Below are 144179 nucleotides of genomic sequence, written 5' to 3'. Positions count from 1 at the left end.
GGTGGCTTCCTAGCCTTGATCTTCACCACTATGCTCCTCTGCGCTTGTTATCCCTAGAGTAGCTCAGGTGGTTGTGGGCGGGATTAGGGAAAGCACAGGTCACCGGAGAGAGGGGAGTAACTATAGAAGAGTCCAAGTGACTTTTTGATTAGCACATACTAACTGTATTAAATAATGGATTCATTGTGACAAGTGACTTTTAAGGACAAGGGCAATTCATTTCTAATTTTTAACTTTGGGACATTGCCCTCTCAAGCATTTAGCCAACTGCCGTACAAAGGCCTTGGGTATGTAAGATTGTTACTGCCTTTTTTGGCAGAAGGCAGTTGAGAGGCTGATAAAAGAAGGTAAGTTTTCTATCTGGAGTCATGCTGGCAGGAATGAAAGCACAGAGATCAGATTTAGAGAGGGGACTTCCTAACAGAAGTCAGCTCTAAAAGTGACATTGAGGTTGAAAATCCTCTTGGGGGGCCGAGGAGATGACAGCTCAGTTAAAAAAAATGTTTACTGTGCAAACACAGGGACCTGTTTGGACCTGAGTACAGACCCCAGCACCCATGTAAAAAGCCACCTGTGGTGGCCTGCACCTGTCACCCCAGAGCTAGGAAGGTGAGCACAAAAGCATGGGGCTCAATGGCCAGCAAGTCTTCTCAAATCAGTAAGCTCCAGGCTCAGTGAAAGACCCTGTCTTAAGACGGCCAGCCAAACTAGTGGAAACGCAAAGAACTGTGGACCAATAGCTGTGGAGACCCCATCGTACTGGACTAGGCCTTCTGGATAGGCAAAAGAGTTGTTTAGCTTGAACTGTTTAGGGGTCCCCCAGGCAGTGGCATCAGGATCCGTCCCTGGTGCATGAACAGGCTTTTTGGAGCCCAGTGCCTATGGTGGGACACCCTGCACAGCCTTGGTGCAGGGAGGAGGGGCTCCGTCCTGCCTCAACTGAATGTACCAGGGAGACCTTGCCTTGGAGGAGGTGGGAATGGGGGTAGTTTGGGGGGAAGGCTGGGGGGTGGGATGAGGGAGGAGAGGGGGTTCTGTGGTTGGTATGTAAAATGAATAGAAAATTTCTTAACTAAGAAAAAAGAAAGACCCTGTCTTGAAAATTAAAGTGGACAGAGGCATACTCAGTGTCTTCCTCTGGACACCACACATGTGCACACACAAACACCCACACACCCACACTCACACAGATGGATGGATAGATAGATAGATAGATAGATAGATAGATAGATAGATAGATAGATAGAAATATGGCTGGGGAAGGGGTGGGGCAAGTGCTGGCTTAGCAGGTAAATGCATGTGTCCACAAGCTTCACGGCCCACATTTGATCCCTGGAACCTACTCCGTGGAAGGAGACAACCAACTCCCACAAGTTATCCTCTTACTTCCAGACATGTAACTCTAGCTCCAGGGTGATCCGATGCCCCTGGCCTCCTTGGATACCATCCATTCTCACTCGTACGTACCCACACACAGACACACACACAAATGCACATAATTTTAAAAGTAAATAATTCTTTTTTTAAAAGTGACTTTTAAGTTGTGTGTAATGATGCACACCTGAGATCAGGAAGCTGAGACAGGGGGATCACTTTTAGTTTAAAACCGGACTGAGCTACATAATAAGACCCCATCTCAAAGAATACCTCCATGGTAGGGTATTGTGATTTTGAAGATTTATTTTATTATGTACACAATGTTCTACCTGCATGTCTGCCTGCACACCAGAAGAGGGCACCAGATCTCATTACGGATGGCTGTAAGCCACCATATGGTTGCTGGGAATTGAACTCAAGACCTCTGGAAGAACAACCAGTGTTCTTAACCGCTGAGCCGTCTCTCCAGCCCCCATATTGTGATTTTGAATGTGAAATACACACACACACACACACACACACACACACACACACACACACACACACACACTCAGAGTCCTGGGTTTGTACATTTGCTCCCCAGTAGGGGGAGCTGTTTCAGGAAGTTATAGAACATTTAGTAGATGGGGCTTAGCTGGAGGAAGTAGAGCACTGGTGGGGGTGGATCTTATGAATTCTATCACAGTCTCACTTCTATCCTGATCTGTTTACTGATCCAACAAGATGTAAGCAAGCAGCCATAATGCTCCCACCATCACACCCATGAGCAGCTATGAACTCTGCCATGAGGGACCATATCTTCTCAACCTATGAGCCAAATAAATCCTTCCATGGCTTCTTTTTGGCATCTTATTACATCAGTGAAAAAAAAAAAAAAAGAAACAAATACAACAGGGGCATAAAAATGAAGAAGCTGACTTGGACGGTAAAACAAGACTTCAGTGGACTCAATACCAATTCCAGAGGGCAGAGTTGGCCCAATTCCACATCTCTGTTTCTCCAATGCTGTGTTTGGAGCTGTCATACAAAGGCCACAGGTTGAAGGACTGTGGTACAATCAGAAGGTCCTGGGAGTTTTAGGAAGTGGGTCCTAATGGGGGGAAGTTAGATCATTGGGGTGTGTCTTTGAGGGGAATATTTAACTTTCTCTGTCCTTTCCATTTTCCCTCTCGCTTCCCACCCCTGCCCTGATCACCATGAAGTGAGCATCTTTGCTTCCCACATGCCCTCCACCATGATTTTCTGCCCCACCACAAGTCAAAAACAAGGACTGAAAACCATCAAAACCATGAGTTAAATAAGACCTTTCTCCTTACAAGCTGATTTTCTTGGTTATTTTGTCACACAACAATGGAAAGCTGACAGATATTGAGGCAGGCCATGATGTTCTAGGGGACCAGGAAGGGGTCATGGAGGCAACCTGAGCAGCCCTTCCCTGTTTGTTCTTAGGGTGTCTAGTTTCTTCCCTAGAGAGCAGAGTATGTTCTTCCTCGGGGACCAAGAAAAGCCTGGCTGGTGACTGACTGTGGTAGCAAGGGCTTGCATCAAGTAACTAAAAGCCTTTGCTCAGAAGTTCCACTTCTGTCTTGCAGTCAGGGATGGGGGTGAGGCTGGCCAAGCTGGGGTTGTACTCTGAATGTTGCAGGAGTGGCCTGAGGCAGTCAGCACTTACAGGGACTCACACTTCCTTCTCATTCTCCTCAAACCCTCACCGGAGCTGCTGAGGTCACAGCCAGACCCCTTTGCCAGCCTCCCCCAGCTGCAGCATTGTGCTATCAGAAACCGGGAGGTGCACAGCAGAATGGAGGGAAGTGACTCACGACAAAGGACTCAGAATCAGTGGATGAGAGGGACACAGGGGGACAGCAAGAACCCCTCAGAGCAACCGTGCAGTCCCAGAAGGTGATACCACAACCTCGAGCCTTCATTCATAGATAAGCAACCCTCACTTTCATGCAGTGAGCTAAAATTTTATTTCACCCTTCATCTTTCCATTCCTCCCTCCCTCCATCCCTCTCTTTCTCCCTCGCTGGGGGTAAGGCTAAGCTTGTTGAGGACAGGGACTAGGTTCTCAGAAGGAACTGGTGGCTGGAGCCAAGAGACCTGGTTAGTCAGGGAGAATGGGTAAATGGGGTAGGGTAGGACTGGTGGGCAGGAGCAGGGGCACTCAGGATTGTTGTCTTTGCCAGCAAGAGCAGCTCCACCTTTATCCTGAGATCAAAGAGAAAGCACAGAGGTGCATTAAGCAAGAACTGGCAGGCCTACATTCCCATGCATGCCACAGGCTGCAGGTGGAATGCCTGTACTGGGGTTCCTGGGTTCAGGTTAGCGAAGACAATCAGGAAGTCTGAGAGGGAGGTCAGGAATGGGGATCTTGGTGTTAGTGGTTAAGAAAGATGGCCCCACACCCAGGATAAAGCGACTTGTCTGGCATCACACAGCAGTGAGTTCAATCTCAGTTCAGTTGTCTCAGTCTGTGTGCTGACGTTCCACAGCTCTAGCTGCAGGTCTGCATTCATGCAACCGGGGGTGGGAGGTGGGGGTGGGGCGAGGAGTTTGCAGATTCTAGAAATTTTCAAGGAAGGGAGAGAGAATGGGAAGAAAGAAGGGGAGGAGGAGAAAAAGTTTGAAGGAGAAAGGGAGAGATGGAGGGAGGAGAGGAAAGAAGAAGGAAGAGGGAGAGAAGAAAAGCAAGAAGGAAGGAGGAAAAGAACGAGGAAGGAAGAGGAGGAAGGGGAAGAAGGGAGAGAGGAAGAGAGGGAGGAGCCTGAAGCAGGATACTGTGCATAAGGCCCTCAGCACTCATCTGACATGAATGGTCACTGGTGGCCTTAGGGACCATCTGTGTTCCCATGTGCAGATATCTTGACTGGGCCACCTGGTCAGAGTTGAGTTCCAGTAGCAGAATCAGTTTGCTAGTTCTTCTCCCCCTCCTCTGCCTTCAAAAGTCTTCCCCTCTATCGGACATTCCAACAATGATTTTACTTCGTTTCATGGTTCAATTTTCTCCCTAGACCTTTGACTCCAAGTTAGTATCTCCAATCCTGGTCTTTGCCCTAATTCTAGAATTGTCCACTCACCTGCCTGCTCCCTGGACCCCTTTGGCTATCTAGGGGGCATTTTAAAGTGAACATAACCACCCCAACACCATCCCAGACACTCACCACAAGCCTACATTCCTCATCTCAATGAGGGCCCCCTCTAGATTCAAGGTTCTTCCCCTGAACCCACTGCCTCCTCCATCAGCAAGGCCCCATTGCCCAACACAGCAGAACCTCCCACCAGCTGCATCTTCTATAGTCAGAGGAATAGAGTATTCAATGGCCACCAGTCACCAGCTGTTGAAACGGTCTGTGGCTCCCAGGATTGTGCACTCATAAAGCAAAGGGGCACTACAGATGTAATGAAGATGAGGAACCTGGGTCAGGGGATCATCCTAGTCATCTAGGTGATATCATGGGACCAGGAGGAGTGTTGCTGGGTGGGGGGACTGTTGTCAAGATGAGCAGGAGACCATAAGCCAACAGATGCAAATGACCCCAGAACCTGAAAAGGTAAGGGAATGAACATCCCCCAACCCAGCCTCCTGAAGGGACACTACCATACTTCGATTTCTCCCTGCCTCCCCAAGGTCTTCATTAGACTTCTACCCTACAAAGTCATAGGCTAAACTGTATGTGTGTTTTTAAGCCACAGAACGTGTAAGATAAGCTTGTGACTGTAGTGACAGAAACTCTGTAGCTCTCTCACGTCTTTGCCTCTCATACAGGCCGTGGTCTCCCCAGGTTACCTCTTAGTCCCAGGGTCCTTTCTCGGTTCAGCAGACAGCATGACCCTTATAAAGTGTCATATCACATCACATGGCTTTGGCGTGTAAAACCTCCCAGCCACACCCACTGTCCTGGGAATAACAACGTGATCTGAAAAGACCTTCAGTTCTAGGCTGCTGGTCCCTCTGCACATGTCCCCTCTGGGCCCTTCTCCTAGGGCTGTGGCCACCATGGGTGTCTTTGTGTTCTGGAGGAACATGCTGATACCTCTAGGCATCCTTCCTGTTGTTTGTTTCTCTGGAACTCTGCTGTCATTGGCCACTGAGGACTTGGCCTGAGCTCCCATCCCTGCCCCCACCTCAAGTTAAAGAAGTTTCCCTCTCCAAGGCAGATCTTGCCCAGTCTCCTGTTTGATTCCTATCCATTATCAGTAACTGAGTTGATCTTCATAGTTTTGTTTTCCTTCAAGTGTGTGGATGGTGGTTGATGGGGAGGGTGTTTGTGGGCTCCCCTCCGTGGGGCTCCACGGCACCTGCTGACTGTTGGTCTGTGCCAGATTCTAGTGGTGGCTGGGCTAAAATAGCCCTTGGTATTTAAATGTTCTTTACTTGGATGGATGGATGGATGGATGGACGGACAGACGGACAGACAGATGGACAATGTGATGCCTAACCCACTCAGTGGCCAATAATGGCTATTTATTTAATATTACCTTTATCCGGCCCATCGTATCATTCTGTATGAGAAAACATACAGTCCTCAAGCAAAGTTCTGCACATGTGTACAGCATCCTCATTAATTTCATTAGCTCCCCTCTAGGGGTAATGGAGTCAGCTCATATTCCTTTGGGACTCAGCACCCCCCAGATGTCACACTGGAAGCCACTGGGATGCATACAGGAAGTCTGAGTTGCCCGAGCCATGTCTCATGGCCAGACACCAGGACCGAAATATCTCTTCATCTGTGTGGATTATTCCAAGCACAAACCAGACAGGCAACAAGTGCCTACTTCCCTTGCAGAGGCCCCCACACACACACACACACAAATCTCCCCCCACACATACCCAAGAGCCCTGCCAGGCAGCTAAGCTCATGAGGGAGCTCTAAGGGGTGGCTTTACAGGCAACTCCCAGGATGCCGTCTGGAGCAACCCTACCTTCATTAATTCGCCACTCAGCTGAGCACATGCTTTGTATTGGGATGAATATAAATAAACAGGAACAGGAACCTTGAACAAAATGACCCCTAGAGGAAACCCGATCCTCGGGCAATTATAGCACGTCTGTTCAGATAATTGCCAGCTGAAGCTGTGGAGAGCTGGGTGCCAATCTGCATAGGGAGCCAGCCACCCTGTCAGTCAGCAGCCCTACCTACCCTGAAGGCCTCTCAGGCTTTGCTGCTTGGAGAAGGAGCAGAGATGGCAAATGGCCTGTGCACCATTTTTGGTGCATCTAAGAGTGAATTTTTGACTAGGGCAACTCAACCCATCCTGTGGCAGCAGCAGGGACAGGGGGTGGGGTGTTTGGCAATTCTATAGATATTTTTGCCTGTTCTAGCTGGTACTTAGTGGGAAGGAGCCAAGGATGCTGGTAACCCCTGCAACACCCAGAACAGAGAACCTGCCCAGCACAAAGCATGGACAGAGCTATGGTTCCAAGAGCCCAGAGCCCTCTGAGGATCAACCCGGAAGGACAAATCCTAGCTCCTACTGACCCTCCGTGGACCTGATGCTTTGACAAACATGAGCCCTATCTGTGAGTCCTTGGAACCTTCTCACTGTGAGTCTAATTGCCGTCCGCAAATCAGTTTTTGAACAGTTTTAAGAAACTTGCCCAAGATCCCACTGCTGCTGTGTGACTGAGAGCCACTTTCAAATCTGAACTGATGACAATGTCATCACCCAGAGCTGGGCTGTTTACCTACCATAGTAAAGCCACATAGAACATCTCTAGACCCAATAGGAATGTGGAAAGGTGGGAAAAACATAGGCTTTGACTTCCTGTAGACCTGAATTCAATATCCTGCTCTGCCATTTTTACCTGCCACAAAACCTGGGGCATGTTAGTGAAGGCTCCTTGATCTTTTTCATCTGGGCTCCCAGTGTAGCCCACCAGAGGATAGATGTGAAACTGTACACGAACTCCTTTAAATGGGGACTAGCATATCCAGGGCCTCAAGGAACCATGGCTGTATGACTGTGATCTCTACTTCTGAGTCCAAAACTCAGGAGCTGATTTCAACAAAGAAGCAGGATGGTATAGAAGCAGAGGAGAGGAACCAGGAACCCAGGGTGGAGGGAGAGAAAGGGAAGTAGATGGAGCAGGCAGGGGCGCTTATTCCTGTGACTGCCAGACCTTTGCATTCAGCCCTACTTAACCCTCTCTCTTGTTTAGGGAAAGCTTTGCGTGCTTTGTTTACTGGGAAAAACCCATGACTCTGTCTGACTCAAACAACCAAATCTACAAACAGCTCAAGCTGATGCTAGGTCAGATCACTCTCCACTAACTGACCGTGGGGCCCTATTGCCAAACACGAAATCCTCACTGCTCACTGAATGTGGAAAGGTCTAGCTGGTGCCTGCAGGGAGCCTTCACCCCTAGATTTTTGTCTCTTTGGTGTGGGAAGGTACTCTGCAGGCTATGAAAGAGAAACCTGGACACTAACCCAGCCACAAAACCCTCGGCCTACAATCTGCCCTGCCTGGAAGATGTGCTGGGGCATTGATGGTGCAGTACTTGAAGGAGTGGCCAACCAATGTCTGGTTTAACATGAGGCCCAGGTCAGGAGAGGTAGCCTATGCCTGGATGGCCAGGAACCAGAGACTGGATAGCCCAGTGACCTAGGGTAGAACCAAATACTACTGGCAAAAAAAAATCAATGAAATGATTCCTAATGATATTCTTCTATACTCATAAATCAGTGCCTTGTCAAGTCATCATCAGAAAGGCTCCCTTCCGCAGCAGATGGGAATGGGTGCAGAGACCCACAGCCAGACGTTATGCAGAGAGAGAGTCTAAAGTGGATGCCTCCACAGGGTCCCTCCCATTGGAAATCAGAGAACCCCAATGAAGAGAGAGAGAGGAAAGATTGTAGGAGTCAGAGGTGATGGAGGATACTAAGCAAACATGGCCCACCAAATCGACTAAGCACGGCTTATATGGGCTCACAGAGACTGACGTGGTAAACACAGGGCCTGCAGGGGTCTGCACTAGGTCCTCAGCATATATGTTACAGCTGTTAGCTTGGTATTTTTGTGGGACTCCTAAAAATGGGAGCAAATAGGTCTTGGACTCTTTTGCCTGCTCTTGAGACTCTTTTCCTCCTGTTGGGTTGCCTTGTCCAGCCTCAATATGAGAGCTTTTGCTTTGTCTTATTGTGTCTTGTTCTGTTGTGTTTGGTTGTTGTTTCTCGTAGGCCTGCTCTTTTCTGAAGGGAAATGGAGAGGGAGTGGATCTGGGGGAGAAGAGAAGTGGAAGGAGGGGAAACTGTGGTCAGGGTGTATTGTGTGAGAGAAGAATCTGTTTTCAATTTAAAAAAGAAATTAATTTTCAAACAGGTTTGAGCTGTGTCTGCAGCTATAGGCTGAGGAAGGGTGAAGAGCTCATGGTTTCTTTGGTCCTGAGCCTATTAGAGGTGTGAGTAAAAGCTGGGGTCACCCTTCCCACAACATATACATGTACCACTGTGGGGGAAGAGAATTCAAGTGTCTTCACCACCTGCTCTGCAGGGGTGTGTGTGTGTGTGTGTGTGTGTGTGTGTGTGTGTGTGTATTTGCAAATGTGTGTGTTTGCATGTGAGTATGGGTGTGTGTGTGGGTGCATTTGTGAATGTGTGCATGTGCATGTGTGTATCTGTGTGTTTGCAAACGTGTACACAGTGTGTAGGGGCACATGAGCATGCATATGTGTATACCAGAGAAAAACCTGCATTATCATTCCTTGGGAGCCTATCCACCTTATTTTCTGAGATATGGTCTCTCACTGGCCTGGATCTTTCTAAGTATTCTACACTGGCTGGCCAGTGAGCCCCAGGAATCTATCTTTCTCTGCCCCCTCAATACTTTTTCTTTTTAAAGTGACTCACACCCAGCATTTTTTTTCTTTATTGTAGGTCCTGATAAAGGTCACATTCAGGTCCTTCTGTGTGTAGGGCAAGCACTTCACTGCCTGAGTCACCTTCCTTGTCCACATTCGGGCACTTCTGATGCAGTTTGTCTAATTTTCCCTGAAGTCATAGGGCATCCATCTCATATTTGGAGAACTGAGACCTGGGGATGTTTTATTATGTTTGCCCAGTTTGCCCACAGATATGCATCTGAGAAATGGCAATGCTGAGCCTGGACTCTACTACAGAAGTCTTTAACCACCACACCACTACCCAACAGGCCGCTAGAAGAAAGTGGTGTACAGCTGGGAATGTCTCTCTGTCCCTTTCCATTACTCCAGGTTTTTGTCGTTGTTGTTTGGTTTGGTGTGGTTTTTTGTTTGTTTGTTTTGGCCACCATGATCGTATGTCCCAAGCCCAGACTAACCTCCTATCCTAATGTATATATAGAATATACTCAGTTGTGTAGGCAGAGTTTTTCATCAGGACCACCAGCCTCCCAAATAACCACACAGAGACTTATTAATTATAAATGCTTAGCCTTGTTGTTAACTAGCTTTTACATCTTAGATTAACCTGTATTTCTTAACTATGCTCTACCATGCGGTGGTAACTTTTTTCAGCTCAGTATGTTCATGTTGCTTCTGTGTCTCCTGGCAACTCCACCGTTCTTCATCCCCATGCTCTTTTGTTGTCCGCAAGTCCTGCCTCACCTTTTCCTGCCCAGTTATTGGCCAGCCAGTTCTTTATTAACCAATGAAAGTAAGACACACTGACAGTGTACCAGAAGACTATTCCACAGCACAGTTGTGCACAAAGAAACTGACAATTAGAACATTCTAGAACAGCCCCGAACAACAGAACTCCCGATGATATAAATGTTCTGTGTCTATGCTTTCCAATATGGCAGCCACTAGCCACAGGTGACATTGTATTGGAAATGGAGCTGATAGGACTTCAGAACTGACTTCTTATTTCATTTTTCTGTCTTGGGCTGTATTATGTGTGCATGTTCACATGTTCCATTTGCGCATGGAGGCCAAAAAGTGATGTCTGGTAGCTTCCTCAGTCACCTTACATTTTGAGACAGGGTCTCTCACAGAACCCTGAACCTGGAGTTTACTGACTAGCTAAACTGGCTGGCCTGTCTCTGCCACCTCCTCCCCAGTGCCTTAGTTACAGAGTCATGCCATCATGTCAGGCTTTTTTATGTGGATGCTAAGGATCTGAACTCTGGTAAACCTTTTTTTATTAAGAATTTTTTTTATTCATTCCACATACCAACCACAGATCCCCTCCTCATCGCTCCTCCCCCTCCCTCCCAGCAGCCTTCCCCTCCAGCCCACCCCCCAACCCCTCCTCCAAAAAGGTATGGCCTCCCATGGGGAGTCAGCAAAGCCTGGCACATTCAGCTGAGGCAGGTCCAAGCCCCTCCCCCTGCATTAAGGCTGTGTGAGGTGTTCCACCAGAGGCACTGGGCTCCAAAAAGCCAGTGCATGCACCAGAGATAGATCCTATTCCCCCTGTTAGAGGTCTGTCAAACAGACCAAGCTACACAACTGTCTGGCCCATGCAGAGGGCCCAGTCCAGTCCCATGCAGGCTCTACAGCTATCGGCCTAAACTTCATGTGAACTCGGGTAAACTTAAATAATATGTGTGGTGGTCATGACAATGGTGATATGATAGTGATTATAGTTGTGATGGCAGTGGTGGTGGTGATGTTAATGATAGTGATGATGGTATATGATAGTTATGGTGATGGTGGTGGTGGTGGTGATATACGTGGTGGTGATAGAGATGGTGGTAATAGTGATGATGGTGATAGCAATGGTGATGGTGGTGATTGTGACTGTAGTGATAATTCTAATAATGGGATCAGAATAATGGTAATGGTAATGATGGTGATGATGGGTTGACAAAGGCAGTATACATGACATAATACTCTTGAACTCTGTTAGACCCATATCCCACCCCATAGTAAATGAGACCATGGGCATGTCACTTAGCCTTTTGACCATCAGACTTCTCTTTCAAAATTAAGTAACAGAAGCATGTCTCTTAAGGCAGCTGGGAGTGTTTAATAAAATATGCAATGTGCATAACACAAGCTGGCATGCAGAAAGGATTATATAAATGCTTTTCTAACTTTCATTCTTATTCTTTCTACTATTTAATTAGGCACACCTTCCAAGTTCATGTCTCACACCCAATCTAGATTTTTCTGCATACTGACACAATTCTCATCCCTATTTGATAGACCAGAAGCCTGAGGTTTGGCCTTGAGAAGGTGACTCAAAGCAAGTGGCAGTTCTGCTGTGACTTGAACCCTGTCGTCAAAGCTTCACATCTCTTCCCTTTCTTCCCTTACCTCATCAGCCACAAGTCGGAGGCAAGTGCTCCAACATGGCATTGTGAGAAAAGAACATTTTGGTCTGCCACGCAATTCAGACATGTCATTTCTCTGCTCAGAGCCCGCAGTGCCTCTCCATAATTTAGGAGCACGTCTGTCCTTAGATCATTGTACTACTTACATGAGATATTGTGGATCAGGAAACACACCTCCATGGGAATCCTGACAGGATGCTGTTTCACCGTGAACTCTCACTATTGGCTTACATCACCAGCTGGCGTGCACAGTCATTCAACACAGGCTTAGTAAACCAGTACTCAATAAACACTTTGCATGTGACCTTTTCTCTGTTCTGTCACACCCCCCTCCCCATGACATATAGCTCTAACCTCTAATTTCTCTACCTGAGTAGGACTGAGAAGTACATCATCTCCCTATGTGGCTTTTGACTGCTCAAGAGGGTCCCTATAAGTCAGAGGAAGCTCTGGGAGCTGTGTCTTCAGGGTCATGCCACACTCTGCTGCAGACTCTCCCCAGGTAGAGGGACACACCATCCTTCATTATCACCCAGGTGAGGACAGGGACAGAAGCTCCATGAGAAATCCAGAACTAACTGGTGATCAGCTATTGTGGGAGGTGCCAGGGACAGGATTGGGTATTTATAAACCTGGCGGATGCTGGGGCCCTCAGGAACCCAAGAGGGCAGCAGCTTTCTTACCCTGCAGGGAAGCCAAGAGAAAAACACCAACATGCTTCAGCCTTGGGCTGGAGTCAAAACCCAGGCAGGGTGCGTCCAAGTGCTGTCTAAATTTAGAGCATTCAGCCAAACCAGTTCTCCGGTTCACCCTGCAGGCATCTCTCCTCTTGGCTAGACTTGGGGGCATTTCTTGAGAGCCAGGGACACAATGAAGTCCAGACTCCAGTCTGCTCTGCCTCTGTTTTCATTCCCATCCCATCCTCAGGGGTCCCTCTCCTGTCTGAGACGGTACGCATGCATGTGTGAGCAAGTCTGCTGTGCAAATGCTGACACTGCCCGTGGGCTCTCACCAACGTGAGATCTCACACTACTGTCTTAAGCTTGCCACATCTGGGTCAATTCGTCTGTAGAATATGGAAGAAATTTCATCCCATCATCTCTTAAAAAGACCACAGAAGTTTATGAGCCTCCGTTCCCCTGTGTTTGAAGGGGAAGATTGGAATTCAGAAAAAAAAAAAAAGGCAAGCTATGACTCTGCTATGATCCCCAACTCACGAACAGGGGTAGGAACAAAACCCTGAAAGTGTCAACACTGAGCCTTTACTTTTGTTTTTCTAAGTTTAGCATATTAATTTCAATACTAGCTTTGTGTCCTCAGGTCTTATATTAATCTGTGGTTTACTCCTATATTAACCTATGGATTAAAAAGGGTTCAGGATATCATGAGCAAAAGACATTTCTCTATCTCTGATTCTGCTGCTGTGGTCTAAACATTTCTGTTCCCCTCCAAAGTGTGTGTGAAAACCTAATCAAGTCATTATTAGGAGGTAAGGATTTGGGGGAGGAGATGATGTCATAAAGGCAAATCTCCAAGTCGCCCCTTCTTCTGGAAAGATCCTGAGAGAAGGGACCACCTACCGGAAGGTAGTTGCTCAACAAATACCAAATCTGTCTACCATGACCATGAACTTTCCAGCCTACAGAATTGTGAGAAAAGAGTCTTGGTGACGTGCAGATTACTGAGTTTAGGATATTTGGTCGTGGTAGTAAGGCAGACTAAGACACTCACTACAACCAAGTTTTGAGTAACCCCCTGAACTCCTCCTGCTATTATCACTAAACCATCTTCAAGAGACTCTGCCTCAAAATATAAAGTGGGGAGTGGTCCAGGAAGACATCTGTTATTGATCCCTGGCCTCAGATACACTGGTACATACTATTGGTACATACATGCACTAGAACACACACACATGCACATGTCCACATGAACATGTACATACCCTGCACACATACCCACACATACATAAACACTCATCCCTATAGTCTATCCCCCTGGCAAGAAACTGTAATATTAGCTAAGCTCTGTTGAGCACTTACTAATGTGTAGACATTTGGTTGAAGACTTTATATGAATTACGTAACTTAACCTGATTATTGAGTGATATGATCAGAACTGACCTAAGAAATAATATAAAACAACGAGTATCAATACCAATGCTGCGGTCCTATGACAAGCCACAGAAGGTATTGTGCACACACTCAAGAATGCACACTGTTCTAGCTATCTTTCTGTTGCTGCCGTAAGCTCCAGGATCAAAAACAAACCTGGAGGAGGAAAGGATTCATTTGGGTTACAGGTTACAGTGTAACATTGAAGAAAACCAAGATAATAACTCAAGGCAGGAACCTGGAGGCCAGAACTGAAGCAGAGACTATGGAGGAATGCCACTTATTGACTTGCTTCCCCTGGCTGGCTCAGCTATCTTTCTTAGGTAATTCAGAATTACCTGCCCAGATATGGCCCACCCACAGTGAGCTGGGCCCTCCCACATTGACTGGCAATGAAGAAAACACCCCACAGACACAGGCCAATCTGATGGAGGCAATTCCTCAATGGTGATTCCTTATCCTCAAGAACGTCCAGGTTTCTGTCAAGTTGACAAAAACTAACTATGACACAGCCATCTTAGGTGCTTGATGGAGCCTTCCATCAGGCTGAAAGCCCTGATCCTTTCTCTCCACAGGAGGGTCCGCGCTTGTGCCAAATCCCATCACCTGTATTGAGACCTCAAACTGGTGCCATTCTCTGCTCAAGAGCCATGCCACCTGAGGAAGAACCAGTCCCTACTCACTGCATCCTATTTCCCTGGTTACTGAACATGGGGCTCTTTGCTCAGGTGTGTCTTACTACCTTGCCCTCAAGGAGTCCAGTGGACTCAGTGTCTTCTGTCAATGAAACGACCTTTCTTCTTGAACTAACTTCCTGGCCTGGCCTGCTCGCTCTCTCTCTCTCTCTCTCTCTCTCTCTCTCTCTCTCTCTCTCTCTCTCTCTCTCTCTCTCTCTCCTTTCCCTCTCCTGCCCCCTCCCCTCTATTTCATTGAGGAGGCCTTTAGAAGTAACTTCCACAGGGCTCTTGCTGTCCTCTAGACTTGCCCAGTCATGTCTGACTCTAGATGACTCCACAGTGTGTGGCCACCCCCAGCCACACCTCCACTGCCAGGAAGGAGCTGCTGACTGGCCAGGCAAGACTCCAGTCCCCAGCTGTCATCTTAGGACTGGGGACCTTCTATGGCTCCTGCACAGCTTTTTCTTGCTGTTCTTGTGAGAAGTGCCGCCCACTATGAAACTTAGGAACACCTCTCACCTCGGGATGATTATCTTTTGCTTAAAGGTATAGATGAAATCTCATCCACATAACAATGTGTTTGTCACACATGCGCGTGCGGGGGCGCACACATACACATGCACGTGCACACACACACACACACACACACACACACACACACACTGCTTCTGCTCCATACTCCCTCCAGGATGGCTCTGGTGATGGCTTCTGGAGGTGGGGGTAAGGTAGAGCATTAGGAAGAGCAAGACACAGCCCAGGATAGGTAGACAATGGCTCAGAGATCCATTCATTCAAACAACAGGCAAAAGAATAGACCAAACACGTAGAACTTACATCTGAAGAAGAAATATGGTAAAGGCACATGCCAGTCTAGCATGGGGCTATTGAAAAAGTGTGAGAGGAGGCAATGTTTTAGGAAAGATAAAGCAGATGCCCTCCACTATATATTCTCCATGTGATTTTCTTTTTTTTAATTAAGAAAAATTTTATTCATTTTATATACCAACCACAGATCCCCCTCTCTTCCCTCCTCCCGCCACACCCCCCAGCCTTCTCCCCCAGCCACCCCTCATTTTCTCCTCCAAAAAGGTAAGGCTCCCATGGGGAATCAGCAGAGCCTGGTACATTCAGCTGAGGCAAGTCCAAGCCCCTCCCACTGCATCAAGGCTGTGCAAGGGATCCTACCATAGGTAATGGGCTCCAAAAAGCCATGCTCATGCACCAGGGATGCATCCTGATCCTACTGTCAGGAGGCTCCTTTAAGCAGATCAAGCTACACAACTAGATGAGCAATGAAAGAGACACCTTGATAGAGGGAGACATTATGGAGATAGGGAGAAAACCTGGTACTAGGGAAGTTCCCAGGAACCCATAAGTTTGACCCCAGCTTAGACTACCAGCAACAGTAGAGAGAGAGTACCTGAGCTGGCCTACCCCAGTAATCAGACTGGTGACTACCCTAACTGTCATCATAAAGCCCTCACCTAGTAACTGATGGAAGCAGATGCAGAGATCCACAGCCAAGAACCAGGCCAAGCTCCAGGAGTCCAGTCAGAGAGAGGGAAGAGGGATTCTATGACCAAGGGGTGTCAAGATCATGATGGGGAAACATACAGAGACAATCAAACCAAACTAGTGAGAACTCATGAAATTTAGACCAACAGCTGTGGAGCCTCCATGGGACTGGACTAGGCCCTCTGCACGTGATTTTCATAGTGTCACTTCCTTGGTTTCAGCTAAAGCCTTTTAGTGGAAAGCAGGTCACGATGTCCAGAAGTCCTCCTTCCTGCCACCTCGATGCAGAGGCTTAGCATACCTAGGAATGTTCTCACTCCTGTGTTAACTTTTCATGAAGGCACACCAAGACTTTGAGCTGAGCATGGCCAGGGATATGTCAGCCATTTTTTCCTTCCTTAACTATGACTTTAAACTGGGAGTACTCAGTTACATGCATCTCAGCTGAACGTGATCAGGAATTACTGACCCACAAAGTGCTTTCCTAGATGAGTATGTGGACCATTAATGAAAATCCCTGCTTCCTTTGTTCAACAAGGGCACTGCTCTGGGTAATTCCAGTGCTGTCTTTACCTGCTACAGGTAACACATCTTTCTCTAGTCTTTTGTCTTCTGACCCGGTTTATTGGCTTCACACTTACCAAAAGGAGAACTCAGTGTGTTCTGTTAGAACAGCTGGACAAAGAGAGGAAAGATCAGTCTTGTGTGGAGAAGCAAGATGGTCACAGAGAAGAAGTCCTTGCACCACTGGCACACTTAAAGACAAGGTGTTCTGCTCAGTGTCCTCCAGGCATCCCTGCAGAGGAAATGTGCTGGGTCACACTTCTGAAACCTCTGTCTAAACACTATTATCACTCACTGGTCAACATTCAGTCCATGGGTATTGGCTTCTGCTATCTGCCTTGAAGGCATCCAACAAGCATAGGCAGCTGGTGGACCACAGTGCTTTGGACCTACAGTCAAAAGGAAACTACCAAACAGAAGAAGGCAGACCACACAGTCTCAAGGCAGGGGGAATGCTGTCAGAGTGTGCCTCTCAGCAACTGTGGTTTCCAGCAGCCTCGGGCAGCAACAACCTGGTTAGAAACTAGAGCCATAGCACACGATGTTACTTAGAAATGTCCCGGTCAGAAAGCAAAGCCAGTTCTCAGACCCAGGAACAGGCATGAGTTGGGTCTAGTGCAATGGATATGAAGGGTCAGCCAGGTTCAAATACACATCTTTGAAGACCAGTCCTGCTGCAGAGACAAGAGTGGGTTCAGTGCTTCACAATGCATGGTACATGCACCATGGATATGGTTGAGAGTACTTCATGTCAAATACAGGTGTATTGTAATAGTTATGCTTTTAAAACTATATGTGTATATATTGCATAGATATTTAGAGTGTCTTAGGCCCTGTTCTATTGCTGTGAAGAGACACCATAATCATGGCAACTCATAAAAGAAAGCATTTAATTGAGGGCTGGCTTACAGTTTCAGATGCTTAGCCCATTATCAGCATGGCAGAAAGCAGGGTGGCAGCATTCATGGTGCAGAACAGTAGCTGAGTGCTACATCCTGATCCACAGACGAAGAGAGAGAGAGAATGATTGAGATTTGCCATGGCTTTTGAAATCCCAAAGTCCATCCCCAGTGACACACTTCCTCCAACAGGACCACACCTCCTAATCCTTCCAAACAGTTCCACTCCCTGGTGACTAAGCATTCAAATATATGAACCTATTCTCACCTGAACCACTACACACCATCCCCGGCCCCCATAGGCTTATAGCCATATCACAATGCAAAATATGCATTCAGTCCAGCTTCACTCATCTCTTTATTCTATCTTCAGTCTACTACAGTCTCAACACTGTTTAAAAGTCCAAACTTCAAAGCCTCAGAAGACCCTGAGACTCAAGGCATTCTCTTAACTGTAAGCCCCTATCAAATCAAGATCACACACTTCCAACATACAATGGCACATAATATATATTATCATTCCAAAAGGGAGGAAAGGGGAAATAGTGAGGATATACTGGACTAAAGCAATACCAAAAACCAGTAGGGTAAACTCCAAATTCTGCATCTCCATGTCTGATGTCAAAGCACTCCAGTTCTCCATCTCTTTTGAGCTTTGTTGACTACAACACAGTCTCTTAGTCTGGTTCCACACTTGGTCTGCAGTTTTCCTTGACAGGTATTCCACAATTCTGGCATCTCCAACATCTTGGGGTTTCCAAGGCAATCCAGGCTTCAACTTCACAGCTCCACATAATGGCCTCTCCAGGCCTCCATGCAAGGGTTCCCCTGCCATACACCTGGACTCAGTGGCTCTCCGTAGCTATGGAATACAAGGATACAACTCCTTTCTTGCAGCCTTGACTCTACAGCCAGGACCATGTGACTGAAGCTGCCAAGTTCTACTGCTTTATGGGACTGGAACTTGACCCCTTGTTCAAATACATTTTCATCAACTTTATGTTTTCAATGGTTTCCTTCACTGCTTAAGCTTCTCTTTAATTCCTTTTCACAAGTTGGAAGCTTTAGTCCACTTAGCATCAAGCTTTTCTTTAAACTTTTAAAAAATATCCATGAGCACTGGACTTAGCTCCGTTACACCTCCTGGTGCTCTTTTTCTCCTTAGACTATACCACCCAGAACCACCTGTCCATGAGTGTCACTTCCCACAGTGGGCTGGTCCTGTCCACATCAGTTAATTAAAAAAAAATGTCCAATAGACATGCTTACTGACAAATCTGATGTAGGTAGTTCCTCCGCTGAGGTTCCCACTTCACAGATGACTCTTCTGTCAAGTTGGCAAAAGATAACCAGAACACCTCGAAAGCCTGAGACCTGAGTTTGGTCCCCAGTGACGTAGAACAATTAAAACAACAGAATGGTGTTCGGCTAGGGAGATGGCTCAGTTGATAAAGCCCCTGCCATGCAAGTGCAAGGACCTAACTTTGTATCCTCTGTCAATATTCATGTAAAAGCCCAGTCCGGTGGTGTTCATCTGTAACCCCAGGACTTGGAGAAAGAGACCAGCAAGATCTCCCGACTTGGTTGGACAGCGAGTCTAACTTCTAGCCTGAGGATAAGGTTTTGAGACACCGTACAGGAAATGAAAACCAGAGGTGCTTGAGCTCTGCATACCCTTCAGCAACAGCATATTCTTAGTTGTGGCCAGCATGATGAACTGTGAAGACAGCCTGGCCTTGCACAGGGCCACCCAACAGTGCCAAGATGGCAGTGGGCAGATGAGATGGTCTTGTAAGAAACAACTCAGGCTGCTTGGCTTCCAGCAGGGTGAGTCAGCAGCCCTGGCTAGCACTGTTACTCACCAGGAAATAGCACGTGTCTGGAAATTTGGTGACCTCTGCAGTTTCAGTCTTAATCAGACCAGCTCTAGTATTTTCTTTTCTGGCACAGAGCTGTTTCTTGAATTTTTATTTAAACTGTCTATAGGGAATGCCATTGAAAAGTCCTCACCCTGGATCAGGCTAAAACCACAGCTTAAAAATCTCACAACTTGCACATTTCACTTGTGGTTTGGTGACTATCCACACCAAGAAAGACTAGGTCAAATAAAAACTAAAAGCAAAACTAACAAAAGAAAGACCAGGCCAGGAGCCAGGCAAGCATGGAGGTGAGCTGTAGCCACTAGAAATTTCCCTCTCTTCCATGCCCAGCCCTGCTGTGTGTGTACCAAGGATGGCATGGGCAAATCAGTTCTCCGGGGTTCTCTAGTTCTGTCATAAACCGTAGGAGATACCAATCAGGATGGACTTGGTGACTTCTGCTTGTCTTGGTCATGAGCATCAGTCTGAGACACACATGCTTTGACTCTCATCATAGGCTCTCCTTTCCAGTTCCTACTCCTTATAAATGTATCTCATACCAGGACCAACCAGATCAGTGAACTACTTTCCTTTGAGTTCAAATGTCTGGTCCCAACACCACTCCACCTACCTGCCAACCCAGGATTGAAGTGCTGTCCTAGTTAGCTTTGATTGTCAACTTTGCACAACCTTGAGTCATCTGAGAGAGGAATTACCTAGATCAGACTAGTCTGTAAGGGTGAAAGATTACCTTGATAATTGGTGTAGGAGGGCCCAGCCCACTGTGGGTGCCACCACTCCTTGGGCAGGTGATCCAGGGCTAAGCATGAGCTGGAAGAGTGAGCCAGAAGCAGGGTTCTCCATGGTTTCTGCTTCAAGCTCCTGCTTGAGTTCCTGTCCTTATGTCTCTCAATGACAGATTGTGATCTAGAAATAGACATCAAAAGCCCTTTCCTTCTCTAAGTTTTCATTTGTTCTGAGTGTTTTATCACAGCAAAAGAAAGGACTCCAGAATAGACACTAACCATTGCAATCCCCCAAAGAAGTATGTTCATCCTCGCCCTCCTTCCTTGCGTAGATGTCCTGTGATGTGGAGTAGCAGTTCAAAACTGTGATCCAAGTATCCCCAGGGGTCCCGAGGCCCTCCCAAGGGTCCTGCTACTCAAAACCATTGTCACACCAATAATGTTAAGGCACTATCTTTTGTCACTTTAACATTCCTGTATATCTCATAGAATATTCCAGCAACTACATTGAATATAGAAACAGACAAAAATAGATTAGACATTAGAAAGATTTAAATAAAATAGAAAAGGATGGCACTCTTATTTTTATCTTAGTAAACCAGATTAGTGTTCATAAAACATTATTCACATTAATGCATAATAGGCTTATTGTTATTTTAAATGACTGACTATCATAATATCTCAATCTAATTTCTAATGTGTTAAATGTTAGGGGGCACCATATACATATATACATGATCACTTTGGAACCATTAACCATTCTTTTCATAAATATTTAATTGCATAATTCTAAAACCCTGATAATTTTAAAAGGTATAACCACAATACCATTCTACCTAAGAATTTCCAGTTCATTAATACCAAGCATCAATCAATGGTCCAATATTTTAGACCATCCCAACACACATTATTTGTTTGAAATAGGATTTAAAGTAGACTGCCTATGACAACTAATGACAGATATGTTCCTTAGTTCTCTCATCCCATTGGTTTTTCTCTTTAAAATTCATTTTATAAAGGAATACAGTGTTGAAATGCTTCACATCCTGGACATGATGAATTTCTTCAGGAGAGGTTCTGTGTAGCATATATACTTCTCTATTTCCTAGTACTGGAAGCTCTACTTAGAGGCATGGCCATCTCAGGTTGGTGAAGCCTTTGAGGATATCTTCTAGATGGGGGTGTGTTCTACCAAAACAAAAGCACATTGCCTCCAATTGTGTTTCTTCTTAGTGAAGTTCATGGTGAGCACAACCTAAACATGGGAACTAGAGAATGGGAGTGAGCTTAGGACTCAGAGCAGAGGTCCAAGTAGGAATGCCATCATCATCTGGCTGTGTGACCTCCTGAAGCCAAGAGTCAAGTAGTACTATAAAGTTCTCGGGCCATTGGGCAGATTCATGATGTGCACTGACTGAGGCTCTGACATTTATAGGCAATAATGGTAATAGTTGACATAACGTTAATATAATGCCATGACAAACAACCACTCTTGTGATTGCTCTGAGTGGCATGGCCACTTCTGAGGATTTAGAAAAGCTAACCTCTTTTTAATCCTCAGATGAGAAACACAAAGAATGAAGTAAGATCTGAGATCTAAAGGATTGCAACTCTCCATGCTGAGCTCCCCAGCAGAGCACAGTGAGAAAACACCTCTTTGCTGATGTTTCTAGGGACAAGTCTTCCTTCTCTTGTCTTCCCGCCTTCATTTAGGTAGAGAAACAACAGTGTGGCATCCTTCCCCAAAGTAGCTACTCAACCCACAGGCAGGGTGTTACATGGTTTTCCCCCTATGGGAAATGGTCAAGAACGTCCAAAGCATATTGGATTCTCACAGTCCAGAGGAGCACTATTGTCTCCCAAAAGACACTTGACCAAGGAGTAGATCAAGGAAGCACAGTCTCCTCAGCACCTTTGAGCTATTGATGGGTTTCTCACAGCAGACACCAAGCAGGACTATGGTGGGGAAGACAAGTTACCACCTGCAATAATAAATATTTCTGAGTATCCTCTGCACCTTCCCGCTTCGGCGTATCCTGCATCTTGCTGCTGTGTCAGCAACTCCTGGGGTTTCACTCAAATGAGCTAAGCACTTACAACTACACAAAAAGCTGCACATGACTGTTTTACTAGCACCTTTCAGAACTACCAAAGCCTGGCGATGACAAAAGCAACCAGGATGTTCTTCACTAGGGACCTGGATCTAAAATGAACTATAGTATATCTAGGCAGTGACTATTGTTCAGCAGTAGGAATAAATTAGCTAAAAAAAACCACAGGATTCTCAGAGGAAACTCAGATGCATACTGTTCGATGAAAAAAGCCCAACTGAAACACCTGATACTGTTTCATTCAACGATGTGCCATTCTGGAAACATCAAAACTGGAGGTACAGTAAAAACCATCCATAGATCACACACAAGGAGGAGAGGGAGAATGGAGAAATCACAGGGGGAGTCCGGAAAAACACCTTCTAGGAGAAATGATAAAAGTGGGTACATGACATCACATATTCACCAAAATCCATAGAACATAAAACACACCAAGAGTGAACCCTATAGAAAACTATAGGCATTAGTGAATAATGTTAACCACACTACTGCATGGTGTTATGCGGGGGAGAAGGTGGTGGCAAAGAACCTTGTACTGTCCTCTTACCTTGACCATAACTTTGGATATGTTCTAAGATAACAACAGAGTCTATGGCCTGAAGCTTTCTGGGCCAGAGAGATGAATCCCAGAGTTCAGTCTCAACAACTCTAGCCAGGTTCAGAATCCTGGTCCCTGAAAAGCTGTGGAAGAAGAGTTTTTGTGGTGGCCTAACTAAAAATGATCCCCCCATAGGCTCATAGGGAGTGGCACTATTAGGAGGTGATGTAGTGGGTAGCCGTTCCAGCTTTGATCTGGAAGTTCCAACCCCCATTGAGGCTTCGGCAACTGTCACACCTACAAGGCGGGGTCAAGGGAGGACCCTGAAGACCCAAGATCCAGATGTGCCGGCTCTCTTGGTTCCTGGACCTTGGACGCTGGAGGTAGACCGAGGAGAGTTCTCCAGAGAACACCGCTGCGCTGCGCCACACCTTTCCCAGACCCTGTAAACTATCCATTCACTTGTAAGTTACCCCACAAAATAAACCTCCCTTTTAACTACGTGGAGTGGCCTTAATAATTTCACCAATAAGGTGTGGCCTTGGTGGAGTAGGTGTGGCCTCTTTGGAAGAAGTGTTGCTGGGGTTGAGCTGTGAGGTTTCAGAAGCTCAAGCCCAACGCAGTGGTGCCCTCTCTCTTCCTGCTGCCTGCCAATCTGACTGTGGAACTCTCAGCTACCTCTCCAGCACCATGTCTGCCTGCATGCTGCCATACTTACTGACATGATGACAATGGACTAAACCTCTGAACCTATAAGCCAGCCCAATTAAATGTTTTCCTTTATAAGAGTTGCCATGGTCATGGTGTCTCTTCACAGCAGTAGAAACCCTGACTAAGACAGTTTCCATGAGATGGAACCCCTCATTCCTAAGTTCTTTCAGTGGGCTCTAGTGTGCTGAGGGAGAACAGCCATGCTGAGCACCAGTCCTCTATTGTCTTCACCCTTCTAGCTCTGGTGATGAGGTTTGCTCACTCAGAAGAGAACTCACCACCAGCCCTCAAGGACTTGTGTTTTACCAGGGTCTGCTGAGTCTGTAGGCCAAGGCTCTGCCACTTAATCATCTTTCCTTGTTGTGTTGAATGGGTATCCAAGTGAAACAGCTTGAGCCCCCATACCATGGATCGTGCTTACAAAATTGGTTTGGGTAAAGTGTATGTGGTGGTTTGAATAAAGATGGCCCCCATAGGATCATATATTTGAATGCTAAGGGCTTGGCACTATTTGTTGGATGAGGCGTGAGCTTGTTAGAGGAAGTATGTCACTGGGGGGTGGGCTTTGAGCCAGGGCCCAGTGACTCTCTCCCTTCCTATTGCTCGCAAATGTGGATATAGAACTCTCAGCACCTCTCCAGCACTATGTCTGCCTGTGTGCTGCCATGTTCCCTGCCATGACGATAATGTACTAAACCTCTGAAACTGTAAGCCAGCACCAATTAAATGATTTCTTTTATAAGAGTTGCTGTGGTCATAGTGTCTCTTCACAGCAATAGAACATTAACTAAGACAGTGTATGTAGAATTAGGAGAACGTGGCACTATTTTCCAGTGTGTGTGTGTGTGTGTGTGTGTGTGTGTGTGTGTGTGTGTGTATCTGTGTGTGTGTATTTGAAATTGTTTCCAAATGAAAAGTGTTGGGTTTTTTTTTTTAATATTTTGCTTTTATGTATATGAGTGTTTTGCTTGTATGTATGTCTGTGCATGATGGAAGTCAGAATAAGGCATCAGATTCTGTGGAACTGTGAGCCACTGGGTGTTCTGGGAGCTAGATCTCAGTCTTCTGCAAGAGTAACAAAGTGGTCTTAGTCATTGAACCATCTCTCCAGCCCCTTAGAATGAAAACTTTTGTTTCATTCAAAATCACAGATAAATAAGTACTGGAATTCCTGCTCTGTTGCTTATCTCTGTATATCTTTGGGTAAATCAATTGACTTTTCTCTGCACCCTGCTTTTTTTTCCTATTAAACGAAGTCATTAAGAGAGTCTGGGCAGGGCCTAGAGAGATGGCTCTGTGGTTTAGAGTGTGTTTTTCTATTGCAGAGGATCCAAGTTTGCTTCCCAATACTGACATTAGATGGCTTACAACCACCTATTATTTAGCTCCAGGGGAGTGATGCCCTCTGCTGGTTGCCAAGGTTACCTGCACTTATGTGCAAATAACCAACATGCATTCATTCATAATTAAAAATGAAAGTAGATCTTTTAAAAAGAGAGACTGGGCACAAATTTACCTTCTCACTGAAGAGCTAGCCTGAAATCAATGCATTCCAAAAGAACCATGTCAGCACAATATGCTGACAGTAGTGGAGATGGAATTTGAACCCAAGTCTATTTGATTCTAAATGCCATGCTCTTCCCAGAATATACTAGGATTTTTGCCATGGTGATAACATGATGAAGGATGTGAGGGACCAGGAGTAAAGAAAGAAGTTCAGAAGCCACAATCATGAGAGAGACAGAGAGAGAGACAGAGACAGAGAGATGGAGGAAGAAAGAGGAGGAGGAGGAGGAAGAAAAAGAAGGAAGGAAGGAATTATAAACTAAGCATCCTGTCTGAATTTCACCTCTTTGCAAGCATTGCTTGTTACCACCAAAATGGCTCAGAGAGCAGCCAGCCCTTGTGTCTTTGCAAATGGGAGTGTAAACAAGTGTGTCTGCACAGGTGGCACCTGGGACACCATACATACCATGAAGCTAGAACTCATCAGGTCCCCTGTCACCTTGACACAGTGTACTTGCCATCTGTCCAGGCAAAGCCTGAGGCTCTATGTCCCACAACAGCAGCATAGAAGCAAGCACCAGGCTGTTCTCCTCTCGCCCAGTGGTCAGTGCTCTGTTAGTGGCACATATATGTGTGTTTCTCTGCATATACAGACTCCAGCTATTTATTTTACCACCACAAATCAGCTCTAATGATTTGCTCCTTAATCTGGGAGGCTATTAAGTTACACCCCACACAAGTCACCATCTGTCTGGGGGATTTCCCTGGGGTTTGGGTCTCCTGCCACTCTGAAATTACACAAGCTTGGATGTCAGTCCCTGAAGACACAACTGCAGAAACTCACTGGCTCTCAGCTCTCCCCCAGCTCTCATGTCCCCGTTCCTCAGCCACATTTCCATTGCTTTTAAGAAAAAGAAGTAACGGTGGATGTCAGGGAGTTAAGACATAGGGGACATTTCCTATGAGTCAGACCCTTCTAAGCATGTTCTGCATTGGTTCAAATGAGCTTCGTAATTACCTGTGATAGATGTAGTAGGGGTCTGGTCTTAGCTGTGTTGCCAGGAAGCTTATGCCCATGATGCAGATTACTAAAGTTAAATGATATATTCTAGATGGTGTTGTTTTTTTATTTTTAATTATACACAAGCATGTGTACCTGTGTGTAGGTATGCATACATGAGTGTGGGTGCCCTTGGAGGCCATTGGCTAGAGCTGGAGTTTAAGTGAGCCATGCAATGTCAGTGTTGGGAACTGAACTTAGATCCTCTGCAAGGGCAGTACAGGTTCTTATCCTCTGAGTCATCTCTCCAGCCTCACTAGCAACATTGGACAAAACCAGATTAGAGATCTTAAATGCAAGATTATCTTATACCAAGAGATGCCCTTTGCAGTAGAACCCAAGACTCTAACACTCTGGGCTCTGCTCTCTCTGGCTGCTTGTCTTAGCCACATCTCCTCACAGTTGCTGCAAATCAACAGCTCTGTGGGCTAAAGCATCATTGATTTATGTATACAAAGGTTCTTCTGCAAACCTGGTCCCAAGGGCCTCCCATGCCCACCCTTGGGCACGATGGCAGTGGCGCATTCTAGTGTTTGGACTCAGCCTCCTACTCTCTGGGCTGTTGACCCCAAGGTAGCCTTTGCTCCCTGTCCACTTGGTTCCTGGATTCTGCTTCTTGGATAACTGCTCCAGATCAGACTATCTGATCCTCACTTCTGGACACAGCTCCAGGTCCAGTTCAAGAGCATACCTAGACCATCCCTTGCCCAGTGCTTCTAGGAAGTGTTTTGGACAATGAAGAAAAATCAAATCTGTTTGGAACCTCAGCATCAGAAATATTCTAGCCAGGATACTTTCTGGAAACTCTTAGGAAAGATACACCAGGATATATACACTCATCAATAGGAAGGCATCCTGAGAAAGAGACTGGGAGCCCTGCATACAGATGAGGGAGACCTGGAGACCCAAAAATGAGGCAAGATGGTTCCAGCTGCATAGATAGGGAGCTTGTCTGGGGGGCATGCTCAGTGGATGCAAGCAGAGCCTTCCCTGGGAAGTCAGAAAGACTTTACCAATGTCCAGGCTTGCTCCTGGTCTCTCCAAGCTGTGCCCAAGACCTACCTATGGCCCACCAAAATATTTTTGCAATGTTCCAAACTATGAGCCTGAACCCTGCTCCGGACACTTGCCATCGTTGATAATTAATTGTAAGCACAGTACCAACTGTCCAAATGCATGTATGTGCACGTGTGTGTGTGTGTGTGTGTGTGTGTGTGTGTGTGTGTGTTTAACCCACTGCTATTTTGTTTTAAATAATCTAATATAGGCATATATGTAAAGCTCACTTAATCTCCAAAGAGTGACCATGTGCCAACAAGTGTTTTATATATAGATGAAATCTCATGTTTATATGCACGTAGCTCATTTAAATAGATCTTGCATAAATTTGTATAAATTTCATATACATAAGCCCTCACATATATACATATATAAATAAGTCTCATTAAGTCATTACATAGTGACTATACTAATAACTGCTATAAAACTACATATAATGACATATATAACCAAATTTACATGTGGAACATAGATAAGCTTTCAAATAAACACATATATGTAAAAAACCCCATTAAATCATTAAATAGTAACTAAATGTTAGCAACTGTTCAGAATATATTTATAGTCATTTATATATGGCTCTCCTATTTAAATTGCATTTAATTATTTAAAATGACTATATGCCAACAGCTGTTTCATATATTATAAATAATCCAGTTTCAAATGTTAATGTCACATATATTTAAATACATACATACCACAGACACAGATAGGCATACCTGTGTATGTCTGTGGGTATGTGTCTTTGTGTGTGTGTGTGTGTGTCTGTGTGTCAATCTGTCTGTCTTTCTGTCCCTTAACTTCCTAGCAGCAGCAGCATTGCTACCCTTGGGCTAAGCAGGACCACCTACCTGGTGCCTGTGAAGCCAGGCTTAACGGAGCTCCTGGCAATCCCACTCAGGTCTTCCTGCAGCCCCCCCCACCACCACCACAAGTCCCACTCAGGTCTTCCTGCAGCCCTCCCTGATCACAAGTCCCACTCAGGTCTTCCTGCAGCCCTCCCTGATCACAAGTCCTAGAGCCTTCCCTATGTCATCAGGGCTGCTCTAGCTGGTCACTACTCAAGCTAAAGCCCCTGACACCCCTGACCTTGACCTCTCTCTCTGACTCCACAACCAACCTGCCCATGAATCCCCAAGTCAAAACTCTGTCAGGGGTGCAGGAAGGCTGCCCCAACCCTTCTGATGCTGTCCTTGCTTCTGCCCTTCTGGATTTCTGCTTTTGTAAAGGAGAAAATCTGTGAAACCACAAGCCAGCCCAGGCCAAGCCTTCTTGAGTTCTCCTGGGCTTCTGACTCACTCTTGAAGGGAAAGTTCAAGTCCTCATTAATCTCCAAAGCCCTCCAAGGTGCCTCTCACTGGAGACCTGCCCGCACTTAGAAATCGCTGCTCCAAGAGTCTGATGAATTCTAGCTGTGATCTGTGTAACCAGTATCTGTAGAAGAGGAATTAAGAGGATTTCTCTAACAAGAACTACAGGACACACACACACAGAGTGGGGGGAGGGAGGGAGGGAGGGAGGGAGGAAGGGAAAGAGACTGAGAGACAGAGAATAGAGAATAAATGAAAATCCTTCCCTCTCATCTTGTGAAGAAGATTAAACATCACCTCTAGAACATGACCCAATTTGGAAAATTTGTAGTGGACAGACTCCCAACAAGGGGTGATGAAGAACAGGGGTTGATAAAACAATCCACCTGGCAATTCCAGGGGACTGTCCAGTATAAAAATCCATATAATTCCCTGAGAGAATAAGACATAAACATCTCTAAGGCTCAGAGAATAAAAAACCCTATCCAATCACATTGCCACTTTAGCAATGTACGTACGATCTTTCCTGTTCTTCCCACTCAACTAGACAAATCAGGGACCAGTCAGTCAGTGATGGTGAGAAAAGTCTTAATCTTGAATGAGTTGGGAACAATGCACATGAAATGCATCATGGTTATCTCTGGTGACAACTGAGTTTGTGTTTGTGACTATGAGAACTATTACCCATGAGACACGAAGGTGCTGAAACCCATCAGGATTTCATCAAGGATCAGAGGACTGCCTCCTCATTAAGCAGACCTAAAGGAACCCCAAGAGGTAATAAAAGTTGCTTTATAGGGCTAGAAGATATAGCTCAGTCGGTAGACTGTTTGCTTTGTATGCCGGAAGCCCTGGGTTCTATCCCCAGCACTGCATAATCAGGCGTGGTGGTGCAGACCTATAATGCCAGCACTAGGGAGGTAGGACAAGGTCATCATTGCCTACATAGCAAGTATGAAGTCTGCCTGGAATACATGAGACCTTATCTCAAAAGAAGAAAGGGGCTTTGATAGTTGTGTCTCATTTCTGCTTATTTGTGTGCTGGCCATCTTCTAGCTGCTATTTGTGGCTGTAGAGGGAGGTATAGCTGCATTATTCTTTGTCCTGTTAGGGCAAGCAGCTCTTTCCATAAAATGTCATATCAAAGAGACAGTCTGAGTGGCCAAGGTTTCTTACAAAACTTCCATGAGGTCTCTCCCTGTCTCGCAAAAGAAACAGAAATCTGAAAGCACAGGACTGTCCAGGTTTGGTCTTGACTTCTTCCATATCTTGGATAGTGTCAGGACTTGAGAGAAAAGAGGCACACAAAGCAATAGTGACTGCCAGGAAGAGGTGACACCAAACCAAAGGGGTGGGGAAAGTGGCTTAAGACCCCCAGGCTGGCTGATTTACCCACACTGAGAGGCAACCATGGAGTCTAAGTAATGACACTACATCTACCTCTCAGCTCCGAGTATGTGATGCTGTAAGAATGGGCCTTCTCGCTGGGCGGTGGTGGCACACGCCTTTAATCCCAGCACTCGGGAGGCAGAGCCAGGCGGATCTCTGTGAGTTCGAGGCCAGCCTGGGCTACCAAGTGAGTTCCAGGAGAGGCGCAAAGCTACACAGAGAAACCCTGTCTCAAAAAAACAAAAAAAAAAAAAAAAAGAAAAAAGAAAAAAAGAATGGGCCTTCTCTAACACCGTGCTGACATATTAGGACAGGGGAAGGACTTCTTGCCTTTCTCATATCCCTAGACTCCAAGTTTCTTTAGAACAGAGATGAGTGATCTATGTATCATAATGCCTGTATAGCTCTCCAGACATGCAGGGGGTGAGGGCTCTTTCTAGGGAGCTGAAATGACAGCTAATGAAAGATGAGTGACAGTCAGGTGGACAATAGAATGAACAGGTGGGGAAGTGGAGGGATTGACAGATGGAAGAGTCAGTGAGTGGATAGGTAGACAGATGGAAGGGTGGGTACATGGATGGAAAGACAGATAGGCGGATGGATGGATGGATGGATGGATGGATGGATGGATGGATGGATACATGGATGGATACATGGATGGACAGGTAGATGTACAAATGAATAGTAGGTGGATGGATGAATGGGTGAACAGCTGGAAGAGTGGGTGCATGGATGAATGGACAGGTAGATGGTCTTATATAAATCCCTTTCCTGGAATTCATTATCCCAAAACTTTTGAAGACTTCTGATACTATCTCTTTTCTGCACCCTTCTCCAATGTGTGAGGCCACGTTCTGGAGGATCCTTCTCCATTTGTCTCTTCATGCTGTGATAGACAAAGCAACAATATTATGGGTATGGAAAGACTATCCATAGTGATAGACATCACTGCTGTACAAGATTGATCTCTGTGGAGGTTTGTCTACTAAGGATAGGGGCCATGATATTATAGAGTATGGTGGGAATGTCAAGGAAGCGATAAATGCCACATAAGCTCCTTGAAAAACTGCTCCCTCCATTCTAAAGTCCTCTGGCATACAGCTGTTGCCCCTCTACCCAACTCACTGCCTCTAAACACTAGGAACTTCAGTCCATACCCAGACGGAGGAGCCAGGGCTCACAGGCACTCTGGAACAAACTCCAAGCCTTCAGAAACTTCTCTACTTGGAAACCATATAACCCATTTGTGACTTTTACAGATGGATCACCAAAGGGGTAGGAGTAGGTGGGAGGGACACAAACAAATGGAGACGAAGTTTCAATCTTTTTATTCAAAGCAGCTTCTCACAATGTATAAATACTGCATATTAGCACACATGAAAAATACAACTTCTAAGGCACCCAGAAATATGTTCATATACGTTACAGGACCATTCACAAAGAGTGGACGATTTGCTCCAGACAGTCAGCATTTGATAAATCAGAAGATTATTACCCTCAGTACTGCACCCAGTTTGGGGAAAATATTTACAACATGGAGAATGGGCCAGCTATACCTGCATATAACTCTATGAAGGACTCATACTTACAAGTATCCAGAACTAAAGACTCTCCTGTGAAAATCTGGCAAAAGAATACTAGTAACCTAGCCTGCAAAGGTATCCATGGATTTTGGTGTGTATGCTACATCCATGATCAAACCCAAACACTCCTAGGGTGAGCTGGATACGTTTTTGGTAGCCTGCTTCATTATCATTATCAGAAGTTTGGTAATAAGCCTTACCAATAGAATAGCACTTCTTTAACATCGGTCATCTCTGGATTAGTTAAGAAGTCAATGACATCATCATGAATGAGAATGGGGCATCCCCTGGTGGGGGCACTGAGGAAAATTCCTGCTCTACCAAGCAGGAAGTGGAATGGCTTGATGAGGAACTAAAGAGATGGACATCTGGCAGTCACAGGATATATCCCTGGAGACCTGGCTGCAAAACTTCAGCTGGAGGCCCACAAGCAGATGGAAGAGTCTACAGTGGTCAGACACCTGGTGGGAACCCGGAGCTCCTCTTTGTAATGGGATAAATAAAAACTTGAGACTATACAGCAGAAACACCCACCAGAGATACTAAGTTCCAATCTCAGAAACTCTCCTTCAGAACCTTTTCAACAAGATATTCAACTTCTCTGCATGGCCAGTCAGGGGGAGCACGAGTTTGGGGGAACCAAGGGTTCCTTTGTGCCATGAAGCTCACACATCTGGACCCAGATGTGCCTACAGTATATGAAACCCATGCTTGGTTGGAATAATGGAATTCTTTGGTCCTTGGTTTTATGAAAGGCAATTATTTTTACAATCTTGTTAATATAGACATTAGAAAATAACTTCAAGCTGGAACTAATGGCACAATGGCAAATTAAATACTAGATGGAAAACTCTACACCCTCTGAACTTCCCAGAGTCAACTTAACAAGCTCTAGCATCAGACTAGATGTTGGGACAAAGAGGTGAGGCCAACCCAGAGATACTAGGCTGAATCTTAACCCTAGATGTCAGGTCTTCTGACTGACACATGGGCACATGCCAATCTCAATCCTAATAGCTAAGAAGGTGACTTTGGACACTTCCTAGAGAAGGATCACATGCTTAGCCACACAGCTCTGAACTCAAGATCCTATTTCAAGGGTTGATATGGAGAATCAGCTGGTGATGGCTGGAGTATCACCTACCAAAAAAATGTAATTTAATTTTTGAGAATTAACTCTATTAGATTCCAAGATACACAGGGCCCACTGCTGATAAAAGCTGTGATTTCTGTGCCACTGAATCAGGCCTGGATAGACCAGCTGGCCTGCTGCACATGCTCTGCATCTTCAGTACGTCCCTCCTGCTGAACTCCAGTCTAGTATGGCTTGACACACAATTCCTCACAGAAACACCAAGGACACATGGCAATACCAATGATGGAACAAAAACTGACTCCAGATTGTCTACACAGTAAGACTCTTACGTAAACTTTGTTAACATCTCTCAGAGAGTGCTGACTTCAGCTACCCTGGACATTTTTCAGGTCACCCACAAGGAACCTGGGGTCCCCACCAGGGTCAGAAGCAGGAAAGGTCATTTGTTTAGAACAAATGATGAATCAGCAGCCCTCCTTGTCACTATCTCTGAACCATGTGACTAGAATGAAAGTGGTTCAGAGAACCTGTCCTGGGTCCAGTCTTACCAGCCAAAGACATTCACCAGGGAATCCACCTGGTCCCTGCCGCCATCAGCTCCACCACTCTCTTCAGATCAGCCACGAGCTACTGACAGACTGCACTGAGCCCACCAACATGGCTTACATGGAGGAAACAACCCGTATTATCCTTTTACTTACTTATTTATTTTTTTGCAACAACCTTAAGGCTCTGTTCACAACTCCGTCAACTGCCACACAGTGAGAATTTATGGGGGAGGAAGGGCTTGAACTACTCACATAGTTTTGAAGGTCAGAAGGATTATTGAACCTAATGGTAAGGCTTATTCCACAAATTCAGTAATTTTCAAATTAGATTTCAAATGCGATGACTTCTAGAAAAAAGAAAATTGACTGGATTTCTTAATGATGTAAGACCATTTGATTAAAAAAAATTGGCACCAAACCAGCATGTGATATATTGTTTTGAAGGAAGAAGTGATATTAATGGAAAAGATTGCCTAAAACGCATGTCCTAATTTACCACAGAAATATAAAAGTTTATATTCTGAAAATATATATACTGTATTAAAGTCTAAGCATTTCAACAAAAACCCGCAGAAAGAACTAAGCGGCACTTAGCTACAATAACAACAAAAAACACACATGCAAGACAAGCCCCCAAAGATGTATCTGCAAAGGCAAAAAGTGTAGATTTCCAAGAGTTTACAAAACCATTTACAGAGAATAAAATAATATACTTAAGAAATCTCATTTGGAGTCTTAAATACTGTGTATATTAGTGAGGGCATCTTGACTCATATATACAACAAATCTAAGTATCTTAATACAGAAACACAGGAGAGAAGCAAGCCTTCCTTCTAAATGTTCCATAGGAAGATTTGAGGATGTTTCTATTTAAAAAAAAAAAGACTTCTATAGAAACTAGATTGAAAAAGTGTGTGAATGGGACTAAAATACAAATTTAAAAGAAATTACAAACTTCTAAAGAGATTTTTGAAATCAGCAGTTAGTAGTGGGGGGATATAGTTCAGCATTCAGTGAGGCTATTTGTAAAAGAGGGATTCAGAGATAAAACTGCATTGTTCAAAGTCTACTGTGATTATTTTCCCATCCTCATATCGAACATCACATGGGCAACTCATCTTTTCACGCTTCTGAGAGGACAATTCTGAGTTTGCTCTATGCCCAAGAATAATATTTTAAGTCGTTTCTAAGCTTCCTTCATGTAGTTACTTCATTCTCGGCATATACGTGTTTCCCCTCAGACTTTATTTCTAAGCAGGAAAGGGTCACCTAAATAGAAGAATATCCACATTACAAGGTGGCTTCCACATGCTCTGGTGGTCTGGCCATCTCAACCACAATCTTCAGAAGTCCCTCAGGATCAAAGCATCTAACTCCAGCAGTGTCATATCATCGTGCCAGAAGTTGCCATCACCAACATTATGGCAGACACGGGGAGTCCTGAGTGGCTTGCTAGAAGGGACCTTGACTCAGAAGTGGCACTCTTTACTTCTCACCCACAGCTGTCATTCCAAATTGAAAGGAACTCTGAGTTGGGCCTTCCAAGACCATCTACAATTCCTTAAAGACTTACTTGGGCCCTAGGAAAGGACGCCATGGGAAAATAACAAGGGAGGTAAAGGGACAAGCAGGAGGACCTCACGGGCAGAGAGAGGACACTGGGGTACAAGATAGAAGATGGAAGCCAGCACCCTCCCTCTATAAAGCTTTTAGGATAATCGGAACACAACCACAGGGCTGGTCCCCTCCACCCCAGCTCCATATGCTGGAGGTCAGCTGCATTTCAACTATACACTACCCCAACAGCTACCTTGAAACACAGCCATTCCAGTGGTTCAGCCAGCCCTGCAGCAGACTGACTAAATGATGTGTGCCCAGGTAGCAGAACTATCTTATTGAAAGGACTTTTTGCAAACAGACAAAACACAGTCTTTTAAAACTAGCAGTGTGAATTCCACCTTGGAAATAGTCCCATGTCTACCTCAGTCATCACAGGTTCTTGACACATTCAGAGGTTTGGTGCTCATCAAAGATCTAACACTGAAGCAATTCTGATTGTATCAACAGGGCTCAGAGATGGACACTGATTAACGGGAATTTCTAAACACCCCCTTCCATTTCCAGGAAGAATCCTGACCCGTTGCCTCCCTACGGACAAAGCTGGCTTGATGAGAAAGCACAGGGGGCGGGTCCTATAGGGGAGGCAGCAATAGTGAAGAGTCTTGGAGACATGTACAAGAACAAGGGCTACCTTAGGAGTTTGGAGGAAGTGCACATGGAACTCATCTAATGGGAATGTTTCAACAACAGGCGCCAGGTAGAGTCAGGTGTTCTCCTGTATGAACTCTCTACACCCAAGTCTACGGCTCCTACAGTGCTCTACCAGGACACCAGGGAGCCACAGGCTTCAGTTCCATTTTCCTATGACTGAACATAGCCAAGGCGGCTGTACCTCCAGGCTCCTCATGGCCAAGGTGGCACAGGCTGAGAGAGAATGCAGAAGTGAAGTTTCTTTCTTCCTGAACCCTTCTAACCTCTAACGCTTTCTATAGTGTGAAAGGCCATACTAAGGCTCACAAGGCCAAGTCCATGTGGGAACCACTGTTTAGAGGGCCACTTCACCAGTTCTCATACAAATATTCAGCTACCTGTGTCATTCAAAGCCAAGGCCACACACTCCTTCCACTTGTGACTGGGGTAGCCATTCCCATCAAGTGCAGCCAGAAAACCAGCTTTCCCTCTTTGCAGCCCACCTCCCCTCCACAAGCTGTGCCAACTCAGTGCTGCCTCCCATGTTCCCCAAGGAAGGGCTTTTCAAGAAAGACTGGGAACTCAGAGGGAATGAAGAGAAAGAACAGAGGTCAAGGTTGGAACACATCTAGAACTATCCAGGCACCCTGACGGTCTAATTTTCTCTGGGCACATGATCTCAAATAGGTTTGAGGCGCCAAGCATAATGGGTCCCTTCCATTTCCTGACTTTTCATAAACTCAAACCCAAAGTCCACCCATGCAGACCCAGGGACTTGAGTTGGATCACACAAACACAGCTACTGGAGGCCTCCAATAGCCCAGGGCCATTGAGGCAAGGAGACCTCCATGCTGGATACTGCTCCCTTGTATTCTCCCAGCTAGAAAAAAAAAAAAAAGATTCATTGTTCAGGCTTCTGGAAGTAAAATGGTGTGGACCCTACAGAAACTCCTGAGACTGAGTTTTCTTTCTCAACACTCCCAGAAGGTTAACCAAGACATTAACATCCATATTGAAGAAAGATCTCGGAAATCCAAGCCCATTCCTCTATCTCAGAACGAACGAATACCTCACCCTAGGGAATATTTCATCCTGAAATAGGACTGCACCCTATCCTTTCTTAATATCACACATTTAAGGACGGGGTCCTGCTTTGAGACCCTTTGGGGTGACAAGAGTCCTCAATTCTCCTTAACGACAGTGAGTGACAGAGAAAAACCCACCATGACTTGTCCTAAAAACAAGACTGGAGAACTGGCATCATGTTCTAAGAGTGGTATGGAGAGGATCTGACACAGCGTTGTTCCTTTTAAATCCACAAAACGTCTTCCATTCTCATCTCTGAACTTTCCACATGGCTCATTGTGGGAGTGCACCAAACGGCATGAACCTTGAATAGTATTTGGTCCAGGGTAGTATGAAAATAAGATCTGTGTGAACAATAGACTTCATAATATATAAACAAAAATAAATAAATAAAATAAATCCCAATACAGAAAAAAATTTCCTAGTAATTCATGTTTTTGCAAAACTAGCTTTACATATAATACACATAAATTATCAGAATTTCCACTTACATTGTTTTAAAAATATATATTTAACAAAACATTTCTAAATGTACAATATCTGGGTTTGTAAATCACTCAGCTGGGTTTTAAGACCAAGCCCTAAGAGTCACACCGCATTGCGTTGCATTGGAGAGGAGACTGAAGCCGGGCCTACGGGGCCTACATAGTCACGTGTTAGTCGCGTGCTTGTTGGTCTGTGATTCCCTAAGATGACTGTCCCCTGGTCCCAGATCATTTCATCAGAGAACCGTGATGGCCTCATCTCAAGTTGGAGGCACTGTGTAGACACAGCCTGAGTCAGGAGGATGGGGGAGGTTGGTCTTCCCCTTCTGGACCATGGTGGTGGAGCATTTCAGCTGGTGGGGAAGGTCAGCAGTGCCCGGCAGAGCCCTGGGAAGCTGTAACCCTGGAAAGATCTAGGGCTGGCTGAGATAGGGACATGGGGAGGCCAAGGGTACTGCATTTCCCACCATTACACAAAATCAAACCAATGAGAAACAACCAAAGGACACGAGGAATGGACACAACCCTAGGTGTAAAGACACACCCTGACAAACTCTTGGCTAGGGTAGACCCTGGGCTCCGATGGCAGAAACACAGGGCCCAGCTGGAAGTCGGGTACCCTGGAGCAATGGGGCTCCCAGGCTGGGGCCTTCAGACTTCATAGATTTTGTCCTGCAGGTAGCTGAAGAGGGAGTCCAGGCCTTTGGATGAGCTCCAGAGCTGCTTCAGCATGAGGCATTCCTTCTCATTAACGTCTTCCAGCACTGACTTGAGGAAGCTTCGGACCAGGCATTTGGACTCCTCTAAAACCTGCAAGGAAACACACATGTTGGGTCAGCCAGCCTGGGGCTGAGGTCTGTGTCTATAGCCTTGTGGTGTCAACGGCCAGGGAGGGGATTCGTCTTGAGCATGGGTCATCGGGTCTGTTTACTAACACTGTCCTAAATGGCCTCCAGTGGTTAAGGTGTTGAGCCCTCTACCCACAGGATGACTTGGGGAGAGAGGTATGGTACTCAGGCCACAGGAGCCTTGCCTTTTATCCAAAGGTGACATACAATCAGTACCATTTCCATGTGTGTGGGGGGGGTAATAGTGTGCATATGTGTAGAAGGCTAAGATCAACAACATCTTCTTCAACCGTTCATTTATTTTATGAGACAGGTTCTCTCACTGAATCTAGTACTTACAAACTAGGTAGACTGGATAGCTGGTGAGCTCATGAATCTGCCTGTCTTTGCCTCCTCAGCACTGGTGCATCTGTAGATACTTACACATACTACATATACATACAGTACATATACATATAGTTTCTGGAGTATCAATCACAGATCTCCATGCTTGCACAAGTACTTTACTCATGGAGCTGTGTCCACAATCTCTTCATGCTATTTTTCTATGGGTTTCATGACAAAGTTTGCAAAATATTGTTTTGACCCCACCCCATAACATGAATGGAGTCATTTGTATGACCTGTCAGGAAAAAGAACACCCAACCAAATGGTCACTGTGAACAGGATGCAAGTACAGTCACACCTCTGTGAGGCTTAGCAGTAACAACAGTAGTATTGGGTAACATTGTAGTATTGGGTAACAAGAACTACAGTAGTTATCTCCATAATAATGGTTGTTATCCGTAATAATTATGGCAGTGAATAATAACTGCATAAATTGTAGAAATGATTTTCAGCAAGCACTGTATTAGTTGTGGTAATGAGCAATAATAATCATAGCAACTAACATAATACCTATACTACCAACCAGCAATGATATAGTAAGATGGGAATAAGGAGTAATGCCAACAAGCACACTGATACTAGAGTAATGAGGGGTAGTAATCACAGTACTAAGCAATAATAATCATATTATTAATAACCAAACCATGATTATTAGGCTCTATGAAGTATTGCCCCCCCATCTCTTTCATGTCTCTTAATTGAAGGTAGTTCACATCTTTACCCCCATTGTAGATGAAGGTCCTGGATCGTTCAACAGTGGTACACAAGGAGTCTCAATCATCAGACCATGATATTGTCTTCGCAAGGGTCAAGGTTCAGATTCTCCTTGTTCTAAGTACTTTAAAACAGACAAAGCAAGGGGCACACTCCCAGGTGCCAGCTGTCTGGAAGGACCTTACACTCCAGCATGGAGGTAGGAGTAGAGTGGAGACCCCGAGCACCTCTCCTCCTGGAATCTTTTCCTAAGAGGCTGCAGGTTTCACTTTGCTGCAGAGTCCTTTCTCAGGAAGGCACCTAAAGTTCCTGGGTCTATAGTGCAGCTGCAGGGGTTTCTACTGTGTGGGCCTCTCCTACTGGTCCCCTCAGGTGTCCTTTCAATAGCGGCTTTATCTGGGGGCCTCCCCTTGCCCAGAGTGCAGATCATACCCCACTGCAGCTCAGGCCTGCCTCCTGCATCCCCTGGGCAAACTGGCCGCAGTCATTGCTTAGATGCATACGGACTTCTGGATTTCCTGCCTCCTGCCTCCCATACCCTTGCTGTTTCCTCTGTTGGAGCTCTCCCCCTACCTCTCTGAGAAAATGGCCCTCAGGTGGTTAAGCATGCCTGTTTACTTGGGAGTATATGGTTACCTGGCAAGATTTTCAGAGCTGAAAGTGGGAGAATCTTAGGGAAAGGGATAAGTAAATAACCCCAGTCATTAGTTCAGATCAACAAGGCACATGGTCCATATTCCAATGGAGATCATTGTTACCATCATGAGCTGCACTACTGTTAGGGTGCACACACACACACACACACACACACACACACACACACACACACACACACAGAGTAGGTGTCCAATAAATGGCTGAGGAGAAGAGGCTGAGTAGATGTCCATGTCAACAGAATCTGGACATCTAGGTGGGATGTTTGGGGAGGCAGAAGGCATGTGATGCAGGGATGTGGCCCACAGACCCAGCCCTGCACTCCCATTTCTTAAGGACAGAGTGTAGGACCTCAGCCTTGAGTGTCACGTCTCACTCAGGAACTGGCCCTGAGGCTCGAGTCTCCTCTTATGTTCAGAGTCTCTGTCATGAAATTAACATCCACATTTAATTAAAACCTGGCACCTCCGTGGAGGTGTGGTCCATCCCTTCTTTAGCACATCTCTGGAGTCAACGAGTGACATTTAGATGTGTCAAGCACTCGGCTGGACAGAAGATATAAAACATAGTGGCAGTGTGCTCTGCTCTCTCCATCCCTTGTCCTGTACTGCCCTGGGCTTTCCCTTTCTTCAGAGGCTTTAGCTTGGTGCTTCTGTGAGTGCTCAGGGCTGCTTTCTCTTAACGCAATGCTTGCTTCTCAGTAATAAATCTCCCCCATGAGCCTCTTCCCACTGGTCATGGATAAGAATATACAATATCCTCGGCATCTTCCTCTAATAAGTTGGACTCTTGGTACCAAGAGGCAGTAGATCCCACACTGCAGAAAACCTCTCGATGACTCTGTAGGTCTCCTAGGGGACTACAAGGATGGCTCAAGTTGTCACATAAGCATGAGGACCTGAGTGTGATTTCCCAGAACTCACGGAAAATGCTGGGTCTGGTGGTGCACACTTACAATCCCAGCAGTGGGGGTGTGGAGGCAGGAGGATTCCCTGGGGCTCACTGGCCAGACAGTCTAGCCAAACTGGCAAGCTTTGGGATTTGTGAGAGACCCTGTCTCAAAAAAGGAAGAGATAACTTAGGAAAGGACTCCAAGTTGGCCTCAGGACTCCACCTGAATTCACACACACTCACACACACACACACACACACACACACACACACACACACACACGTCTATTTATAAGGACAGTACACACACAACAGGGACTCACCACAGCACTGCAGGATGCCATCTCCTTCACCCGCAGCATGACCTCCTGACTGAATGTCGTGGGCCAGAAGACCTGGGACACAAGACCCCGGCTGCATGCCTCCTGGGCAGTGAGTTTCCGCCCACAGAACAGCATTTCATTGGCCTGAAAGAACAAAGGCAGGAGAGAGAGCTGGGGGCACCGAGCTCTGCCTATGTCCCTTAGGAAGCCCTGGAACAGCTGAGCAAGAGTGCCTCCGCTCTCTGAGGCAGGATTCACAACCTAGGGTCAGATACACTGTGTGAAATGCATACAAACACCTGTCACAGCTTTCATTAAAGTGTCAAAAGAAGCCAATGGATTTACTGAAGCTCCATGAGTACCCAGCAGTACTTCCCTGCAGTAGCTGACCCTTGGGTGGGTATGCACAGCCTTTGAGGTTCATTTCAATGCTAATAGCCTGGCCCTGCCATGGTCTAGGAGGGAGGGGGTGATCTACCTACATGTTAACACTTTCCAGCTAAGACAGCAAGACAAGTTCTTCTTCTCAGGAGAGAAATTAGTTTATGAGGGAAGAAGGAAGGGATGGAGACAGAGCAGGAGGGGAAAGAGATGGAATGAGGGAGAGTAAGACTCTTAGAAGAATCATTAAGTTCTAAAAATAATAAGTCAATTAAAAGTATCAGCAGCATTAGGAACCCAAAGATGGGAACACCAGGGTGGAGAAACATCATCCAGTGGCTTGGGGCACAGGCACTACGTAGTTATGAGGGGTAGAACACACCCTCCTTGGCTGGGCTACCTCTGTACCCCACTCCTCAAAAGATTTCCCTCTGCTTTGAAATTGGTGGCTACCATACACAGTGCTATAGGGGCTTAAGTGTTCCCCAGAGTGTAAGGATTGGTCTTTGGCTTGACTCTTTGGGGGAAGTGGTGAACCTTTAAGAAATGGGGTGCTTGGCACATGGATTCAGTCACTGGAGGCAAAGTGTACCCTTGAAGGGGTCTACGGGACCCTGGTGCGACTGTCTCACTCTCCTTCTCCAGGAAAGAACAAAAGGAACCACACAGAACTCGGCTGAGAACACGTGGCCTTCAGTCCATGTTTAGAGTCACAGAAAAGACTGGAGGTGGGAAGGAAGAGATGAAGCCAACATGGCTTCATGTTGATGGCCATAAAATCGAGAAGGAACCGACTGGACAGAAACTGACATGAGTGGGAGCATGTGGCTGATGCCAGTAGTAAAGTGACCTCCCAGCTCCATGCCACAGCCAGTGAGGCTGAGAGCCACCTGAGACATCCTACAGTGTTCGAGTCCACACAGCTTCCAGGTCCCACCTGTTGGACTACTCCACACAAAAGTGATGCCTCAATCAGGCCAAGCTGAGAAATAGGAGCTCACTGGGAACAGAATGGACATCTTCCATGTCCTCGAAGGAAGCTGGGAAAAGTGGCATCTAGCTATGAACATGGACGCACACATGCCTGTACCTAACCCACGGTAGATGCAAGGCATGTGGGCTTCTGAATGCATGGGAGTCTCTCAGTCACCTCCAACAGCTTTCTTCCAGTGCTCTTTGAAAAGAAACATGGGTGTTATCCAGAAGCCCAAGGCAGCTGGCGAGGCCAGGGAGCCACTGACAAAGACCAGTGAGGACAGATGACACATGCTAGACCTTTGAAAACATCAACATAATGTTTGGTCCCTACTCAGACTCTGGGCAAGTCACTTAACCTCACAGGCTCTCCTCTATGGCTCTGGGCTCCCAGCTATGGCTGGATTAATGGAGACGGGGCTGCAACGGCACCTGGCATATGGTGCAGAGGTGATGAAGAGACACTATTTTCATTACTGCTGGTGTGATCGGTTTTGAAAGGAGCAAGGAAGAACACAAAGGACGCCAAAGAGACCCTGTTAGTCAGGATCTCACTGTGTTGACCAAGGCAGCCTTTCAAGGACTAAAGCAGGCCGGGACACCTCCACACTGTGGAATTGACAGGAGACGGGGCACAAAAAGAGAAAAATGGAAGAAATTGTGAAACTGTAAAGTTCTTTGCTCTGCCCTCTTCCCAGGGATTCCAGAGCACCTGGATGGTTGGGAGCCATGGGAGTTGTCTAGTGTGCAGGCTGCCTTGGGAAAACCGGGACTTGCTTCAAGGTGACTATTTAATAAATGTATTCAAGAAGTTCCCTGGAATCTGTTTCCAAACTAAAACAGTTAGCAAGAGACCCAAGTGATAGAGCACTGGACAGTGTACTCTCAGCTCTAGAGCTATAGGGCTGTCCTTGTCACTCAGGCCATGGGTTCTCCCATGGCCTACACCACCTGCTAGTGGGGTACCCCCTGTAGTCATTAAGCAGGCCTCTTTGAAACCTACATAACAGCTGAAGTCCCGGCATTGTCCATGATGGGCGCAGCGCATGGTCCTGGTCAGCCTGCCCACCTATGCCACCTTCTTCCCACCACCTTGCATGTGGAGGTCACCTCCATCAACCTGTCTGGGCCAGCTGCACTCTCTGAACCCCCAGCCCTGGTCCTGACTGTGCTCACCTGAGACTCACTCCTTTGTAGTTCTGCTTTATGACATGCTGGGCTGAAAGGACAAGGCGTGCAGTAAATCCTGGGGATCCAAACCCTAGGACCACTATTGTACCACATGGTTTATTTATTTTAGAGTGTGTGTGTGTGTGTGTGTGTGTGTGTGTGTGTGTGTGTGTGTGTCTGCAGGTCAGAGGATAACCTCAGATATCATTCCTCAGGTGTCATCCACCTTGCTTTCTGAGATGGGTGTCTCACACTGGCAGAGAACACACCAGACAGTCTAGGCTAGCTTGACTAGCAAACCACAGGGACCCACCCATGTCTGTCTTCCCTGTGCTGAGATGACAAGCATTGGCCACTGTGCCCAGATTTTTTTATGTGGGTTCTGGGAACTGAACTCAGGTCCTCAGGTTTGTGTGGCAAGCCCTTGACCAACAGAGCAAATCCCACAGCCCACTGCACAGCTTTAGACAGCTCCCATCAGAGCCTTGGTCTGCCACACATGTTCACTGGTAACAACAAACTGTCCTCCTCATGGCCCTGTGTATGGCCCCAACAGGGAAGCCCTTCTATGTCTTGTTGCCACTGCTGTGTGTCCAGTCTAGACTTGTCCTGCTACCACCCATAGTGGACTCCATGGCTTTCCTGGACCAGCGCTGCTAGCTGCCCAACCTAGTCATGTGACCATCCCTTTGCTTCTCTGATCTCACTGCTGCATCTACATTATGGAAATCTCCACATTTTCACAGGGGTGGAGACAGCTTTGCCACTACTCAGTCTTTCAGTCTTCTTGCAGGGATGCATGGCTGAACTGCACTTCCTGCCTCCCTTGCGTGGGGGTGTGGCCACATGATGTGTGAATGAACAGAGGATACTCTAGTGAGCCTGGCCTAGAAGACTCTCTGGGGTGATGACCCTACATCACTGGAAAGGGTGATAGATCTACTGGACAGAAGCTGTCTGGTCAATATGGACAGTTCTTGCACATTTGCTGGAGTCAGAGGGCAGCTGTTGCTTACACTCTGAGAGTTCTGGCTGTTGGCTACAGCACTCAGCTCTCCCAAAGACACAGCATTACCAGAGTGTGGTGAGAAAGGAAGGGGACACTGTGGGCATGGTGCCTGGCACACAGTAGATAAACAATAGACATTATCATTGTCGTCTCAGCTCAGCTACTCCATCAGACACCAATAGCACGAAGACCTATTGGTCTGGTTTGAGAACAGCCTGGCTTCAGTCATAGCAATTCTGGGACAGCAGAGGATGCCAGAGCAGATTCCTCAGGCCTAATGGATACCTGGGTTTCACTCATAGGACATTGCCATATTCTAACGCCAGGAAAAGGGTCCTGCTGAGACCCAGGCACATGCATCCCAGATGGAAGATTTATGTAGGAAATAGGAGGCTTACCAGCGCCACACCCAGGATCTGGGGGAAGGTGTAGGAGGAACAGCCAGCAGGTGTGAGGCGGATAGTAGCATATGGTGTCTGAAACCAGGCCTTCTCACTGGCCCATACGATGTCACAGAGGGGTAGAATGGATGCTCCCAGGCCCAGTGCTGGCCCATTGATGGCTACCACGATGGGCTTCTTAAACTGGATAAAGGCCTTCACGAAGTCTCTGGAGAAAGAGAACAGCCTCTTTAACTAATGGCTTGCATTTGCTGGCCTCTGGATATGCCCAATTCAGGTGCCGTGGCACAAATCCTGGTCATCAGAACCAAGTGAAGCCCAGCCAGAGGCCACACAACATACATGTAGAACCACAGGGCTGCCAGATTCTCAGAACAGATGAATGGTGTGGCTAAGCACACTGGTGGCCTAGTCTATGCCTGGTATGCTCTCATTTCTCTTCACTTCCCATCTACTCTCAAAAACTATGACCTGGGCAGTACATTCTATGGGCACCCTAAATATTGACAAGATTGTATATTTAAAGGAAGATAAGCAGAATGCCACAAAAGAACCAAAAAAGAGGTGTCCTTCAGGAGTATCCCTCAGGGGCAATTCCATCTCAAAGGGAGAGTAAATGTTCTAACATCACTGACCAAGATGTGATGGCTTGTAGGGAATAACTTCACTAGAGGCATTCTCTTTTTAGCTTGATGATCACTTTGAGTGATGCTGAAGATAGAATTTAAGCTTTAAATGGTAGACATGGGCAGGGCCTAGGGACACCAAAGATTTCTTTCAATCCTGGGATGTTCTAGTTATGAATTACCTGCATGGATGCCAGAGTCATCAAGGTTGGTTCTACAGTACTTATGAGAGTCTAGTGTTAGGATGGCTTTAATTGAAACTGGGGTAGGATGCTAGGCTTCCATCAGGAAGCTTCTAGACTCAAAGCTAGAAAATACGGTGATGTTTATGCTGCCTGACATCATTCTGCATTCATCAAGGTTATAGTATGTGTCTTTACCTATCAAACAGGGCCACCAGAATTAGTTCGTGTGTGTGTGTGTGTGTGTGTGTGTGTGTGTGTGTGTGTGTGTGTGTGAGATGTGGGTGCAGGTACCTATGGAGGCCAGAAGAGGGCATCAGATCCCATGGGACTGTAGTTACAATGGTCATGAGTTGCCTCACATGGCAGTTGGGAATGGAACTCAGATCTTCTAGAGGAGCTGAAAGCACTCCTTATTGCTAAATCATCTCTCAGGCCCTAGAAATGACTTATTTTGCCTGGGAATGTTTTTTTGCCTTTCCTCTAGTTGGTGTGAAAGATCTATAAAATGTTAAAGTTCATCTGTGCATGGAGGGAAGTTATGAGATGTCTAGTTAAGCTAGCATTCATCATTCTTAGATGGAAGACTGGGAACTACCAAAAAGTTACAAGAACAGAATCCAAACACCCACGACTTTGGTCTGCCCTGGCTTACCTCGCTGGGCTTCTCTCTTGCCACTCTTGACCCTGTGCATGTCCACAGGCTACATCATAATTTGCAATTACCCTACTGATAGAGTGCAATTGCTTTTTTGAATCCTTCTTCCCCTTTAGCCCCCAAGGACACTCACAGACCTGCCTTGGATAATGTCTGGCTTCCATCAGTGTTGAAATTAGAACCCATGAACAGCCACTGAAGAAATACACTGTCTCCCAAAAGGGGCACAAAGACTGCCTCTGTTCCTTTTTCTTCCTGCTCTACTAATAGACTGCATTTCTCAGTCTTCTTTGTAGCTGGCTGTGGCCATGAGTGTAGACTCCATATACCTCTTCCAAGTGAACAAAGCCTCCCACCATGAATATCTCCAAGCCCAGCCATCTAAGTGGATGTGATAGGCAGGGATAACACCAAATGGAAGGGTCTGGATTCATGCTTGGAGAACAGCCTTTAAATGGATGGCACAGTTACTTACTTTTCTGTGAACAAGAAGTAAATTTCTGCTTCTGCTGAGCCATTATACAATGGGAGTTTGTTATATCAGCTAATGCTGAACTAATACACTCATGGAGCTGAGTCAATATCTTCTGTTGACAATATTTTCCCTTCCTAACACTTATCAAAAGATGCGAGTACAACAGCAATACGTTGGAATTTGATTCTTCTGTAAGAAAGATTGTTTTATATTCTGCTAAGGTGGGGAGACCTTAATGTCTATGTAAATCATTAGGGAGTGATCAGCTTTGACCCAAGATTGCACATCACATTGTCTGACATGACAGACTCACCATGGTCACTATTAGCCCTGCTTCAAAGAGAAAAATCCCAGTACCACCACCCTCTGATGACTGGGTTTGCAGTGGCCATCCTCCTGGGTTCCCATCCTGCCCTCATGGTTGGGTTTTAGGTTACATCACTGGATTATTTCTATTAATGCAATCTGAGTCTATTAAGGATATGAGACTTTGATGGACAGTCTAAGGAAGCCAAGGGTTGGGTAATTTTTTGGATCAAATATCCCATTTCTAAGAACTTTTGTACAATTCCAAAATCTAGTATATGAGACATGGGAAGACTTTCAGACCACTCAAGCCACACCTTCCTCTCAGTATACACTCCCTCTGAGGATACTGAAGACATCAGGACAGCCCTTCTATACACTACCATGCATTTGTTAGATGCTCTCAGCTACAGAGTCCATGACTATTAAATTAGCCTCCATGCTGTGGGCTTTAGGTAGGCCTTGCTGATGCTCTCATACCTCACATGATGACAATTCAGGAACCTACTGAACCCTTCACCTCTTCCAGAGGTTTCCATCTCAGGACCCAGAGACTTTTGCTCTGTACAAGACTAGTAGGAAACCTGGAGAAAGTGATGGGTTTGAAACGCATACAGCCCTGGCCTTTTACCACCAGCTGCTCCCATTTCATTTCTCTGATAGAAATGTGCTTTATGGGACTCTCCTATCCTTCTTTTCTCACCTCTGGCATAAGATCGCTATCGAAGGGGCCCCAAGGACGCAGAAGCTAAACAGCAAACAGGATATTGCATTACAGACCCGATGCTCAGATATCTGATCCCACTTCAGTGGCAGGGCTGGGCTCAGAGGACTGCTCTCTATTTTCTTCAGTGTCCAAGACCCTGAGAGTGACTCTGACCTTTTGCAGATTCCTGTGTTCAGCCCAAGCCCTGTGTCTAGAGCCTGACCAAGGAAATGGGATGTCTGACATTGCATGGAACATCAAAGGAGACAGTTTTGGGGTCAAATCTCAACTCTATCCCTCACTAACGGTCAGACTTGCCCCTCTGTAAGATGGGAAGGCCAATGCCAGACACCCATAGAGCTAAATGAGAATTAACAAGAGTAGAACATCCCCAACACACGAGGAATAATGAATTAGACTGCTGTGATCAGACCTATGTTTCCGTATATAGCTCTCATCTGATTCATGGTGGTTTGTGGTCCATTCTCCTAGCCGTTAGGAGACTCAAGCAAAATGCTGCCCCTGGAGACATCTCTGTTTCACCTGGAGCAACTACCATTTCCCTGAGACCCAGGTGCCCATTCCCTTTAACCAGAATCAGGACAGCCAGAGCCATGTCAGGCATTCCAGGGTCTGTGAGCACCAAGCACACATGGCAACTGTCATCTAAGGCCCCAAAGGAATCCCCAGTAGTCTACCCTACAGTCACACTGGTCTGGAATCAACCAAGTAGGCTAGGCTAGCTGGCCAGCAAGCTCTAGAGACCTATCCGTCTCTGCCCACCCCTACCGCAAGTACACAAACATCATCACACCCTGTTTTTTTTTTTTTTAATATGGGTTCTGAGTGCATGGCAAACACTTTACCAACTGAGCTATATCTCTAGCCCACAAAGGTAGAATTTTTTACATATATTCTAAGCATTTAATGTGTCCCATGAGCAGTCTGCACAGGGTTGTATATGAGCACCTTCCATCCTAGCAACTCATCAGAAAGGCTAGAACTAGAATGCAGATAACTCCCATTTTCTAGGTGCATCTATAGGCTTGGTGAGAGGAACTGTGTGTCTAAGGCTGTACCATTAGCCAAGGCAGAGGTAAGTGTGACTCTTCCTGGATACCATGCTGCACACGACGTTGTGTCACCTGTATACAGCACAGGTGAGGTTGCCTATCTCTCAGGGTGGTCCTAATACAGGCTGATGAGCACCCTGAGTTCTCCCCACATCTGCTATCCCCCTCCCCTAACATCTGCATGAAGGAAATGAGCACCATTCCTATGTGTGTATTCCTATGTGTGTGCTCTTTACAAAAGTAGAGAGGGGTCGGGGAGTACTGCCCAAACTAGGTGGTCACCTAGGAAACCACAGCAAGGGATGTCTGTAGGGGACATGGAGATCAGGGATGGTTCTGGGTCCATAGCTCATCCCTGGTGGATTATGAATAAGGTACTTTCATAAGAGGCTGTTGTGCTCGTGAATTTATTAATGCACCTGAGGAGTCCGCAGGAGTAGAGATGGGGCTCGTGCATGAACCAAACACCCAACAGCGCAGTTTGCTCAGATGCCTCTCTGGAGGACCACAGAAGACTCTCCGAACAATGCATTGCTGCCTGGTCATGCATCTGAACAGTGGGTTCCAAGGAAGCAGTCCAAAGTTGAGGGAGCAGGAGGGTCCTCAAGGTGTGACAATTGAGCCCGGATCTCTCTCTGACCCAAGGGCACTCATATGTGTTTAGCATGCCGTCTGCGTCACTCTCCACCCTCCTTTGAGCTCTCAGCCTTCTGACATCTTGATCCTTTCCCCACTGGCTTCCAACCACCTCTTCCCTCATGGGTAATAATAGAGTTCTCTGGCTTTCTCAGTCTATACCAGGGAGAAACTTCCTGCTTGACCCAAGTTAGGTGTTCTCTGGCTATATGAAGGAACCCTGAGTGACTTCATGCCTAGGGAGATGCTGCCCCACTACAGAGAGTTCTCAGGACTTCCTGGGGCATCTGAGCTTGGGACACGCTCCCTCCCTCCTGACTCTCCATGCTGTCAGATCTGAGAATCAGTGGTGCAAAGGATACCTCTTTCCCCACTCCTAGGTGTGCCTCTCCCAGCCCCCAAACTAGCAAATTCTCTTCCCTCCATGGCATCTTGGGGAAGTCCGTCTGTTCTGCTTGAGCATGCCAGCCCACTGGCATGGCACAGGTCTCATTTTGCATTTCTCCAGAGGTGGCCCTGACTCTTTCATCATCTCTCATCCCCTCAACCCCATTTTGGGTTCTTTAGTTTTACTTAGCCAGGAAAATGAGAAGTGAAAGGCCCCTGATTCCAGCTCCAGCTTCGTTATGGTCAATGTCTTCATCCCCATCTGACCCTAAAATCTCTCTCCTGACTTGGTCTTCAAGACTCTAGAGAGCATGGGTTGTCACTCTTATGACCCCAATAGGCCAGGGGGGATAGGCAGAGGATGAGCAGCTTTAATAGATCTGAGACACAAAGAGAGGGCTGGCCAGAGAGATGCTTCTCTCATTTGGGAAGTCACTTGTGAAAAGCAGAATGTACTGTGAGGCAGGGGTTCCCTGTTCAGGTTCTCCCCTGCCCCATGGTGACTTGGCCACAAGTCCTTTATTCTAGTGACCGGGTACTGACTCCACTCCACTAAGCCTAAGACTGTACTGAACCATGGCTCAATACAACAGAAATTTATTCTGTAGCGTCCTGGAGACAAGGAATCCAAAGTCCAGGTGCTGGTCCCCTATGGGGCACTGAGGCAGGAGCTTCCCAAGGCCTCCTTTCCCCTGATGATTATGTCAGCCTTCTTGGGTGCTCTGCCTCACTCCAGCCTCTGGTCTTTATGTCACATCTCTTTTCTCTGTTGTCATGCCTAAGCCCCATACCATCAACTTTCTCAACCTCAAGGGCAGCTCTTATGACATTTAAAGTCCATTCTAATCTAGGATCTCAGGACTGTGAAGTCCAGTACATTAAAATTCTTTTTACAAACTATTAGAGTGAATAGATTAGGAAGTGCCTGTATTCTTGAGGGGAGACAAGAGATCTAAGTGCTAAGTCGCTATGTCTCCATGAAGGAGAATACTGGGCCATATCTTAGAAGGTTTCCTGGGCTGGAAATCCCAGAAGCACCTCCACTGAGATTAGTAAACCAGGCTTTCTACAGTCACAGACAGGCTCTTTGGTCTCTGGGGTGTGCTCTGGTGGCCCCATTCATGCAGAGGGAATCACTCTAGTGACTTTGCTGATTCCTCAACTCATGCAAAGCCAGCATTGAGAAGATGCAACCAAGGTCAAGTAGAACACAAACTGCCAGGGCTCGGCTGCACCCTGGAAATGGGGAGTGACATCAACACCCCGATTCCTTCTCAGGAACTGGGTCCAGGCTTTCTAGTCCCTTCCTGGGGAGAATTCTGCATGCAGAAGCACACAGGCATTCCTGAGCAACACTTCATTCAAACTTGGACCCGGCATTCACACAAAGGAGTACCTTCATGTTATTCCCTGTATCCTCCCAAGTCCCTGGTGATGACATGAGACTCCTCTAGTGTGATTCAACCACAGGACAGTGAGACTGGAGACCCTGAAGAATCTCCAGTGTGCATCCTGAGGTCTAAGGCCCCACATGAAGTAAATGTCCCTGGTCTTGAGACCAAGTGGCTATGGCTCTTCTCTGATTCCTTGAGCAAGGCACAAGAGCAAGTAAGTCTTTCCTGGAGTGGTTCACTGACTGACAGCTGTCAAGTAATTGAGTGACCTGGCCAGAGAGTTCGTTCATTTGCTTTTGTTATAGATAATTGGGGGGGGGGAGGGGTTGGCAAGCATCTCAGCAGGTAAAGTGCCAGCTTTGCAAGCATGAGGACCTGAGCTTGCGCCTTAGAACCCATGTGTTAAAGTAGAGCTTGATGGCATGCACTTGTAATCCAAGAGCTGGGGTGCTGGTGACATGTAGCCCTGGGCTCACTGGTTAGCCAGCTTAGCCTGCTTGGCAAGTACCAGGCCAGTGAGAGACCCTGTCTTAAACAACAAAGTGGACATGGCCTGAGGAATAACAGTGAAGATTAACCTCCGGCTTCCACATGCACGCCCATGTACCCACACATATACACATACACCTACACACACATTCATATGCACACACACACACATAAAATCAACAACATATAAATAAATGGGGAGATAATTATCCTGTGTCCTGAAAGGGTTACTAATAGTTGTCCCTGTGTGTCATCATGAAGAACGCCCCCCCCCAGACTTTGAGGGGGTTAATACTCCCACCCACAATGTCTACCAATGCACAATAGCCCCAAGTTCTCCACCTTCTTCCTAGTACTTGAGTCACATCAGGTCCAGGACACAGAAATGTCTACACAACCCAAAACCCCCACCATCAGACAGAAGGCAGGAGCAGAACACATTACGGGCATCGCCAATGTAGGCCTTAATGAGAAAAAAATAGGTGTGTCTTTTTTTTTTAATAAAAAAGGGGGTGAGGGTGGGGAGTGCAATGCAGCCCAGAGAGCAAAGCATGCCATTGGGGCCATAGACAAAATGTGGGCTGCCCAGCTCAGCTCCACAGTTCAAAGATAGAAACAGAGCTGGATGATAGAGCATTTGTCTAGCATGTACAAGGCCCTGAGTTTGATCCCTGACATTGAAAAAGAATCAAATTTCAGATAAATCAAAAATAATTTTAAAACATAGGTATGTCCTGGTGTCCTAAATGTTGTCAAGGATGTACTTATCCTAAAAATAAAATCCCACATTGTTTGAAATTTAAGTTTAACTGAGCAGCCTGTCCTTGCCTTTGCTAAATCTGGTCCTCACTGGCAGGCGCCCAAAGCGCTCATTCAAAGAGAAACTGGACTCACCTGATGGCTTCTGCGATCCGTGTGCTTTCCTTTCTCCGGTCACTGGAGAGCCGGCCGATCAGGTAGGAATAGTCCAGGCCACTGCAGAACACGCTGCCCACGGCACTGAGCAGCAGCAGCTTGCTGTCGTCTGTGGCTGCATTGCACAGTGCCCGTCGGACTTCCTTCATGATCTGGAGGCAGAGGGAGGTTTGCAGAGCTCGGACTTTCTGAGAACCTCCACTGAATGAAAGCACAGGCCAGTCCCCGGAAGGAAATGTTACCGAGCCAAAGCCTTCCAGCACCGCCCCCAGTGTAAGCAGAAGAATGAACTTGGAAGTCATAGGTCAGTAGTCCAGACCTGGGAGCCTGGCATGGATTTGGTCAGTCTCTATGAACCTCTGCAGACCTGCTTCTGGTATTTCCTGGTTTGAAGTCCTTACAAAGTGTGGGGAACTTGTCCTGTGTACAGCTTTGGTGAGCTACCCAAGCCTCTAGATGGTTCAGTTAAAATTTTCTCCCTAGACCCTTGCAGGGGTTATAGGTAGCCATGCTTAGCAAGCATTAGTACTGCAACATGACCAAGCTCATGGTCTGCCATGTATTATCCACGAGACTGGGGATTTGCTGGTCTTAACATCTAGAATTCTTTCCAGGTAAGGAATAAATGACAGGTCACCTGGAAGTTCACAGCCTGGGAGGGATAGTAAATTCTGGATTAAAAACACCTGTTATCCCCTTCATACCACCGCAGGGGAATTTTCACTTACTTTCCCCAGCTAGACCATTGTTTGAATAATGATCAGAATGGTGTCTTTCTCAGCCCCTGCTGTATTCTTGAGACTACCACAGTGCCTGGTATAGACATTCAAAAGTAGCCCACTGCAAGTTGGTAACGCTCACAGCTTTCACCTCCAACCTTAAAAGAAAACTACTGTGTTTCCATGCTTAGAAGCCTCACTGAAGGTGAGGCTGCCTCTCGAAGCACGGTGGCTCTGATAGCTGAACCTCCTGTGCAACAGTTGTTTGGCTGAGGGGCGGTGAGGGAGCTGCTCAGTGCACAGGAGAAAACAGCCCCTCTCCTTGCCCAGGCTACTGAGGTCATTAAAGAACCAGGGGCTACAGCTGCTGGCCTGCCACACACTCTGGGCACAGAAGCAGAAGCAGCATACAGGACCTCAAAGGCTGGCACTGTATGAAACCACATGTGTGGACTCCACACTCTGACTCGTTCCAGTCACAGCCCTGTTGTGAGTACTGTCTATGCTGCCTACACAGTTTATCTTGTGAGTCTGGGCATTCAGGATGACCCACAGCAGTGTAGCCAGGATGCAAAATGTAGGCTTCCTGGTCAGGAAACTTGTAATCTAAAACTAACTAGTCTAGCCCTTTCTTCAGCCTCTGTCCTCCACATCACAGTCAGAACAAGCTGCTTGAACTTTTTCTGTAGGTAAAATCTCCCATGAGAACTTAAAACCCCAACACAAAGTTCTGAGGTAGAATACCACATGAAAGAGAAATCTTCAAATTAAAGGGCGGAGTGAGCTGTAGAGATAGCTCAGTGGTTAGGAGCACATACTGTTCTTGCAAAGGACCCAAGTTGGGTTCCTGGAGCCAGGTCAGGAGGCTCGCAACTGCTTAAAATCCAGCTCCAGGAGTACGGCTTCTAAGAATATTGCACTCATGTGCACAAAAGCACACCTAGACGTGTGTGTGTGTGTGTGTGTGTGCGCGCGCGCACGTGTGAAAATAGAAAGCAATATCTTTTAAAAATTAATGAATTGATTGATATGGAAATTGGATACAAGCTAGTGATATCCCTGAGTCATTTCATAAAAATGAACACAGAAGTGCTTTTGAGAGAGACTGAAGCCTAAGCCACATGAGAACTTCACAGGCAATAGTCCCCACTGCAAATGAGCTCACAAGAAAATGACAAAGCATTTGAGAAATATGAACTGACACATAAATGGGAAGGACACAACAACTTTAAGTAATATTGATCTAAGAGACTCTAACCACTTATAATAGCCAAATGGGGGGGGGGAGGTAAACAATAACGACTAACAGAGAATTAAATGAAAGCATTTAAGGGAAGGAAACATATCACATGGACAGCAAAGTCATGGATCACTGCGTAGATTAACATCAGACTAAACAGAGCTGGAGAGAGAATAATCAAACTGGAAGATCTGAAGAAGTCTCCCTGAGCCCAGATCAGAGAAATAAGCAGAAAACACAAATAAGAAGGTAACAAGTATAACTCTTTAGGTGTCAAGGAGAACAGGCAGAGCCATGTCTGAGGCGGAGAATGTATGTAGGTGGACTGCATTCCAACCTGGACACCATAAGGGAGAACACATTTCCAGCATGTTCACTAGCTCCTGGCCTCACTTTCCATCTTCCAAGCCAGCAATGGCCAGCCAACTCTACTTGATGCTCACTCTGTCTCTCTCTGACACTAATTCTTCTGTCTTCCTCTTCTGCACTAAGGACCCTGTGATTGACACTGAGACCACAGAGACCTTCCCTTCCAAAATAATCTCTTCATCTCAAAGTCAGCTGAGGATCAACCTTCATTCCTTCAGAAACATTAATGCCCAGGCATGCAACTTAACATCGTCTTAGGTTCTGAGATGAGGACAGGAGCATCTTGGGGGAAATGGTTTAAGTCTGCTTAATACATGCCTGAATTTTGAACATCACAAAAGCCAATATAGAGCAAAGATAAATCTTGAAGTATCCATAGGTAAAAGAAAGCTTAACTCCAAGGTAAACCTTTGGCCAGAGGATAGTTCTAAAGAAGACTAGCAAACACTGGAGGGAGGTAATGGAATATAGTGTTCAATGCGCCGAGAGAAACATCTATAGGACAAATCCTTCACCAATCTGACTGGCCAATCAAAGGCAATGGTAAAAACTGGGTATTTTCAGCCCAGGAGAGCTTATCACTCAAAGACTCTCAAAGAATATAAATACAAAGGCATGGACTTCAAGCAGAGGAAAAGTTTTATTCAGAAAGAAAAACTTATAGATAAACTAGAAGAAATTCAATGTGAGAGAGACAGATGCCCACCAGAAAGAATGAACGGAGACAGGCTTTGAGGAAAGTCTGAATGGCCAGGTATGACAAACCAGGCATGGTAGACACACCTGCATGGCTAGCCTGTTCCTGTGTGTCCCTGTTAGCTTTAGCTGTCAACCTGACCCAGCACAGAGTCATCTGAGAGGAGAAGGCTCAATTGACGAATTGTCTAAATCAGCTGTGGGCAAGTCTGGTGGGGGAATCTTCATGATGTAGGAGGGCACAACCCACTGTGGGTGGCACCATTCCTAAGGTAAGTGGTTCTGGGTTGTGTAAGAAAGCTAGCCAAAAATGAGCCAGAAAGCAAGTCAGAAAGCAGCATTCTCCCATGGTTTCTGCTTTCAGGCTCCTGCCTTGAGTTCCAGCCCTGATTTTTCTCAATGACAGACCCAGAAGTGTAAGATGAAATAAACCCTTTTCTTCTACTATATTGCTTTGGGTTTAAGTATTTTGTCACAGCAACAGAAAGGGAGCCTCAAACACTGTGGATGTTGGTGGTGGTGCTGGCTGAGACCATGAGCACTGGAAGAATGAGAAGCTGGGGGCAGGCACTGGACCCCTCTCCGAGCAGGAAAGTGGACAAGCTTTGAATTGTGAAGCCTTGTTTGCTGGCTCGTCCAGCGGGCCTGGTTCCCACTCCTGTGCTGACAAGAAAAACATCACAACACACCTTCTGATCTCAGAATTGAGTCAGTGCATCTAGCCATGAATGGACTTTTCACTTGTATTGTCAACCCACCCAATGACACATGGACACATCTTCTTCTACGAGGAGAAATTCAATTGTCACCGTGAAAGGGTCCCTCCCAGTCTGTTCACTAACAAGTAAGGTGGGCCTGCTAGGGACTCTGAGCAGCCTCAGTTTTATCTTAGTAACATCAAGAGCCTGCCTAGGCTAGCCCTGGGCACCAGACTCTCCTGAGCACCTGCATATGCTGTCTCTAATCTCACAAGCAAGACTCAGTGCCTTTTCTGTAAACAGGAGGTGCACAGGCATGGTCATTTCCCCTGGTAACAGAAATGGCAACAGAAGTGGGGGTGGGATTAGAACCCAGGTTGCTAGACTCCCAAATATACATTTGTCCTCCAATCCCTCCTCTTGGATTCAGTGGGATCTTTCTTTAGGGACTACCGTACCCAGGGCGCCAGCTCACCTGACTCGTCAAGCCACTGAAATCAGTGGATAACTCATTCTTATAACTGACTGAGGTAGATCAGGAATGCAGGCCATCATAAACCAGGCCCACAGCTCAGTAGGTAGAGCCCCCGGGTAACTCAAATCGATGGAGCTCAGTGTGGCATCCAGGATGACTGGGCACCCATTACCACACAAAGTTGTTCCTTAGAGGCAGAATGAACTAAAAGGTGTCATTGATTCAATTTATGGAAGGGAAATGATGTGCCTTTTTAAAAGCTTTTAAAAGGTAGTGAAGTAGAAAAAATGTAGGAAGAATCGGTCTCATGTGGATGTGTCATAATGAGCTTAAAATAACATGGGTTCCAGGTGTACGTGCATATGAGGAGCTGCCCATGGAGGAGCCCACACTCTAAATCCTACAGATGCTTGGGTGCTTCTGCTAAAGGTAGGCGAGGACAGTCCCCCAAAACTCCATGATTAGAGGAAGGGCAACAGCAACCACCTGCCTCATGAACCCCAAAGGCACCTGTCAGCTCTACTCTCACAATCTGTCAATCATTCTGGGCTGTCAGACCCACAACCTGATAAAAGAGCCATTATCTACAAGTCCAAGGACATGGCACCCCCACCACCACTTCATGGGCATTCCTGAGGCTGTCAGAGGCACCAGGGAATACCAGGCAATCCCACCAAGGCCAGCCTGGATGAGCAGCTCCTCTAGAGCAGCAGTTCTCGACCCATGGGTTGAGACCCCTTTGGGGACTGAACGACCCTTTCACAGGTGTTGCCTAAGACCACCTGAAAACACATATTTATATTACGATTCATAACAGTAGCAAAATTATGAAATAGCAATGAAAATAATCTTATGGTTGAGGGTCACCACAACATGAGAAACTGTATTAAAGGGTCACGGCATAAGAAGTTTGAGAACCACTGCTCAAGAGAGTGCCCAAACCCAGATGTGTTGTTAACTCCCCATGCTTCCGTAGACATTATGGACAAGAGAGTAGAGGGTGTTCCAAGGCCAGGAGAAGGAGGCCCAGAAGCTCTTTACCTCGGGCGTCAGCGCATTGTTATCTGAAGTCTGGCTGGAGAGAAGAATGTGTGTGAAGCCCTCTTCCTTCCGCACCACGATGTCACGAAACCGACAGTTGCTTTCATTCTGGCGGACGCTGTACCTGAGCCTCTTGTCAAAGACGTAGTCTTTCTCTGTCTCCAGCTTCCTCTTCACGGGACTGTGCAGGTTCAGGCCTCCATTGGTCAGAGCAGGGCCTTCAAAAACCAGAAAAGCTGAGTGAGAAACTGGCTTGCATTGCACTACCACATGATTCAACTACAGAAAGCCTAGATTTGCAGTGGAAAAGCCCAGAGTGCCCAGGGCCCCCTGTGCTCTGCTCTGGGAGAGTAAAGAGTCCGGAACATAAATGACATCTTCAAATTCAGAAAATAATCTGGGGGCTTTTAGCAAAGAACTGATGTGAGGGCCTGATCCCACTGTGGAACACATCTGTCAGTGAGCAGTCTGCTTATATTAGGATCCTTAACAACCAAGAACCCACTGACCCCTGGGGAGGCAGTCTGTCCATTGGTGGACATATGTAACTGACAGAGAATCCTTACTAACAGCACTGCTAGCCACTGGCCTGGATCCAACCAGTACCAACCTGCACCATGTGCTAATAAGCATAATGCTCCAAAACTATAGGTGCATTATCCCACTCAATGTGAAAGCTAGAAGTAGGGCTTTGAGTGCCCAAAGCTTAACTTCTGATGGTGAGTCCCAAACAAGCAGGGACCTCATGTTTCCACCTCCCCTCTCCCAAATGATTCATTTTTGTATCTTAGATATTAGTATTCACAAATGACCATAGAGTACCTTCACTAAAAAGACTTTTTAAAAAAAATTTTCTTTCTATTGCTTTAATAAGGACACCATGACCAAAGCAATTTGTGGAGGAAAGTATTTACTTCAGTTTACAGCTCTGGTCATACTGCACTAATGTGGATACAAAAGTGTTTAACAACAGCCAGGCATGGTGGCACATGCCTTTATTCCCAGCACTTGGGAGGCAGAGCAGTATTCTGTGAGTTCCAGACCAGCCAGGACTTCATAGTGAGACCCTGTCAAAAAATATACAAATGAAGGCTTTGATGAAATACTAGCTAATCACTTCCTACAATACAGAGAGAATTCTATGCTCTGAACAGGTGTGGGGAGCTGGTTCAATATCTGAAAATCAACTGGTGTAGTCAACCACACATGGAGTGTAAAGATGAAAAATCACATCCATCAACACATAAGAACAATCTCACAAAATCTCACAGAGGGCTGCATGTTCCCTTTGAAGGGGAACATCAACAAAACATCTACCACTTACATCATCCCTAATTGGGAAAAACTGGACTTCTCCCTCATAACACCCAAAGTCACTAAAGGGTACTCTTTTTCCTGCTCAACTTGATCTTAGAAGACCTAGCTAGTGTATGAAGACAAGAAAAGGCAATACAAATTATAGACATTGAGAGGGAAGAGAGGAGCTGGAGAGACAGCTCAGCGGTTAAGAGCACTGACTGCTCATCCAGAGGACCCAGGTTCAATTCCCAGCACCCACACAGCAGTTCACAACTGTCTGTATCTCCAGTTCCAAGGGATCTGACACCCTCACACAGACATACAAGCAGGTAAAATGCCAATGCACATAAAATAAAAATAAATAAATCATGAAAAAGAGAGAGGGAAGAGGAAAAAATGGCTATTTACAGACGGCAGAGTTGTTTACATAGAAGTCACCAAAGAACTGAAGGCCAAAAAAAAAAAAAAAATCAACCATTCCTGGAATTAATGAGAAAATTCAGCAAGGTTGCAAGATACAAGATTAATACACCTGTTAGTTACTGTCCAAGGTACCAATAATGAACAAATGGAATTTGACATTTAAAAAACAGTACCCAAAATACGAACTATATATAGTTCTAATAAAATATGTTATGGGATCTATATATAGAAAACTGTGACTCTGATGAAAGATGTGGAAGCATTTCTAACTAAAATGGAGAAGTATTGTGGCTTCAGTGAGACACATCCTCCATAGACTCATGTGTGTGAACACTTGGTCCCCAGTGGGTGGCGCTGTTTGGGCAGGTGGAACTGTTAGGAGACGGGGCCTTACTGGAGGACCACTCAGGGTGGGCTTGGAGGGTGTATCACCTCATACCACTTTGAGTTGACTATCTCAGCCTCTTGTAATGATGACATGTGATCAGGCAACTGCCTGCTCCAGTGCCTGTTGCCACACCTTCCTTACTAACTCCTCTCTCTGGAACCTTAAGCCCAAATAAACTCTTCTCTCTGTAAGCAGGCTTTGGTCATGGAGTGTCATCTCAGGGACAAAAAGTAACTAATACAAGAAGTATGCTGTGTTCATGTATCAGACCACTTACATAAGTAAGATGTCAACTCTTCCCAATTGATCTATGAGTTCAATGTAATCCTAGGCAAAATCCCAGCAAGCATTTTGTGCCTAGTGTCAAACTAATTCTGAACTTGTGTTTAGGAAGGAAAAGATATATAACATAGAAAAACAACACTTCAAGATGAGAAGAGTTGGTTCTCTCCCAGACTCAAACCTTAATAAAAAGCTACAGTGATCCAACGTACATGCATAGACCAATGAGTCACAACAGAGAACACATAAACAGAGGCTCACATACACAGTATCTGGACAATTCAGTCGGGAAAAGCACATCTTTTCCCAAGAAGTGCTACTGAAACAAACAGGAGTCCATTGGCAGAAGGAAAAAAAGTGAGCCTGGACATATCAATCACATCTGTCATGGCTAGCTGTCAACTTGATGTACAGCTATAGTTACCTGGGAAGAGGGAATCTCAACTGAAGAATTGCCCAGGACAGACTGTGGCCAAGTCTGTAAGACATTATTCTGGTTGGTAACTGATGTGGGAGTCCCAGTCCACTGTGGGCAGTACCATCCTTAGGCAGATGGAACTATGGAACTTGGCTGTATAAGAAAGCTAGCTAGGTAAGCCAGTAAGTGGTAGTCCTCAAGAGTTTCTGCTTCATTTTCCTGCCCTGATATCCCTCAACAGCAGGCTGTAACCAGTAAGAAATATAAACCCTGTTTTCTCAGAGTTTCAGTCATGGTGTTTATTACAGCAAGAGACCAAACTAAGACACCTTTCACACACACACACACACACACACACACACACACACACACACACACACACAGAGGCACATGCAATTTCTCTCAGAATTGATCACAGACCTAAATACAAAATGGCAATATGTCTAAAAGGCAACCAGATAAAGCTCTAGGGACCCTGGGCTTGACAATAAATTTCTATATTCAGCATCAAAAAAATCAAGTTCCATGATATTAAAAAAAAATGGGCAAGCTGAACATTATAAAAATTAGAAATTTCTGTTCCCTGGAGGGCATCCCTGAGAGAATTGGGAGACAAGATACACTCTGCATGAAAACAGTTTGCCAACTATTTATCTAAAAGATTCTTTTTGTATTCAAAATACACACAGAGCTGCAGTAAGAAAACAAACAACCCGACTTAAAAGTGGGCAGGAGATCTAAAGAGCCAAAGCGTGCCTTTTCACTGCAGAGGGAAAATCCTGGAGACGTCGGGCACATGGGGGGGATCCATTAAGGCACAAGGCAGCGAAAGGACTGGGGGATAGCTGGTGAAGACCGTGTACACAGCCACGCTCCCTGTTGATGGCCACACACAGCTTTGTAAAACCACTGTAAAAGGTTTGGGCTTGCCCCTTCTTTCTCCTCTAAACAAATCTCTTCATTTTTCTCGAACATCTTTATTCTTGAGAATGCCATACAGAGATGCAATGAAATATAGTCATATCCATCACCCATTACACCCCTCCATCTCCTCCCACGACCCTGCCACACTCCCCCTCCCAACTTTTCTCACGTTTAAGGTTATTTTTGCTTTTTTATTGTTTGAGAGTTTTGTGCCTGCATACAATGTGTTTTGATAGGCTCCCCTCCCCTCCCCTCCCCTCCTCTCTAATTGCTCACTTATATTCCCTACCACTTTCTCCTTCCCTGTGGTTTTTAAATGCCCGCTGAGTCCACTCAGTACTGCCAGAATGTACATCCACCCACTAGAGCACAGGACACCTACCAACAGCCGCACCCCCAAAAGAAAAGGATTCCACGGTGACCTGAAGACACCCTCATCTCTGCTGCCTTTGTGTTCTCACTGGTGAGGCTGAAAAAATGGCAGGCTGCATACACTACACTGAGAATTACCTTAACAGGGAATCTGATGAGGGAAATGTGATTTGAACACTGGTCCCATCTATAGAGGAGCCTGTCACAGGACACCTAACAGATTCAAACATTTCTTCAACAGGATACAATAAATATCCAGTCCTCTTTATGCCAACTGCGAGCTAAGCAACCCTCAAAAACCTAGTCATAAGGGAACAACCCCTCCTCTGCTGGCCAGCCTGCCTCCTATTAATAATGTGTCCTGGAACACTCTGTGGGGATGCTGTGTGGACAACAAGAAAACAGAGGTGTATTTGAGACTCAAGAGACATGTGTGCCCTTGACAAATATGCTATTCATTACACATCACATGAGGTCAAGCCGGGTTCCAGGCAATGCAAGGCAATGAACAAGGGATCAAGGTCTAAAGAGAGCAGCAACAGGTGTATGAGAGAGGAAACTAATATTGAAGTTGTAACTTCAGCTCAAGCATCTTGGGGAAGAATTACTGCAAGAGCCCTTTAGCCTAGGGCTGTGAACTGCTGTCCTCTTCCTATTTCAGGGGAGCCCTTTTTGTTACAGGCCTCTGGTATCAGGTGGTAGCAGACTGACCTCTGCAGACATGACAGGCTTGGTTCGCCTGAAGTTTCACAGGGGCTAACCTGGGTCCTAGACTTTCCCTAGAGGATGATTTCACTCTATCTGTTACCACCCTGTATTTTCCCAGCATGCCTAGGAATAGAAGATAGTATGCTATGTCCTGAGGTGTTCAAAGGAATAGTAAGATCATGAAAGAATTAACTGTCACAGGAGAAACACTACAGAAGTTACCCACCATATGCCCCCTGAGACAAGGTCAAGGTTTTATCCTGATCTGAATTGAGAAGAAGCAAAGAGAAACTTTCTCTATTTCTTTAATGACTTAAAAAAGAAAAACCTAGACACATCAATCTCCAGAAGTCCTTCCTCCTGCCTCTACCAGGACAAACACCGGAGCCTCTACAGACATCTACTAAGAGCATCCTGAATCCTAACTCTCTTTAGTGTCTACTGACATCTTGAGTAGGACTTGTTAAATATTTAGCTATCTAGGGAATGATTTTGCTGTAATGGAATTGTTTTGTTACCATTTGTTTTCATAGATTTGATGAGCAGCTTCAGTGTGGTAATTCAGAAAGAGCTCCCATATATGCTCTCTTCCTCAAGTTTCTATTAAAATCTCATTGTGATACAAAAGACAGAGATGGGGGAGGGAGGAAGAGGAGGGAAAAGAGAAGATGGGAGGGGAAGGGAAGGGAGGGGAAGGGAGGGGAGGGGAAGGGAGAGGAGGGGAGGGGAGAGGAGGGGAGAGGAGGGGAGAGGAGGAGCAAAATTCTCCCTCTCCTGGCAGCTAGCACCTGCCAATAGCTCCTTAGCATCCATCAATAGCTCCTCAATAAGGAGAGGACCCTGGAGAGCATCTCCCTCATCTATCATCTTTTCTTAAAAAGCTAAACATAGCATATAAAGATTCACCACCTCTAGGTATTTATAAGCCAAGTCTATCTGGAAATCTTACAGCTGCAAATAATACGAAAAGAACAAAACACTGTGGCTTTTTTCTCAAACGCCCCCAGAAGCAACCACTATGTCCTTTCATGGGCGAATGGATCAACAAAAGGACACATCCACAGGATGGAATATTACCCAGTGATAAAGATAAATTAGCTGCTGCTCTCATTTTAATTCTGTTGCTACAACAAATAACCCTGACCAAAAGCAACTTAGAGAAGAAAGAGTTTATTTGGCTTACAGTTCCAGGATGTAGTCCATTATTATGGGGAAGTCAAGGCAGGAACTTAAAGCATCATGTCCACAGCCAAGAGCAGTAAGACAATAAATGCAGGGGCCCTTGCTGGCTTGTCTTTCTACTCTTACACACAGTTTGGGGTCCCAAGCCAGGGAATGGTGCTGCCCACAGTGAACTAGGTCTCCCTCCGTCCATTAACAATCAAGAGAACCCCCAACAGACATGGAGCAACCTGAGCTGGACAATACCCTGACTGAAGATTTCTTAATGGGTAATTCTAGGCTGAGTCAAGTTTATAAGTGAAACTAACCAGCTACTGAGCCACACGAGGGGGGTTTAAAGGCATGTCACTTAGTGGAAGAAGCAACTGTGGGAGACTGGTGTATTCTATGATTCCAATTCAGTGACATTCTAGAGAAGAGGAAGTGATAAGAGCGGTAAAAAGATCAGCGGTTGCCAGGGAACCCGAAGAGGGGGAAGGTGGCAAAGGTGAAGCAGCCGAGACAGGCTTTCCAGTGACTCTGTGCGGCACTACAGTGGAGGAGGAGAGAAGACATTAAGCACTTGCGCAAACCAAAAGAACTCCACAGCACAGAGGAGCTTAAATGTGCAAAACTAGGAGCCTCATGAAGAGGTCCTGGGATCGCAGGATGAAATGCAGAATGTCAGAGGGGACCTAAAGGTGTTAAATATGGAAGAAATCACCTCCCAGAAGGTGGAAGAGACCCCAGCAACCTCGGAAATGTGAGGAAGCTGAAAACTGAAGGAAGGAAGAGCACACGGGCTACACGTACCCTCAGAAACAGCTGGTTCCCACCCAGGGAAGTCCCCGAAATTCTGCTGCTGCTGTGCACACACAACCAGAACTGAGTGACTTGACAATGAGGTGGCAGGTGGGAGGGGTAAGAGGGGGAATTTACAGACTAGTACCCCCAAGGGTGACAGCTCAGATTTGAAGACATCACCAGCAAACACTGATACTGCCTACAGAAGAGTCTGTGCCTAGGCTGCACACATAGGTTAGTGTAAATGTGTGTAAGCTGTGTTTCTTTCACTGAAACTGATGAAAGCAGGAATTAATGGCATCCTAACTGCAAGGAGCACCCCTGAAGCCCAAATCTTGATTTCCAAGAACCCTAGGGCTGACTCCAGCACTGCAGCCAGAATCACCCAAGTAAGCTTACAGGGCCAGAATAGGATGAAGTGCTCACATAAAGCAGGACCCCAACCATGACAGGGTTTGTCTACAGGATACATGAACCAAATGGAAATCTCCCATGACCAAAGCTGCAACAAAATGAGCAACAAATAGTTTGGTATTATAACAATAAAAAAATAACTGTCTATGAGTAGATATGGGTGTAGATAAATGACAGAAGGAATAGATAAAAGTAGAACAGACACACCTCCCATGTAGAATTCCAAATATTTAGTGTAAATGCTCCAACCTACCAGGGCTGCAGAGGTGGCTCAGTGGTTAAGAGCAATAGTTGCTCTTGCAGAAGACCAAGTTCCCAGCACCCACAGGGTGGCTCACCACTCCCTATAACTCCTGTTCCATGGGATGTGACACCCCCTTCTGGCCTTCATGAGCATTGCATTCACGTTCACATACCTACACACACATACACACACAATTAAAAAATAAAGCCTATAAAAATAGTCTGCCATGGACCTTCCTTAGAAAAGAGTCTACTACTGTCACTTTGCAAGACCAGCATAATTCCTTACTACATTCTAAATCTCATCCTTTGTCTTAGTTATGGTTTCTATTGCTGTGAAGAGACACCATGACCATGGCAGCTCTTATAAGGAAACATTTCATTTGGGGCTGGCTTACAGTTCAGAGGTTTAGTTCATTATCAGCATGGTGGGAAGTATGGCAGCATGCAGGTAGACATGGTGCTAGAGAGGTACCTAAGAGTTCTGCATCCAGATCATCAGACAGCAGGAAGGGAGAATGACTCTGTGCCTGGCTTGAGCTTCTGAAACCTCACAGCCCACTCCCTGCGTCACAATTCCTCCAACAAGGCCACACCTCCAATAATGCCACTCCCTATGAGTCCATGAGCACCACTTTCATTCAAATCTCCACATCCTTATACCCACAGGTAAGTGAAGCTACCACTCTCATCAAAGACGCCTCTCTTTATAGCAAATTGAGACCATCACAGAAAAACCAAAAGGAGACAAAGGAGACATCAATGGATTATGGGGAACCCTATTCCTATTCCTATACCTACATCATAGCTCTTGTATCTATGGTTCAAGGAACATCTCAGAAGAGGCGGAAGAAAGATTGTAAGAAAGAGCTGGAGTATAAGGAAGCCTCTGTAAAACAGTCTCTCCTAGAAATGGCTGCATAAACAAGACAGGAACAATGGTAATATCAGTGGACATGTTAGCATGAAAGGGAAAATGTTCATGGAGTTTCCATCTCTAGACAAAGAACTACAGGCAGCTATTGACTGCTGGCAGAAAAATTAGCCTTCCCCAGGGATGAGCCCTCTTACTGGCTGTCCAATGCAGAGTGGTCATCTTTGAAACCACATACACACAAACAAAAACAGACTCCACAATTCGTGTGTGTGTGTGTGTGTGTGTGTGTGTGTGTGTGTGTGTGTGTGTAATAAATATAAACAAAGAAAACAGGCTATCAACTTGAGAGTCGGGGGAGCATGGGAGGGGTCTGAGAGAGGGTAGCTGGAAGGGGATGGAGGAGAAAAGGAAGAGGGAAGTGATGTCATTGTATTTCAGAAAACAACATTTAAAAATACTCCAACCTCAAGGACATGGAATATGACTTTATTTCTTAGATGTGAGGTGTGCATAGTGACTTCTTTTGTGAGGCACAGGCAGTGTGGCAAAGAGAAGGGAGTTGTAACCATACAATGGATAATCCCAACAATAAGCCCTGGATAGTCACCATCAGCAGGGTATATCAAACCCACAGTATGGCCCTTTGTTATGATATGATGAGATGGGGACCTGTCCTCTGGGGTCTACCTCCAAAAACTTACAACCCCAGTGTAATGGTTTTCCATGAAAAAACCATTAGACAAATCCAGTGGAGAACATCTTGCCCCCTCTTACCTCAGAAGGTCACTAAAAAGAAAGAAAGTCTGTGAGACTGCCACAGCCAAGAGACACATGATGACTAAACAGTATCTTTGATGAGACTCTGGAATGTCACTTGGTAAAAATGAAGGAAACCTGAGTAAAGTATGGGCTTTAGTTCTACCATACTAAGGTAGCAAGACGTGAATAGGTGAAACTATGTGGGCATGTAAGGACTATCTGTGTTAGTGTTCCAATTTTCTTGTAACTCTAAAACTATTATTAAAAGTGGGGCTTATTTTAAAGAGTCTATGTTAGTCTGGAGAGATGGCCCAACAGTTAAGAATATAAACTGTTCTTGCAGAAGACCCGGAGTCAGGAGTCAGCTGTCACCTCCTGTGTCAGGCCGCCCACAGCTGCCTGTAACTCTAGCTGCAGGGGATCTGGTGCCCTCTTTTGGGCTCCATGAGCACCTGCACTCAAAATGCACATACTCACATACAGACATACACATATACATGCAATTCAAAATAATAAATCATCACAGCCCAGCTCAGCACACTAAAATTTTCTGGCAATATTGGCACTGAATCTTGACTCTCTGAGGACAGCAAGGCAGGCTCAGAATCCTGCCTGATCTAATGTAATACAGGACATGTGCCAAAGCATCCAGGACCTGTTCATGAGCACCCAGAACTCCAAGTCCATGTCTGGATGATATCAGACTTCCACTGGACTCCAGCCAAAAGACTGAGAAGCAACATGGTTCAGACCCTTCATCAAAACTGTAAGTTTAGGAATCTCAAGCTGGAAGCCAAGGTAGGGACCAGGAAGTGCTCTTCTGGGTCCCCAGGAGGTGGGCCGTGGACACACGGGATGCTGTGGGTATTAGCTCTGCCAGGCACAGTGCCCATATCATCCCACAGCTTCTGTAAAGCCACCTCATTTGATAATTATCTATTACTCAAAAGCAACCCAGCTTTGTCTGATATCAAGATGCAGCTTCTGCCACCCAGCAGGATCACTTAATGAACTTCAGAAAGTATACACAAGTATTTAATTAAAAGGCTGGTGCTGACAGAGCTGTGTCTCCAGGGTTAACCCTGAATACTTGACGACTGAGATGGTGACACTTTCTGCAGAATATACCCATTCATCGTGCACCAGGCTAGTAACAAAGGGTTCAGGTACGGGTGCTGCACCCAGTGGGCTCTAGCTCCCACCCGGAGATAAGGTAGACATTGGGAGTGGGAGTGTTTCCACACTTTCAAGACAGCAAGAGTGGTATGGCACACTCCCATTTCTCAGAAACCAGTGGCCCTGTTCTGAGCAGCTCTAACAGTTCTGTGGAATGGGACTGGAGAGTCCATCTTCCGGATAAGGTAAGTGTGTATCTTGTCAGATGTCACGTGTATTTTACATAATAGAAGCAGGACTGGATCCAGCTGTCTCTCATCTTATTTCATCTATTCTATTACCTTCTGAATCTAATGATGGGCAAGCTGTTCAAGAAGGTGACAGGGTTCCAAAATAGAGGAATAGAGTTCCTGCTTTTGTGCTATGATGACGGCAATGAAAAGCTACCATGATAACGAACACCAGAAGTGGCTGTAGATCAGAAGGTAACAGAAAATGTGATAAAGGGCCAAGGTAGACATCTCTGGGCTCCAAGGCCATGCCTCCCTATTGGAGCCCAGAGAGAGTCAGCTCTGACTAGTCTAGCCTGATGCTGGGTGCACGTGGCTGACACTGACTTGGGAAGACACAGCACTGTTGAACCAAGAAATGACAGGAGCCTCTGTGAGACCTGGTATATATCACTGTGCCTGCATCATTCTTTCCAAGTCTCCCCCACCTCAGGAGAATCTGTCAGAAGCTGCTTCCTCACTCCAGCCTTTCACTTTGCATCTCAAGGAACTGTTTTCAGGGCTCTCTTCCTCTGAGCATCTCAACACCCTCCAGAGAGATGGCAACAATCTGGCAGAGAAAGAGCCTTGGGATACAGGAAAAGCACAGGGCTATGATGTTAGATGGCAGGGAACTGTCAACCCTCAGTCTGCTAATTGGGAGGAATCCTACAGGAGCATCTGGCTCCTGCTCCTCAGATGAATGTAACAGGACATATTTTCTAGGGTTGTTCTCAACTATACATTAAGGAGCATACACCAAAGTGCCCAGCTCCATCTAAGCTCTCCCCTCACATGAACCGTAGGACACCATACTCATTATCTTTCTCTTTCCTATGCCCAAAATGCCTGCTTCTCCTATTAGCACAAGAATCTGAGTTCAATCCCAGGAGGGCACATTAGCTTACTCAGTAAGCTCCAGGTCCCCAGTAAGACACCTTGTCTCATGAAACAAGGTAAATAGTTCCTGAAGATGACACCTAAGGGTGCCCTGTGTTCTCCATAGGGACATTAGCAAGTATTCATGTGCACCCCAATCCCTATGTATAAGAGCAACTTAAAGGAAGAAATTTTTATTGTGGTCCATGATACAAAGTATATAGTCCATTATAGTAGGCCAGGTCTCCTACAGTGGAGCCAGCTCTAGTCTGCTCACACCTTGGTAGATCGGGAAATGGGGGAAGGAACATGGCAGTACTCAGCTGGCTTCCTCCTTTACCCCTTTTTATCCATTCTAGGCCACCAGCTCAAGTGATGTTGGCATCCTCCCTAGTGAGACCTCTTTGGACAAATTCTCACAGAGACACCCAAAGGTGAGCCTCAGTGATGATCCAGATGCTTAATCCAACCAAACTGATAATCGAAATTAACCTTCAGATATACCAAGCTGCTCAAAGGAAGGAGAAGCTAAGTCCCCCTCCACCCTCCACTCCACACCCAGGCCAAAGCTGGGGGCATTCCAGGTCCAGAGGGGAGGAACCATCCTGCTGAGCCCAGCAATCAAGGGAAGTCACCACTTGCTTTTAAGCCCCACCCTACATCTCATGGCTCAAAGATGGCTACCACTGGCTTCTAAACCCCACCCTACCTCTCCTGATTGCAAGGCTGGAGAGCTTGCTCACCTGCTTTGTGCCTTCACTGTCACACACAGGAAATGAGTAACACTCTCCCTGCCTCATAGGACGATGAATACGGAAATCATGCCCACTCCATGTATTGAATGGAGGGAACCATCATCACTCTAGCTTCTATCTGGTCCCACCAAACCTTCCTTTGAAGTACAAAGGAATAGTTAAGATGACTAGGTAAAGTGGGACAGTATCTTTGCACCAAACACAGAGACGAGACAGAGAAAACACAAAAGGAGAATTCAGTAAGATGAAGCTGGGCTCACACACATGGTGATCTTCTCTGAGTAAGAGAAGCAAGAGCAGCAAGCAGGTCGAAGAGAAGGGAGCCTCGGGAAGGGGCCTCTTTCAGGCCCCTGGACTCAAAGTCTTCTCTGCAAGATGGGAGAAGAGACCTCAGTGTCAGGGTCACCAGACAGGGATGAAGTGAGGCTCCCTCCCCACTTCATGAGGGCCAAAGGATAGTAACAAAAAGATAGGCTGTGCTTGAGAATGCTGGGCGAGTTGGGGGCAAACACAAAATGATATGGAGAGATGGGTGAATCGGAGAAAAAGTAAAGAAAAAGCAAATACAACCTTCCCTGTCCAAATGAGCCAGCACACCAAAATTCCAAAGAGTGCAGGCTGGAAACATGAGTTACGTCAAACATAAAATCATTATCACGAGACAATCTGACAAGGACTTTAAGAGAGTAATATTTCAAAGGCTCTGAGTGATATATACAAGAAAAATACACATTTGAGATAATTTAGAAAACTTCAGACAAAAGCGGAAGAAACAAGGACGAGTGCAATAAGCAGAATAATGAGCTAATTAAAAAGCAAGTGTCAAATATTTGTGTATCCCAGATAAAGGATTAATACCTCCAAGTTGTAAAGAGCTTTGAAACACCGAGGATAAAGAAAATAAAACAGCCTCTGGAACAAAATGAACAAAACACACACAATCTACAAATATTACACCAGAGCAGCTTTTAAGTAAGAGAAGACTTCAACTTCACCCCAAAGAATAATACAAATTGAAATTCATAAAATGAGATGTGAAAATTAAAACTGCATTCAAATATCATTCACTTTGTCCCCCTTAGCTTGGTGAAAGCTCACCATATGGATGGTATACTCTGCCGCAGAGAATGATGGGAGTTGGGATTTCTCTTCACTGTAGCAGGGAAGTAAAAGAGGACTCATCATCATGAAAGGGAATTTTGTGCTCTCTGACAAAGCTGGTTCTGTACCCACTCTCAGTTCTACTTCTAGAAATTTGACTTGGAACTGTACCTTCAACAGTACAAAATATACACGTGTAAGGGTGTTCTTTAGACAGTATCTATTCTTGGACATTATAAAAACTACCTAAGTGATACATGTGTGAGTGGAATAAAGAGAAGGGCATTCACATGATGGAATATCATAACATCATACAGCTGTAAAAGAGAAGCTCTCTGTCTCTCTCTGTCTCTCTGTCTCTCTCTCTGTCTCTCCCTCCCTCCCTCCCTCCCTCTCCCTCTCTCTGATATCCACAGTGGGAGATGCTAAATAAAGCACAACTACATGGTGAAATACCATACAGCAGCTATAAGAAAGAAGAGTATAGTCTGTATAAACATAGAGAGTGACTAAAAAAATAACATTTCAACTGAACAAAGAAAAGTCTCAAAAGTCACCTTTAGTATGAGAAAGATGAAAAAAACACAGGTAAGTTCATCACACCCCCTGCTGGGGAGCGACCAGCAATTGATGGTGGCTGGGGCGGGAGAGTCGTTCTTTTACGAGGGAGTTCCCACTGGTAGGTTTTTCACGCTCTAATAGATGGCCCCTCACCCATGTACATCTGAGCAGCACTAACTTGACTCGGTGAGTTAGCAAAAGAAAAGAAGAAAACATGAAATTCGGAGAGGCACATGGTGGAGGAGGAATATGAGGGGAGTTAGAAATGGAGGGGTAGATATAATCATATTTCATTATATACCTGTATGAAAATCTCAAAAATAAAGTCATAACTAAAAACAATAAATAAATAAATAATAAATAAATTAACAAACAAATAAATAAATTTGCTCATTTCTGCAAAAGGAAACAAGGGAAGTATAAACCAGAGAACAAAAGTACCGGCGACCCACGTGCAGTTGGCAGCAAAAAGGGATGGTAAGGAGTGGTACTGCTCTGAGTCCTTCTGTTTAACTTTTGGATGCATGCTAAAGCACATTAGGATACAAAATGAAATCTACCGATAATAAGATGAATAAACTAAGTGCAAACAGAAGGAAGTGAGCTGCGTGGTATTTCAAATGAATCACACTCCTTGAAGGAGGAATGAGAGCACAAACAGAAATGGGGTTTGGACCCAACAACGACTCCACCCCCTTCAGTACATCTTTGTGGGTTTCCTTGGCATAGTGATCAAGATGGATCACCGCTTACAGTTACTGAATGAAGAGGGCAGGCTGAGAAAAAGACAACACATGATGTTGTACAGGAACAGAAGTAGGGGCAGGCCCCTATGGAATGGGGGCAGACAAGGAAGAACACGACTAAGTGAGCATGGAACTGGAGGACTCTGCACAAAGCAACTTTTAAAATGATATGCACTCGAGGGCTGGAAAGATAACGCTTAAGAGCACTTGTGTTTGCAGAGGACCCGGGGTTCAGTTGCCAGCATCCACATGACAGTGTACAACTGTCCATAACTTCAGTGTCTGGAAATCTGATGTCCTCTTCTGACCTCTGAGGGTTACCAGGCAGGCGTGTGGTGTACACATACATGCAGTCAAAGCACCCACACACATAAAACAAATAAATACATATTTTTTAAGTTTAAGTTTAAAAAGATTACATGTTCTTCCTAACTCTGGCAGCTGCAAGGGCTTAAAGCAAATGAAATCAAAACACATCAGTGAGCATGCCTAGCTAGGTCTGACATGATGGTTCCTAAGTAATAATTCCCACTAAGATATATCCAGGGTGTCTGGAGAAAGGGCTGTTTCGGAGGGTTGGCCAGATGAGATATATAAATATAAATGGGCTAGAAAAATCTTACCATATCAGCAAGGAAAGAAGTACTAAAAAGTCAAATAATTAAATAACCAGACACGTCAAAAGGTCATAAGAGGATATTTGAAGGAACTTCAAATTTGGCACAATGTGAACATCAAACTAATCCTCAGCACAAAATACTAAGAGTCTGTAAGTGAACATGGGGATGAATGACAGAGGATGGTACACAGAAGATACATATGAATGTACGCATGTGCACAGAAGGAAAGTAACCATGTCAAAATACCAAAAATGGTGAATCTGAAAAGGGACTTAATATTTTCTCAAGTTTGAAATCACCTCAAAATAGAGTTATATGTGTTTTTTAAACATAACTATCCTATATATAAGAACAAATTAAAACTTTATACAAGGAATGACTCTAAGAAAGGAATAGTCCTAAGAGTCCCATTTTCTAGAAAGATATCTTACTTTGACAAAGCACTCTGAATGTCAAGAAAAATAAACAAACAAGAGTGAGAAACTAAAGAATGTAATAGGTAAAGAAACGTTCCTAAAATATAGCTTATTAAAAATAACATTGTCAAAGTGGACTAATAAACTAATAGCAACAATAACAGAGGGTTGAAGGAAATGATCTGCTATTATCAAAATGCTAGGACTAAACACCAATCTGGAATTTTATACCCACCTAAAATAGCACTTAAAGTACCAAGTACATGAGCATTTTCAGATATCCCCCACACTAAGAGACATTGTCTAACATAGACTCTATAAGAAATATTCAGGAAGGCTTCAGAAAGATCAAAAGGTCAGTTGAGAAGAAGACATTGGAATAAAAGAAAACAGGACAAAATGTTTCCATTAAATGTAATTATTGGCTATAAAAGTTGGTGTTTAACAACATTGAGTATACAAAGCAATAACAAAAATATGGGAAGGGTAAGTTCAATGACAACTTAAAGATAAACAGAGGTGCCTTGCTATACTAAGTCATAGTGGAGAAAAGGTTGTAGTGAAGTACGTACACTAAATACAATTCATAGCTACTTTCCAAATCAGCCCCAAAGTAGGAATTACAGTGGAAAATGTATCTGTGCAATAAAAATCATTCATCAGGGGATAAGAGTGGGAGAAAGAGCATATAAAATTATTTCAAAATTAAGTGAAAAATAAAATAAGAAAAACAACTCAATATAGAAATAATTACACAAATCTATGAATAGATTAACTCATATTAAGTCAGAGATCATCAGATGGGACAAAAGAACAACGGAGTTGTCTATTGACCATTATCCAAGGAAAAACTAGGAAAGACACAAAAAGGAACCTCAGCTCAGCTCCTAACAGGGAAGCTGTGATGCTCAATGGATGGAGAATGCTAAAAGAAGCCAGGCCATGCTGTCAGTGTGCAGGTAACACTCACAAAAACACATGGAAACTTGCCATATGACAGACAAGGGGACATCTCCCCTAGGTCTAGGGACAAATTGTCAGGGAGGGTAGAAGATAATGGGTTGAGGGCATTGGCAGGGGAAGAGGACATAACAAGCTAGGAATGAACCACAGAGAGCTTCTTACATGCAACATCAATTCTCAGGAATATGGTAAGGCTCAGGAACTGGGCTCAAGTGTTCGACCAAGAGCCTGCCAAGTTCCAGGTACAGGGGAGTACCAGCATCCCTCTGGACAGGGAGGAAGGACAAGTTTAAACATCACTGAGAGGTTCTACTTCCAAGAAATGGATGAATGGGCAATGCCAGCCCCATTGCCAACACAGACACTCGTAGGTTCTATGACAGTACTTTGATGGTTATGGTAGCTGGACCAGGAGCAATTTATTCTCACTCCAGGATAATCCAAAACAGAGATTCATGTCATTTTGTGTCTTTGCTCAGCTTTTCACTACAATGGAATACTCCTGAGATTATGAGTATTTACCATGTGATCTATATAACTGGCCCCATTCAAGCCTCACTGCAACCCTGGAAGATACTGTTTTCACCTTCAATTTATAAAAGAGAAAGCAACAGCCAAGCATCCCAGTTTCGTTTCTGCTAATGTGATAAAATACTCAGACAAAAAGCAACCATATGGAGAAAGTGTATGTCATATTACAATTCCAGCTTCCAGTCCATCACTGTAAGGAAGTCAAGGCAGGAACTTCAAAGAGCCAGTCACACCACATTCACAATCACAAGCAGAGAGATGTAAATGCATGTGTGCTCACTTGCTTCCTGTGCTGAACTAGATTTCTCTACCCTTATACGGTTCAGAACTGCCTGACTAGGGAATGGTGCTACCCACAGTGGGCTGGGTCTTTCCATATCAGAGTTAATTAAGTTAATTAAGACAATCACCAACAGACACACCAACTGGCCAGTGTAGACAATCCCTCACTGAAGCCCTCTTCACAGGTAATTATAGGTTGTGTCAAGCTGGCAAAACTAGCTATCACACCAAGGCTAGACCACTGCAAGGTGTCAAGCATCAAGATCCAAGCTGAATGGAAGACAGATTCAAGTAGGCTTTGAAACCTGTCCTGAATTTTCCTGCTGGGGTGGGCTCCAAGGGATATACCACTCTTCTGCCCAATTGCTCAGGCTTTGTTCCATATGTTCTATCATGCTGTTACTCCTCTCCACTGTGGGATCTTTGGGGGACAACCAGAGATTTATTCAGCTTTGACTGCAGCGCTGAGTGTAGGGCCCAGAAGACACCACATGTTCAACAGTGTTCACCACATTCACAACTGAGCAAGCCAGCAAGTCCAGAAAACCAACTCAAGCAATTCCCAAAATACCACCACGGGCCAAATTCATAAAGCAACATTATTCCTGATGGCTACATACCGCATCTGCCTCCCTCACTGATCACAAAGCCCAGTCTCATGAAACACGAGGCTCATTTCCAAATGTCGAAATGGAAATGTGTTTTCCACCATCAGGTAGATTTCTCACCCTGATCACTCACTTCTACTTAAGCTACACCTGGCTCTCTGCCTCCCACAAGCCAAGTGAGATCTCACCCCTCCTAGATATCTGAAGAGACAACAAGGTGTGGTATGGATGCTACATCTTCCTTCCCTCATGAAGATGGTAGTAGTACATTGTGGGGCTTCAGTCATTGCCATATAGAATGAAGCCAGAAATCCCCCAGATGTAATGCCTGCCTCCCTCCTGCCCTTGTTAGCGCTCTTGTCTTTATGGGGTCCCCCGTGACATCTTCTTCTCCCAGCAGTTTATCCACCCTGCTCTACAGCTTGTGTTACATTGTCCTCTGTCTATTCAGCGCACACACAGTAAGAACCGACAGTCCGTTCGGCACCCGGGGTGCACTGATAGACAGGGGCAGATGAGAAACTGCCCTCTGGAGACTGCAGCCGGAGTCGGCTCTGTCCAACAGGGCACCCTGCAATGATGGAACCACCCAAGCTGATCAACATAATAGGCAGCTGCTGGCCAGCAGTTCACTGAAGAAAAAAGAAACCCTTAAATTCTCTAATTCTAATTAATTGAAACTAAACTGAAGACACCTGTGTCTGGTAGAGACTCCACTGGACAGAGCAAGAGTAACACCCAGGGATAATGGTCAAACACACCGACCATATCTTGACATAGCTATTTTGAAGGTCTGACTGCCCACTTGTCCCCCAGGTGATGTCCTAAATACAAGAGCTATCATGGTTGACCCATGTTTTCAGAACCAGCAGAGCCAAGAACAGAGAAGGGCACAGATATTTGTCTGGTAAATAAACCAATGCTGGAGTTCAATGGAGGGCCTCGGAAGCGCCTATCTCTTGAGGGAGAGGAGAGAGAGAGAGAGAGAGAGAGAGAGAGAGAGAGAGAGAGAGAGAGAGAGAGAGAGAGAGAGAGAGAGAGAGAGATTTCAAGGAGATGGCTAACTGGTAAAGTGCTTGCCTAGCGCGAGATGGTGGTGGCACACGCCTTTAATCCCAGCACTCGGGAGGCAGAGCCAGGCAGATCTCTGTGAGTTCGAGGCCAGCCTGGGCTACAAAGTGAGTTCTAGGAAAGGTGCAAAGCTACACAGAGAAACTCTGTCTCGAAAAACCAAAAAAAAAAAAAAAAAAAAAGTGCTTGCCTAGCATGCATGAGGACCTGAGTTCAGATCCGCAGCACCCACTTAAAAAGTTGGACATGGTGGTACATGCCTGCTATCCCAGCACTGGGGCTGCAGAGACAGGAGGGTCCCTGGAGCCTGGTGGCCAGCGAGTCTAGCTGAGTTGGTGAGTTCCACGTTCAGTGAGAGGCCTTGTCTAATCCCTGGTGTCAACCTCTGGTCCCTACAGGCATACGCACTCATATCAAGGAAACAGAGACCACAAGAGCATGAGTGAGAGACTGCAACTACTTGTAATATGTCTCCTGTGGTCACATATAAAGATACCAGCACCAGTCTTGTTCCTTCCTATCGCTCCTCCTCCGTCGTCACCTCAGGAAACCGAAGCAGTTCAGAGAGAGGAGACAGCACCACACCAAGGGGAGCTACAACCTGAGCATCTCTGATGATGAACTGGGGCAGTGTGGAATGGAGAGGGGACAGTGGGAAAAGCAAGAGACCCATGTGGGACCACAGCCAACCAAGGCCACCACCTTGGAGATGGAGGTGGCCAGAGATTTTTTCAGCTTCAGTTCTTAGTAAAAATCAAGTGCCAGTTACAGGGGAGAGTACTTCCAGGTCTCTGGCTGACCCTCAGGAGACCTGCTGTGTGCAGTGGGCTGTGCTGAGGTGCTGTGAAAAGAAGGGCAATGGAGTGAAGTCAGAGGGTCCAAATCTTGTTCTGAAAACACATCACGACACAAAGCAGGCTTAGCAGTTTCTTCATTAGGGGCCATCAGGTCATTGCAGAAGGCAGAGGAGAGGAGGGGAAGGGAGTAGAAGGGAGGGGAAGGGAGGAGATGGAGATGGAAAATACCTCTGATGGCTCCACCCACCATACCATGGGAGTTCCGATGTAGAGCTGGAGAGCTCTGCGTGCGCCCACAGCCCTGTACTTGTACCCTGATCTCACTGCTGTTCACCACAGCTCCAGCTTCCCTGCTCCTAACGGTTCCCATGTACAGACTCTCTGATCTCAGGGGCTGAAGAACAACAGACCTCAAATCCACAGGTATATTAAAAACCTCTCCTAGCCCCAGCCATCACCTGACACACTGGAACGAGGCCTGCAGAAATCTGCAGTGGGTTTTGAGGAAGTTGAGGCTCAAGATCATTTAGAGCTGCCAGGAGTGATGATTATACACATTGTGCAATGTTTACTGTCAGATGTCTAAACACCTTAACCAGCCAGCAAAGCATGAATTGAAAATGCAAACAGCCGGATTAAAAAGCCTGATACCATAGTGCGGTGTGGTGGGTGAGGCCACTAGAGGCTTTTTCCAGCTCCAGCTCCTCCCCTCCCCTCTGCGAAGGAGCTGCATCTCCAGGTCAAATCATGTCTCCCGTATCAAACCCCATAAGCATCGCTGTACCCGAAGCTGGGCCCATGGTAAAATGGTCCCTAAAGTGTTCAACGTTTATGACGACCCCTTGAAGCCCACTGGATTCCCCTGCCCTGCTGCTCTATCAAAAACAACCCACAGGCTGCTCTCTAGCTTCGCCTTCCACTCCTGCCCCTTAAGCGGCCTAACTCTCAGGACTATTAGAGGTTCTCAGACCAGATGCATTTCCCTGACCCTCAGACATTGCTTCAGGTATCCTCTTGGCCAGGAAAGCCTTCTGTGTCCATGTGCATTGGCCTCAGTCTCCCTGTGTTGTAAACAGGGAGAACGATGGGTACTGGCTGTACATCTGCTGGGCTCTCAGGCTGGGTTCAGTAGCACTGACTATCTGGACCTGGAGACTGCCCCCCCCCACTTGCTGTTTCTTTATTGTTCACTTTCATCCCTGAACTTGGAAACCCTTGCCTCATCTATCACCATAGTCTCAGCAGGAGTCACACAGCAACCAGCTACACAGTGCTTGGCCCAGAGCAGTCACTTAAAGAATTCCCGAGGAAGAAAGATTAAGTGGAATTTATTGATGATGTTTGAAGTCCATGTTACTCACTTTCTACAAATCTTAGTAAAACATCATTTCCACCATCCAGTGCCATCTTCCCTCTCGTCTTTCCTATCAGAGCTCTGGGAAACCTTCAGAGCTCAGGTGTGCCACCATGTTCACTTAGAAGTCACTCCTACAACCCCCCTACCCAGAGGCTTCCAGCTGCATGGGAGGACTCCAGCTGCACAGGTGGACTCCAGATGCATGGGTACACTCCAGTTGCATAAGTGCACTCTAGCTGCATGGGTGCACTGCAGCTGCATGGGTGCACTCCAGCTGCATGGGGACACTCCAGTTGCATGGGTGAACTCAAGCTGAACGGGTGCACTCTACACATTGCACACCAGTGCTCCATGAACAACAGGACTAGCGGTTTCTCTCCTACCATCTCCAGGGTACACAAGACATCTCTGGTGGAAGCTAGGCCAGCAGCAGGGACATTACTTTAACTCTAAGAGCTCAGCTCAGACCTCTCCCTGTCTGTGCACAGAATAAGAATAAGGAAAGAATAAACAAGGCTCATGGTGAAGCAAACTACCAGTGCTCTATAGGACAGAAGAACAGAGAGCAAACTTGTAGACAGGACCCCAAGCGCAATGACATTGTCACCAAGGTGGCAGGAGGGTGTGTGTGCAAGACTGATTTTCTATAGGGACGTCATAAAAGTGACAGACGCCCACTATACACAAGTAGGGTTTTTGATTCCTCCATGCTCAGTGACATTAACAGAGTGAAGTTAATAGTCTATGTTAACAGGGCATTTAGGGTAGGGCAAGAAGCAGAGCAGGTACTGATGGGATGCCAGGTCCCATCTCTTCATTTTCCTAGACAGGATTTTTAGCTCAGAAGCATTGCCTATAGGCTGGGAATATGGCCCAGTGAGTAGAGTATTCATATAGCATGCTCAAAGCCTTGGGCTTGACTCCCTGGCTCTACATAAAAAAGGTATGATACAGTACATCTATTATTTCACCACTTGGGAAGTGGAGGCAGGAGGATCAGGAATTCAAGGTCATCTTCAAATACATAGTAAGTCCGAGGCCCAACTGGGATACATTAGACTATGTCTCAAAAGAAGAAGAGGAGGGGGAAGGAGGAGGAGCAGGAGGAGGAGGACAATAAGGAGGAAGAATGGTTGACTAAGGGAAACAGCCTATTTCCCATCTTACGGTCCCTGTGTTCCAATCTCTGACTTGACTTTCCCAGCTTCTCGCTCATGCTGTCTCCGAAGTTTCTAGCCATTTTATAGAAGTTGCAGACTCTTCCGCACCTGGGACTTCTGATTTAGGAGTCCACTGATCTCCCATTATACATTACCATCAAGACAAGTCATAAACTATGGTTTAGGCTTTTATTTCTTCTAAAGCAAAGGGCTATAGAACATTGGAGATCGCAACACAAAAGAAATTCACTCTGCTGGGAATTCACACCATCCCCTCTGTGGGGAGGGAGCCTGACGCTTCCTGAAAAGTCAGCTGTGACTGTGTGACTATGGGGGAGGAAGGTGGGTGTGGAAGACGGCATAAACACCTGTAGACAAAGGAAAGGGAACTTTTAGTTGCCATAAGACTCACGACAAAACATCAGCTCTCTGTGACATGATACCATAGACAGGAAGTACCACATGAGCATGCAGGACACTCAAGGATAGAGGAGGATGTGGGGACAAGGGCAGGAAAGTTTTGACAGATGCTAGCATGGCTTACTGTAGAGACAGGACCCCCAGACCCACATGTTGAGCAGGAGGACTTCAGAGTTTCTTTCATCCGCTAGCTCCTTCCCGGTCCCATTCAGTGTCTGTGGTGTTTCTTAAACACCTGCTAAGTGAGGAGCACTGCTAGGTGGTGAAGATCCAACCATAAGCCAAATGGTAGACCACTCTGACCTAATGGAGGTGATTACACAATCCCACAAACAGTTTTGGTTTGACTATGAAATTTCCCCAACAGTCTCCTATGTTGAGCGGTGCCAAGCTGGTGCCACTATGCGGGGAGGTTCCTGAAACTTTAGGAAGTGAAGACTAATTGAAAGAAGTGGGTCACTGAGGGCCTATCTTTCAAGGTTACACCTGGTCCCTCAGTCCCTTCCTTACGTTTGCAGCTTCCAGTCCATCACAAGGTGCAGACTCCCTCTCTGCCCCCATGCTCCTGTGGCAAGGATGATGTTTCTGCCTAAGCATATAGGGCCACTCATCCACAGACTGAACTCTCTGAAATCATGAGCCAAGAATACATCCTTCCTGCATTAATGTGCTGTTCTCATGCATTTGGGCTCACTGGCATAAAAGTAATTAACACACAAGTAATCAAGCTATGGGCATCACAAAATGAGGTACATGTCGTTGATGAAGAAACTGAGGTTTCTGTGCACAGATGAATGAGAACTGAATGGACTGGCAGTCAGGGAAGGTTCCCACGGGAGTCCCTCCCTGAGGGAGACATGCAGGATGAGTGGCAGGTGCTATGTAAAAGAGGACTAGTTCAGAGGAAGCATGGACGGACCACACATGCAGAGCACAAAGACGGGTAGGTCTAAACATACGGTTCTTAAGCCAGTGCTGACTGCAGAGACTCTCTCATTCGACCGCACCCTGTCTCTCAGTCTGAGCCCTCATCACACTGTCAGGATTCCAGCCACCCTGGCCTTCGCCCTTGCTCATTCAAGCATCTCCTATAACCTCCTCCAAGAAGTTTCGTCCGCTAAGCTGGGTTTGATGTTCCTTCTCACAATTCCCATGGTTTCCTCCACATGTTCCCTTTAAGGAGGAAGGTACCACCATTATATGTCTAACCTGTTAGGTAGTAAGCACTTAGTATATATTTATTAGCTTAATACATGCATTAATGAGTTAGTATACACAATATATAAAATAATTCTAAAACAGAGGAAAACGTAAAGATCAAATTAGAAAAAAAAATAGGACATTGAAAAAAAAGCCGTCATCAAACATCTATCTCATGGCAGGTGATATTCTAACAGTTTTCTATAAATTAATCCAATTAATTTTTTGCCCCAACTTATGAAGCATGACTTCATTTCATCAGTGGGCCCAGAGAAGCAAGGCAATCTATCTGAGGCCACAAGTGGATGGCTGACTGCCCAGCATTCCGTGTGCTGGCGTATGCCCGTGCCTGGACAGCTCCTGGGGCCAGAGACATGGGAGCATGAAAAACACACTCTCGGTCTAACAAACTAAAATTAACAACCAAGATTGGAAGAGCATTATAGAGAACGGCAGTGGCCAGGGTTGGCAATTGTGTGTACCTCTGCAGCAGCATGAGTGTCACCAAGACAGGGTCAGCTAAGTCCCTGCATACTGTAAAAACCCTCCGTGACTAAAAGGAAGAGAGTAGATCGACATGTCCTTTCCCATAAAGGCAGACAGGACTGGCTCAATGTTTAGGAGACAGTGTGTGATAGAACAAGGTATAAATGCCACCTCCAGTCACTATTCAGATGTCACCTCAGGAAGGCCTTGAAGATGATGATGATGATGATGATGAGGAGGAGGAGGAGGAGGAGGAGGAGATGGATGGATGGATGGATGAACGGACAGATGGAGGGAGGGAGGGAAGGAGTCCTGGTTTGCTTCCTAGTTGCTGTGATAAAATGCTGACCAACAACAACTTGGGAAGAAAGGGTTTATTTGGCTTACAAGTCAGAGTCAATCATCAAAGGAAGTCAGGACAGGAATTCAAGGAAGAACCTGGAGATAGGAACTGAAGCAGAAACCATGGAGGACTGCCACTTACTGGCTTGGTTCCTAAACTAACTTTCCTATACAGTCCAGGCCCACCTACCAAGGAATGGTACTACCCACAGTGGGCTGGGCCTACATCAATTAGCGATTAAGAAAATGCCCCCACAGACATAGCTAGGGACTCATCTGATCTAGGCAATACTTCAGTTTGGGTTCCCTCTTCTCAGATGATTCTAGGTTTGTGTCTAGCTGGCAGCTGAAGGTAACTACAACAGATGGTAAGTAGATAATAGCCAGGAAGGAAAGAAAGAAGGGAGGGAGGGAGGATAGATGGTATATAGACAGATACATAGATGATAGGTAGATGAAAAGTAATGAAAGAGAGAAATATAGATTGGCAGATTCTAGCTAGATAGAAAGTGGATGGATGGTGGATGGATGATGATAGATACAATTCATGGACTACCAATCTATAGGTGATAACTAAAAAATGTTATTATTTATTTTCATGATTCAGTCAACCAACATCTGAGTAGCTACTTAGTAACTATTACATATGTGTGTGTGTAATAAACCACATAAAATAATGAATAATAAACCTAGAGAATAGTCCAGAAACAAACATAAAAGAACATTAATAGCAACTACCTCTAAATACAATTTGAGGGAAATAAGAGGGAGATATGGACTTGGAATGTTTTATAACATACATGCATTATTTTTGTAACTTTAAAAAAAAGGAGGAAAAAAGGAAAGAAAGAAAAAACCACACTTCAAGGACTTAACTGTGCCACATTGGAACATTCATTTCTTCCCTCACTTGGAATTATCATTACTCTAAAAGTACAGTAAAAGATTATTTAAAAAAAAAAAAAAAACAGAAACACAGGCCAGTGAGACGGCTCAGAAGGTAAAGGTGCTTACTGTGCTGCCAAGCCTATGGCCTGAGTTCAATCCTCAGGACTCACATTATGGAAGCAAAGAACCAAGGCCCTCCTGAAGTTGTCCTCTGACCTCCAGAAGTATGTCATGGCACACCCAAGTACACACGCACGATAGATGGATAGATAGATAGATAGATAGATAGATAGATAGATAATCTAGGTCATGACCTGACTAAAGAAAGTCAAGTTCCCTCCTGGGCTTGCCGTGGTTAGGTTGCTCCTAGTTGGAGCTTTATATTTTTTTCTATCTCAGCCTGGCATCCTCTGTGGGGAGTAGTGGCCAACTTGGACCAGGATTTAGCTTCACCACATAAAGGGCTTAAATTCATCCATTAGCACCAGCTACTTGCCACACACTGAAGGATAAAGCATAAACCCCTAAGGTTTTCGTGGTACTAGGATTGAAAATTCCCCACCTCTGAACACCAAAAGCATTGGTCAAGGCTGGTTTCACATGGGTAGCTGGTACTGGACAAATGTAAAAAGAGCAGCTGTGGTCCAGGTTTCACAGGGAAGTTGAGGACTCAAGACGCTCAGAGCCATCCTGCATCAGATGCCCTTGTGCCTCTCTCAGGACAAGCCCAACGCTCTGGGAAGCAACAGTGGCTGAGAGCACTGGGGTTCAAGATCAGAACAAAGAGAAGTGTCTAGAACAGTTTTGAGGAAGTATTGAAGGAACTGAGAGAAGCCACAAGGGTTATTCAGGATGCTGACTACTGTGCTCCAAGTGAGACCAACTTACAATTTTCCCTTCTCGTCTCCCTGTCTAGTTTGGAAATCCACACTGTCTGAGACTCATCAGAGAAGCCTAGAGTGTGTTCTCTTCTCCAATTCTCTGCAAAGTCTGCATGAGTGAGGGGCAGCCCACTCTAGAATCCTCACTTAAATTATTCATTCTAGAAATACAGAATACACAACTGTATTGTCCTTGTGCTCCTGCTGGATTCTTCTCAGTGCTTTCTAAGAGTGAGTTCAGTCTTCTTATGTTGTATTTATTTTAGGTTTTTTTTTTGTGTGTGTGTGTGAGAGAGACAGAGAGAGAGAGAGAGAGAGAGAGAGAGAGAGAGAGAGAGAGAGAGAGAGAGGGAGAGGGGGGGAGGGAGGGAGGGAGGGAGGGAGGGACAGAAGGAGGGAGGGAGGAAAGGGGGACAAAGGGAGGCAGGGAGGGAGGGAGGGACAGAGAGACTCATGTATCTCAGGTTTGTTAGGTTGCCAAGGATGATCTTGAATTTCTGACCCACCAGCCTCCACCTTCAGAGCGTTACAATTACAGGCACACACCACCACATTTGCTGAGGCTCTAACTCCAGACTTCATGCACGCCAGGCAAGCGCACTAAGAACTGTCATTAAGTTGTATTTTTTTTTTTAATGAAACTGATCACTTTTTCAAGGTTTGCAAATGTGACTCAGAGAAATAGATCCCACCTCCAACCTTGGTCAGAGCATGTTTGTGGTTAACCAGGGTTTACAAAATGCTTTCCACTGCCCTGATGTCGGGTGAGGAGTACTTCAGAGGTCAGCTCTGGGGTCACATTGCCTGGGTCTGTGTCCTGATCCCAAACTGTGCACTTATAACCTCCGTCTGCACTTCAATAATATGGGTATACCAGGCGCCTCTCAGGGCTGCCATGAGGATCACAGAGCATCCTTTGTAAATTGCAAGACTGAGTCTCAAGACAGTCCCCTTATCCTACACCTCCCATCCCAAGTTCTCAGCTCACACTTCAAAGTTTCCCAAAGGCAAAAGGGAAGGTCCCGAGTGTAAGGATGGCCTCCAGTGGGGCCCCTGGCCTTCACAGCCATCTACATTTTCATCTGACCACCCATAGCTGATTAGTCAGTGGTGATGGTTCCCAAAGTGGGGTTCCTGGGCCAACAGTACCACCTGGAACTTGTTGGAAATGTCTATATTCTGGCTCCAGCCCACACCAGGATCTGACCCATCCTCCAGGGTGCTAAGTCTGGCTCTGCCTTTGAAATGTCCCAAGTTCTCCCCACGCCTGATACTCAGTGTGAGTTGCTTTGGAAATTTTTTTTTGTGCATCTCAGTTCTGATCCACAGAAAAGGAAAGCAATAACCACACTGGAGAACGTGTAGGTTGAAATGAACATTCTAGACGAGAAGGCTGGGATCCTTTCAAAAGATCAATGAAGAGAAAATGGCAAATGATGCCCATCTGTGGGGGAGGACATGCCAGGGCAGGAACGATGTTGGGAATAGTGAATCATGCAAGATTTGGGTGACAGACAGTCATCAAGACATGGGGGAAATGATCCGTGGAAATTAAAGAACTGTGGGCATGGGAATTGAGGGTCCATGAACACTTGGAGAGCACTGAGCAGCTATGCTTTGCTCTGGGGCTCAAAGGGAATGAGGAGACCTGCCTGGGGATGTTCCCACAGGTTAAATCACAGGTGGATCTGTAAAAGAACCAGGCTGTAGCCTCTGTGGATAGTCAAGACAAAGGAGTTCTCCTGGGCATAACAGGAGAGCGAGGCTCTCTAAGTGGACAGCTTCTCGGCACAACTGAAGCCTGTCTTTCTTAAGAAGTAGAGGGGGGGATGGAGGGAGGAAGAGAGACAGAGACAGAGAGGGAGAGAGAGAGAGAGAGAGAGAGAGAGAGAGAATCCTTGTCGGAAGTGCACAGGCAAGGAAGAGACCTTTATAAAACCACGCTCTTACAAGTTTAAAATGCGAAGAACAGCTCCAGATCTAGCAGCGAGGGATCTATGAGCCATCGCTCACAACCACACACGTCCGCGGGGGCGGCCTTCCACACTCAGCTATTAAAACTCATCGTTTGACAGGAGTGACTCACACCTGCCCCCAATCCCCATTCATCGGATGGGGCGGAGCTCATCCTAACAAGCTCCCGAAGGGATACTGAGGCAGATGGTCCCTGGACCACAGAGTCATGTGTCACTACAGGAGAAGAATCAGAATAGAGATGGGCACCGAGCCACAGCATACACATCATAAGCTTCAGTAGCAAGAGGTGTGGTGTGAAACCAAAATGTGCCACCCACTGAAGCCCTGGTTTTGGTTTGTTCCTATAGCATAAGGAAGTCAGCAGTCAATGGGAAACAGATTATATAAGTTACTTTTCTCTAAGCAGAACTTGTCACCAAGGGAAGTAAGAGCCATATAAAAAGCAACACCCCATCCCAAAGCACTGTCATGGGGTACAGCCAGGAGCCCTCTGACCCCGTCTGCAGGGCAAAGAGGGGGAGCCCCTGGTGCTGCAACCCACTTGGTCCTTGGGTTTTGGTCAGGGAAGGTATAGAAGAGAAATATCCAATGCCCAACCTACATCAAAGCTTCCCTCTGGCCAGAAACATGAATAGAGACAGGTTTGGTCTCAGCACACTTCTAACTCTTCTCTGGAAAGTCCCAGAACTACAACACTTCCTGTATTGGGTCTTGTCTATGAATCTCAGACTGCTCTCTTTGGCAAGAATTCTGCCTCCCCTTTCCTGAGTTCTTGACAGATCTGGATAGTAAGCTAGTTGTAACAGAAGTGTTAAGCGATGATTGTGTCTAGGGGTATTTTTCACACTAGTGACTACAGAAGATTTGTATGTAAATATGGTAAAGCCAGTCCATGTCCTACACATGACTTAGTTTATGGAGTCAGCTTTAGGTACCTTACTCAACTAACAGCCAGAGGCCACTAGCTTAGCAGACAGTAGATTGTAAGTTATGAAGGATGAACCCCTTATTCCTCATTGCATCTCTCTACTCTGGCACCTAGAAGGGCAGTGGTCCTGAAGAGAGATGCTCCAAGAATGAGAACTGAATTAAAGAGCTCCAGTGCCTAATGGGAAACGACATCACCCTCTCATCCTGGTACGAAGACTGAAACACAGAAGTCACTGAGGCACCTGTTAAGATCTAGTCTTCTGGACTCCATCCAAGACTCAGTACATCAGATGCTGTGGGATCTGCCTACATTTGTCACTGGTACCCAGGGAATATTACACACATGAAACATAAGACCAACAGCCTTATCCTCATGGGAGCTTGTGGGCACTAACGCGAAAGGATGTAATTAAGCAAAAAGTTTGGAACAGCCACAAACACAATAGAGGTGGGCGGCTTCTTCCTCTCCATCCCAGCTGGGGCCCTTGGATATGTGAATACATATTATCTGAGGAAGGTGGGAAGACAAGAGACCAAGGAGGAGGATGGTCCAGAATAGCTGCAAACACTCAGAGACTTCAGGAGGTACGACATGCTAGTTTCCCAGATGATGGAGGAGTACTGGGCCCCATCAGCACCATCGGGTCATCATTCAGGGTAGCTCAACAGAGAGCAAATGGCTAGCGGTTCTACTCCACTGTAGAAAGAAGCACAGGGGGAGAGACCCTCCCTCTGTGCCACACACTGCTGTCTGGCAGGCGGGCAGCAGACCATCTTCCCTGATGCGCCTCCTTACTCTTGGGGAAGCGGCAGGTCTGGCAGGGGCGTGTCAGTGGCTCAGCTGCTGGGATCCTGCCCAGGCTCCTGTGCCTGTACCCTGAGAGGCTAAGAGGCTTCCCGTTGCCACCCTTCCTGCATCGACAGGGGATTCTGCAACTGCTGGCAGCTGTCACGGGAACATCAAACGTGGATGTTTATGCCAAGCCTCATTTACACAAGCTACTTCTCCCCCAAGAGATGAATTTTTAAAACAAACAGCACTTCCATATGCTAGAGGCACAGTACATCAGCACTGGGGATCCCCAGACGGAAACATGAGTCAGGCTGGGGCAGACACCTAAATAAATCGTGTTAGGGTGAAATTCCTCTCTGGAGCAGGAGGAACCTCTAAGCGATGGCTCAGGTCCCTCCAAAGACAGCAAGCTCTCCCCCAAAGGAGCGTTCTCAGAATGGTCCAGACCCCTCAGCATCATCACTGACACACACTTGCCTCATGACCCAGCCAGCTGCACCAACTGTGTCCCAGCATCCCTGTTCACACATACTCTCATTCCATCAGGGACATCTGAGGACCCTGCACATTGGGTATGGATTCTTGTGTGCCCATTAAGTATTTTCTGAAGCCCCTGAGGCTTGGGGCTCTGATCCTCAAAGATGAAGATGCTGCCTGTGGGGATATATAAAGGTGTTTGAGAAAGGAGGCGGCATGAAACGGGAACACACAGCTTGTCCAAAGACACAGGTCACTAAGGTCTCTGCTGAGGAGCAGTCTGGCCACTGAGGAAGTCTCAGCATGGGAAGCTGAAGTCACCCAGGTCACGGCCTCCTCCTTTAATTCTGCTTCCGGAGACTGTAGGAGGGAGGAAGCCCACGATCTGATGTGAGCCGTACACAGTCTGCATTGCTTCCCAGAGAAGAAAGGAGCAGGCAAGAGAGCCGGCACAGGGTGGGGTTGTAACTACATTTAGGACCCATGATGGTCTGGGTGTTGGGATCCCCCCGCTCCCCTGAAAGTCATAGCTGGAAACTTAATTCCCCATGTAGCAGTATCAAGAGGCAGAACCTGCAGGAGGTGATGAGGTCATAAGAACTCTACCATCCTGAATGGGATTAGTGATTTTGTAAAGGAAGCTCCAGGCCAGCCTGGGCGACAGTGTGAGTCCAAGGCAAGCTTGGTCTAAGAGACTTTATAAAGAAATTAAGTAAAGAAACATGAAAGGAGTTATGCTGTCCTATCCACCAAGTAAGCACACAGCTAGAAATCATGTTCCATCTATGAGGAACATCCCTCATCAGCCCTGACTCTGTTGTCCCCTCTGTCTTGGACTTGCCAGTTACTAGAACTGTGAGAATTAAGTTTCCATGGTGACCCAGTCTCGGGCATTTTGTGACAGCATCCTGACTACATTGAAGCAGGACATAATACAGACATGAAGCCCATCACCTATGCTGTGACCCCAGAGGGGAAGGCATCTCCCATCATATGCTGGTATGGCAAACTCCACCTGGAAATAGGGTGGAAGGGAGGGAAGCCCCCAGGCGGCCCCCTCTCTGGGCACTATAAGACCACAAGCAAAGGCTGTGAGTGAGATCCAGGGGAGGTGCTGGTCCTCTGGGGATGACTCCTTTGTCCTGAGGTGTAAGAATTCTTAAGCTGCCTTCAGGGATGTGGATCTGGTGTGGTGACCATGGCTGTGGGTGTCCTGCAGCGTAGTAGGGAATCTTTCTTTTTTCTTTTTCTGTAATTAACAGCATGGGGGATTGGATGCCCCTAGCCGTCTTGGCATTACAGGATCTCACTAAGTGGCTCAGGCTGGCCACGAACTCAACCTGTAGCCCAGAGTGACCTTAAATTTACAATCCTCCTGCCTCAGCCTCCCAGGTAGCTAGGATGACAGGCCTGGAGGTAGTTAGGCCTGTCACTTTGTAACCATCACAGGCCCCATCCGCACATCTGTGGCCTGGCATTCCCATATGCAAAGGTATATAATAACCAACATAGGCATGGGGTCGAGTTTACACAGCCCTGACGTGGAAAACAAAGGCAGTATTAACAAGTAGCTAAGAGTCAAAGGCAGGAGGTAGGAGGCATTACGTGTCTCCCTAGGTTGAAAGAAAAATCATACCAAGGAACTAGACAAGTAGATTGGTTGATAAAGTGCTTGCCTGACATGCATAAAGCATAGGTGTTCCACCTTTACCTAAGCCAGGATATAACAGTGCCTGCCTATAATCCCAATACTCAGGAGGTAGAGGCAGGAGACAGGTAGGTCAAGGCCATTCTAGAATACTTAGTGAGTTTGAGGCTAGCCTGGGCTAACCTAAGATCCTATTTCAAGCAACAACAACAAAATTGCTGGCCACAGCCAAAACCAACCCCGAGAGAAAGAAAAGCCACAAACCAACTCCGTTCTCCACCAGCGCAGAGTGGGTCCCATCACAATCACTGGCATCCTGCTCTCCAACCTGGTCATTCAAATCCAAATCTGGTTGATGGGACCCATTTCCAAAGTGGGATTCGTCCTTCTCGGAACCAGCGTCTCCATTCTCCAAGCCGTTCTGAGTCTTCTTCAGGGGAATGATTTGCAAGCCACTGGGCGTAGTCCTATAAGACACAGTCTTAGCAGCCCTGTCTCCAGCCCCAGGGGCCTTTCCTGAAGACCCCTTCTTGGGCCTGGACAGAGGAGAGTTGATACGCTTGCGCTTGTGGGAAGTTGATTTGCTCTTCCCGGGCTCCAGAGGCCTGTGGGAGAGTCTCTCCACTGGCGGGCTGCGGGTGTCACGAAGGAGCTTAGAGGCTCCAGCCTGCTTCCCTGACTTCACCCTCTTGTCCTTGGACACATGCAGCCCATTGAACTCATCAATAAACTCCTCACAGTGCAGGAGGTGATGCTCCGGCTCCCACGTGTCCTCGGTGCTGCCATAGCCTTTCCAACGGATAAGATATTCCCATTTCCCCTTCTTGTTCTTCCTCTTGTCCACAATCCTTTCAACCTGGGAATGCAAAACAGGAGAGTGAGAAATAAGACATAACAACCCATTTTCCAAAATGCCTCAGGCCATCTTAGGTCCAGGTACAGATGGACAGGCAAACACCGAGTCCCTGCTAACATCAGCTAGAAGAGCCCCCAACACCCAATCTAGAAATTTTAGAGTGGAAAATTACTAACAGTAAAGCTTGCCTGATGACCTGAAGACATGTCAAGTTCATGCACTTGAGAAGCTTTAAGACAGACAAGGATGTGCAATGTAGAGATGAAGCCATGTGGAGTTCTTGTTGAGAAACAGACAAACGTTAGGTGGCAGGTGACATGTAAGATTGTACCTCCCTGGTGACTTGGTTTTAAACGAAAGCCTTGTGTTCAGGCTTATAAAAGACTGTCCCATGCACTCCCACAGAACTCTTGCACTTTATCTGGGTGGCGGCCAACTGCATAAGGTCATAAATCGCCAAGCTTTTGCTGCTCTGAGACTACAGCGCTTGCTATTCTGTGTGAGGGTCTTTGTTCCAGTCCATCCTAGGCAGGAAGAGTAACGTAACACTCCCAGGAGTGCTAGGGAGAGAGCTGGCTTGTTTCGGAACACAGCTGAAGGGTTGGGGTTTTAGCTTAGCTGAAGAACACCTGCCTTGCAGCTAGGAGGCCCTGGGTTTGATTCTGCAGTCCTGCTACTCCCTCTCAAAACTAAAACATCACAATCATGATCGTGTTCCATGGTGCCTCTTCAGGCTACACCCCACTGAAAGCATCCACATACCCACTCTCATTCACTCTTGTTGAAATCGCACTACAGACTTTCTCTAGAGATTCTTACTGTTAGGGCTGCAAAGTGGAGTTTGAAAGACCCATCTGACAAGGATTTCTACTCTTATAAAAATAAGTAATATTAATTGAGCAATAATACATATGGCATCACACTAGTTTATCTTTGTGATATCATTGTTATTTTATATAATGAATCTTTTAAAAAAGATTTTTATATTTATATGTATGTATGTGGGGGTGGGGATAGTGCATGTGTGGAGGCCAGCAGAGGGTCTAGCTGGAGCTGAAATCACAGGTGGTAGTGAGCAACCTGATCTGGGTGTTAAGAACCAAACCCAGGTCCTCTGCAAGAGCAGTACATGCTCTTAAATGCTGAGCCATCTCTTTGGTCCCTGTAAAATAAACCTAATGTACAGCTTTCATTAACATACACTAGGCGTTTCTGAGGTGGACACTGTATGAAATGATGGCCTGAGGACCTACCCATCACGGTTTCTCCTGACATTCCAATAAGGTAAGCATCTTCTCTGTCTCCACTTTATGGTGAGGACACTAGGGCACAGAGACAAGTCACTTAACTCCTGGAGCTGCTCAGGGAAGATCTGGGGTTGGAACAACTCTCACCCCAAACATTCTCAGCGGCAAAAATCAGTCACATTGGACAAAATGGATTGGCATCAGCCAAGGTGGGTTCTTCCCAGTGCAGCCTTCCCAGCTGCCACACAGGAGTGCAGCGCGGAGGCAGAGAGAGGAGTACAGCACTTGTTGAGAGATCACTGGGTGCCAGGCATACTGCCGTGGGAAGCACTGTTATCCTCTCGCCTGGTAGGGGAAGAGACTGGGTGTACTGGTTAGGGCTTCTGTTGCTGTGATAAAACACTTCAACCTAAAGCAACTTGGGAAAGAAATGGTTTCTTTCAGATTACAACTCAGGTCACAGTCCATCACCGAGAGATGTCAGGGCAGGAACTCAAGGCAGGAACTGAAGCAGAGGCCATGGAGGAATGCTGCTTACTGGCAGCAAGTTCGCTCTCTATGGCTCCCCCAGCATGTTTTCCTATACAACTCAAACCCATCTGCCCAGAGGTGGCACCACCCACAGTGGGCTGGGCCCTCCCACCTCAATTATTAATTAAGCACATGCCCTATAGATTTGCCTACATTCCAGTCTTAAGGGGGCATTTTCTCAATTCAGATGCCTTCTTCCTATATATGTCTAGGTGTGTGTCAAGTTGACAAAAACCAACCAGGACACTATACATGAGGTAACTTTCCCAGGAGCATAAGCCAGGCAATAGTAGAGGTGGGTTTCGACATACTGCCCATGTCTAAGCTACCTGCTACTATCTAGAAACACATCCCCTCATATTGCACAGATAAACACAGACAGGGTAATACTGGGTCTGTGCTAATAGCTGATATATCAAAGTAAAAGGTCATTTTTATTAAAAAATTTAAACATTTATTTATTTATTATTTGGGGGTGCATATGCCACTGTGTACATATGGAAGTCAGAAGACAGCTTGCAGGAATTAATTCTTCTTCCACCACGTGGGATCCAGGGATCAAACATGAGTCACTAGGTTTGGTGGCAAGAGTCTTTACCTGATGAGTCATCTTGAGTGACATAAGCCAAGGGTACTTTAAGAGTTCATTTACTACCCTTTCAACCTCATTATCCATTTGAATTTGGCTTTGCCCGTGGCGGCTGGTCAAAGTGCAAAGAATGAGTGTCTGCAGAGTGCTCAGCTCTAAAGGAGACATCTGCATCCCACTTCCTCCCCCTAAGGCTCAAGAATCATCATAGACAGGGGGCAGAAGCTAAGAGACAGAGGTTGGAGGGGAAGTTGAGAGAAACAGTATCCTCTGGACATGACAGACCCACTGTGCTCATAAACTCACACAGCTGTGACTGCCTACACAAAATCAAGCCAGTCAATGTTCCAGCATGGGAGAGGGGGTTGGGGTTCACAAGACTCCCCAGCTAAGGAACTGCTCACAGTTGATGGATTCTGGGGAAGGGAGTTGGTTTTCTGTAAGGGTGTGACCCCTGGTAGGGTGACCAAGCTCCGATGGAAGGCCCACACCCATTTACATATGGGTGGCATGAACTAGACTCAGTAGTTCTGAAACGGAGAGTGAGAAAGTACAAAGTTGGGAAGATGGAAGATAAGGAGGATCTTGGAGGACTTAAGGAGGTGAGGAGTAGCGGGGGGGGGGCAGGATCAAAATATTTTATGATTGTATGAAATTCTCAAGAATTAATAAAAGTATATACCTGTTTTAAAATGTGTTGGTGCATGCCTTTAGTCCCAGGAGTGGGGACGCTGTGACAGGCAGATCTCTGTGAGTTTGAGGCTAGTTTAGTCTATATAAAGAGCTGTGTCCTACAACCCCCAAGTGCTCAATTTCCATGAAAAACAATTTAAAAACACTGCATTCAAACATATTTATTTTGTTGCTGTTGTTTCTTTTGGTGCTACTGGAGACGGGACCCAGGACCCAAGACCTTGTGAGTGCTAAGTAAGTGCTCTCTCATGCAAAAACGCCCCTACTCTTCACCCATACATTTCAGTGTCCACACAATACATTTATAGGATGAAATTCTGATTCTCTTGCACTGAACTACAAGTAAAGACTGTACTCCTGAAACTTACAGAAGAGAAGACAGGAGGGAGAGGCAGGCACAGTGAGAGCACTAGCTGTTGTAGTTGTAAAGTAATAGATATAAGGGGCCCCCTAAATGACTCTGCGTGTTTACAGACTGAAATTTTGTGAACTGGGATCATCTCCCTGGTGATTAACATGTAAAAGAAGCACTTGGAAATAACAAGGTGGCTTTTACTGCTCTGCCTTAATAAATATGGATCTAGCTAGGTCACATCTCCTCCTTATAACACTGCCTCTTGGACAATTTTAACTGATTCCTTAATTGAGTCACCTTTATTTAAATTCACCATTTTTCTATTACAATTTCCCTCCTTACGAGACTCTGTTTTGGATGCATTTCATAAATCACACAAACTCAACAGTTTTTTAAAAATAAAACTGGGATCAATTCATCCTGCACCCTACCTGTTGGGTCAAAGGTACTGATGGTCAATTAATAACACTTCAGAAAGCTCTGAGGGTTTCTGAAAGAGCCTGCAGCCTTGCTTCCTTTGAGGACATTGTGGGGAGAGACTCTGTGCAGTTGACAGAATAGGAAGAGGGAACAAGCAGCCTCGCAGTGTCTGGAATGGCAACATGCCCAAGGACACCAGCCTGGACTGTCACCAGAAAATACACAGCTCTTGAGAGCTAAGGGGTGCTTAATAGAATGGAGGTCTCTGCTCTAAAAAGCATAGGTTTGGCTCCTGCAGTGAAGGGATTCCTCCCCCAGATAAGGCAGAAGACAATGTTTCACAGTGGGTAGATGTACAGGTGGGTGGGTAGATGGATGATAAGTGGATTATGATGGATGATGGATAGATGGATAAACAGATAAATGCAAGGGTAGATGAATGCATGGATGGATGGGTAGCAGGTGGGTAGATGATAAATGGGAAGCATGATTAAATGGATGGATGATGGATAGATGGGCAAATAGGTGGATGCATGGATGGATGAATGCATGGATGGATGAGTAGTTGGCTGAACGATGGCTGGTTGGGTAGATTGATGATGGATGGATGGATGGATGGATGGATGGATGGATGGATGGGTAAATCCAAGGAAGGATGACTGATGGATGAATAGACAGCTGGCAGGTGAAGGAATGGGCAGAGGGTTGAGCTCATGAAATGATGAGCAGATGGATGGATGGCAGTCACATTAAAATGAAGTTAGCATAATATTAAGAACAAAGGCTTTAGAACAAGACTATCTTGGTTAAATCCCTTATTAAACCCTATTATGTATTCCTAAGCACATTGATAAATGTCTTTGGGCCTATGGTGACTCATACAGCAAGGAGCAAGGAGGAAGTAACTAGCCCATTTCACTGGGTGGTTGTGGACAATACACAAATAGAAGTTTTCACATTCCACAATAAAAGTTACTTAATCTTGTATAGTCTCCTATGACCATAACACTTGCTGGTGTCCATGACCAGAATGTTTCCCCACCTTGCACAGAATGACCTCAAGTGACAATCAGTTCCTTCCCAAAGACAAGAGAGTGTCTACCTACTTGAATAAATCCTTTCAAGTACAGAAGGAGGCTGCACACAGTAGTGCTGCTCCACAATCCAGGAGCTGTCGGGAAGGGTGCAGTCTAGACGGCTGGATGCCACACTGGAGGGGGAGCTAGTTCTGTTCTCTTCAAGTTACTGAGGGGTTTCAACAGACCACTGCTTCCACCACTGTCCCACCCACAAAGCCACTGGATACATAAACTACCTCAATACCAACTACAAACAGAATCAATGGTATCACCCCTAGTAGCTTGTTGTTTAAAGGAAAAAAAAAAAAGACTGCCAACCTCTATCCCTATGACTGGAAACTGGTCCAATCACTCTAGACCTCAGTTTCTCCATCTGAAACAGACTTAACAATCCCAGTACTAATAGGACTGTGAGGAAGAGTGGAAGGATTGCAATACACGAAAACATCTTCAGAAGCCCACAGTACCTGGAAATGAAAAGGGACTGGTCTCCTATGCATTAAGCCAGTAGACAGAACTGCTTTCCATGGCTTCGTCAGGTGTTTAGAAGAAACAAGAAAGGTACTTTTTGGGTTTTGAAGAAAAATTGCTCTTCCTGAAAGACCAAAATGCCTCCAGGGAACTCAGGGGAAAGATGACCCCAAGCATCTCACTGTATTTTGGTCGCTGTCACCTCTGGTGACTCACCCTGCCTCCTCTTCTGGGAAGACTCTCACACTGACCTTGATGCTTCTTGCTCTGCTGGCTGAGGCTCAAGTCACTGGACTTGACCTTGCCTGTGATTACATTTCCTATCTGAGACATCTTACTTTTCTGGAACCCCTCCCACCCCCCTCTGTCCTGTCTCCCAACTCCTCAAACCTTCTGACAACTGAGGTGTGACCCTTATCTGGGCAAGTCCATCTCCTAACACTTCACCTACCTGTACAGGTCATCAGCATCATCTAGAGCTCATTCCTTGCAAACAGAAGAATTGTCAATGCAATCTCCTTGTGCTTATATGCACTCACAAACATGTGAATGGTATTAGAAGGATTGACATGCTCACACCCCCACAGGCTTCTTTTTTCCTAAGATGAGCAACATGAGATGCTGAACTATTCCTCAGGGTTCAACTAAAATGTTAATTAACATTTACACTCTCTGATCCCAGATAACTTGAGACGATGCTACTGCATCTGGGGGGTAGGAAAGTCCTGATGCAATCATTACCTGTGTCCCAGTGACCCCAGGATGACTGTCCCATTAGGAATAATAATAATGGCAGTCCCAGGAATTACATTAATCACTAATAAAGTGTCTATCTCATCTCTGTGCCCACTCTTTCAGCATGGTATCATTCTCACCATTTGACAAGTGGGGAGACTGAGGCTCAGGGAAGATGGTGACTTCTTTGTGCCACATATCCAATAGGTGGTTACTCAAGATCTGAACTCAAGGTCACTGGACTCCATAACCAGTAGGAAGTTGCTGGGCAAACATCAACTCTGTGGACCATCGATATTCAGGGAGAGGCATGAAGAAGGCAAGCACTTCACAGATGTGACTCACTGGATGGATCGTTGTGAACAGAGACACATATGTCCAGCAGAAAACCACAGAGCATGGAGAGTGAGTACCAGGTGATGTGTAAAAAGGAATGAGGAAAGAGGGCCGAGGAGGAAGTTAAGAGGGCAGACACAGACAGAGGTAGAGAGGTGAACCTTCCTCGGATAAATTTCTAGGAAGAAAGAAGCTAGACGGGGCTAAAAAATGCTGAAAAAAGGAGAAAACTTAGATCCAGGTGACACCCATGAGGGGCCACCCACCGTGCTTCCCAGCCACCTACTACCAGGCAAACACAATAAGAGCAATGGCTGATATTTTTTCAGCCAGCCACTGCCATACATGATCCCAACGTATTAACTCATTTCATCTTCAAAATGACCCAGTGAGATGATTTTATTTTCTCTTTTATAGAGGACAAAATGAGGCTCCTGGAAGTTAAAGACCATGCACAGGCCCTGCCTCTCATAAGCATCACAGAGCTCAAAACGGTCCACGGTACTTTGGCTTCAGGCCCCACCTTTTCAACGGATGCCTTACAATTACCCCACATTGTGTGTGGTGGGCCCAACCTGAGAAGGCCAACAGAGCATCTGTCTGCACCCTTACAGCTTTTCTCTCCGTGCATGCCAAGGTTACTCGCACACCTGTGGCACCTTTACATCGTAAAGATTAGCTTCCCAGTCTTGACACTCCTGGGGATTTCCAGCATGCCCTGTAGGCCCCTATCCCTAATCCTCGATCACTTTCCCTATCCCAGGTTTTCCCTTCAACCCTAGACCCTCCCGCCCCCCATCCCCCACTCCCCCACCTCCCCCACCCCCGGGAAAGTAAAAGAGAAAACTATAATCTCTCCAGTACCCAGGATCCCCTACCAAAGACTTTCCAGACTCTTGAAGGCATTGCTCCCCAGCACACAGGATTGGCCTTGGCCTCTGAGAGCAAAGAACAGGGAAGACAAAAGATAAAGGGTGATGTCCCTTAGGCAGGCTACCCAAGTAGCCATCCCTGAATAAAAATGTAACTCATTCCCTTGATCCCACAAGGACATCTTTCTCTTTCTGGAAGCAACTGCCCACTTTGGTGTGTCAGTTAGAGAGTATCCCAGTTGGAGAGAAAGGCAGGAAGAACGTGGTCTACCCAGCAACACCATCCTGGGAAGATGGCTGCTAGACCAAGACACTTGACCCAAACCCAAGTAAATCAAACTTGAGTCCAGGTGAGATCTGACCTGGAGGTTCCCTGGCAGCCAAGTGATAAAGGTGTCAAGAGGGGTCTGCACAATCTTCTAATGGGAACCCTACCCTACAGAAGCCTGGCTTTCATCAGGAACACACAGACTCATAGAAATGTCTACAACATGAACATGGCCAAAGCCCAAAACTCTCCAGAAAGCCACATTAATGAGGCATCCCACTATATGCTTTCAGTGGGCATGGGTGGTGTTTTCCATTACTGTAAAAAAAAAAATAAGACCTCTGTACTCAAAGGGGACAGATTATAAAAATGAAATTGACAGACTGAGAAGGAAAGTGACATAATGGAAGAATCACTTACATGAAGAAAGGGGTCAGGTAACCGAAAGAGGAAAAGCCAGAGAAGGTAGATAATCCCACAGGAACCAAGAAGGGCCAAAATCAGGAAGTAAACCAACTGATGGCATCGACGGCGGCCTCACCCAGCTCCCCAGGACTACAGTGGGGACAGTCACTCATTTTAAAGAAAATATCCATGAAAATGAGGCTAGGCATCCAGAAGAGCTTACAGAAGTCCAACCAACATTGGTGGAGGAAAATGGGACAGAAATGCTAATCAAGGCATAGGAGGGAAAAAAATCTCTATGTCCAGAGTCTGCAAGTCCAGAAGTGTGCTCAGTGGTGGTGGAAGATGGAGGAGGAGGAATGTGAAGACTGTTTCTCACCTTACAAAACATCTTCATTTCAACAAGCTAAACCCTGTTCTGTCACATGACAACCCTCCTCCATCCGGAAGAGCAATTTCAGGGAATGCTAAATACAATATACAATGAAGAAAGAAAGACTGAGCTGGGGAGATTGTTGCAGAACGTTCCTTTACACTGTGTGAAGATGTGTCATTGTGATTGGTTTAATAAAGAGCTGAATGGCAAATAGCTAGGCAGGAAGAGGTTATGAGGGACTTCTGAGATCAGAGAGGTCTCAGGGAAGAAGAAAGGTGGAGTCACCACCCAGACTGAGAGGGAGCAAGACATGCGGGAAGAGAGGTAAAAGCCACAAGCCATGTGACAGCATGTAGATGAATAGAAATGGGTTAATTTAAGTTATAAGAGACAGTCAGAAACAAGCCTAAGCTATAGGCTGAACTTTCATAATTAATAATGTCTCTGTGTCATGATTTGGGGGCTGGTGGTCCAAAAAAGCCTGTTTACAGGAGCTAGCGCAGTAGATAAAACATTTGTTGTGCAAATTCAAGGATATGGCTTTGGATCTTCAGCACTGATATAAAGCCAGTTTCCAGGTGTGCTGGAACACACCTGTAACCCCAGTTCTATGAGGTAAAGGGGGAGAGGCAGAGGAATCCCAGGGCTTGCTACACCACCTGCCTAGCCAAAATGGCAAGTTCCAGGTTCAGTGAGAGACCATGTCTCAAAAAATAAGATGAAGAGTCATGTACAAAGACACCCAACATTGATCTCTGGCAGCCATACTCATACATACACACTTATACACACACACACACACACACACACACACACACACACACACACACACACAGAGGCACGTGCACAGAGGGGGGCAAACACTGTGAACTATAATATTCTTAACTACTCGTTAAGTAGTCTTCTGAGGCAAAGGAGGAGGATCTTGTCTCATGTTTTAGGGACAAAATATAAATGACTCACTTTCAAAAACATGATTCAAACTTATACTTCAAAAACTGATTTACAACCTAAACTCTACAACTTTATAGGGGCAGGGGTGGGGGGCAAGAAGACCAAGACATATGACTTGAGTTCACTCTCTGGAACCCATATGGCAGAAGGAGAGAACTGACTCCTGCAAGTTGTCCTCTGATCTCCATGTACACACACACACACACACACACACACACACACACACACACACACTAAAATAAATAACTATAAATTTAAACTCAAGAAGGCACAGGAAGGAGATGCCCTCCTGTGCTCTCTGTTGCTGTGATAAACACCATGACCAAAATCAAGTTAGAGGAAGAAAGGATTTATTTCATCTTACAACTCCCAAGTCACAGTCCAATGAGGGACTTCAGGGCAGGAACTCAAGGCAGGAACCTGGAGGCAGGTCATAGGGAAATGCTGCTCACCATGGCTTACAGTACCCCCTGCCCAGGGATGACATTTCCCACAGTGGGCTGGGCCCATCCAGGTCAATCATTAACCAAAAAGAAAAAAGAAATGCCCCCATGCACTTGCCAACAGGCAATCTGATGGCGGCATTTCCTCAACTGAGGCTCCCTCTGCCCCCAATGACTAGTTTGTGTCAAGCTGAGGAAAACTACACAGCCCAGGAGATATGCACACACATATGTGGAGTGGTGAGAAAGAAGATTCAGTGAGGACCCAGAGTTCTGTCTACTACGTCTGGAGGATGAGATGAGCAGAAGCAAAGGCAAAGCGACCCCCAAAGGACCATTTCAACAACAGTGCACAGATACAACGCAAGAACAGCATGTGATTTCAAAACCACGGTCAGACAACAAACACAGGAATCAGTCTAGAAGAGGCTGGGGACACAGCTCCCTCAGTAAAATGCAAGCATGAGGATCTGAGTTCAAATCCCCAGCATCCACTAAAAAGTCTGGCACAGCAGCACGTTCCTGTGCTTTCATCCACCTGGGGAGGTGGAAACAGGAGCATGCCTGGGACTCAGAGGCCAGGTAGCCTAGCCAAAACATCATGTCCCAGGTTCACTGAGACATCCTGTCTCAAAAAACTAGGGTAGGGAAGTAACTGAGGAAGATATATCCGACAGTGATGTCTAGCTGCCTTATGCATACACATGCACACACCCATGTGCACATACATGCATATATATATATATGTGTGTGTGTGTGTGTGTGTGTGTGTGTGTGTGTGTGTGTTTGTGTGTGTGTACACATACATGTATACACACATCCATACACACATATGCACATACGCTCATGTGTACACACATGAAAGCACACTCAAACACACACTTGCACACAATGTACATAGACACAAAGAACGTGGTTTTACACCATGAAGAGTGAAGAGCCAGTGTCTAACTTCTGTATCCTGTCACTGGTGAAGCACACCTCACACTGGGAATGTATCTCAGTGGATGAATACTCACCTAGACTGTGCAAGGCCCTGGGGTTCCATCTAAGAAGGATGTTTGCACATATTTTGAAAAGGGGGGCCTCTGCCTTCAGGAAAAGCAAATATATCCACAAAATGACAAGAACAATCACAGCATTTTTCTTTGGAGCAGACAGAAAACCGAACAAGGAAATACTTTCAAAAGTGAATAAACTGTATCATATGCACACGAGAGACACTAGTCAAAGAACAGAAAATTGGGAAGTGTAGCCTCTAGGAGCATGGGTACAGACACCATGCTGATTCCAAGAGGCACATCTGAGAGACTGAACACCAGGCAAAACAGCCCCAGGAGCAGTCTCATTGAGGACAGAGTGGGGCAGGTGGAGCAGCATGCTGGAGACAGTGACAAGAGCCACCAGACAATTTCCTTAGATGTAGAAACAGTCTCCAACCTAACCACTGTGGTGAGACGGACATCTGTCAGTCACTCTAACTTCAGATGCGTAGGTTTACTGAAGGTGAAGAAGACCCACAGATGTGGAAAGAGGAAACGGGCATCTAAAACCAAATGAGAAGATGGAAATAAGGTCCATGGTACAAAAGCCACCTCAAAAACAAGGTAACATTGAGATCAGGATGGGTAAACCCACAGAGATGCAGACCCAAGCTGGGGGGAGCTCATGGTCTCTAGCCTGTCAGTTGGGGAGCATGCATGGGACCAAACTAGGCCCTCTGAATGTGGGTGACAGTTATGTGGCTAGATCTGTTTGGGGAGCCCCTGGCACTGGGACCAGGACTGATCCCAAAAACGGCTTTTTGGAACATTCCCTAGGGTGGGATACCTTGCTCAGCCTTGACATGGGGTGGGGGTGTGGGGGAGGCTTGGTCCTGCCTCAACTTAGTGTGCCAGACTTTGTTGACACCCCAAGGGAGGCCTTACCCTCTCTCTGAGGAGTGGATAGGGAGTGGGAGAAGGGGAGGGAGGGGGAACTGGGATTGGTATGTAAAATGAAAAAAAAACAACTTTTTTTAAATAAAAAAAAAGAAATAGAAGCCATAAAAAATACTAAGAGATAAAAGGAGAAATGAGACTAAATATATAATACACACCAAAACCAATCAAACTTGTGTGTGCATACTTACAGCGGCATTGTTTGTAACTGCCCGATCACGAATTGACAGCAATCCTTCAGCAAGGAAGCAGATAAACAAACTGAAGAGAACCCACAGAACTGACTACTACTCAGAAACAAAAGGCAGCAAGCCACTGATTTGCACATCACCCAGAGTGAATCTGAAATTCCTTCTGCACAGTGACAGAAGACAAATTCATAAGGCTGACTATTACATAGTTCCCATCCTGGAAAAGACGAAAACCACAGAGATGGGGAGAAGTGTCAGAAGCCACTTTGGAGGGATGATTGCACAGGGCAACACCAGGGGAAATTTTTATGTCATGCCTTACATGACGGTGGCCATGATCATGTGACTACTACACAGGTGTCAAAGCCGACAGAGCTACAGAGAGAGACCTCAAAGTAACCTTCAAGGTGTGTATTTTGAAAAAAAAATTAGCTGTGAAGATAGGTTAGTTGAAATGTTTGCCACAGAAGTTTAAGGACCTGACCCTGAATTCCTAGAATCCACATAAAGCCATATACAGGTGAGCTGGGAAGGTGGAGACAGGGGGATCCCTGGAGCCTGCTGGTCTAACCAAAGTCAGTCAGCTCTAGGTTCAGTGAGAGATCCTGTCTCCAAAAAAAGGGGGAGAAATATGACTGAGGAGAAGACCTGGCATTGAACCATGCCCTCCACACACACAAATCGGCCTTAAGGCTAGGGGGACCTAGGATGGATTGACGCCTGTGACAACTGACTTGCATGGTGGCATACAGAGGTGATGTAGTCTGAATGAAGGGGATAGGGGAAAGGAGCTGCCCATGTAAATTCAGGGAAAGAAAGCATTTTAACTGAATAAAATACAGGTAATGGCCACACATAGGATTTGACATCAATACCAGATACACTAGTGGGTAAATCTGCTTCTCCCACAGACACAAAATAAATGAGGAGATAATATATATGTGTGTGTGTGTATGTGTGTGTGTGTGTGTGTGTGTGTGTGTGTGTGTACACATTCACATATATACACACATACTAGGTTTGAACAAATAAGTAAATAAACTGGAGGCTTGGGAACCAGGTTGTCCACAGGAGATGAAGTCACATTTAAGTTAGGATAACCCTTTGATAGCAGAGTCCAAGACATTAGCATGAACTCTTGTTTATTTTCACACACATGCACACACACATGCACCTATAAATACAGAAATATGCTTACATGTGTCATGGATTGGTGTGCACATAGCACCTCCTACACCTGCACTCTGAGATTGGCTAGAAACAGAGACACCCAGCAGTCGTAAACACACTTAGCATATCCATGATTCTCCACCAGAAGGAACCAGGGTCCCCAGAGAACCCTCTGACAGGATATGCACCAAATGAATCTGGAGGGCCTTGCTATGCCCACAATGATGGGAGAATGAAACAGGAGTGAACTAAAGAGCCGCCCATGACCAGAGCTGGGACACTCTCAAGAACAATGACCTCAGGTGATGCATTATGACCTCAAGACACAATAGATGTCCCCAGGCAGTCTAGCACAAATAAAATAAATAGCCTGTAGCTGGCCAAGTATGGCCTGCATACGGCTCAAGGCTGGTTTGGGGAAATAAGGTTTCACTGGCACACAGCCATGCCCTTCCTCTATGTAATATCTCTGGTCCATACAACAAGCACAGAAGTGGGCTGCCGTGACAGAGACTGAACAGCATGAAGAGCCAAAAGCATTCACTATCCCACGATAGAAAGGCCTAGAATGAACAAGTGAAGTGACAGAAGGAAAATATTCCTTTTAAAATAATACCAAATAATAAAAGTTTAAAATAATACCAAATAATAAAAGTTTTTCTTTAAAAAAAAAATGAGGATCAAAGAGATGGCTCAGCCAGTTAGAGTATGTCATACAGCCTGGAGATGTGAGTGTGATTTCTAGCACCCACATAAAGGGAGACACTGGTTCCCTCCCTCCATGTGTACACCAGCTTGCACACAAACACACACACACATACACTCTTACACCCCCCACACACACCATGCTCTCACATGCACTCACACACATACACACTCTCACACCCTTACATACACATACCATGCAATCACACACACTCATACCCTTATGTACACTCTCACACACATACCATGCACTCACATATACACACTCTCTCACACACACACACACCATGCACTCACACATATACAAACACACACCATGCACTCACACACACACACTATGCACTCACATATATACACCCTCCTAATCTTACACACATACACACTCACTCTCTCACACACACACCATGCACTCACACACTATGCACACTCACAAACACAGTAATAATTCTAAAATATTCCTAAAAGACGAAAAGAGAAAAGTCAAAGTCACCATGAGAACACTGCTATCTGAAGCAGAGAAAGCTCCTGAAGAAGCAGGATGCGCACAGACCCTTAGAGCATCTCTTCCAGGAAGGGGCTGGTTCCCCATCCTCCAGGAAGAGGGGCATAATTCTCCTCTCTCACAGGAAATATTGGGAAACTAAGCGGGTAAACCACAAAATTCTGCACAGTGATCTTTCCGAAGCTTACATGAATGGGGGTGATCCCATGGTGCTTCTGGGTAGAGTGTCTTAATATATTAATGCTGCCAGTTTGCAACAAATTGATCAATAAATATAATGCAATTACAGTCAGAATCCCAATGTGTCCATTTCCAGAACACTTCAGAACGATTCTTGGGGACCACTGGGAGAATTAAACAAAAATAGACAAGAGGTCTTTGAAAAAGTATAGCAGCAAAGCAGCTCCCCAATTACATAATTAAGCACAATTGTAAAAAGCCACCAGCATCATGAGGGTAGCGCCAGGGCAGGAAAAATAAATCAACTGAGAAAGCAAGCAAGCCTGGGAACATCTCTGAGAATATTAGGGGATGTAATCCATAGAAGAGGAACATCCGGCCTCCCGTCAGATGGAAGGTAAGGGGTACTGGGATGAGTAAATGGGAGTAGGGGGAAAGACCCTCATTTCACAAAGGAGGAAGCAGTGTGGGCTTTAAAACTTAAATTCCAGCTGATTTCAAGAATCAAAATACCTAAACACACACGTACACACACACACACGTACACACACACACGTACACACACACACACACACACACACACACACACACACACACACGTCTCTGTCTCCATCTCTCTCTCTTTCACACCACACATGCAAACCTATCAAATGGAACACTGTTCTTCATGGTGAATCACACCTTTGGATACCCACACCCCTTGGTAACTCCACGTTGCATCTGTTCCCACCAGAGGACGGACTGTATCTTCCAGTCCTTGAATACAGACTGCTCTTGTGACTTGCCTTAACAAATGGAATGTTGTGGGAGTGCTGTCACACACTGTCAAAAGCTGGGACAGAACTAGCCCTGTGGCAGCTTCTGTTCTTAACTCCTCATTTGCTGACCTAAGGCCACCATTGAAGGATGCCATTCTAGCACACCAGAGGACACATCTGTCCCAATCAGCAACCAGTATGTCGTGCTATGGGACCTTCCATCCCCCCTTGAGTGAGCCCAGATCAAGCCAAGAGAAAAACCAGTCAACCCATACCAAATCATGAGGGAGGAGCATTTGCCATTGTCTGTCTCCAGGCAGTAAACCTATCACCCATACACTATGCTATAAAATTTAAATACAGAATTATGTCGGTCATGTTGAATATAAAAACACACATCCTCTACAGAAAAAGATAAGAAGGAAAGATTAACCGGAATATAAAAACTTACTTATAAAATTCTCTCTCTCTCTCTCTCTCTCTCTCTCTCTCTCTCTCTCTCTCTCTCTCTCTCTCACACACACACACACACACACACACACACACACACACACATACACACACCTGGGCAAAACAGAAAGTCATGGGTGTTACAGGAATGTTATCTCCTGAGAGTAGGATAAGTAATAATTGTTTTCTACTCTCCTGTACTTACAGAGTGTCCTTTTGCGCAGAGACACACAAATAGAGCCTCGCACATCAAAAATAGTTTTATCTCCCCACCTAGATGCTGGAGCCTCTGTAGCAGGACACTAGGCCCCAGTTGATAACCCTAATGCCTATGACAAAGAACAGAAACAACAGACACACGATGAATGAGTGAACACGGAGAACTATGAGCTTGTTACTTCCCCAGACTCTGGTCTGGACCCCTACTGCCAACCCCATATCTCTGCCCAGGTCCCCCTATTAACCACTAAACCAGACTGAGTCTAGCAATCCAGAGCTCAGCAAACCTATTCTGGAAAAGCACAGGTGGCAATATTTCAGACTTTGTGGGTCACAAGTCTCTGTTGCAACCACTTGCCTAGAGCCTTGTAGCAAAGAGACAATCAGAAGTAGGCAACAAATAAATGGAATAGATGTGTTCCAATCAAACTTTGTTCATTAAAAACAGGCAGTGACCCCAGCCCATGGCCATACTTGGCCACCTCTGTTATAACCTACCTTTTTTCTCAACAATAAACATCAAACTATCTTCCTTCAATATATCATTTATTTGCTGTGGGTGAGGCAAGTATTGAGTATTTATTGCATGATGGACAGTGTGCTAAGACTTCAGAGGGATGATAACTGGACATCCAGGGCATGGTCTCTGGCCTTACAGAACTTAGTGTCCAGTGGGGAGACTAATGGGAAAGTGCTCATTCTTGTCTACTGTGTATCTTTCCCTAAAAAATAAACCCCAACTACTGAGTGACTGAACACTACTAAGAGCATTTGGGGCTGGCACAATGGCTCAGCAGGTGAAGATGTTTGCTGTACAAGCCTGGTGACTTGAATTCCATACCAGAACCCACAGAAAAGGAGAAGAAACTGCCTCCACAAAGTTGTGTTCTGACCTCCTCGCGCGCGCGCGCGCACACACACACACACACATACACACACACACACACACACACACAATTATTTTAAGAAATACAAATCAATTATTCTCACTAGCTGCTCCATGACAGTATATTAACAAACTGTCCCAAAAACATCAAATGCCCTGTAAAAAGCACACCACAAGCTCATGAGCTCAGAACCTAGGAGGCAAAGTTGGATCTATCTTCTCAAAATAGGTGATTAACGGCTCTAGCCTTGGAACAAATTAACCTGGGTCTGAATCCAGTTTCTACTACTCTGTGACACATAAAAGATCAAGATCATCCATTTTCACCTCCCTGGAGCCCCAATTCTCCTGGGAATAATGACCATATTACTGCTTATTTCAGGGATCAGATGAAACGGTGCTTGGAGAGAACTCAGAACTGAGCCTGGACCATTTAACTTTAATTACACTACCTACCCAGACACGATAGACAGCTCTAGAGGAGACCATCCTATGTGTGATGAGTACTAAGCAAGCGTTTGTGAGCACTACAGCATGTGTAGAAAACGTAAAGAATGGGGGTGCAGCAAGGGAGCACCTGGAATGAGAGAGACAGCAAGAAAACAGAGTGGGGGAGAAAAGGGTTAGGAGCTGCATCCTTTCAAGTACAGTCAATCAAGACGTCACATGGAGCGAGGCAGAAGAGAGGCCTCCTGTGAAGCAGCAGGAGCAGAAGAAGGGGCTCAGATGAATCAGTCTTAGACTTCTCTCCTAGCCATGAAAGGGAGGTCTGAATGCAAGCCTCAGCTGTGTTCTGAGAAGACCTAGGAATTGATGGAGATGTAGCAGGAACTCACCTTCGTGCACAGTAGCCAATGAATTCCTCATGACCAACACCATGGCCTGGAGCCACCTGATACAGACTAAGTAGGAACTTGGAGGTTCTGCCTAACAATAGCACTCAGGGCTAGAACAAAACACTTTTAGACAACAAAAATAAGTGTGGAAAATCTTAGACAAGATGACCCTTGTTCTTGTGTCCTTCCAGAGGTCTCCTTCCAGTTTGATTATTTTAAATGCCCGGAGCAAGGTAGCAGCATCAAATAGCCCAGCACGGGGGATGCTGGCTTATGTTGCCTTCACTCACATCTGGATGATGACAGTGTCATTCAAGGTACACAGACTCAAGGCTGAAATCCTAGTCTCTTACTAGTTTTTAGCAGAACTTTTGTGTGCACACACAAAAAAAGTACCTATTTGTAACCAAATAGCCAAATCCGCTGGCAGAGAGGCAGCCCCAGCAAGCTCAGGTAATAGTTTTTCTGGCCCCTCACACAGGCTGAGGAATAATACTTCAGGGGACTGTCACAGAAGGGCACAGACGAATATTTACCAGGTGAGGGATTGGGAGAGAGTTCAGTCTGTAAAGTGTCTGCTGTACAAGTATAAGAACATGAGTTTGATGTCCCAGAATTCATGTTTAAAAGGGGAGGCCCTGAAGCATGTGCTTATAAGTCCAGCTTTGGGAAAAGGAAGACAAAGGATTCTTGGAGCTCACTGGCTGCCAGACTAACTGAATCAGTGAGCTCCATGTTCAATGAGAGACCCTGTCTCAAAATACAAGGTGGAGAAGACTGGGGAAGACATCCATTGTCAACCTCTGCCCTCCACACAGGTGCATGTACATACACATGAATGTTCACACACACACTCGCACACGCACACGCATATACACACACACACAGTGCCTCTGGGCATGTCTCTGGGGGATTACATATATTAGGATAACTGATGGGAGAAGACCTATTTTAACTGTGGGGGACACCTTCCCATGGGCTGAGGTCTCACATTGAATAAAAAGAAGGAAGTGAGCTGAGTACCAGCATTCATCTCTCTCTGCTTCCTGACCATGCTATAATGTGACCAGCTGCCTCAAGCTCCAGAACTTCCCTGCCAAGGTGGACTCAGCCCTCGAACTACGGGCCAAAATATCAGCCTTCTCCATTCAGTTGCTTTTGCCAGGGTATTTCATCACACAAACAAGACAAATAACTAATGCACACATATATGATATCACAGAAGCAAAACAACTTGAGGAATGACGTGGAGTAGTGGGAGGAAGAAGACAGGGAGTAGAGGGAAGAAAAGTGTGAGGGGAAAACATGGTCAACCCCTATCACAAGCTTTATGGGAAATGTTTCCACAAAACCCAGTACTGTGCACAGTGAACACACGTCAATGATAACAAAAAGGATTGTCACCACTATTGTCCTAGTACAGTCCCACTACTGGGTTGGGAGAGGGCCAATGACATCCCACTCAGTTTAACTCTCCAGATTGCAAAATGCATCACTGAACCCACCAGCCAATCAATGACTCTTAGCTAGTGGCCAGACTTCCCTTTAAAGGAGTGACTGAATAGAAAGCATGAACTTTTTTAATGTACGGAATGAATGAGAGGTTCATCTTGTGGTTCAAGTTGTTCTTGGTTCATGGTACAAGGACAGAGTAAATATCTAGTAATGATGGAATCTTTAGTATAAAATAAAGTGGATGCCATCATCATAAAAATATTCTAGCAAACAAAAACTCACTGGCTACAAAGCAAAATAAGGCAATCACCTGTCTACAATCCTCTTTTAAAATAAAAATAAGAACCTTCTGGCAACCCAGCTCCTGTTTGCAAACTGAATGGAAATGCAAGGCACCAACCAAACAAGAGGAAATCCAACCAGAAAAGTACACCAGGACCACGTAAACTTGTTTTGAAACACAAATTTGTTCCAATGTGATTGACAGATTAGGGAACAATTTGTGCTCTGGAAAATTTTTCATTTGCTTGTGTATGCTTTGGTTGTTGGGAGACAGTAAGTAAATGTAGAAAGTCCCAAGCAGCCGAACCAAGCCATGCAAGAACACACAAAACACTCATATATGTTCATCACACCTACAAGCTGCCTCAGCTTACCACATCTGCCCATGGCCTCTCATCTTTGCCACCTTGTAATAATCTGTGAGCTGAAGCCATGGTCACCGGCTTCTACAGGGCAGCATGCAGAGTCCTTTTCAAATTTTATCTGTTTACCATGTGCAAAAGTATGCCACCTTTGTTTTTTCCAGTGTTACTAGCAAAAAAAGTTTTCTGTGCCCTGCCTATCATTTCTCCTAAGTCTTATAATTGTTGGTTCAATGATTCTGACACGGGTCAGTTTTCAGAGCACCCAAGTCACATTATAACAGAGAGGTAGCTGCTGGATTCTTTGTGGCTTATTTGATTAATAAAGGGAATATAGAGTATTATCAATCAGGATAGACTCTCTGGTTATCGTGTGGCAACATCTGCCAAGTTATACCTGTACATTTGGATCAAATAATCCAATGCTAGAAAGAGACCCTGAGGGCCTAATAACAAGGAAATAACCATTGTGAGCTGCCTATTGTAGAGTGCTGGAAACTGAACTCAGGCCCTCTGCAAGAGCCATGCACACTCCTAACCACTGAGGCAGCTCTCCGGCCTTGATGTTTCAAAGTTTGTAAAGCACTAAGTCACCAGGGAGGACTCTGAATATGCTAATTTCCAGTTTCGCTAAAAAATCAGAAATAATCTCTCACTATATATCCTATACCCAGCATGATCTTTATTTTGAGAAATGAAGGAAAGCAAATTGCAATCTTAGTCTCATGCATGCATGTTTTTGTCACAGTACAAATGTGACGCCTGACTACACGCAGCAGGTTATCTTCAGTCTGTCACTAAGGCTCACTTGTAATACTATGGCATTGCTGTAAATGTGGAAACCATGGTCCCTTTATAAGATGCAAAAGCAAGGGCACAACACAGCCACAGAAAGGCGTGGTTCTGTTAAGCAACTGGCAAGCTGGACACCACCTGTGGTAATGGGCACAAAGCTGGTAGGAGCGCAGTTGTTAGACAGGGCAGCTACCCAAAGGACAACTTCTTGAATAAGCCAGATAGCCGACCGGAAGTGGGAATTTCCACACAAACTCAAAGGAACCAGCCAGAAATCTTCACGGGAAGCAGCAAGTCCTGATCTTGAACCATTCTGCCAGAATCCCTGACTCTGCCTCCACTCCCCTGTGAGGAGGAAGACATTGACAGCCAGTGCAGGGGCTGGGGGTGGGCGGGCATGCCTACAGACACACCTGGGAGCCGGCAAGGAAGGCATTCTTGAGTGCTTAACTGGAAGTCCTGTTTTTATTAACACTTTGAGTTAATAAAAGAGCTGGGTTTTCCCACGTGTGAAAGTGCTCTCCTCCTCTGAGCACTGGGGATGGAGTGGGAGGGAAGGCTTGAGCTTTGGGTCCTGTCGGCCCTGCCATTTCATTAAAGCTACTTGCTATGTGCGCCTTGGCAAATTTGTGTACCTCTCTGGGCCTCCCTTCCCTCTTCAGGAATGTACAGGCCATAGTACCCCCCAGATTGTTATTCTGAAAATTAAATATGTTTCAAAGGGGGGAAGCAAACCAGCTACTTATTCATTAAACTTAAGAGAGTTTCCCGAGTCACTACACACCTGTGTTCCAGTGTCGTCTCTGTTGCGGTGATAAATACCTAACCAAAAGCAACTTAGGGAGAAAGGGTTGGTTTGGCTTACAATTCCAGGTCATAGTCTGTTATTGTGGAGAAGTCACGGCAGGGACTTAAAGCATTATGTCCACAGTCAAGAGCAGAAAGAGAACAAACACATGGATTTACTTTCTTGCATTTCTCCAACCTTCTCCATTCTTAACACAGTCCAAGACCTTCTGCACAGGCAATCATGCGACCCACAGTGGCATGGGTCTTCTTACCTCAATGAACAGTAAAGACAACCCCCACAGGCCAACCTGATCTATATAATTTCTCATTAACTTCCTCCCCGGGATTGTTCTAAGTTGTGCCTAGCTGATAGTTAAAACTAATTGTCACAACCTATATTGTCAAATTGGACCCCTTGCCAAATGTCCCCAAAAGACACATGTCCTAGCTGACCATATTCAATATTCCATTGATGGACAAAGACTCCTACAGCATCCTGAATTAGCCATGATGAAACCAGAAGTGAGTAAGGACAACCAGTTTCATCCAATTCATAAGTGTAAGGATGGTGAGATTAGGAGGTAATGGGGATAATGAGTTGTAAGAATCATTCACTCTACCTTTCAAAAAATATCCAAAGCACTTTTCATTGTGATCCATGAAATGCAATAAAATGTATGTTTCAAAACAGCATCCAGAAATATCCTCAAAAGCAATCACTTGATCACATGGAAACTGCCTGGACCATTGCTGTGAACCATCACTTCCTGGTGTCTTCTCTTACCCTCCCAAGTCCCTCTGGCTCATCTGTCAGTGTCTCGACAGTGTTGGTTCCTGATTTCTGCACATGTCAGCTGGCCCCTGCTGGCTCTCTGCTGCCTTGTCACTAAGGCAGAAAACTGAATGTTTGTAGACATGCCAGAGGCACAAATGATCCCATCTCTTGAAGCAGCAGCCCTGGGCAGCCATATCTCCCTTTACTACACAGGATGTGGCTGGCTGGAAGCAGGCAAGACAAAGGACTCTGCTGGTCTGAACAGGGAGCTAGGAAAGAAAAACCTTAGTGTCTGTAAAAGGTACATGTGGTAACAGCAGCCTTAAGCCACAATGCACAGCCCAAGGGTGGATGGGAAATATAGTCAACAGAAAGGATCACATCCGACTTGACATGTCTGTTTGCCTTCATCCAAATCAGGTAAGAGGTACAGACAGGTACTCAGTTTTCTATACACTGGTTTGTCACAAACACAGGAGCATCCAATTCCAAGGGGCTGGCTTCCTGGTCGGCAGATAAACAATTTTTGCTAATATAGGGGCAACAGGAGAGCCCTGTGAGTCTCAAAAGCCATGTGAATTCCAGACTCAGGATGTGTATATGTATGTGTTTGTGTGTGTGTGTGTGTGTGTGTGTGTGTGTGTGTGTGTGTTATGTGTTTCATGTGCAAGTGTGTATGCATGAGAGGTTGATGCCATGTGTCTTCCTCAATTGCTCCCCACTTTACTCTTTTAGGCAGGATATTTCACTGAACGTGGAGATCACCAATCAGATAGAAAGGCTGGCAAACAAGCCTCAGGGATCCTCCTGTCTCCTCCTCCTTAGCTCTGAGATAACAGGGTTTTCTGCATGGGCTCTGGGGCTTGAACTCAAGTTGTTATGTCTTTACTAACCGAGGTACCTCCCCAGCCTCCATGACTTCATTAAAAAAAAAAAAAGTTTAGTGGCAGGTTCAGCGTACCCACTGGCCCCCTATCTGCCTGAACAAAAATATCTCCTCAGACATCATGTTCTTTGTGGGTATGGCCTGTGATGTACTGAGCTCAATGGCTTCTCCTGCATCTGTGCATGCTCATAACATTCCATGCAATGCCTGGCACCCAGAAGACCATGCATAGGCACTAGATGTGTGGGTAGAAATACATGGGCAAAGTTCTGAGTCAAACTGTGAGGGGCTGTGAGCACCACAGAGTCCAGTGGATCAATGAGAATGCCATGTGCAGTTTGTAGACAAACTTCCAGAAGGCTGAAATCATCTTATGGTACTGAATCAGACAATCACTCAGCTGAACCAATAGCCATGGCCATGGCTGATATTCAGAAGGTTCCATTTGGACACTGAAGCTTTGATGAGCCTGGGTCATAGTGAAAAGACCATGACCTTGGCAGTCTTTATCATCCTATGTTAAGTTGACCTTGTTATAGTCTTAAATATTGTATGCTAAGTCTCTTAGTTAAGGATTCTGTTGCTGTGGTGAAACATCATGACCAAAAGCAACTTCGGGAGTAAAGGGTTTATTTCACTTACTTACATACCACTGTTCATCATACAAGGGAAGTCAGGGTAGGAACCCAAATGGGGAAGGAACCTAGAGGTAGAAGCTGATGCAGAGGCCGTGAAAGAGTGCTGCTTACTAGCTTGATCCTCATGCCTTGCTCAGCCTGTATTCTTATAGAACCTAGGACTACCAGCCCAGGGCTGACACTACCCACAATAGGCTGGGCTCTCCCATGTTTATCACTGCTTAAGAAAATGCCCTATAGCAGTAATTCTCAACCTTTCTAATGCTGTGACCCTATAATACAGTTCTTCATGTTGTGGTGACCCCCACACACCATAAAATTATTTTTGTTGCTACTTCATAACTGTAATTTTGTTACTGTTATGAATCATAATGTAAATATTTTTGGAGATAAAAGTTTGGCAAAGGGGTTGTAACCCATAGGTTGAGAATCACTGCCCTATCAGCTTGTTTATAGCACAATCTTGCTGTGGAATAATCTCCTTGTACACTGTAAAGATTTGTCACTCAAACTGGTTTAATAAAACACTGATTGGCCAGTAGCCAGGCAGGAAATATAGGCAGGGTGACCAGACTAGGAGAATTCTTGGAAAAGGAAGGGCAGAGACAGAGTCACCAGCCAGATGCAAAGGAAGTAAGATGAGAATGTTGGACTGAGAAAAGGTACCAAGCCACGTGGCTAAACAGACAAGAACTGTGGGTTAATTTAAGCATAAGAGCTGGTTAGTAAGAAACCTAAGCTAATGGCCAAGCATTTATAATTAACATAAGCCTCTGAATGATTATTTGGAAGCCTGTTGTGGGTCAGGGCAGCACACAGAAAAGCCTCTCACTACACAATCTTAGGGAGGGAATTTCTCGGTTGAAGTTCCCTCCTCTCAGATGACTCTTGGTTGTGCCAAGTTGACATAAAACTAGCCAACATACTAAGTATGGGCATTTTACAAGAGTGCTCACAATAACATCTCTACCTTATACAGCTAGATGACAACATCAAGAGGCAGTGCCTATGTCCCCTCTCCTTGAACCAAATAGACCTTCAAGACAGACTAAACAGCAGTTTGTGGAAGTGACCCTCTGTGCCTTCCACAGCATTATAAAAAGGGAGCCCTCATTTCCACTAGGATGCTCATTCTGGGAAGCCAGAAGCCATGCTGTGAGGAAGCCCAAACAAAGCCACACAGAGAAATCATGTGTACTATTTCAGCTGTCAGAACTGCTCATGACCCAGCCACCAGCCAATATTAGCCAACAGACAGGCACATAAACTCAGTTCCATCCAAGCTTCACATCAGCCCAACATTTGTGTCTTTCCACAGAAGTCTCCAAACACCACAAAACAGAAATACATGAATCTAAGAATTCCTACTCCACCTCTCCAAATTCCTGACCCGCGAAAATCTGAGTATATACATTGAAAAAAAAATCAATGCAAGGTATTGTTGGGTGGTTTGTTTCCGAGCAACATTAGCTAGAATCCAGACCACTTAGCTTGAACCATTTTGTTATCCCCTAAACCACACATAGGCCCCGCATCCTTGAAGACTTTATAAGGTCATAATATTAAACAGCAATAAAATCAACCCAGAAGGTGCCATACACCTGGCTTGGGACCCACCGTTTATACACTTGTTCCTATGCCTCATACATTTGATCTGCTTCTCATGATTCATGCTAAGTTCTAGCCACAGCTGTAGAATCAGCCACCCTGCTCAGAACCCTCGCTATCTCTTTACTTTCCTGACAGGCCTGGTCTATCAAACACCAGTGTTACACAGAGAGGTCAAATTGGAAATTCTGATAAAATGCCATATCTGTATCCCACGGTCCTACTTTGCTTTCTCTTGCTGTAATAAACAGCATGACCCCAAAAGCAACTTAGGAAGGAAAAGTTGTTTTTTTTTTTTCATCTTACAACTCCCAGGTCACAGACCATCACTGAAAGAAGCCAGGACTGTAACTCAAGGCAGGAACCTAGAAGCAGGAACTGAAACAGAGGCCACTGGAAACTGCTTTCTACTCACTTATTCTTTGCGGTTTGCTCAGTTTGCTTTCTTATACAACCATCTGGCTGAGGATGGCACACCCACAGTGGGCTGGGCCCTCTTGCATCAATTAGCAATCAAGAAAATGCCCCCATAGACATGCCCACAGGTCAATCTGGTGGAGGCAATTCCTCAATTGAGGGTCCCTCTTCCCAGGTGTGTCTAGTGTATGTCATGTTAACAAAAGCTAACCAGCTGCCCAATCCCCAAGCCAACTAATTCCAAGGCTCACCTGGGGCTGCTCAATAATGTAGCAAAGTAATCCAAAAGTAAGCCATCAACACTTGTGACCAAAAGCTCCATATTTAGAGATTCAGTGGGAGATGAGCATGACATGGGTCCTTTGACAGAAAGATAGACTTCATGGGCCAGGATCAATAAAATGCAGCCTAGCCCACAAATGGGAGGTAACCATGCTTGACTTCACAGGCTCAGAGATGGATCACCAGAAGCACCCACAGGTACTGGAAGTGCAGTTTTACTCATGAAAAAATGAGTATGAACATCATATTCATCTGGAGGAACACCTGATATGAAACCTACTAAGTGTAACTGCAGTAAGATGGACTAACAAAACCAGGACTGAACTGTGACTGTGGGGATCAGAGGATCATGAGGAAAGAAATGTTTCCAGCACAAGCTCTGAACAAAGAAGGACCCTAGAGTACACAGCATGGTTCTGTGTCCTTGCCATAGGCTAGAAGGCAGTGGAACCTGGTAAGACCCAAAGTTAGGATCTCACCATCACCAACAGAGACTTTACTTCATGTTGCAGAAGAGCACAACATCCCTGGTACGTGCAGCTAAGCCGTCTACCTGCAAAGGGTATTTTGACAGTCTTTGTCGTTCCTTCCCATATATAAGGCCTACAAGTTCAGCTCCTGAGTGTCCTTCCAGTGTAGATCCAGTGAAGGTCACCAGCACCTCCCCAAAGCAGCTCTTCACTCCCTGGCCCACTTCCTCCACTCTCACTCTGACACTAAAAATCTGATTGTGTCCCTACCCTATCTCCCTAAATTTTTCAGTGGCTCCCCATTACCCCTGCCCCAAAGTAAATGCAAAAAATCCTTAACCTGGTCTGCAGGGCCCCAGACAATTTGGGTATCCAAGCTGCCACCTGATATCTCCTTCCTCTTCCACTCCCTCCCTCTAAGTAATTCTTGCCACCATTGCAAGGGATAAGTGGATTCCCTGAGACTTCGTGAGCTCCAGTTCCAGCTTTCCCCTTCACTTGCAGTTATGACCCTGGGTGGTCTGATCTCTCCATGTCTTGCTTCCTAATGGGCATGATAATCACTTCTCCTTTCATGATGTCACACCACGGAAGAAGAATTAACATACATAAATCAGGTGAAGTCATCAGGTCAGGTTTAACACACAGAATACACTCAGACCTGTTAGATCCTTAAGCTCTATCTCAGATCAAATGTCACTTCACCAGAGAACTTCCTCTGTGCCCTCTTAGACTAAGATTCCCTCACAAAATGCTCCTGCCTTTGTCCTGACTGGGAACTGACAATATGGCATGAGTTCATTCCCAGAAACCCATGTAAAGTTGGAAAGAGAGAAATGACTCCACAAAGCCCTTCTCTGACTTCTACACGTGTACAAGGCATGCACATATCTACCATACACATGCAGTAATAATAAATACAGTTTAAATATTTTAAAGCATTTACTGCATCCTCCTAATTCTAGATCCATAATTCTAGATCACCGGTTGAATGGTGTATGACTTACCCACTTGTCACAGGGGAAAGGCACTTGGCTGGTTTTACATCATTACTCACATGGATCCTGATACATAGTATGCTGGATAGACAGGTGGATGATAGATGATGAATAAAAGGAGGGAAGGAAAAAGAGAGGGAGAGAGAAAGGGAAGGGAGGAAGAAAGAGGAAGGAAGGAAGGAAGGAAGGGAGGAAGGAAGGAAGGAAGGAAGGCAATATGAATGGGAAGATAAATAGGCAATCTATAGTTCAATAGATGTGGACAGCCCAACAGTCACATATTATAGGGATTAGACCACTCTAACAATCTGACCTTAGACCCATTTATGCCATTTTTGTCTTCAGGGGCTACCCAGAGCCCAACTCTGAGTATCATGAATTCTCTTTCTCACCTCACTATTTTTGGTGAGTACCATCTTACAAAAAAGACATCAACAAGGCCAGAAAGCACCAGATTCCCTTTTGGTCATGGAACCAGATAAGCCACATGATACCCTGACCTCAGCCACTGCCACAGGGAAGAGAGATTAGGAAAGACTGAGGGCCTGCCAGGGAAGTACCTATGGCTTCTCCTTACCTGTTTGGGAGCCATGAAGAGAAAAAAATTTCCCAGTAGCAAACTGGAAATAAAACCAAATGCCTTTTTGGGTCTTCACTGTCAAGGAGACAAGAAACACTCATGAGTACTGTTAGCTAAAATATGGCAAAGGCAGAAACAGGCACACATTTAATTACAAGTGTGCAAAGCACAGCATGTTGTGGGGTATTTGCACACTGTATGAAGATATATTGCTGTGACTGTTTTAATAAAGTGCTGAATGGCCAATAGCTAGACAGGAGATATAAGTGGGACTTCCTGGCAGAGAGAGGAAGTAGGAAGAGATCATTGAGGCTCGCAGGAGATGCCAACAAAACACAGAGGGAGTCAGACATTTAGAATGAAAGAAAAGTAAAAAGCTACATGGTAAAATTAATAGAAATGGGTTAATTTAAGTTATAAGAGCTAGTTAAGAACAAGCCTAAACTATAGGCAGAACTTTCATAATTAATAAGTCTCTGTGCCATTATTTATGAGCTGGCAACCCAAAGAAAATTCTGTCTACATATGGCACCCAACATGGGGCATGTATTTCCACACAGAACCTGAGAAAGCTTTAAAAAAAAAGTTTCAAACACACAAACACAGAGCCAAACACAATGTCCTAGTCATGCAATCTCTCAGGCAGGCTGTGGCATACAGAGATACAGCTCCTGGCCGCTGCCTGCAGGCTTGAGCCAGCCAGTGCCTTGTGCAGAGCCATGTGGCAGGTTTAAGGCTTGGCTCATACAGTCAGAGAAGGCTGCAGGCATGCAGTAAAGCAGTACATACTGATAAAACCTTTAAACAGGTACAGTAAAAAAATAGGTATAGACAGTCATGGGAAAAATAGTTTAAAAATAATAAGTAATAATAAAGTCTTTAAAGAAAGAGTAGAGTAATAAAAAAAATAAGTCATGTAAGGATGGGAAATACACAGGGTATATGGATCCCGTATGGTGCTTTATTGACTTTGAATTTTTTGAATGCTGATGAGCAAAAGGCAACTGCTGAGAGACATTGGATTATGAAAGGGACTGCTAAATTAAACCAGACTATATAATTTAGAGAGGTCTTGGCTTCAGAATAGAAGTCAGAAAATGTGTTGCATTGGGGGAAAGGTTATGTCTTTGTTTCCACAAGAAACAAAAAGTTATGGTTCTCTTTAAAATTAGTGAAGATCAGATTTGATTGGGGAAGACCTCTTGAAAATCTTGGCTACAGACACAAAAAAAGAAACCAAGAAAGACTACAGGACAGGTAATGTATATGCTGATCCCTCTGCATGGGAACAGCCCTGAGACTGGATGAGACATGATAAATCTTATGGCTACAGAATCATCATGAGTTGTTATTACATGCCATCCCTTCATATGGTTTGGTTATATAGTCCAATCAGACTTATAAAGTTAACAGATTTTACCTTCCCAAACATAGAACAAAAAAAAAATCTTTAGATAATTTGTACACACCGCACATTCCTTACTTGTGTTAAAGTAGACATATATATTACCTTCAAAAGTTATGTGTTTTTACAAAAAGAAAGGGACCAGACACCAATGAAAATAAATAGCCCAGGTGATCCAGTCTCAAAATGCCTCTGTTGCAGTTTCCTCAAAATTCTGCATCCAGAACAATTTCAAAGCTGCTAGCTGAGATGTTCCAGCCTCATACACTACTCCATCCAGGACTTCAGATAAACCCTGCACTTTCCCATTACACAGAGACTAAACAAAAAATAATAATACAGCTAGTTCTCCCAGGACTTGGCCATTATCCCAATTTTCTCAGGGTCCCTTAAAGATGTTGTCACCCCCAGACAACAGGAAGCAGTCAAGAGAACATGATGCCCACATTCCCAAGAAGTGGGTGGGTGGTTTTTGGCCATCCAATGGGTTATGAATGTTTGTAGTCATTTAGGGGGGTTGGTTACAAGTAGTTACTGGTAATGGTCAGAAAAAAGGATAAACAAAGGAGATTAGATTCAGAGATCTCTTTCTGAAGGGAAAAAGGGGGAATATAGTATAGAAATGACGGAATAAAAGGGTGGATTGTTGAGTCTACTTTTGAACAACCACTAGTCTCAAGTATTCTGCATTGGTATGGATTTTTGTATATAGATACAAATTTAAGATTATCTTTGTTATACTGTATATATGTTTCTACTTTTGTTTAAGGTATTGTACCTATGCAGCTCATTCAAAAATATAATGTAAAGTTTTGGTCCTTGAAAACTATTTAGGATAATTAAGAAATACAAGTTAGTAGTTAGTCATTTAACAATCAAATTTGTGACCATGTTAAGTATGCTTTCAAGGTCAAACAGAGATATATTTTAGATAGACAAATAGTCTTCAAACATTTCAGAGACCTACAGAATATGGCATTTAAAATGTTTTAGTAACATAAGACTTTTCATGACAGTGAGACACGTCTGCTCCTGGCAGCACCAATTCACTTCAAAAAAGGTAGATGAGCATCAACGAACTCTATATGGAGTTTTCTTTCAATGTGGCAAAACTAGCCATTTGGACAAGAAATTTCCCTTGTCTCAACTGCTGACAGTATGCTGTCCAAACTGGACAAGCAGACACAAAAGAAAGAGACTGCCAAACTTTGCCAAGACAATGTAGGACAGTGTTTCACAGATAAGTCGGCCAGATATTCTAGGCCTGTAGGCCAAAGATGGATGTCCCAGTGTTGCAGAGGAAACTTGAGTGATTGTCCAGGCAGCCAGCTGTTTCTGTCATATCTATAGTTTTGGAAGTTGTTTGTTCTACACTTCCTGTTTACTCAGGTAATAGTATATCCTTCGCCAATCTTTGATGTAGTTGAAGATAAGATAGTTATAGTTACAGTTTTCCTAGTTACCAAATTCAGAAAATAAATTTACATAAGAGATGTAAAGTTTATAAAGTTGAGAAACATAAAAGCTTAAGTTGCTTATCTAAGAAATGTTTTAAGGTCTAAAACATTTATTTTTATGGTAAATCATTTTAAATCATCCTATCATTTTTAGGATGATAATACAAGTTACAGTAAAAACTGGCTTAGGTATAAAATATTGGATTCACCAAGATAGAATAGATAATAAGGTACTTTCTCTGAATTTGCCAAACACAAATGGACTGGACATTGTGAATGTAATTCTTAGCTGATAATTGTTCTTATATATATAGTTTTACTATGTTAGACTTAAAATCTTTCCTTTTTATTTAGACAAAAAGGGGGAAATGTTATGGGATATTTGTATACTGTGTGAAGATATATTGCTATGGTTGGTTTAATAAAGAGCTGAATGGCCAATAGCTAAGCAGGGGGTATAGGCAGGACTTCTGGGCAGAAATTGGAAGTAGGAGATAACTGAGGCACACAGAAGACACCAACAAGACACAGAGGAAGTTGGACACACAGAATGAAAGAAAGGTAAAAATCTACATGGTAAAATGTAGATTAATAGAAATGGGTTAATTTAAGTTATAAGAGCTAGTTAGGAACATGCCTAAACTATAGGCTGAGCTTTCATAATTAGTAAGTCTCCATGTCATTATTTGTGAGCTGGTGACCCAAAGAAAACTCCATCTACAACAGCACCTGTGGGTGAGTACTGGTGGGAATATCCTCATTACAGACAAAAGATTCCCTGACTTGAAGAATATGGCACTTAGGGCAGATTTCCCACATGGCTTGTGAAGGCCAGGATCAAGAGCCAGCACTAGCCACACAAGGGAAAGAATGTAGCAGAAGGTTTGAAGTCCCATCTGGCTAGTGTAACCAGACACCCACAATTACAGCAGCATTGATGGGTGATGTCCCAAAAGACACACAGTTCATGTGAGGAAGAATCCAGAACCATGGGCCAGAGGGCAGCATAGGAAAAGCCTGCCCAGATGAGAGGGAGCCAACAACCTCACCTTTGTTGGAGATAGAACTCCAGTCCCTAAGAAGGCTGAGGAAAGTAAGAGATGGCCTGGAGTACACAGAAACAGCAAGGCCACAAAGAAGTCAGGGACTTGAGGGCAGGAGACAATACAGAGATCCTTGAGGCAGAACCAGAAGCTGGACAGGTCTGTTCCTGGCAACAAGATCAAAGCTGTCAGAAGGAAGGTGAGTTCTAGTCTGAAGACTTAATGTGCCCAGGGAACTGGGCAAGGACTGCTGAGGTTCCCAAGGGAACCCTATGCAGAGAATGGAGCTCATGCAGTCAGTGTGTGCCAAGAACCTGCAACAACCCTGACTCTTACTGGGCCTTGGAGACACAACACTCAGAGCAAGAGAGACATTGTCCCCACCCTCTGCAGCAAAGCACACACTGCAGACTGGGAATCCCTGGAGGTGAGAGCAGAAGTCTGCCTGGACCTTAGGGAAGTCCTGCTACTTCTCAGAGCCTCCGTTTCCCCACTGATCATTGGGAATAGAAACAGGAATGCACCACAGCCACTGTCCTCAAAGATCAGGACAGGGGCCTTAAAGGAAAGATCACTGAGTCAGTGAAGCGCTGGAGGGAGACCTAGGTCCAATCCACAGCACTCATAAAAGGCCGAGTGCAGCAGTGTGCATCAGCAAACCATGTAGTGGGGAAGCAAAGACAGTCAACCTAGATGAATCTGTGAGTTCTAGGTATAGTGAGAGACCCTGCCTCAAAAAACACAGTAAAGAAGCAACAGAAAAGATACCTGGCAACACGCTCTGGCCTCAGAAAGTAACTGGCCTGGCAGAACCAAAGAAATTCTAGAGGCACTTACACCATTCAATCTGACTATTAAAACAATGGACCTCGAAGAAATGGGAATTTGCCCAGGAATCTCATGCTGAAAGAAGGAAAAGGCCCCAGTCATATGGGAAACTTGTCTCCAGAGATTTCAGAGTTCTAACAACTTGTCAAACCATTTTATAGGATGAGACTGAGCCTAGTCAGTGATGAGTCAGCCGTGGACAGGACCACATCTTGACCAGGACCGCTTTGATGTGTACATCCTTGATCCTCTATTTATACATCAGTCTCACATCAAGACACCAAGACAGACTTGAGGGTTTCACCAAACCTCCTTGTCCCTCTTCGCAATGTGGCCATACCGAATAAATCTCCTTTTTCTGTTTTCCACTTTTAATTTGGCTCTTTTAATTGGTAGATCTGACTGGGCCACAAGCTGTGAGCCCCCAAGTTCTGTCATAACACACATGTGCAACCGCATGAACACAAATGTGCATACACATACACACACACACACACACACACACACACACACACACCCCACAATACATGTATATACCACACATACACAGAAAAGATAAAATCATCAGAGAAGATGATGTAAACACAAGTGCATGATCTTCATTCCACATTTTGCATTGTCATATGAGAACAGGGCTTCATTTGAAGCAAGACTTCACCTTTTCAGACCCTGGGTCTTGAGTATCCCTAGACCATGTTTAGCTCTGTGGGTAGGTCTTATTTTCGAACATGGAGACTAACCCCTACCTTAAACTCCAGACAAGCATGTATCCATACCTTAGAGTGTCTGGAAGAAACAAGGTCACCCCAGATCACAATTCGGAACCTTTGAGTGTTAGCGTCTCTTCTGGGAACCCTGACACAGCAACAGGATACAAGGAGGCCATGCCCACCAAACTTCATGCATGCTGTGGGTGGGGGGCATCTGGCTTACAGTTTATCTGTTGGCGTGGAGGTGACAGCAGCAAGGGAAACAGACACTCATGAGGTCTGCCACACTCTCTCCCTCCTCTGGCATTGGTGGTCCCATCCCCTGCTCACACAAGCAGAGTTTCAAAAGCATCATGACAATCCCTATAGTTATGTTCTTCTCCAGCAATGACCCCTCACACACACCTTGACGTTGTAAGGTCACCAGCATAGGGAGGTGGCTCCATGGGTAAACAGTTGCTGCGGGAAGACCTGAATTCAGTATCCAGAACTCAAGTAAAGCCAGATACAGTCACGCATGTCTACAGCCCAAGGGCTCAGTGAGATATGAAGCAGAGACAGGAGAATCTCCAGAAACCCCGGGGCCAGTTACCCAGCAACCCAACGGTGAGCAACAAGGAGAGTGTCTAAACTTGGAAGAAGAAGACCCACACCCCAAGTTGTCCTCTGACCTCTACGTGGGCACTGTGGCACATGCCAGCCAGCACACAGACACCATACATACACAAATAAAACTGAAAAATAATGAATGAGTAAAATTTTTAAAAAGAAAGAAATGAGGGTGTGTGGTCCAAGAGAATCTATCCCATAACCTTCAACACGGTTTTTGAAAGATCTTTTCCTGCTGGGAAATGATGTCCCTGGCATTTCTTGCTGGGCCTGGGGATGGATGGTCCTCCTAGGCAGCTAGTTGTTCTGTGCTGCTCACATCAGTATAATCCATCTATCGAATTAGCGACCAGGGACCTCAGCGGCCTGGTCTGGGGACCTGGCTACCACTTGTAATGGTTCTGGTTTAAAAATAAATGTGGAGAGCCTGGCCGCTTCAGAAACAGAACATGTGTGGCTGCTGAGAGGCTTTCTTTAGAGACACAAGTGGGGTAACATCTTGAATAAGAGGGCAGACTAAAATAACCAGAGAGAGCCCACGCCCATTCACTTCAGGGAAACGGCTCCCAGCAGAAAATTAAGTGCCAGTCTGAAGGGACCCTCAACACAGTGAGCACATTTCTCCTAAGACCCCAAGAAAATGCCACCTTTTCCCAAGAGGCTGAGGGCTTCCTTCTTGGGATCCCTGGATGCTGGCTGAACCAGGAAGCAGATTCCAAAAAACATGAGCAGACAAGGGATGCTCAGAAGGTAACGCTGCTAGCAGCTGCCTGCTGTCTGGGCACCAGGAACAAGCTGTACACTTCAAGCAGTTACTTTGATTCAGAGAAGTCCTGAGGTGGCTACTTTTATCATGTCCAGCTGACAGGGGAGAACATTGAGACTCCAAAATATTAACTTTGGGCTCAATGCCATGTAGCCAACACACATTGGGGTCTGGGTTCAAAATCACAAAGCAATTCTCAAGGCTATGGCCTCTTTCCCAGGGTTTGAGTAAGTAAGGCTGGGCAGGGAAATGGTGAGGCACAGACAACCACCCCTACCGTGACCCACGAGAATGACCTTAAAGTCAGGACTATTTGAAGACCCATTGGCTGTGACTGCTTCTTGAAATGTGGTTCCTTCCCCGTCCCCGACAGTAACCACAAGCTCTTGCACATCTAGCCTGACTAAGCCTCTGCTGACCACAGCCCTCTGTGCAGGTTGTCCTGCAACATAACCCACTCTTTCCCTACGGTTTCCACCCTGCCACCTCCGCAATCAGAGATGAACTCAGGGAGGCTTCCTGTGGCCCTGCAGGATCAAGGCTGAGCAGAGGCCACAGATAAATCTCCTTCCTGCTGGGGCCATCTAGGCCTCACAGTCCTTCTTCCCTGTCCATCCCTCCTACCAACTGAATCTGAGGAGTCCAAGAGGAGTCCAGTACTGCAAACTCAGGGGCGGTACCCCAGGCAGGAAAAGGGAGAAATCCTGTGTGTTGCCCAATTCTGGAGTCTGTGAACACCTCATCAGCAAAGAAATGAGTGAGGAGACCATTTAGAAGATAAAAGGTCTCACCGGGTGGTGGTGCACACCTTTAATCCCAGCACTCAGGAGGAAGAGCCAGGTGGATCTCTGTGAGTTCAAGGCCAGACTGGTCTACAGAGCGAGATCCAGGACAGGCACCAAAACTACACAGAAAAACCCTGTCTCAAAAACACCAAAAAAAAAAAAAAAAAAAAAAAAAAAAAAAAAAAGAAGAAGAAGAAGAAGAAGAAGAAGAAGAAGAAGAAGAAGAAGAAGAAGAAAGGTCTCTAGAAATCAACTGAACTAAAGGTCCCCAGGCATAAGCAAGCATTGAGCCATCATGGTGGAATGGAAATTCTTTTTTTTTTAATTTTTTTATTAAGAAGTTTTTTATTCATTTTACATACCAACCACAGATTCCCCCTCTCTTCCCTCCTCCTGCCCCACTCCCGCAGCCTTCCTCCCCCAACCCACCCCTCATTCCTTCCTCCAAAAAGGTAAGGCCTCCCAAGGGGAGTCAGCAGAGCCTGGTACATTCAATGGAGGAAAGTCCAAGCCTCTTCCCCTGCATCAAGGCTGTGCAAGGTGTCCCATCATAGGTAGTGGGCTCCAGAAAGCCAGCTCATGCACCATGGATAGATCCTGATCCCACTGCCAGAGGGCCCCTAAAGCAGACCAAGCTACACAACTGTCTTGCTTATGCAGAGGGCCTATTTCTCTTTTATCATGAATCTTAACTATATGTACAACATTAGCATCACCTGGAGAGTTTGGTTAGCCCCTAATACAAACAGGGAGGTTGAGGTTTAAAACTCGCTCAAGGTTGCTGAAAAAAATAATCAGTGGACATCTAAAACCTGTGCCCTCCCCAAACAGCAAGCTGACCCTCCAATTGGATGAGGAGCCAGATTCCAAGGATGGATAAACTACAGACCATGCACTCTAATGTTATAAAAAAAATATTTTTTAAGCACCCAGGAGACACACCAGTACACTACTCATGGTCATACCTATCACCCAACAAGCTTCCAACATCCAGATGGATGAAGGAACATACAAGAGAGACTGGAGGATCCACTCTCCCTAGAAGAGAAGCCTTGGAGGGAAGATTATCCACATACAACACCGGAGAAACAAAGGCTGTGTATAAGAGCAGGCAGAGAAATAAGGGTCCACCAGCCTATCCTGTTGCAAAATGAAGACCTCATAATCATCACACCCAGTGTGCTGTCCCTCCTCTGTAGCCCCTGGGTATCACATATTCATTCCAGCCACCTGCTTAGGCCAACCTAATGTCTGCAGGTGCATGTAGGCCCAGGAATTCCTAGAGTGACAAACGCTCTACAAGAAGCTATCTCCAGCCAGCCCCTGCCTCCTCCTCTTGGGCACAAAGGCTGCACTCTGTGTGTGTGTGTGGTCCCTCAAGCAGGGAGCTGTGCCCAGAGGAGTTGTATTAATTAATCCCTGGCCAAGCACCAAGTCCAGCCCTGGCCTTGCAGCACTGAAAAACTGAACCAAACACTCAATTTACTGTTTGTATTCCGTGGTTGCATCTAAGGCTATAAGATTGGACACTTCACTTAAGGACCTTTACTCTGTCTATATCGGTAGAATCCCATGCTCCCCAAATGCAAGCCCCCTGAGTAGGAGGCTTCCCCAAGGGTCAACACAGTCTGGGGCTATGATCCTGCCAAACACAGAAATCTTATCCTACCACTTAGCCCCTTCAGCTCTTTAGAACTGGACAGCAAACCTACAAGCCAATTCCAGCCCCAAGCTGCTTCTTTGAATAAAGTTTTATTGACAATACAGCCACACCTTTTTATTAACAGAGTGCATATCACATCTGCTTTATACCATAGAACTGAATGCCAGGGACAGACTGAATGGCTTGAAGAAGCCAAAAATACACAGAAAAGGGTAGACTCTCTGGCCCTTGTCAGAAAATGTTAGTCAACTACTGCTGAAGAGGATAGAAGAGAAAGAAGAAGAAAAAAAGAGAGGAGAAGGAGGAGAGAAAAATCCAGAGTAATTATCTCATGTTAGTCTTTCTATGTATTTCCTTTTTCTGTGTCAGCATCATTCTCTCTCATGGAACAAATCTCTAAATTTTAGAGCTAGTCTGCTACATGCAAGATGCAGGTGCAGACTGCTTACAATGGTTCATAAAGTTCTGAAGTATTCCATGTCCTCCTCAGACACACACACACACACCCTCAGACACACACAGAGAGAGAGAGAGAGAGAGAGAGAGAGAGAGAGAGAGAGAGAGAGAGAGAGAGAGGAGTCTCTGGATCAGGGAATTAGTAAGAGCAAGGTGGTTCCAACTTAGGGAGTCTTCATTATTACAAGGTTTATCTTATCTATGCCTTGCAGATGTTAGGTGAAGCATCACTGAGCATGTGAAGCAACAGGCTCATTAACAGCCGTAGACCTTTTGGTTGAAACTTTAGTTTAGTGCTGTTGGACTTCACAGTCCACTGTGGCTCAGAGGCCATGGCTGCCTCACTTATATAACCCAAGACCCACTATGTATAGTGTGTAGGGTAGCATACTACATGCCAATTGTCATGACCCCCTAGCCTTATCTGGGTCACCATGGCAGTTTTTCAGATTTCTTTCATTTCTGGTGCTTCCTGGTATTGAGGCTGGGCAGGTACTATGGAGAATTTGGGCATATCTGATGTTCTGCTCATGGTTGGATTTGGCTGTGGGCTTGGAGAAGAAGACAACAAGGAGTCACATCCATCTTCATCACACCATATCAAGGGTATGCACTACTGACATGGCTCATCACTGATATTGCCAACCTGGATCACTTGGCTGAGATGGTGCCTGTCCTGCATCTCCATGGTAACCTTCCCCTTGTTCCTTTTCTGTGGATCACAAGCCTCAGCCTTCGCTCTTGAGTGGAAGGCCCACTCCACCTTCTCCTGAATGGAGGTAGTGGACAGCTATAGAATGTACTTAGAATTCTTTAGTGTGGAAGACTAAGCCTCCCTAACTCATTTAATTAGTTAATTGATCATTTGCATAATTAGACTTGAGGAAATTCATTTTATATTTGGATCTTTAATCCAGTAATATATCATTTGTTTTGTTACTCACACTGTTCCAGATCTGGTCATTGGGAGTTCTTTCAGGTTGGCTGTGGTGCTTTGCCATAGCCCCACCTTCCTGGGTATTTCTGATAACTTCCCTTGTTTCCAGCATTATAATAGGCTTTAGGCTTGTTTTGTGCATTCAATGATTCCTTGGTCGAATTGGCCATGCTCTTCAGAATCCAATATTTTTTTAAATGGCAGAATGAAAGTAGAACCAAGATGTAAACTCAAGCTATGTGTGTATGTATATTATATACACAGAGATATACAAATTATGTATATGCATACATACATATAAACACACAAAATCATGTACACACATATTACTTGAGCTAAAAAGTACTTGTAGTATACTTGTGAAAAATGAAGAGCTAGCTGGTCTTTCTTAAGTATTGAATGCCAACTTCCATACTTGAGGGTGGTCATTTTTTTAGTTATTTCATTTTGCTTGAAAAAAATGAGAACACAAAGTTGGGTAGGTAGGTAAAGTTGGAGAACAGATCTAGGAGGAATTAGGAGAAGAGATGAATATGATCAAAATTGTATGATATTCTCAAAGGGCTAATTAAAAATTTACTTTAAAGAGAATTTCAGTTTTTAAAACTCACAGTAGTTAGGAATCCATTCATAATTTAATGTTATCTTAATAAAAAGTTATAGTTTCTGCTTAGGATCAGACAGTTGTTTCATTAAACTCAATCCTTTTACAAACCCTTTCAGTTGATAATCTTAGAAGCAAATTCTTATTGTTGAGAGAAGATATATGGATGAATGTTGATTTGAGGCACTAAATATTAAGCAAATAAATGTTCAACTTTTATAAGGAAAATTTCACACAAACATCAAACAAAAAGCATCTTTTTTCCTTAATGATTTATTTATTATTTTTAGTTATGTATATATGTGTATGTACATGTGTGTACAGGTGCCCAAGGAGGCACCAGATCCCACCTTGAGCTTGAGTTGCTCGTCAAGTTGAGCTACCTGATAAGGGAAGGGCTTTAGACACTGAATTTAGGGCTCTGAAAGAGCAGTACATATGCTTAAGCACTGAGCCCTCTCTGCAGTCCCAACCAAGAGCATTTTACATCTAACTCCTGTGAACCCATTACGTAATGTCAGCAGTTTATCTTCATGACTGATCTTCTTTCATGTAAGCCCAGTAGAGTTTTGGGTCATTTGTTTGTTTGTTTGTTTGTTTGTTTCCCTAGATTAGCGAATCAGTTTTGAACTTGAAGTAGATGTCACTAATCTTTTGTGACTCAAACATACATAATAAATAAAGTTCAAATAAGTTCTAAAGAACATTTAACAATTGGTCTCTTTAAGAGAAGATGACCTATTGTCAACTACTTGACAAGATGAGAGGAACATGGTACTTGTGTTCAAGAAGCTTTGGGTTGAATGACTAAGGGTGTTTGGAAAAAGTAAGGATTTTTTTTAACTAGGGATCTACTCATCTGGGTCACGGAATTTGGATTCCACTCTTCTTGACGATCAAGGCCCTTGTCACTAAATCACATTGCTTTCCCTAGGCTTGGCTGGATTTCAGGAGCAAAATATGCTAAAGATTTTTCATTTCAACCTGGGCTAAGTTCTCAAGTCAGTCCTATATACCTCCTGTCAATATTTCCTCTGGACTGGTAGGCCTCTGCATCTGGGTTAGACCACAACTGGGGGTGATGCAAAATGGACATTTGAAATGTGTGAAAGGTGATTAGCTGAGAACTGAAGATCCAGATATTCATGGGGGATTCTTTTTTAAGATATATTTTATTTATTTTATGTAAATGTGTATTTGTCTACATATATGTATGTGCACTACTTGCATGTGGTGCCTTTGGAGGCCAGAAGAGTGTGTCAGTTCCCCTAGAACTAGTTACAGATGGTTGTGAACCACCATGTGGACGTTAAATTCCAAACCTAGGTCCTCTCTATAAGCAGTAAGTGCTCTTAACAGCTGAGCCATATCTCTAGCCCCAACTGAAGGATTTTTAAACATCTACTGGGGCCATAGACAAATAGATATGTAGTCTATTATATGCTGCATATGGATGCCCTGAGGTCAAGAACAAAAGCAGGTAGCTCCCATGTACCACATCGGCCACTCATTATACATGTAGTAAAGAGAAAATAGTGTGATACAGAGGATTAAAGGAGTTAGTAAGGCAAAGTGTGTTGTATGTGCATGTATATGGGAATAGGTTTATATATGACAGTTGAGAATGTTCCAACCCAAGAGGCAATGCCTTCAAAGCTTAGACAGGGAAAAAGCTGACATTGGCCTAGGATCCAGAGAAAGCAGTTAGGCTGTAGTAGGTATAGGAGCTGGCAAATGGGTAGGTCAGATCATGCTGATACCCTGTGATCTAGAGCCTGGATTTTTCTTAGTGTAATGGGAATCCTCCAAAGGACTTAAGAACAGGACCTTTCAGAGTCATCTCTCCAGGCTAAAAGATCCCCCTGGTCAGTGTGTGAAGAGTAAACTGGCCAGGGGTCAGAACAAAACAGGAAGAGCATGTGGGAGGCTGCAGCAGAGGTCTGTGTGAGAGGTTTTGTGATGTGGTTATAAAGAGAAGTGGGTAGATTTGAGATCTAGTTCATAGACTGATTGCTGTGGCTCTCAGCTTCTTTGATGATGACCTACTGAAAAGTATAAATTTTGTGTCATAAGTCTAGTCCAAAAATGTGTGTATATGCATACAACAAAAGCCTTGTGAAACAGTCCCCACACTGTAGGCAAAGCACATGTATAATTAGTGTATGTGAATGTGTGTGTGTGTGTGTGTGTGTGTGTGTGTGTGTGTGTGTGTGTCTGAGATGGACACAAAATACTTCAGAACTTTATAAACCACTGTAAAGAATCAGGACCCACATCTTGCATGAAAGAGACTAGCTCTAAAGATTAGAGTTTGTCCCATAAGAGAGGACACCTCCCCTGGAGAGAAGACTGAGGAATGTAATACAAGACTTAAGCTTGGTCTTGGAATTGAGATGTACAATGACCAAAATGAGAAAATTACTAGCAGAACAAAACAATAGATTCATAGGTTTTAACTGTCAGAAGGAAAAGGTGACTAAGTGATTAAGTCAACAGTGATTACACAACCTGAGAAGCACAAGACTTTAGGGTCAAGCGTATCAACACATACATAATGGAAAGCACCAAAACAAGAGGAGAGAGAAAGGATAAAGAGGAAATTTTAAAAGAAATCATGGCTGAAACATGTCAAATTTTAAGAAAGAAAGGCCTCATTTACACATCCAGAAAGCTCACAGAATTCCCAGTACAATAAATGCAAAAATATTCATAGCCAGACACATCACAGTGAAATGTTGAAATCCAAAGATGAAGACAAAATCCTTCAAGAAGCAAGAAAAATCCAACTCATCCTAAAAGCAAGCAATTACAAGATACACACCTGAACTAACTTGTCAGCAAGTCAACGGACCAAGAACATAATATATTTTAAAAGTAACCTCTCAAATTGAAGGCAAAATAAAGACATTGCCAAATATGCAAAAAAGAAAATATTTGTTGTAGAGCAATCACTAAAATTAGAAGAAAATACAGAAATACTCCAAATCATATTTAAGTTTTTTAAACATTCAGTTAATATGAAATAAAGCAGAAAATTAAGAGGCATAGAAACAAAGTGTATACAGGAAAATAAACACAGAATTAAACCCAGGCAGATAGATAATATAACCAAATTCAAATGGTCTAAACACCCAGATTGAAAACATTGATAGTAAATGGTTAAACACTTAAATTAAGAGACACAAATCACTCAAATGGAAAAAGACAAGCCACACTAACACCAATTTAAAGAAAGCTGAGTGGTCACTTTAATATCAGAAAAAGTAGATTTCACATCACAGTTTATTCCTAGAGAAAAGAAAGGTCTTTTCAATAATGAGAAATTGATCAATTTTTTGAAGACAAATGCGGCCATGGATGTGGCTCAGTGATGAGCACCTGTGCAGAACACACAAGGCCCTGGGTTGGTTTCTAAGTATGGCAAAAAGAAAAGCAACTGAGCAAGTCACCAACATTGCATTGTGTGCCTGAAAACACAGATGCAAAAACAGAGAATAAAAACTCAAAGAAGTGGAAGAAGAAAAAATCCATAATTTTTATCAAAGACATTAAGTATACCATTCTCAAAAGTTGAGAGAACAAATACTGGTAAAAATCTTTATGTACTGAAAATCTAGAATATAGGAAAATCTGAAAACCACTATTGATCACAGTAATCCAGCTGACACACTCCTCACAATAGCAACAGAATAAACTTCCCTCTCAAATGCATAGACAGCATCAGTCAATACAACCTATACACAGGACAGTAAAACCAGTCTCAACAAGTTTAAGAGGATCAAAGTCACACAAAGTATTTCTCAAACCAAAACAAAATATTAAATACCGGAAATGTCTCTGGTAAATCACTAGACATTTGGAAATCAAGCCATGTACTTCTAAATAATCCAGAATGGATCAAAAAGAAATTTGAGAGTTGTTTAACTTGTGTTACGGAATAGTTTTTTGTACACTGTGAAGATGTGTTGTTCTCATTGGTTTAATAAAGAGCTAATGGTCAATAGCTAGCCAGGAAGAGGTTAGGCAGGACTTGTGGACAGAGAAAACGAGAGCACAGGGAAGAAGGAGGGCAGAGTCACCAGGAGACGCAGAAGAACAACTTGCTGTGCTGAAAAAGATACTGAGCCACGTGGTAGTACATACATAAGAAGCATGAGTTAATTTAAGTCATAAGAGCTAGTTAGTAACAAGTCTAAGCTATCAGCTGAGCATTTATATCTAATAATAAGTCTGTGTGTCATTTAGAGGAGAGCCAGCTATCTCAATGAAAAACCCCACTTACAAATGGCATCCAAAACTTCTGGCACCTACATCCACATAAGGCCTGAGAAAGCTTTAAAAACAAGTTTGAAACACAGAGTCAAATGCAGCTTCCTGGTGACCGAGGTCTCTTGGATAGGCTCAGCATACAGAGATTGCCTGTGGGCTGGAGCCAGCTGCCAGCACCATGTAGCTGTGCCATATGCTAAGCTGGGCCACACCAGCGGCTGAAATAACAGTTTAAGATTTGTCTCATGTGAACAGAGAACACTTCAGGTGCTCAGTAAAGACATATCCAGTCAGATGAAAGCTCTAAACAGGTTTCAGAGTGTTTTAAAATGTACATGTGCTTGGGAGAGAAAAGAGAAAAGATATAGAGAGTCATAGAAAAAACATTTTAAAAATAATAAAGTAGCGAAGTAGTGGTGGTGCACACCTTTAATCCCAGCACTTGGGAGTCAGAGGCAGGGGGATCTCTGTAAGTTTAAGACCAGCTTGGTCTACAGAATAAGTTCCAGGATAGCAAGACTGTTTCACAGAGAAGTCCTGTCTCAAAAAAAAAAAGAGAGAATAAAGTAAAGTCTTTGAAGAAAAAAAGTAAAATAATAATTTTTTAAAAGGCCACAAAGAGATGGAAAATACATGGGAAGTCTGGATCATGTATCACCATACATGACTTTAAATACTTTGATTGATGATGAGTGAACAATAGCTGCTGAGAGACACTGGATTATGGAGGTTGCCAGATTAAATCAACCTATATATTTTTAAAAAACATCTTGACTTCAAAGTGGAAGTCAAAAGATGTGTTGCTTTGGGGAAGAGGTTATGCTTTTTTCCCACAAAAAGCAAAAGCTTGTAGATTTGTTCAGGATTGAAAAAGATCAGGTTTGATTAAGTAAGACACCCTGAAAATCCTGGCTACAGACATAAAAAAGAATAAACCTAAGAAAACTACAGGACAGGTGATGTATATTTTACCTGCTCAAACATTAAACAAAAAAAAAAAACATCTTTGGCTGACTTGTTTACAATGGAATCTATACTTTGTATTAATACGGACATGTATGTTACCTTTAAAAGTTTATATATTTTCAAAAAAAGGGACCAGACACCAATAAAAACAAATGGCCCAGGTGATCCAACATTCCAGAGTGCCTCTCTGCTACAGTTTTCTCCAAGTTCTATATTCAGAACAGCTTCAAGGCTTCTGGCTGAGATGATCCAGCCTTACAGACTACTCCAGCCAGAACTTGATGATTATCCTGATTTTCTAAGGGTTTCCCAAAGATACCAGTGCTCCCAGACAATAGGAAGCAGTCTAGAGAAAACAACACCCACATTCCCACGAGATGGGTTATGGATGTTTGTCATCATTCAAGGGGAGTTGATTACAAGTTGTTATTGGTCATGGTCAGGGTAAAAGCTACACAAAGGAGTTAAATTCAAAAATCTCTTTCTAAAGGAAAAAAGGGGGTATAATATAGAAATGATAAGATAAAAGCATAGATTATTGAATCTACTTTAATCCAAAAAAGCAATTATTAATCTCAAAATATTTTACATTGGTATGGATTTGATTTACTGATAAAAATTTACAGTTCTTTATTATACTATATTATGTTTCTACTCTTGTATGAGGTATCGTACTTATGCAGTTCATTTAAAATGTAATGTACAGTTAAGAAATACAAGTTAGTAATTAGTCATCTATAATAATCAAACTTGTAGTCAAATTAGGTATGTTTCAAGGTTAAACAGGTGTATTTAGATAGATAAATGGTCTTCAAACACTTCAAAGACCTACAGAATATGGCATTTAAGATGTTTAATAACCTGAGGCTTTTCGTGACAGAAATGTGTGCTCCTGGCAGCACCAATTTACTTCAAAAGAAGATGATGGGTACCAAAGAACCTCCATATGGAGTTTGCTTTCTTTATGGCAAAAGCTAGCCATTTGGGCAAGAAACTACCCTTCCTTCAACTGCTGACAGTATGCTGTCCAAACTGGACCAGTAGGACATAAAAGAAAGCAACTGCCAAACTTAGCCAAGACAATGTAGGACAGTTCTTCAAAATTCCCGGCTTCTCAGAAAAGTCCATCAAATATATACTAGGCCTGTAGGCCAAAGATGGATGCCCCAATGCTGACAGGAACTTTGGGTGACTGTCTGGGTAGCCAGATGTCCCTGTCATTAGGTAATATTACATCCTTTTGGGATCTTTGATGGAGTTAAAGACTAAATAGTTAGGCTTATAGCTTTCCTTAGTTATGATAAAAAGTAAATTAGGTATAAAACTTTAAACTCACAAAGATAGATAATAGAATATTTTCTCTAAATTTGCCAAATACAAATGGACTGAATATTATAACTGTAATTGTTACAATTATTTGATGATTGTTTTTGTTGTATATAGTTTTACTATGTATATATGTTGTATATAGTTTTAAAGTTAAGTCCTTTTTAACTGGATGAAAAAGAGAAAATGTTATGGAATAATGTTTTTGTACACTGTGAAAATGTGTTATCTCATTGGTTTAATAAAGAGCTAATGGCCAATAGCCAAACAGGAAGAGTTTAGGCAAGACTTGCAGACAGGGAAAAAGAGAGCATGGAGAAGAAGGGCAGAGTCACCAGGAGATGCAGAGGAAGCAGGAGATGAACTTGCTATGCTGAAAACAGGAACCAAGCCATGTGGTAGTACATAGATAAGAAATATGGGTTAGTTCAAGTTGTAAGAGCTAGTTAGTAATAAGCCTAAGCTATCAGCCAAATATTTATAATTATTAATAAGTTTCTGTGTTGTTTATTGGGGAGCCAGTGGTCCCATTGAAAACCCCACCTACAAATTTGAATAAAATTAAATACAATGTATCAAATCTATAAGATGGTACTAAAACCTGCCTAGTAGCAAAGAAGCAAAAGTCAATTACCTTAGAATCTATCTTAAATAACTAATAACAAAATTAAACCCAAAGACATAGAAGAAAATAAATAATGAAGATCAGAAGAAAAATTAATAAAAAGAAAAATATTTTAAAGGGAAAGAATCAGTTAACCAAAGGCTGATTCAATGACAAAAATCATCAAAATTAGTAAACTTTTAATAAGGCTGACCTGAAGAAGAAGTTTTTAAACAAATATGAAACCAAAGAATGAAAAAAGTGACATCACTACAGATACTACAGACAGCAAGATGGTACTCAGAGAATATCACACATTTACTTGCCAATAAATTTTACATCATATATGAAATTAATACATTCTTGGAAAGACACAATTCACCTAAGAGTCTTGATAAGCAGATAATAAGAACAGCCTGTAACTATTAAATAAGTTGTATATGCAGTTTCAATATTTCCATAAGAAAATCTCATTGATAAATATTTATCAAAAAGTATAAAAAATATCCTAGCAAACTGAGGCAAAGGTAAAATTTCCCAAATTATTCTATAATGGTAATACCCTACAACCAAAAATTATACAGACATTAACAGGAATAAAAACTAATTGCAAACCAATGTTTATCATACATATGAATACAAATCTCTACAATTAGCAGACCCAATGCAACAGCACATGAAATTATCTATACTTCATGACCAAGTAGAATTTATCTCCAGGAATCAAAGCTGCTCTAGCATTCAAAAGAAAAAGAATGAAATCTGCTCTTTAAGAAATTTTTTAAAAAATATAAACAATTCAAATGTGTATAAAATCTAACAACCATTTTTATTTTACAATATTAGTAAATTAGAATCAGAAGGGCATTCCCTTAATTTGATAAAAAATGAATCTTGAAAAAAAAGTCTATAGCTAGCACCACCACTTCACTCTAGAAAATGTGAATGCTTTCCTGCTTACATTAGGAACAATACAGGGTGTCTTCTCTTGCCACTACTGTGCAACATCAGGCAGCAGCAAAAAGCTTGGCATCCAAGTTACAAACAAGCAACCCAAACTGCTTTTATTCCCAGAAGATATGTTTATCAATGTAGATGATCAGATTGATTCCCTTACAAAGTCTGTGAGCTAATTAACTTTAGCAAGACTACAAGACCTATGGTTATAGAAACAACAATCACATCCCCATGTGATGATAACAAACAATCAGAAACTTCAAAAAATGATGTGGTAATTGGTCTGGATTGTCAACTCGATTAGACTGAGAAATACTTAAGAGATTAGTAAAATGTGGATCAGGGTGTGGCTGTGAGGGCATTTGCAGAGATTATTAGATAAAGAAGGCTCTGGCCTAATGAATTAATTAATAATCCCTTGATGGTTCTTAACATGGTGGCATTATGGGACATTTGTGACAGGGAAAAAGTAGGACTTAACTGAAAGAAGTTGGACTCTAGGAGCATGTTCTGGAGACTGTTATTTTGTCATTGGTTTCTTACTGTATGCTCTGCTCTGCTCCCTGTTTTTCATAATATAAACTGTTCTACTCTGTGACAGCCCCCTCTCCAGAATGGGTTGTAGCTTCTACAGCTGTTGACTAAACTACATTCTACCTAATTTAAGTTGTTTCTGGAAGGTATTTTGGTCACAGTGATCACAAAACTAATACTGAAGTACTGAGTGGGGTTGTGGCCCTGACTGAATCTGATCATGTGGTTCTTATGCCTTTGAAATGGTTTGTGGGAGGAATTTGGAAATGTTTGATGATGTGGGCTAAAGGTACCAATGAATTTATGAGCACAGTAATTCTGGTGGGACCTCAAAAGTTCAGGATGGGGTTTTAGGTAGAACCATGGACTCTGTCAGGATTTAGACTAGAAACCAAATATGCTATATTCTGAGAAATAATCAATACATTTTTGTCTTGGTCCTGGGGCTTTAAATAATGCTGAGTTTGGGAATGACTGGTTGCTTGGAGGGGACTTCAGGACAGGATAACATTTAAGCTGTGGCATGGTTATTACCAGCTGCAGTTATCCAGATTTACGGTGACCACTGAGAGCAAAAAGCATAGCAGAAGGATTGGAAAAGAATGTGCAGAAAAGATCAAGTTGAAAGTTTCAAACAAGAAAGGTGTGGTTGTCAAATAGATTTGTGCCACTTAGCAAAGAAGCTACACACTTTGTACTGGAACAACAAGAAAGATGGCTCAAGGGCCTCTCAGAAACTGGCTGTTGTGCAAAACTGTAAACTCAGTTGAAAGACTTTCCCTTGAGAAGAGAGAGACTGTGGGTGCCCCTGAGAGTGTTTTCCTGGGTTCAACAGCCCAGGCATTCAGAGGTCACCACAGCCATGGTTCAGACCTAGTTGTTGCTTCAGCTTGCAGCACACACTGGAGTTTTCCGTGTGATGTTGATTTTTCAGACATGCTAGACTTCCACTCAGATTTGAAAGAAAAGCAGGGATGGAGGCAATGTGTGGCAGAGTAAGGCGCCCTAACGGCAGCCCCTGAGAAAGGAATGCTTAAAGCTGTGAAGGTGAAGCTAATGAGGAATATTGGAGACACCAGGAACATGGAACATCTGCCGAGGACAGACACAGTTAAAAGTGGAGCAACCCCAGGACCATGTGGGCTGCAAACAGCACGGCTACTAGGTGGGGCTGTCCAAACTCACTGGCAGTCATATGATAAGACCTTGTGCCCCAGATGATGGAGCTGGAGCTACAGGATTTAATGATTGCCCTCCATGATTTCAGTCTGGCTTTGGTCCAATCCTTCTTTCTCTTCTTCTGTTCTCCCTCTGGGAATGTGAATGTTTACTCAGCACCTTTGTATCCTGGAAGTTTGGAGTTTGTGTTTGATTTTCACAGACATTCATGGTAAAGAACTGCCTGGAGTCTCAGAAGAGACTTTGAACTTGGGCTTTGGAGTAATGTTGGAGTTTTGAAGACTATGGGAACTCATAGAAATAGACAGAATGAATTTTTCATTATGAAATGGACTTGAGCTTTTGGGGGACCAACAGTGCAATGTTATAGGTTAGGAAATATGTTTGGGTGTCAAGCTGACAAATGTTAGATTTCTGATTCTTGGTCTTGATTGTCAACTTAATTGGATTAAGAAATACCTGAGAGAGTAGTAAAAGCATGCCTCTGGGGTATCTATGATAGCATTTCCAGAGACAGTTAAATAACAAGGACTCTAACCTAATGAATAAATTAATCCTCTGATGGATTCATACCATAATAGTGTTAGTGAGCAGCATCTAAGGGTAGGAGGAGCAGCCTACTTGGAGGAAGTAAGTCATGGGAAGTATGTTGTGGAATATTAGTTAAAGTTATGTTACATTTGTTTATGCTGTAGGACATTTGTTTAGTGATGCAAAGATATGTTGCATTCTTTTATGTTGCATTTGTTTAACTCTGTGAAGTTTTGTTACTTTACCCATCTAAAATACCTGATTGGTTGAATAAAGAGCTAAACGGCCAATAGCCAGGCAGGAGAAAGGATAGGCAGGTCTGGCAGGTGGAGAAAATAAATAAAGGGAGAAATATGGGAAGAGAAGATAGAAGAGAAAAGAAAAGGAAAAGACACCAGGGACCAGCCACCCAGCTACAGAGCAAGCCACTGAGTAAGAAGTAAAGAAAGGTATATAGAATAGAGAAAGAAAAAAGCCAAAATGTAGATGGGATAATTAGTTAAGAAAAGCTGGCTAGAAACAAGCGAAGCTAAGGCTGGGCATTCACAAGAAAGAACAAGCCTCTGTGTATTTATTTGGGAACTGGGTGGCAGGTCCCCAAAGAGTAAGAGTTAAAAGAGTAAAGACTGAAAAACAACTACAGAGATATGTATGTCTTTGGGAGCTACTATCTCACCCTGGGCCCTTCCTTTCTGCTCCACTCTGCTCCTGTCTTTCATAATATAAATGCCCTGTTCCACCACACCCTCCCTGCCATGGTGAACTGAAACTCCAAGCCAAAATAATCCTTCCCTCCCTTGAAATGAATTTGACAAGTACTTCCATCTATAATATCACCAAAGCATACAAAATTCTTAAGAATCAACCTGATAAAATATATGGAGGGACTGGAAAGATGGTTCAAGCATTAAAACTTGTTTCACAAGTGTGAGAATCAGAGTTTGAATCCACAGAACTCAATTAAATGCAGGGTAGGCAAGAGAGCCTGTCTCTAATTCCAGCCTTGGAACGTAGAAACAGGAGATTGCCCACAGCAAGCTGGCTAGTGAGACTAGCCATGTCAGCAAGCTCTAGGTTGGACTTAGAGACTTCAGTGAATACGGTGGAAGAGCAACAAAGAAAAATTCTCAACATCAACATCAGCCCTCCAAATGCACATATACAAAAGTACATGTGAACCCAGTATGTATGTGCACACAGACACTCATGGGCGCATACACATGCAAACTTGCATACACACATTCATATGCATACACATACACAACAAACATCATGTACATGGAAATGAATAAAAAATATGAAAGACTTATATACTGAAAACCACAATGCATCAATAAAGAATGTTTCAGATCTATATAAACAAGACCTGCCCCCGCCAGTCACAGACTCAGTATCACTATGTCAATTCTCCAAACCCTGCCATAGGGTTGATACAATTCCAACCAAAATCCTAGCAGACTTTTCTATAAGAACTGACATGTGCATATTAAGGCTTGTTGAAAATGGTTAAAAAGCAGAGCAAAGCAATATTAATAAACCTTCCTGATTTAAGACTTGTTACAAAGTATAATAATCAAAATAATAATAAATCAAGAAAGAGACAAAAAGACTGGAATGAAGCATTCAGAAATAGCCCCACATATTTATCAACAACTGATGCCCACAGGAGAGCAAAAGCAGTTGATTACAGAGGATGGTTCTTCACTAAAGGTACTGAAACATGCAATGAACTCCAGGCCATAACCCACACCACATCCATACATTTACTCAAAATGATCACTGACCTAGATGTGAAACCTAAAACTTTAAAATTTCTAGAAGATAAAAGAAAACCTTTCAGACTTTGGGTTGGACAAAGGCTTTCTATGAAAAAAAAAACCACATTCATAGAAATAAAACAAAAGATAAATTAGATTACATAAGTTAAAACCTCTACCCCCCAAAAAAAATGTTTAAGAGGAAGAAAATATAAGCCATGGGTTGAGGAAAAAATATCAAACTTATTTAATAAAAAGACTTTTACGTAGAATAGAGAGTTCACGAAAGTCAATAATAGAAAACAACCCAACTTTTGAATTGGCAAGAGATTCAAGAAAACACTTGACCAAAGAAAGTATACAAATGACGAGTCAGAGAACAAAAATGATCCTCAGCATCATGAGCCAGTAAGGACATGCCAATTAAACCCAAATGAGATGTCATGTACACCTATAAAATTGTCAAAATTAGTAACTTCACCATACAGAATATTAGATGAAAAGAAACTGGAGTTCTTGTTCACTGGTAAGAATGTGAAAGGGTATAGTCATGGTAGGCACATTTAACAACAAAAATGTCTACTACAGAATCCCCCTCTCCACATTTACGCTTTTGCCCCAAGTAAACGATCATATCCATCCCATCAAGATTTACGTATGAGTGCATCCAAGTAGCTTCATTTGCAGTAACAAGATAAAAATAATTCACACAACCAGCAATGAGGTGAATTGATAGATTAAATTGTGAGGAGCCTATGCAATAAGACATTACCTAGAAATAAATGTGAATGAACTTTTAATACAAAAACATGTGTGGCCTCACAATACTGTATTGTTTCATTTATATAAAATTGTGGAAATGCAAGTGATCCATAGTGGGAGGTGGGGGACAGATCAGAAGCTGATGGATAGAAAACAAGGCAGTGATGGGGAGGAGGCAGTATGGATTGTTTACAAGATGCAGAAGGAAACACGTGGAAGGAATAGGTGGAGATTGAGAAAAGTGAGGTCTTACAAGTTATATGTATGCTAAAATCTGTCAAACTTTATACTTCATGTACAATTACATTTATGTTAATTTTACCTCAATAAAGCAGTTAAGTATTCCCCAACAGACAAGAGAAGATAAAAATAACACACATGCAGCATAAGAATAGGCTGCAATTAAAAAAAAAATGGAAGAGTTCCAGACCCAAATTTTTAAAATTCTTAGGAATTAAAAATGGTAGGGCAACAACAGAATAGCAAAAAGACTGAACTAAGTGGAACTTCCGGAATATAAGACCATAATACAATCAGAAAGAAGGTGTGCAAAAACATGAGGAATTTTGAGGATTTAGAAATATAATGTATAAAAACCAGAAGTTCAAGAGAGTGAAAATATAGAAACTAAACGGGAAGAAATCAATCAAATAACCCTGGAAATTTTCTACCACAAAAACTCAAGTACTGGGGCTAGGGAGACAGCTCAATTGTCAAAGTGCCTGCCTTACAAAAATGGGGACCTGAGTTAGGATCACCAGCATCCTGGTCAAAGTTGGGCATGAACTTTAAGTCCCTGAAGAAAGAAATTGAAGATGTCAGAAAATGGAAAGATCTCCCATGCTCATGGATAGGTAGGATTAACATAGTAAAAGTGGCAATCTTACCAAAGGCAATCTACATATTCAATGCAATCCCCATCAAAATCCCAACACAATTCTTCACAGACCTGGAAAGAACAATACTCAACTTCATATGGAAAAACAAAAAAAAACCCACAATAGCAAAAAGAATTCTGTACAATAAAACAACCTCTGGAGGCATCACGATCCCTGACTTCAAGCTCTACTATAGAGCTACAGTAATAAAAACAGCTTGGTACTGGCATAAAAAACCAACATGTGGACCAATGGAAACGAAATGAAGACCCTGACATTAACCCACACACGTATGAACACCTAATTTTTGACAAAGAAGCCAAAACTGTACAATGGAAAAAAGAAGCATCTTCAACAAATGGTGCTGGCATAACTGGATGTCAACATGCAGAAGATTGCAAATAGATTTATATCTGTCACCATGC

The 144179-nt window shown here is 44.6% G+C and overlaps 1 protein-coding gene across 1 annotated transcript; it reads right to left on the bottom strand.

Annotated features, from left to right (window-relative positions):
• Positions 1 to 31005: 31005 nt before the first annotated feature.
• Cdyl2 (chromodomain Y like 2) lies at positions 31006 to 93168 on the bottom strand. Its single transcript, XM_059263054.1, has 7 exons — positions 93157 to 93168; positions 90189 to 90780; positions 57579 to 57796; positions 52320 to 52492; positions 44491 to 44701; positions 40558 to 40701; positions 31006 to 37550 (listed from the first exon to the last, which is right to left on the bottom strand). Exons 1-7 carry the CDS (start codon positions 93166 to 93168, stop codon positions 37392 to 37394), a joined length of 1509 nt encoding a protein of 502 aa, XP_059119037.1. The 3' UTR covers positions 31006 to 37391.
• Between the last annotated feature and the right edge of the window lie 51011 nt (positions 93169 to 144179).

This window comes from Peromyscus eremicus, chromosome 5 (genome assembly GCF_949786415.1).
Source record: "Peromyscus eremicus chromosome 5, PerEre_H2_v1, whole genome shotgun sequence".
Lineage (NCBI taxonomy): Eukaryota > Metazoa > Chordata > Mammalia > Rodentia > Cricetidae > Peromyscus > Peromyscus eremicus.
This window is presented reverse-complemented; position numbering and strand designations above follow the sequence as displayed.

Coding starts and splice junctions, on each gene's coding strand:
- Cdyl2 (XM_059263054.1), bottom strand. Junction 57,797..90,188: donor GCTGGTGGAGAACGGAGTTG/GTTTGTGGCTTT, acceptor TGGTTTTTGAAG/GCCCTGCTCTGACCAATGGA. Junction 40,702..44,490: donor AGATCCTGGGTGTGGCGCTG/GTAAGCCTCCTA, acceptor TTGTTCTTTCAG/GCCAATGAAATGCTGTTCTG.